This window comes from Ornithorhynchus anatinus, chromosome 3 (assembly GCF_004115215.2).
Source record: "Ornithorhynchus anatinus isolate Pmale09 chromosome 3, mOrnAna1.pri.v4, whole genome shotgun sequence".
Taxonomy (NCBI): Eukaryota; Metazoa; Chordata; class Mammalia; order Monotremata; family Ornithorhynchidae; genus Ornithorhynchus; species Ornithorhynchus anatinus.
In genome coordinates this window covers 75,612,417-75,756,595 of record NC_041730.1, presented here as the reverse complement: position 1 = coordinate 75,756,595, position 144,179 = coordinate 75,612,417, and the positions used below count along the sequence as shown (strand labels likewise).

Genomic DNA, 144,179 nt, shown 5'->3' with positions numbered 1-144,179 from the left:
CACGCTGCTTCTCTCTCAGATGGTAAACTTCTCCCCGCTAGACTGTACACTCCTTGTGGTAAGGGCACCTGTCTACCAACTCTATTGTACTGTACTTCTCCAGAGTACTTATAAGAGTGCCCTGCATGTAGTAAGAGCTCAAGTATCACTGACTGCAATCATGAACCATAGATAACATCCCTGCCCATTTCCACCATTAGATTATAAACTCCTTGAGGATAAGAATCATGTCAGCCGCTTTGCTATTACTCCACATGCAGTGTTCTTCATACAGAAGGCACTCCATATATGAAATTTATCAACACTGTTGCAGGCCGCTTTATCCAAAATTAAGATATGTGCAAGGTAGGTAGGTAGGCATCAACCGGCCCGAGTGGCAGCCTCCCAGCATTTCCACATCTAAACCATGAGAGGCAACGGGTTTCTATTCCACATTTCTGGGAAAAGGAGACTTTGCCCCTTCCCTTGGCCAATTACCCTTCGCTGCACATATCAGTCCTCACTGTCATAAAATTCTTCTCACAACCCCTTTTGGGAAATTCAGAATTATTTCCTCAGTGGAGGCCAGCTGGCCAACATCCTCCAAATTATAACCCTTACCCCTGAATGATTTTTATTTCTCAAGTGTATGGGAGGCTGAGTGCTCATTGTGTGCAGAACACTGTACTAAGCGCTAAGGAGAATACGCTACAACAATAAACAGACATATACCGTGCCCACAACAAGCTTACAGTCTAGTTTCGGGGGCCAGACATTAATATAAATTACAGATATGTGCATAAGTGCTGTGGGGCCGGGAGGTGGGGTGAACAAAGGGGGCAAGTCACGGGGAGTGGGAGAAGAGGAAAGGAGGGCTTAATCAGGAAAGATTTCTTGGAGGAGATATGGTTTCAGTAAGGTTTTAAAGTGTGGGAGGGAGAGTGTCTATTGGGTTTGAGGAAGTTTCCACTCCAGGGCCCTGAATGTGGCTCCTCCATTCATTCATTCTTTCACACTTATTGAGCATTTACTGTGCGCAGAGCACTGTACTAACCGCTTGGAAATGTACAATACAACAATAAACAGTGAGATTCCCTGCCCACAATGATCTCACAGTATAAAGGCAAGGAGACAGGCACCAATACAAAGAAATAAAATTACAGCTACGTAAATAAGTGCTTTGGGGCTGGGAGGGGGGAGAGCAAAGGGATAAATAAAATGACAGATATGTACATAAGTGCTGTGGGACTCGGAGGGGGGAAGAGAAAAGTGATAAATAAAATGACATATGAGTGCTTTGGGGCTAAAAAGTGGGGAGAGCAAAGGAATAAATTTGCAAAGGGAAGCAACGTGGCACAGTGGAGAGAGCAGGGACTCGGGAGTCAGCATATCATGGATTCTAATCCCGACTCTGCCACTTGTCTGCTGCGTGGCTTTGGCCACGTCACTTCTCTGTGCCTCAGTGACCTCATCTGGAAAATGGGGATTAAGACTGTGAGCCCCTTGTGGGACCGAGCCTGTGGCCACCGGATTTGCATGTATAATCATGATGGCATTTGTTAAGCGCTTACTATGTGCCAAGCACTGTTCTAAGCGCTAGGGGGGAATACAAGGTAATCACGTTGTCCCACATGGAGCTCAAAGGCTTCATCCCCATTTTACAGATGAGGTCACGGAGGCCCAGAGAAGTGACTCGCCCAAAGCCACACATCTGACAAGTGGTGGAGCCGGGATTAGAACGCATAACCTCTGCCTCCCAAGCCCGGGCTCATTCCACTTGGCTAAGCTGCTTCTCATAATAATACTGATGTTGGTATTTGTTAAGCGCTTACTATGTGCAGAGTACTGTTCTAAGCGCTGGGGTAGATACAGGGTCATCAGATTGTCCCACATGAGGCTCACAGTTAATCCCCATTTTACAGATGAGGGAACTGAGGCCCAGAGAAGTGAAGTGACTTGCCCACAGTCACACAGCTGACAAGTGGCAGAGCCAGGATTCGAACCCGTGACCTCTGACTCCCCAGCCCGGGCTCTTTCCATTGAGCCAGGCTGCTTCTATACAAGCAGATGCAAGCACTTGGCACAGAGTAGGCGCTTAGCACATGCCACCATCATTATTAAGGATGCAGCATGGCTCAGTGGAAAGAGCCCGGGCTGGGGAGTCAGAGGTCATAGTTTTGAATCCCGGCTCTGCCACTTGTCAGCTGTGTGACTGTGGGCAAGTCACTTCACTTCTCTGTGCCTCAGTTACCCCATCTGTCAAATGGGGATGAAGACTGTGAGCCCCACGTGGGACAACCTGATCACCCTATATCTATCCCAGCGCTTAGAACAGTGCTCTGCACATGGTAAGCACTTAAATACCAACATTATTACCCAGCACTTAGAACAGAGCTTTGCACCTAGTAAGCGCTTAACAAATACCAACATTATTATTATTACCAGCACTTAGAACAGTGCTCTGCACCTAGTAAGCGTTTAACAAATACCAACGTTGTTATTATTACCCAGCGCTTGGAACAGTGCTCAGCACATAGTAAGCGCTTAAATACCAACATTATTAGTGTTACCCAACGCTTGGAACAGTGTTCAGCACATAGTAAGCACTTAACACATGCCAACATTATTATTATTACCAGCATTTAGAACAGTGCTTGGCACTTAGTAAGCGTTTAACAAATACCAACATTATTATTATTACCCAGCACTTAGAACAGTGCTCTGCACCTAGTAAGCGCTTAACAAATACCAAGGTTATTATTACCAGCATTTAGAACAGTGCTTGACACTTAGTAAGCGCTTAACAAATACCAACATTATTATTATTATTACCCAGCACTTAGAACAGTGCTTGGCCCCTAGTAAGCCCTTAACAAATACCAACATTATTATTACTACCCTGCACTTAGAACAGTGCTCTGCATATAAGCGCTTAACAAATACCAACATTATTATTATTACCAGCACTTAGAACAGTGCTGTGCATATAATAAGCGTTTAAAAAATACCAACATTATTATTATTATTACCCAGCACTTAGAACAGTGCTTGGCCCCTAGTAAGCCCTTAACAAATACCAACATTATTATTACTACCCTGCACTTAGAACAGTGCTCTGCATATAAGCGCCTAACAAATACCAACATTATTATTATTACCAGCACTCAGAACAGTGCTGTGCATATAATAAGCGCTTAACAAATACCAACATCATTATTCTTACCCAGCACTCAGAACAGTGCTCAGCACACAGCGCTTAATACCAACATTATTATTATTAGCAGCACTTAGAACAGTGCACTGCATATAATAAGCGCTTAACAAATCCCCACATTCTTCTTCTTCTTCCAAGGTGATGAGGTGGCCCCCTGTTTGGCTTTGGGCAGGTCCTTTCCCCAGCTCCCTCGCCTGCAAAAGGGGGAGGTGAAGGCAGCGAGCCCCACGTGGGCCCACCTCATCACCTTGGGTTCCCCGCCCCAGCGCTTACAACAGGACTGGGCACCCAGCAATGCCATCGTTCTTAAATGATATTAATTCTCCCTTCCTCCCCCTCCACCTTTTAGCTTGCCAACTTGCCCTGCCCGAGCTCACCGACTTGTCCGCGCTCTGCATCCTGCCCACGGGCGGCTCGGCCATTGCAGGCCCTGCTTGGGAGGAGCCGAACCGCCCCTCCCACCCCCCGGGCTCGCACTGCGCCTGCGCCACGCAGCCCCTCCTCTCCCCCCCTCCCACCTGCTGACTCAGCCGAGAGGCGCGAGCCCGCCCCCGACCAATCAGAGCCTCGCCCGCCTGCCGGGCGGGAGGAGGCGGGACTTCCGGCGCCCCGCTTGCCGCAGCGGGGGCACGTGGACGCTGCAGAGCAAGACCGGAAGAGGAGAGATTGGACTTCCGGTTGCCCCTGGGCAGCCCCAATGGGGGGAGGGGCAAGCCTGGGGTTAGGCCTCTCCCTTCAGTTTTCAGCTCCTGCTTAGGCGAGGAGTTGGTGAAGAGGGGAATAATAATAATAATAATGTGGGTATTTAAGAGAAGCATTGTGGCTCAGTGCACAGAGCCCAGGTTTGGGAGTCAGAGGAATAACAATAATAGTAATAATAATAATGTTGGCATTTAAGAGAAGCAGCTTGGCTCAGTGGAAAGAGCCCGGGCTTGGGAGTCAGAGGAATAATAATAATAATAATGTTGGTATTTAAGAGAAGCATTGTGGCTCAGTGCACAGAGCCCAGGTTTGGGAGTCAGAGGATAATAACAATAATAGTAATAATAATAATGTTGGCATTTAAGAGAAGCAGCTTGGCTCAGTGGAAAGAGCCCGGGCTTGGGAGACAGAGGAATAATAATAATAATAATGTTGGTATTTAAGAGAAGCATTGTGGCTCAGTGCACAGAGCCCAGGTTTGGGAGTCAGAGGATAATAACAATAATAGTAATAATAATAATGTTGGCATTTAAGAGAAGCAGCTTGGCTCAGTGGAAAGAGCCCGGGCTTGGGAGACAGAGGAATAATAATAATAATAATGTTGGTATTTAAGAGAAGCATTGTGGCTCAGTGCACAGAGCCCAGGTTTGGGAGTCAGAGGAATAATAATAATAGTAATAATAATAATGTTGGTATTTAAGAGAAGCAGCGTGGCTCAGTGGAAAGAGCCCGGGCTTGGGAGTCAGAGGAATAATAAGAATAATAATAATAATGTTGGTATTTAAGAGAAGCATTGTGGCTCAGTGCACAGAGCCCAGGTTTGGGAGTCAGAGGATAATAACAATAATAGTAATAATAATAATGTTGGCATTTAAGAGAAGCAGCTTGGCTCAGTGGAAAGAGCCCGGGCTTGGGAGACAGAGGAATAATAATAATAATAATGATGTTGGTATTTAAGAGAAGCATTGTGGCTCAGTGCACAGAGCCCAGGTTTGGGAGTCAGAGGATAATAACAATAATAGTAATAATAATAATGTTGGCATTTAAGAGAAGCAGCTTGGCTCAGTGGAAAGAGCCTGGGCTTGGGAGACAGAGGAATAATAATAATAATAATGTTGGTATTTAAGAGAAGCATTGTGGCTCAGTGCACAGAGCCCAGGTTTGGGAGTCAGAGGATAATAACAATAATAGTAATAATAATAATGTTGGCATTTAAGAGAAGCAGCTTGGCTCAGTGGAAAGAGCCCGGGCTTGGGAGACAGAGGAATAATAATAATAATAATGATGTTGGTATTTAAGAGAAGCATTGTGGCTCAGTGCACAGAGCCCAGGTTTGGGAGTCAGAGGAATAATAATAATAGTAATAATAATAATGTTGGTATTTAAGAGAAGCAGCGTGGCTCAGTGGAAAGAGCCCGGGCTTGGGAGTCAGAGGAATAATAATAATAATAATGTTGGTATTTAAGAGAAGCATTCATTCAATAGTATTTATTGAGCGCTTAGTATGTGTAGAGCAGTGGACTAAGCACCTGGAATGGACAATTTGGCAACAGAAACAATCCCTGCCCATTGCCGGTCTCCCAGTCTAATTGGAGAAGAGAGACAGACAAAAACAATAGCAATAAATAGAATCAAGGGGATGTACATCTCATTAACAAAATCGATAGGGTCATAAAAATGTATATGCAAATGAGCAGACGAGCACAGTGCTGGGGGGAAGGGAGAGGGGGAGGAGCAGAAGGAAAGGAGGGGGAAAGGGGGTTTAGTTGAGGGGAGGTGAAGGGGGGGGCAGAGAGGCAGCAGAGGGAAAAAGGGAAGCTCAGTCTGGGAAGGCCTCTTGGAGGAGGTGAGCTCTCAGTAGGGTTTTGAAGAGGGGAAGAGAGTGAGTTTGGCGGAGTTGAGGAGGGAGGGCATTCCAGGACAGCGGGAGGATGTGGCCCAGGGGTCGACGGCGGGATAGGCGAGAACGGGGGACGGTGAGGAGGTGGGTGGCAGAGGAGCGGAGCGTGTGGTGTGGGCAGTAGAAAGAGAGAAGGGAGGAGAGGTAGGAGGGGGCAAGGTGATGGAGAGCCTTGAAGCCTAGAGTGAGAAGTTTTTGTTTCGTGCGGAGGTTGATAGGCAACCACTGGAGGTTTTTAAGAAGGGGAGTGACATGCCTAGAACGTTTTTGCAGGAAGATGAGCCGGGCAGCGGAGTGAAGAATAGACTGGAGCAGGGAGAGACAGGAGGAAGGGAGATCAGAGAGAAGGCTGACTCTATCTGTTGCCGAATTGTCCATTTCCAGCGCTTAGTATAGTGCTCTGCACATAGTAAGCGCTCAATAAATACTATTGAATTAAAAGAAGCAACGTGGCTCAGTGCAAAGAGCTCAGGCTTGGGAGTCAGAGGTCATGGGTTCCAATCCCAGCTCCACCACTTGTCAGCTGGGTGACTCTAGGCAAGTTACTTCCCTGGGCCTCAGTTCCCTCATCTGGAAAATGGGGATGAAGACCGTGAGCCCCATGTGGGACAACCTGATGATCCTGTATCTACCCCAGCGTTTAGAATGGTGCTCGGCACGTAGTAAGCACTTAACAATTACCAACATTATTATTAAGAGAAGCAATGTGGCTCGGTGCAAAGAGCCTGGGTTTAGGAGTCCGAGGTCGTGGGCTCCAACCCCGATTCTGCCAGCTGTCAGTTGTGCGACTTTGGGCAAATAATAATAATGTGGTATTTGTTAAGCACTTACTATGTGCAAAGCACTGTTCTAAGTGCTGGAGGGGAATACCAAGTGATGAGGTTGTCCCACGTGGGACTGACAGTTTTTAATCCCCATTTTACAGATGAGGGAACTCAGGCCCAGAAAAATGAAGGGACCTGCCCAACGCCACACAGCTAGCAAGTGGCGGAGCTGGGATTTGAACCCATGACCTCTTGAGTCCCAAGCCCAGGCTCTTTCCACTGAGCCATGTTGCTTCTCTAAGTCACTTCACTGGGCCTCGTTGGCCTCATCTGTAAAATGGGGATTCAGACTGTGAGCTCCACATGGGACAACCTGATCACCTTTTATCTTCCCCAGCACTTAGAACAGTGCTTGGCACATAGTAAGCGCTTAACGAATGCCAACATTATTATTATTATGAGAAGCAGCATGGCTCAGTGGCAAGAGCCCGGGCATGGATTCTAATCCCGACTCCCTCACATGTTAGCTGTGTGACTTTGGGCAAGTCACTTAACTTCTCTGGGCCTCAGTGACCTCATCTGGAAAATAGGCATTCAGACTGTGAGCCCCACGTGGGACAGCCTGATTCCCCTGTATCTACCCCAGCGTTTAGAACAGTGCTCGGCACATAGTAAGCATGTAACAAATACCAACACTATTATTATTATTATTATTTATATCTCTCCTGATAAGTTGTATTTATGTGTGGGTGTGTGTATGCACACGTCCTGGGTAACCCTTTGGGGGTTTCTTTACCCACTTCCTAGTCAGTCAATCGATAGTATTTATTGAGAACTTACTGTGTGCAGAGCACTGTACTAAGTGCTTGAGGGAGTACAATACAGCAGTGTTGGTAGACTCATACCTGCCCATAAGGAGCTATGTCCTGCCTTTTAGACTGTGAGCCCATTGTTGGGCAGGGATTGTCTCTGTTGTCGAATTGTACTTCCAAGCGCTTAGTATGTGCTCTGCACACAGTAAGCACTCAATAAATATGTATGAATGAATGAATGCATGCATGAATGAATGGAACTCTCTCCCACTTCACATTCAACAGACAATGATCACTCTCCCTTCCTTCAAAGCGTTATTAAAAGTACATCTCCAAGAGGTCTTCCCCAACTAAGCTCTCTTTTCCTTTTCTGCATTGCCGTTGCACTTAATAATGATGGTATTTGTTCATTCGTCCAATTGTATTAAGCCCTCACTGTGGGAGAAGCACTGTGCTAATCGCTTGGGAAAGTACAGTACAACAATAAACTGACATTCCCTGCCCACAGCGAGCCCACAGTCTAGAGTGAGGAGACAGACATCGGTACAAATAAATAAAATTACAGATAAATAATAAGTGATGTGGGTCTGGGAGGGGGGGTGAAGAGCAAAGGGAGCAAGTCAGAGTGATGCAGGAGGGAGTGGGGGATGAGGAAAAGAGGGGCTTAGTCTGGGAAGGCCTCTTGGAGGAGATGTACCTTCAGTAAGATTTGAAGAGGGCGAGAGTAATCGTCTATCAGATTAGAGAAGCAGCATGGCTCAATGGAAAGAGCCTGAGCTTGGGAGTCAGAGCTCATGGGTTCAAATCCTGGCTCTGCCACTTGTCAGCAGTGTGACTGTGGGCAAGTCACTTAACTTCTCTGTGCCTCAGTGACCTCATCTGTAAAATGGGGATTATCTGTGAGCCTCACGTGGGACAACCTGATTACCCAGTATCTCCCCCAGCGCTTAGAACAGTGCTCTGCACATAGTAAGCGCTTAACAAATACCAACATTATTCGAGGAGGGAGGGCGTTCCAGGCCAGAGGGAGGACAGGGGCCAGGGGTCGGTGACAAGGCAGGTGAGATGGAGGCATAGTGAGAAGGTTAGAAGAAGGAAAGTGAGCTGATTACTATGCGTCAAGAACTAGTCTAGATACTAGCTAATCAGGTTGAACACTTGAGTGCTTTGGCCCTCAAGCTAATTCAGGTTACACTTGAATTGGCTCCCTTTATTCACACCACCCACAGCCACAAAGCACCTATGTACATATCTGTAATTTATTTATATTAATGTCAGTCTCCCACTCTAGACTGTAAACTCCTGTGGACAGAGAGCTTGCCTCCTTTCCCAAGTGATGATGATGATGATGGCATTTGTTAAGCGCTTATTATTTGCCCAGCACTGTTCTAAGCACTGGGGGAGACACAAGTTAATCAGGTTGTCCTACATGGGGCTCACAGTCTTAATCCTCATTTTACAGTTGAGGTAACTGAGGCACAGAGAAGTTAAGTGACTTGCCCAGAGTCACCCAGCTGACAAGTGACGAAGCCAGGATTAGAACCCACGACCTCTGATTCCCAAGCCTGGGCTCTTTCCATTGAGCCACGCTGAGTACAGTGCTCTGCACCCAATAAGTGCTCAAAAAATATGATTGATTAAAGAGGAGAGAGACATTAACATAAATAAATGGCAGCTACTAAATGAATGACTGAATAGCACTCAGTACAAAAGAATGCTAGATGGAAGACAGCTAAACTGTATGGTTGACCAATAAAGGACAAATAAATGCTCAAACATGCAACAATTAAAATGCCCAATTACATCCTAACAGGGCTTCAGGGAACTCAATAAGCAAAGTACATATAAATTTAAATTTTAAAAAGGTCAAATGTGTACAAAAACTGGAAAGTATTTACAACAGATGTATCAGTAAGAAGAAAGTTGTAAAGATTGGTGTGACCAGGAAAAAAAAAGTTTAATAGTGGTATTTGTTATCTGTTTACACTATTGGCTTGCTTAATGGTATTTGTTAGGCACATACTATGTGCCAGGCATGGTACCAAGGACTGGAAGGTAACGGAAGGTTTCACCTGTAAGATTAAGGAGCCAGCCAGTTGATAAAGAGCTTGCAATTTAACTGAGGAAACACAAAATTATTTACAGGTAGACAAAGAGAGGAAGGATGTGTGAATAAATAAATGCTTAAGTGATAGAGCATGTAGAAGCAGTCCTCAGATGTTCTAGATACTTTGCACTATGTTCCCCAGGCCTGGAAAGATTCATTCATTCATTCAATAGTATTTATTGAGCGCTTTCTATGTGCAGAGCACTGTTCTAAGCCCTTGGAATGGAAAATTCAGCAACAGATAGAGATAATCCCCGCCCAATGACGGGCTCAAGTCTAATCGTGTATACATATACACAGTTTGAAAGATGTCAACAGTAAACTATAACTGGTTTTCCCCTTCTAGACTGTCAACTCGTGGTGGGCAGGGAATCTGTCTATTTCATTATGGAATTGTACTCTCCCAAGTGCTTAGTACAGTGCTCTGTGCACATAGTAAGCTCTCAATAAATACAATTGACTGACTGATGGACTGACTGGTCTGCAACTTGAAGAAAACTCAGAAGAAGTCGAGCAGCTTGATGTTGGCCGAGGAGAGCTACACATGGGAAGCAATATGGATTTTTTTGATGGAAGCTCATAGGTCATGCGTGACATCCTATATGTAAGGTTTTGATGAATGTCACCTGAGTGAAAATAAAGATTATGATGATGGTCCTGAAGATGTGGCCAATGAATTCTTATGACTAATGGTTCTTAAAAATTGGCAGCAACAATGACTCTGAGGAACTATTTGTCTAGCATGGAAGGGGATGAAATGATTTTTGAAAACTTGCACAGAGGAAAAGTAAATTAGAACTATTAAATAGACAAGATAAATATAAGCAACTAAAATTTTGACTTTGACTTTTTTTAAAAAGTGACCGAATTGTTCGGTGATAGTGGCTTTTTATCCAAAGGATGAATACAGGAAGAAGTCTTGTGTTCAACTAGACGTTTTAATGTTCTTTAAATTATGTTAGCCTACACTGTAGGCAGAATACGATGTATTCTATGTTGTAGGTCTTCAAACTAGCATACATTATTATTAATGGTATTAAAATGTGACAAGCAATACATTCAGATCTGCTATAAAATATGTTTTCACTATGCATTTTGGCTAGAACGTAACTGGAAATTTTGCGAATGTTCTCCAGTCAATCATATTAATTGGGTACCTACTGTCTGCTAAGCACCATATTGAACATTAACAAATTGCTATGACGGTAAAAGACCCAAATACTTGCCTTTAAGGAGCAGAGACAAGAAGCAGCTTGGCCTAGTGGCACAGGCCTAGAAGTCAGAAGGATCTGGGTTCTAATTCTGACTCTGCCATTTGTCTACTCTGTGACCTGGGGCAAGTCAGTTAACTTGTTTATGCTTCAGTTACATCATCTGTAAAATGGGAATTAAGACTGACCCTCATGTGGGACAGGGACTATGTGAAATCTGACAACCTCATGTCTATGCCAGTTCTTACAATAGTAAGCGCTTAATAAATACCATTTAAAAAAAGGATGAATAAGTGAATAAATAAATGCTTGAATAGTCAACTATGTAGAGCAGTCCTCAGATTTACAGCACAAACAGCCCTGAAATTTGCATCTTAAGTCAAAAAGTCAGAACCAATTTGCTCTGGGAGCAATGCCATAAATAGGGGATTGGTTCCTGAACGAGAAGATGGGATATCCCTTGTCTTGACTTATGCTGTCGAGTTGTCTCCGACCCATAGCCATTTCACGGACATATCTCTCCCAAAGTGCTCCATGTCTATCTGCAAATGTTCTGGTAGTGTATTTATAGAGTTTTGTTGGTAAAAATATGGAAATGGTTCATCACTGCCTTTTTCTGTGAAATAAACTTCAGTCTCCACTCTCTATTCTCTCCCATGCCCCTGCAACCCTGCACAGGTAAATTTTGACATGTAGCAGATTGTGTTCCACTCTCTAGCCACTGCCCAGGCTAGGAATGTGTATGCCTCTGCTTGACTCTCCCTCCCATAGTCGAGACTGGTAGAGTACTGGAAACTCTCCAGGTGAAAGGGGTTAGATATACTATTTATCCCCCAAATTACCTAGAACTCTAGTTAATCAATTATAGATGAATAATATAGTCATCGTAAGGTATGTATGTTGAGTCAGAGAAGGTAAATGACAGTGTAGCCGATAGGGTAGTTTACAGTCCTCTAGTCTGTAAGGTCGTTTTAGACAGGTAACATATCTTCTAATTCTGTTCTACTCTCCAAACCCTTAGTACAGTGCTCTGCATATATGGGTTCAAGAAATGTGTTCGATTGATTTTTAGTTCATTGGAAGCATCATGGGCATGTCGACCCTCTCAGGGTACTCTCCCTCATCTGCTGACCCAGCCTCTCCTGGTCTGCCCTTCCCGCCCTCTTTAAAATCTTTCTCCCCAACGTCCTCCCATTTTCCCATGCTTTCCATGCTTCTCCTCCTCCCTCATTGCCTAGAGGGTAGTGTTGTAAAACTGAAACTAATGGAAAATTGAAACAGTATAAATTTAGGACTGATGTGAGTGGATGTTTTCTTAACTCGACATTTCCAAAGGGGAGAACATTTTGATACAAAAAAAAGAGCTACAAGTAAGCTTAGTGTTGAGGAGATAGGAGGATAGTAACTTGGGGTGAAGAAAGTTAATTGGGGATTCCTCCTGAAGGGAAGGAGATTTTAGAGGACTTTGTTGATGAGAAGAGCTGTGACCCGACTTACTTATCCACTCTCTTTTCCATTTCCCCTCAGCTCTCACTCTTTGTTCTCTCAAGCTAACCTACTCACTGGGCACTGTCCTTGTCTCACTCAGCTCCATACCCTTTGCTCAAACCTATGCTCTTGACTAGAATTCCCTCCCACTTTAAATCAGCCAGACCAGCTCCAGCTCACCTCATCTAAAAGCCCGTGTGAAATCTGAAATCACATTTCCAGAGGGTCTTCCCCAAATAATTTTCCTTCTCTCCAGGTCATAATCCCCCAACTAATTCCTCAGTTCTGTGCCAATTTATGCCCTAACCTCCATCTGCAACACTTCTGTACATATTGATTTATATACCCTGAGACTTCCAGGCTTATATCATTTCTTCTAGGCTCTACTTCTTCTAAGGAAGGGAGCTGAGGAGAACGACATGTTTTGAAGATGAATGATTCTAGAATCCTAGAAGGAGATGCTGTCCTGAAAGAATATGCAGGTGGAAATTTACCTCTTTTCACCCAAAGTTAAGCGGCTTTTAAATTGTACACTCCTCCCAATCAGAAGGGGGTACCGTTTGATGTGGTGGGCAGACTAAAATTTTTTTGGGAAACCCATTGAACTGTTTTTTGTATTCAAATAACCATATGGAAATTCTATACTAAGCTGTATTATTTGCTTCTCAAGAGATTAAAAAATAGTCATCTTTTCTATCTCCTCCACTGTGAGCAGGGAATATGTCTATTCATTGTTATATTGTACTCTCCTAAGCATTGAATAAAGTGCTCTGCACACAGTAAGCATTCCATAAATACGATTGAATGAATAAATACTATTGACTGATGACTACAGCAGAACACTTTGTTTCCTTTGTCTCCTTTCCAGTGATGGAGCTATTTATATTCAACACTGCCATTACACAAATAGGTTAATAACTGAAATGAAAATACTCTGATGTGGGCTTCCTAAAACAACTCTTCCCTCAAAATGATTCCCAGTTTGACTTAATGAAGATACATCCCCCTCTAGACTGTGGGCACAGTACAATACCAACGCTGTTGTGGTACTCTCCAAAGCGCTTAGGACAGTGCTCTGCGCACAGAAAGTGCTTATAAATACCATCGAATGATAGATTTGGACAATAACGTATGCTAATAGAGTAAGATTGCATCACAAATTGTGAGCCCGTGGTTGGGCAGGGATTGTCTCTATCTGTTGCCGAATTGTACGTTCTAAGCGCTTAGTACAGTGCTCTGCGCATAGTAAGCGCTCAATAAATGCGATTGAATGAATGAATATAAAATAAATAGAGGAGAAAAGATAATTGAAAAGAGTTGAGGACTCTTTCAGCCTAATCAAATGTTCCTCCTTTTACCACAAGGTGGTAGGAAAGGTTTATGGTCTGTCCAAAGTAACCCCTGTTGTACAGGACGCCTCCATTCATTCAATAGTATTTATTGAGTGCTTACTATGTGCAGAGCACTGTACTAAGCGCTTGGAATGTACAATTCGGCAACAGATAGAGACAATCCCAGCCCAATGACGGGCTCACAATCTAAACGGGGGAGACAGACAGCAAAGCAAAGCAGAACAAAACAAAACAAACAAAACAACTTCATCAAGATAAAGAGAATAATGGAAAATACACCTCATTAACAAAATAAATAGGGTAATAAATAATATATACAAATAGGCACAGTGCTGAGGGGAGGGGAAGGGGGAAGAGCAGAGGGCGGGGGGGAAGGGGAGGGGAGGAGAAGCAGAGGGAAAGGGGGGGGCTCTATTATCACTGGACTGTGAAATGTCTCTGTCACCTCAAGACCAGCAAAAAAAAGCTATTTCAGCGTGGCCTAGTGGATAGACCATGGGCCTGGGAGTTAGAAGGACCTGTGTTCTAACCCCGACTCCACACTCGCCTGCTGCGTGACCTCGGACGAGTTATTTCATTTCTCTGTGCCTCAGTAACCTCATCTGTTAAATGAGGATTAAGACTGAGCCTCATGAGGGACAGGGACTGTGTCTAACCCAATTTGCTCGTATCCACCCCAGCATTTAGTACAGTCTCTGGCACAGAGTACGCACTTAACAAATAGCACAATTATGATTATCACTGTTATAAACTGGAGTCTCACTTGACATAAACTTGGTATGAGTCAGCCACATAGTGCAGTCCTTGAAAGAGTCAGCATGGTATAGGGATGAACAGAAGGGTGAAATGTAGAGAACAGAAAATAATTCTTCCACCTTATGAAAAGGAAATGTCTCTACCAACTCTGTTGTATTCTCTCAAGTGCTTAGCCCAGTGTTCTGCACACAGTAAGTACTCAATGAATACCACTGATTAATTGATTCTGCATTGATCATACATTTATTAGGGCACTGAACCCACTTCATACTTTAAAAGGGAGTAGATATTTTGGAGCGAGGCTAGAGAATAGTTATAAAAAGTTCTATGAAGAAAAGTTAAAGTAGTTGGAATGATTTAGTTTGGAAAGGAAAATGGTAGGGCGTAACATTTCAAGAATTTAAAGATTTTTTTATGAGGCACTCAAATATGATGATGATGATGATGATGATGATGAATCAATCAATTAATGAAATTTACTGAGCACTTGCTACATCAGACCACTGTACTAAGTACTTGGGAGAGGACAATGCAACAGAATTGGTAGACAGGTTCCCTTCCCACAAGGAGTTTACAGCCTAGAGATGATGATGGTGATAATGTTTTGTTTCTGATGCTTCCTTCTATTTTCATTCCCTCTCTTCCTCCTCTTCTATCCTTTGTCCCTTCTCTTTACTCCTCATTCATTCTCTTTCTTTTTGGGAGGCTTTTCTTACTTAACTCATTCTTTTTTATCATTTAAACACAAAACAAAAAGAACTAAATGTATTTTAACTAGTTATCTCTCCCTCCCTTCTTTTCATTGTAAAAATAAATTTCCACTCCAATTCTTTTTTTTTTAACTTCTTTCCTTTCCTTTCATCTACAACATCAGGCTCTCTTCTCCCATTGGCTATCCCTTCACTTTTTAGGGTCCCGTGACTCTTCCTTGCCAAGTCTCTACATCTTGATCTCTCTTCACTTTCCAGTTCCTTGGGTGACTTTATTGTGTCATAAGTCTCTTCTGATTTTAACTCCACCTGATTTCCGTTTTTCTCTTCCTGGGTCCCCATCTCTTTCCAATGACTTCTTCCATTTTCTCCTCCCTGCTCTTAAATTCATGTATTTTTATTTTTCCCTGTCTCTCACTATCTCACCCCTCAAGTGCCTTCTTAGTCATTCCATATAATTTTGTCTTTTTCTGTTCTGCTCTCCTCATCTCTCCTCTTCTTATTACTTCTCTTGCTTGCCTCTTCTGCCCATCCTCTTCTCATTTTTCTTAATCTTATTTCAGAGTCTCCCCCCACCCCCACTCTGTTCCGATACACTGAAACACACCAAGTGCTCAGAAAAAGTCTGTGGCAACTCTAGCAGTGTATCTGGAATACAATCCTAGGTAAGAGCCCATAGGAGTCTCACAAAGGAGCAGCTGTCTGTACATTCTGGGACAGTCCACAAATTCATAGACAATTTGTAAAAAACCCAAAATGGGCAGTGTCCCCAAAGCCTGTAAAAACTTTTAGATGTCATTCAATACGGGCACCCGCCTCACTGAGGTAGCATCATCACCATCACTTCCTCATTTAAAATGGCGGGTGCCTGGAGTGCAGCTCTCCGCTATCTCCAGACAAGAAGGCCGTCCACCACACTGCGGGGTTGGGACAGATGTAAAGGGGCCTGAGAGAGGAGGAGAGCTTTGGGAAAATGGTCTGGTCAGGTGGAAACTTGGCATGTATAAGGTCAGGGATCAAGAGAAGAGGAAGCTCATCAACAATGAGCTGAAAGATGATCATTGAGACTCAGATTTCCCCGAGACTGGAAGGGTTCAAAGTCACACACAGCTCTCCCACAGCCTGTGGAGAAACTGGGGGGCCCTGGACCCCAGTTTACTCTGCCATTGCAGCTCCATTTGGTCAGCCTCTTGCTTCTCTGCATCGGAATTCACTCCTCAGAAGAGGTTTACAAAATAGGCTGCCAGTCAAACAATCAATCCCCAGGCATCTTCTTCTCTGCTTTTGGGGACAGGAGGGGCACAGGATACCCCTATTATCGACCACCCAAAAGGAAATTAATTGTCAAATCACTCATATCACAGTTCCTAGAATAACACAGAATAATAAAGATTGAAATAAAAAACTCAAAATTATAATATAATAAATAAAACTCAAAGTAATGAATAAATGTCTAGGTTGAATTAATTGATACCTGTCTTACAATCAATCAATCAGTGGTATTTAGTGAGCGCTTCCTGTGTGCAGTACTGTGCTGTACTAAGAGCTTGAGGGAATACATAAAATACAATAGAGTAGGTAGACAAAATCCTTGCTTACAAGGAGCCTCCAGACTTTAAGGGGAGAAAAATTAAAGTACAGAGAGAGGAAATGGCAGAGAATAAAGATATGTACATAAGTGTCATGGGGTTGGGGCTACGTTTAATATCAGAGTACTTAAAGGGCACAGACCCAAGTGCATAGGTGATGCAGAAGGGAGAGTGAATAAGAAACACAAGACTTAGGAAAGATCTCTTGGAGGAATGATTTTAGTAGGGCTTTGAAGATGGAGAAAGTAATAGTCTGTCAACTATGAAAGGAGAGACAGTTTCAGGCCTGAGGGAGGACTGGGGCAAAAGATTGGTGGTGAAACAGATGAGATCAGGGTAGAGTGAGTAGGTTGGCTTTAGAGGAATAAAATGTGTGGGCTAGGTTGTAGGAGGAAATCAGCAAGGTAAGGAAGGAGGGGAGAGCTGTTTAAGTACCTTAAAACCAATGGTAAGGAGTTTCTATATGTTGTGGAGGTGGATGAACAAGTATCAGAGATTATTAAGAAGTGGGAAGATATGGACTGAACTTTTCTTAGAAAAAAGGTTCAGGCAGCAGTTTGAAGTATGGACTGGAAAGGGGAGAAACAGGAAGCAGGGAGGTCAGCAAGGAGGCTAATGCAGCAGTCAGGGCAGGACATTATTACAAGTGCTTGGATGAGCTTGGTAGCCATTTGGCTGAAGAGGAAGGGATGAATTCTAGATATGGGATTTGGTGAGAGACTGAATATGCAGCTTGAATGAGACAGTTGAGATGAGATTACCAAAGTTGCAGGTTTGTAAATCAGGGAGGATAGAGGGGATGTCTAAAGTGCTGTCTACAATCCTTATGTATCCCATTCATGAAGAATTCATAAGTACCTGGTTGGATAATCTCTGTTTAAAATTACAACTGTTGTATATGTGAAGCGCTTACTATGTGCCAAGCACTGTATTAAGCACTGGGGCTTGGATCGCCAGGTCCCGCATGGGGCTCCAAGTCTAAGTAGGAGGGAGAACAGGTATTGAATCTTCATTCTGTAGGTGAAGGAACTGAGGCACAGAGAAGTTAAGTGACTTGATGAAGGTCACACAGTAGGTAAATGGTGGAACTGGGATGAGGACTTCAGTCTTCTTAACTTCTCTGTGCCTCAGTTACCTCATCTGTAAAATGGGGATTAAGATTATGAGCCCTATGTGGAACAGGGACAGTGTCCAACCTGATTAACTTGTATCCACCCAAGCATTTAGTACAGTGGTTAGCACACAGTAAGTGCTTAACAAATACCATAATTTTTTTTTTTCATGTTGCATACTCTTGGGTATTTTCTAATCATGATTCAGATGTTCTGGTAATAATCTTAGGAGCAGTGTTTTACAATATTATTTGGTGTAGGGCCAATAATGTTGCAAAAATACAGATTGAGAAAGCTGAGATAAACCAAATGACAAAGGGGCAGTTTGATGACTCTCAAAGAAAATGAGAAGAGCACTCATCTTTTCTGCCACTTTCCAAAGTTCTGGAGGCTATAAGAGCTATTGAAAGTCGTTGCAAAGAAATAGAGTTGTGTCTTCAGAAAATGATCTGAGTATGTGATCATGAAATGGTCACTCTACACACGTACAGTCTGAATGAGCATTTTTTGTCAAGAAGTCTTTGAGAGACAGAGGCTCGACCTACTTTTCTAGCTGTGATGACAGAAACTCCTGTCCCCTAGAATTAGCTCCCATGAGCCCCTTGGGTGATCTTTCCTCCTTATTGTCTGGTGTAGCACTTGGCAAAGGACTGAGCCTCTTTGGAAAAAGTAGCGCGGTGCAGATGCAGGGCAGTGTGCTAATGAGCAGGAGGTCAAAATGCGCTGATTTTGGAGAGTGAATTGACCATTTGCTATCTCAGGGATAGACTAACAAAGTGACCCATTTGGGGAATTTATATTGGATTTCTTTTCCAGGGTCCTAAGAAATCCTTTGAATCAGCAAAATCATCTGATTTTCCATTTTGTAAATGTGGCCATCCTGGATCGTAGCCCTGTGTGGATCACAATCTAATATCTTTTCTGAACTGGAGGAGCTCCGCTTGGTTCCATGCACATTGAGCAAGTTGCAGGAGATCTATTGTTTTCCTTTCATGGCATATTTGCAGACTGGTAGATAGAGTGAAGCAGCACGGACCTGGGAGTGAGGGGACCTGAGTTTTAATGCCGACTCCACCACTTACCTACTGTGTGACCTTGGGCAAGTCACTTCTTCAATCATTCATTCATTCAATCTTATTTATTGAGCATTTATTGAGCACTTACAGTGTGCAAAGCACTATACTAATATTTGGGAGCATACAATATAACGATAAACACTCACATTCCCTGCCCAAAATGAGCTTACGGTCTCTGGGCCTCAGTTCCCTCATCTGCAAAATGGGAATTCAATACTTGTTCTCCCTCTTACTTCGACTGTGCACTCCAGGTGGGACCTGATGATCTTTTCTCTACCCCAGTGCTTAGTATAGTGCTTGGCATGTAGCGCAAAGCAAGTACTACAATTATTATAACACCTGCCATTGAGCTCAACAAGTTAATGCGAGGATTTTCATGTGAAATCAATCCATCGGTCATTGAGGTGGGAGTTTCTCAAGAGGAAGTAAAAGGTTTGAGGAGAGGGAGAGAGGTTGGAAGGCAGGGGAGAGAGAGAAGGCAAGAGAGCCTAAACAATCAAAGCAATGGATATAATCCACAAAATACAGCATGGAATGAACTGATTATTATCCAGTAAATAGGGAAAAGAATGCTATGCTATAAGAAGTAGAGGTAAGCTCGTTGTGGGCAGGGAATGTGTTTCTATTATGGTGATTATTGTGTTGTACTCTCCCAAGCACTTAACACAGTGCTCTGCACACAGTAAGCACTCAAAAAAATACAATTGTTAGCAGTAGTAGTAACAGTGTTTATTGAGTATGACACTGGATGCGGTATACTGCCCCAAACAATGGGGAAAGTGCAATAGAAACTTGAAACGTCTTCCCAAACCATAAGGAGCTTACATTGTAACAGGAAAGATAAACAACAAACTGTTAGAGTAAGAATAATCAGAACAAACAATTTTCTGTACAATTGAATGCATGCATCTATTGCTGAGGAATGGTAGAAATAAAAACATAAAGGTTAGAGTTGGCTGTTGGGAGTTTCAAAAGTGTTGATGTAATTTAGAGTGTTGGGAGTTACTAATATGTTTCTTCAGTGATAATAATAGTAATAATAATAATAATGGTAGTTTTTTGAAAGTGCTTGTTATATGCCAAGCACTGTATAAACACTGGGGTAGATACAGATAGGGCAGACACAGTCCCTGTTTCACATGGAGCTCATAATCTAAGTAGGAGGGAGTAGGATTTAAACCCCATTTAACAGATGAGGAAACTGAGGCACAGATCAATTAAGTGGCTTGCCCAAAGTCACACAGCAGGCAGGTGGCTGAGCTGGGATTAGAATCCAACTTCTCTGACTTCCAGACCAAGGCCTTTCCACTAGGCCAAGGTGCTTCCCTTACATTAATGAATATATAAAGAAAGGGTTTGAGTATTACTAATTAATACTGAAAGTTTCCTCAAACAATCCCTTTTAACTCAGAGAAAATCATTCTAATTACTTTGTATTCTAATATCCCCTTCCCTCTGGGGAAGTCAAAACACTTTATTAAGTCTTACCATAAATGCTAGGTGTGAGTTTTATCTCTACACAGATGATTTCCAAATGTACTCTCTATCCCTGACCTATCTCCTTTTCACTGGTCTCGCATTTCCTCCTGCCTTTGAAATGTTGCTACTTGGATTCCCTTCCAACTCAAACTTAATAGCTCCCAAACAGAACTCCTTATCTCCCCACCCAAACCCTGTCCTCCGGCAAACTGTCCCATCACTGTAGAGAGCACCATCATCCTCTGACTCATCACTGTAGACAACACCATCAAGCAACCTTGTGTCACAAGGCTGGAACCTTGGCATTTTCCTCAACTTATCTCTCTTCTCCATTGAAACTGCTACTAGGCTCATCTAAGCACTTATCCTACTTCTCCTCGACTACTGACTCAGACAGGCAAGACTGAGAAATGGTTCTTTGACTGTAGGTGCTGCAGAAGAAACCAAGATCCAGTTCCTTTTTGTACATCTTTCACTGAAGAATCTTATGGCTTCATGTTTCAAGTTATTCGAGGGAGACAATCTGTTGAGGCAGATGAGGTTGTGAATAAGGAAACAGGCCTCAAGGAAAATACCTGCTGCCGTACACTGATGGACATTTATTAGCAGTTGCCATTGGCGATAATTAAAGTAACTATTCCAACTTCACAAAAGCACCTGTAGTTAGAGATTTTTCTCTCTGACACTCAGAATGCTCCGAAGATCTTCTGGAATGAATCATCTTCCCTTTCTGTGTGTTAGGGAGAGAGTAAACTGAAAAAACTAAGTTATTTGCCCAAAGTCTCAGTGTTCTGATATTTACCTCTCCTCTTTCCAACAGCCATTTCCCCATGCCCTAAAGAAAGCCACACTTGATCTATACCAATTGAATGGCATTTAATAATCTCTTACACTAGCCCTTTACCATCTGGATTTAGACTGTTAAATTACCGCCAAGTTTGTAGCTTCCTCCCTCATGATAGCCATCAGGTAAATAGAATCAGATACCAGAAGGTCCCCTGCCCTAGAGCCAGCCTGAATATACCCCATCATTTGATAGCAGACAAACAACCTTCATCAACTGTTCAATGCACCAGGCGCCAGGAAGTAACTTGAGGTCAGGGTGTTTGTTTTATCTACTGATTTGGAAAAATACTTCTCCTCTCTGGAAGAGGGTTGTGCATTCCGTCTGCCTGAAGCCATGAAGTTTGGCAAGCCTTATATCGGATGGTTAAAACTGTTATACAACTCTGTCTGATTCAGACTGGAAACCCACTGGGAATGGGGAGGTTGGAAGGGGATTGCCTAACTATTCCTTGTTCCGAAATTCCTCATGCATTGGTATTCAATAAATGTTCAATAATAATGATGTTAGTGATCCAGATTTCACTCACAATTACAGATTCACAGCTCTAGGCCAAATGGAGAAGGGGATGTGGTCCAGAAATACATGCAAGGGATTAAGGGAAAAACCTGGGCCTCATAAAAGAAGACCCAGGTGTTTGACAGCAGAGATTATAATGAAAATGCAGAAAGACCTCCAAAACGAGTGCTCCTTCCATAATCCCAGGGGCATAATCAGAATTTTAAAAATCCACCCGGGGGATTTCCTAGGAGCATTCCAATGGAAATCCTTCTTAAGGGAGACTTAAGCGAATCACTACAACTATGCCATTGTTCATGGTCCATGGGGTCCCAAGAATAAAACTATTAGTAACCAAAACAGAAAAGTATAATCTAAAATTTAAACATGGGAACAAAAAATGCATAAAACGAACCTTGGAAAATAGTCTCTAGGCTAGATATTTATGTAGTATTTGTTTATAAGGATTCTGTCTTAAAGACTCAGTGAAGGATAACCTTCAGCAGTGTTAAACAGCGGTAGACTGTAGGATGACCACTGGAGCAGATAGACCCACCTAGTGGGCAGTAATCAGGAAGGATTTTTGTAAAGCAGAGACTTCTATAGACTGGGATTTCAAGGGGTAGTCTCAAAAACAGGGATGGAGCCAACTCACCAATAAACTATCCTTTGTGAACACCAAGTGGAATGGATGGTTGATTTCAGTTATAAAGCCTCACATATGGATGAGATTTTGCTGTCAGAAGAGCTTCTCTAAAATATAATTGACAGCTCTCTCTTTTTCTCTCTTTCTCTCCATCTCTGTCTTTATCTCTCCGAATACATGTAATGTGTGAAATCATTTCTCTCTTCTGATGACCTTTCTCTCTCACCCTTTATTTTCTGTTTCATTCAGGCATATGACTTGCCTATTGCCAGTAACCTATACACACTTCGTTCATTCATGCATTCAGTCATATTTACTGAGCACTTACTGTGTGCAGAGCACTGCACTAAGTGTTTGAAAAGTACAATTCATCAATAGAGACAATCCCTGCCCACTTCTAGGTTTACAGTCTAGAAGGGGGAAGACATACATAGAAACAAGTGAACAGGCATCAATATAAATAGATTTATGGATATATACACATCAAAAGAAGCAGAGAAGAATCAGAGAAGCAGCGTGGTTTGTGAGTCAGAGGTTGTGGGTTCTAATCCCGGCTCCACCTCTGAGCAGCTGTGTGACTTTGGGCAAGTCACTGGACTTCTCTGTGCCTCAGTGACCTCATCTGTAAAATGGGGATTAAGACTGTGAGTCCCACGTGGAACAACCTGATTGCCTTGTATCTACCCCAGTGCTTAGAACAGTGCTCGGCACACAGTAAGCACTTAACAAATACCACCATTATAATTATCAAAACAAGTATGAACAACAACAACAACAACAATGAATAGAATTATAAATTTATACATATATGCATAAGTGTTGTGAGATGGGGAGAGACGGGAAGGATAAAAGGAGCAAGTCAAGGTGACGCGGGAAGGGGAGCAAGTCAAGGTGAGACCCACACGGGAAGTGGGTCTTAGTCTGGGAAGGCCTCTTGGAGAAGGTAAGCCTTTAGTAAGGTTTTGAAGAAGGGAAGAGTGATTGCCTGGCATTCCAAGCAAGAGGTAGGACATGAGCCAGGGGTCTACGGCAGGACAGGCGAGAACAAGGCCCAGTGAGAAAGTTAGCACCTGAGGAGTGGAGTGTGCAGGCTGGGATGTAGAAGGAGAGAAGGGAGGGGGGCTTAAGAAGAGGCAAGGTGACAGAGAGATTTGAAGCCAATAGAGAGAAGTTGATGAGATCTTGAAGAGAACTCTGGTCCTGGCCTGCAAGTGGACTCTGACTGGCTCCTCCTCCGCTCTAATCTCTTCAGAGTTCCACAGTGCTAACTCTACATCAGTGCTACAGCCAGACATTGCTCAGCTGAGTCCTTCATAGGGGGATGAGTGATCCTTGACCCTCTGTGGCATTTATATGCTAGGCACTAAACTAAGCACTGGATTGGTTACAAGTATCACACACTCCCTGTCCCAAAAGGAGCTCTTAGCATTAATCCCCATTTTACAGATAAGGTAACTGAGGCACAGAGAAGTGAAGTGACTTGCCCAAGGCCACACAGCAGACTAGTGGCGGAGCCAGGATTAGAACCCAGGTCCTTTTGACTGCTAGGCCTGTGCTCTAGCCACTAGGCCATGGTGCTTCTCTGTGGAAAGATGCTGTGGCTAACTCAGGTTGTCATTGCAATAGCCCAATCCTCTCTGCAAATGGAAGACAATTTGGGACTGGCAGAGTTTACACCTGGCAAGTATATTTCTTGGAAGGATTTTGGGGAAAAATTTATGCTTCTGACTTGAACTATTTACAGCAAGTCTAGAAGGCGTGCCAAGCCAGGATCTTGAGGAAGAGTATTATATTTGTGATGGTAATGTCTGTGGGCTTACCCACTGCCCTCAATACTCTGTCACGACCAATAGATTCCATTTTAGGCATTTCCAGTCTCCTCCCTCTCTTTCTGTATCACTGCCTCAAGGGATGGAGGGGCAATAAAGGCAGGAGAGGAAGAGTTGAAAGGATCCTCGTGGCAATCCTTGAGAACAGGCAAATCCAGAAGCATGTTCAAACCCACAATCACCCTACCAAATCTTCCCCTGCCTGGGTTTAGACCAATTGCTTAGTGTTAAAAAATATTCAGTAGATTCAAAACTCACCCATGCTGGGTAGCGGCGGCGTGAGAGAGAGTCGAGGGTGGAGACTAGAGTTTAATACTGTGAGGAAGGCGGCAATGGTAAACCAATTTCGTATTTTTACTGAGAAAACTATATGGATCCACTACCGGAACAATAGCAGATGGAGAGCGGGGCGTTCTGGTAGAGATGTGCCTGTAGTGTCGCTATGGGTCAGAAACAAGCTCTGCTTTTATGTGCTTTGTGACTTTAGGCAAGCTCTTAACTTCTCTGTGCCCCAGTTACCTCATCTGTAAAATGGGATTTAAGGCTGTGAGCCCCACATAGGACATGGACTGTGTCCAAATAGATTAGCTTGTATCTACCGCAAAGCTTAGCACAGTGCCTGGCATATAGTAAGCGCTTAACAACTATCATAAAAAAGTCACTTTACTTTTCTGTGTCTCAGTTTCCTCACCTGTAAAATGGGGAATAAATACCTATTCTCCCTCCCCTTTAGGGAAAGGGACTGGTTTTATTTGATAATCCTGTATCTACCCAAATATTAAGTACAGTACTTGGTATATAGTAAGCACTGAACAAACACCATAATTATTGTTATTCTTATCATTACAAATATTACCATCATCCATTTAAGAAATAGGTGTTGATTTAAAACTTTAATGATCCTAATCATCACCTGTAAAGTGGGGGATTAAATACCTTTTCTCCTTCCCCATTAGGGAAAGGGACTTGTCTTGTTTGATAACCCTGAATCTACCCAAATGTTAAGTACAGTACTTGGCATATAGTAAGTACTGAACAAACACCATAATTACTGTTATTCTTATCATTACAGTCATTATCAGCATCCATTTAAGGAAGAGTTGTTGACTTAAAACTTGAATGACCCTAACCATAAAAAATCTACAGATACAGCATTTTAGAGAGTGGGTGGAACAATCTAATTTTGGCATTTGTCTTTCACACTGATTTTATCTTTTGTCTTCCTCTGGCTGGAGAAGCAGCATGGCCTAGTGGATAGACTCAGATGGTTATGGGTTCTAATCCTAGCTCTGCCACTTGTCTGCTGGGTGACCTTAAGCAATTCACTTCACTGAGCCTCATTTCCTTCATCTGTAAAATGGGGATTAAGACCGTGAGTCCTATATCTACCTTATATCTACCCCAGGTATCAGAACAGCGCCTGACACATAGTAAGCACTTAAGAAATACCATAATTATTATTATTATTATTATTATTTTACATAGACTTTCTCAACTAGAGGGTGATAGAAAACTTAGGCATCCGATTCCAAATAAGACAGTATACTTTAATGACAGAATGTGAAAAAGCCTAAAATAAATCTATAAACAATAGAAGTCAATCAATCCCATTTATTGAGCACTTACTGTGTATGGAGCACTGTATTAAGCAAGAGTACAATATAATAGAATTGGTAGAAACGTTCCCTCCCCACATCGAGCTCCCAGTCTAGAGTGGGAGACAGACATTAATACAAATAAGTAAATTGAGTGATGGATATATACATAAAGGCTGTGGAGACTGAGGGAGGAATAAATATAGGGTGGAAATCCACATGCCAGGGCAACAAGGGTGATGCAGGAGAAGATGGGAGAAGAGGAAATGAGGGCCTAGTTGGGGAAGACTGCTTAGAGATGTGCTTTTAATGAGACTTTGAAGGTGGAGAGAGTGTTTGTCTGTCAAATGAAGAGGGAGGGTACTCCAGGCCAGAGGCAGGAATGGGCTAGGAGTCAGCAGCAAGATAGAAGAGATTGAGTTATAGTGAATAGGTTGGTGTTAGAGGAGTGAAGCATGCGAGATGGGTTATAGTAGGAAATCAAGGAAGTATGGTAGGAGGGGGCAAGGTGATGGAGTGCTTTAAATCCAGTGGTAAGGAATTTTTGTTTGATGCGGAGGTGGATGGGAGACCGCTGGAGGTTCTTGAGGAGTGGGGAAGCATGAACTGAATGTTTTTGTAGAAAAATGACCTGGGTGGCAACGAGAAGATTGGACCAGAGTGGGGAGAGACAGGAGGCTGGGAGGTCAGAAAGGAGGCTGATGTAGTAATCAAGACAGGATAGAATAAGCGCTTGGAGTAACAGTAGCATTTTGGATGGAGAGGAATGGGCAGATTTTAGCAATGTTGTGAAGGTTGAACCTTCAGGATTAACAGAAAGCAAGTTTCTTTATTTTTCCAGTTAGAGGCCAAAGTCATTAGTTTAATATGATACTGCATAAACAAATAGTTGGAATATTTCAAATTCAAAACTAACAAATGAACAATATAATAACTCAATGGCCCAACTAACAGAGGACTGAAAGGTGATTTGTAAAAAGAGATGGATGCAAGACATCTAGAGTAACTGTAGATTTATTTATTGGCATAGCAGTTTGAATTGTGCAAACACAATTAAGCTTGCCCAATCTTACATTCTTTGAGAATGACCAGTTTCACTGTGTTGTTTCTATGTACAGATATGAAACGTTGGGAGAAATTCATTGCTCCTTGGAACCAACCTTTATACATACTGTATTCTTTGCTGAAGGAACTTCCCATGATATTTTTCACTTTTAAAATCTACAGGTACCTGAATTTAGGGTGAGATATACACTACCACCTTAGGCATGGTAAAATTTACCAAAGAGGAGAGGCTCAGTAGTGAAAAATGCTGACAAGACATTTTCCATACTTCTTCATTTGGTTCTTTCATTCTTCTCTGCAGCCAAGGTGAAGCAGAGGGCTGGACAACTAACCAGTGAATTTGGCATCATCACATGGTCAATCCCAATTAGTCAGGCAAAATACATTTTAATGTTGCCTGAATGATGGGTGTTGCTTTAGATCCTAAATCAGTCATTCATTCAATTCAATCGAATTTATTAAGCGCTTACTGTGTGCAGAGCACTGTAATAAGTGCTTGGAAAAGTGCAATACAATAATAAACAGTGACATTCCCTGGCCACAACGAGCTCATAGCCTGAGGCGGCCGCAGGGGAAGAGATGGACATCAATATAAATAAATGAAATTACAGATATATACTTAAGTGATGAGGGGCCCTCAGGGCAAGAGCAAAGGGAGCAAGTCAGGGCTATGCAGAAGGAAATGGGAGATGGGGAAAAGTGGGGCTTAGCCTGGGAAGGCCTCTTGGGGCCTTCAATATGGCTCTGAAATGGGGGAAGAGTAATTGTCTGGCAGATTAGAGGAGGGAGGGCATTCCAGGCCAGAGGCAAGATGTTGGCCAGGGATCTGTGGCGAGACAAATGAGGTTGAGATACAGTGAGAAGGTTAGGATTAGAGGAGCAAAGTGTGCGGGCTGGGTGGTAGTAGGAGAGAAGCGAGGTGAGGTAGAAGGGGGCAAGGTGATAGAGTACTCTAAAGCCAATGGTGAGGAGTTTTTGTCAATATGGAGGTGGATGAGCAACCACTGAAGATTTTTGAGGAGGGGGGTGACATGTCCTGAACATATCTGTAGAAAGATGATCTGGGCAGCAAAGTGTAGTATGGACAGGAATGGGGAGAGACAGAAGGTTGGGAGGTCAGCAAGGAGGCAGATGCAGTAATCTAGTAATCATCTGTTTGCATGACCAGAATTGCCTGCATGGCATGACCGGAATTCACTGATAAACTAACCACACATTCCTCCACTTCAGCAAACTGCCTTCCTGTCATCCTTGAGGGCAGGGAATATATTTCTAATTCAGATTGTCCTCCCCCATTTCAGAGCTCTCCTTTCAGTAGGTACACAGTTACAGTGCTCTGCACACAGCAGGTGTTCCATAAATACGATCGACCCTCCCCATTCTTGGGAAGCCCCTCCAAAGCACCTGGAAATAAGAACATCCTCCATTTTACTCGTCCTCCTTTCAAATCTCAGCTGAAAATGTTTCCTCCTCTTTTATCAATATCTCGTAATTTTCTCTTTGCCATTATTTATTAACTAACTGCCTTTGATAAATTTAGACTGTAATGTCTTTCAAGTTGGAATTTTTAAAAGTCCCAACACCGAATAGGGAGGTAGAATACTATCTCCTTAGCTTACCTTCTTTATCCTCTAGATTTTAAGTTTACTGTGCACTGAGGACATGCTTACCAACTCTGTATATTGTACTATCCCAAGTGCAAAATATAGGGGCCTGAACACAGTAAGTGCTCAGTAAATACTACTGGTTGATTGATTATCTATTTTTAAAAGATGGCATTTGTTAAGCGCTTACTATGTGCAGGGCACAGTACTAAGCACTGGGATAGATACAAGTTAATCAGGTTAACACACTCCATGTTCCACATGGGGCTCACAGTTTTAATTCCCCTTTGACATATGATGTAATTGATGCCCAGATGAGTGAAGTGACTTGTCCAAGGTGCCACAGCAGTCAAATGGCAGAGCCAGGATTAGAACTCAGTTCTTTCTGAATCCCAGGCCCCAGCTCTATCCACTAGGACACACTGCTTCTTCATTTCTACCCAGGCTGCCCACGGTTTCAGAAGCAAATATTTCCCAGTTGACAACAATGTAAATTTCAACTTTACCCACTGTTTTTTTTAATGGTATTTGTTAAGCTCTTACCATGTGCCAGTTACTGTACTAAGTGCTGGGTTACATTCAAGCTAATCAGGATGGACACAGTTCCTGTGCCACACAGGGCTCACAGTCTTTATCCCCATTTCACAGCTGAGGTAACTGAGTCACAGAGAAGTGAAATGCCTTGTTGAAGGTACACAGCAAACAAATGGCAGAGGTTCTTTTGACTCTCAAGCCTGTGCTTTAACCACTGAACCATCCTGCTTCCTCACTGGCATATTTGCTTTGTTCATAGACACACTAGTTATTGCAAATCATCATCAGTGGTATTTAAGCATTTACTATGTGCAGAACACTGTACTAAGCACTCAAACTACAACAGAGTCGGTAGACAGGGTCCCTGCACAAAAGACTGTGAGCTCACTGGGGGATGTGTCCATTTGTTGCATTATACTTTCCCAAGCACTTAGTAAGGTGTTTTGCACGTAGTAAATGCTCAGTAAATACAATCGAATAAATGAATGAATGAATGAATGAAGGAGCTTACAGTGTAGAGGGAAATACGACCCAGTTTAAAATCTCCTCAGAGCTCAATTTATATGTTTTTGACACCATAACAAGAAAGCCAAATATATATAGATTTATAAAGCGGACATTAGAACCAGCAAAAAATGTCATTGCTTTTTTCATGGAAAAAGAACTTTGACCCACAAAGGCAAATGGGCCAGTGCCTGTAAATGATGTTGCTTCTTGAAAAGGCAACTTGCAAGCAACGCAGGACACAAACGGTCTGAACGCATATGGAATTCTTTATTCCACCGATTACCAGACGATCCACTGACTATGACTCAAGCGGAATGTTACATTATTTCTAAAATATGGCAGTTCTGCAACAGTAACCCTGAGTCAGAATCTAAGGCCGGAACCAGCTTGACCCACTAAAGATAAGACTTGCTTCAACCATGTCATCTCCCTGTGCTCACCCTCCTCCAACTGCTAGTGGTAAACCAGCTCAATTCTCAAAATGTGACAGTATTCATTGGTCTCTGGTATAAAAGAGCCCTGCCAATAATCTGACATTCATCTGAGCCTGTTTGCCTCAGGCGGAGTGATCCACTTACCCGGGAAACTGTGGGCTTCGGACCCTGCAGTTACTTTTTACCTATAGATCAGTGCTCCAGCACTTAGAACAGTGCTTTGCACATAGTAGGTGCTTAACAAATACCATTATTATTATTTGTTGTCTACTTACTAGCGTGATTAAACTGAGGTTGAGCCTCTGCCGTTCCATTAGCGGCGAGGCTCTGTGGAAAGAGCAGGGGCTTGGGAGTCAGAGGTCACGGGCTCTAATCCTGGCTCTGCCATTTGTCAGCTGTATGACTTTGGGCAAGTCACTTGACTTCTCTGTGCCTCAGTTACCTCATCTGTAAAATGGGGATGAAGACTATGAGCTCCACATGGGACAACCTCATCACCTTGTATCCCCCCCAGTGCTTAGAACAGTGCTTCACACATAGTAAGCGCTTAACAAATACATAATTATTATTATTATTAGTGGTGGCTCTGCCACATGCCTGCTGTGACCTTAGGCATGTCACTTAACTTCTCCATGTTTAAGTTTCATCATCTGTAGAATGAGAATTCAATACCTGTTCTTCCTACTACTTGAACTGTGAGCCCTATGTGGGACAGAGACTCTATCTGATCTATCTACCTCAGTCCTTAGTACAGTCCTCAACACATTTTAAAGCACTCAACAATAACCACATTATCATTATTTTTCTTACTAGATTCTCCTGCTAATCTCAGCTGCTTGATGGTCAAGTGATTTAACTGGAATTAACTAGTCTTCATTGTTGAAGATAGTGTTACTGAAGGTGAAAGCCTATTCACGCTTGATTGACATTCTAGTCCACATTTATGCATGCATTTTATGCATGTAAGAGTAGGGAAGAGTGTGGCCTGAAGGAAAGAGCATGAGTTCTAATCCTACCTCTGCACTTGCCTTCTGTGTGACCTTGAGCAAGTCACTTCAGTTCTCTGTACCGTGGTGTCCTCATCTGTGAAATGGGAATTAAATCCTCCTCCCTCAAACTTAGACTGTGACCCCCATGTGGGACAGAGGCTGTGTCCAACCTAATTACCTACATTCTACCCCATTGCCTAATATAGTATTGATGATGTCTGTGTTTTGATGTCTGTCTCCCCCTTCTAGACTGAAAGCTAAATGTGTCCATTTATTGTTATATTGTGCTTTCCCAAGCGCTTAGTACAGTGCTTAGTAAGCACTCAATGAATATGATTGAAGTACAGCGTGTGGTACATAGTAAGTGCTTAATAAATATGAAGATCATTATTATCAAATTGGTTGTTTATCCTCCACAAGGCCTGCCTCTGTTTTCAAAACTGCTCTGGATCCCAGTCTCCACTCTTCCCAGCTGTGGCTCATCAGACCAGTCATCGTACAGCAGCTGTTTCTCATCAGTCGTCTGCTCTATCACATCATTTCAGACTGTGCTTCACCTTTAATTCATTTTTCTGTCTTTCCTGCTGGCTTATGCTCCCTTTTAGTTCGCAACAGTAGTTGCTGGGGTAGTCTGCTGTCATGACCTGTCCAGCGAAGCTGTCTCGCAGTGAGCAGGCTCAATGCTGGTGACCTGGATGAATATCAGAATGCTGCTGAGGGGATGTTGCCCTTCCAGCTGGTGTTAAGTACTGTTCCTAGAGGATCTTGCTGCAGCTCCTCAAGAAACTGAATGTGCCTTCTCTAGAAGGTCCACGTCTCACATTGCTCACACCTCTTTTAGAGGATGATAGAGTACTTCAATTACCCCATTTGTAAAATAATAATAATTGGGGTATTTGTTAAGCTCTTACTAGGAACGCTATTGAGTGCTGGAGTATATACAAGCAAACTAGGTTAGACACAGTCCCTGTCCTGCATGGGGCTCAGAGTCTTAATCCCCATTTTACAGATGAGGGAACTGAGGCACTCGGGAAGTGAACCAACTTGCCCAGGGTCACACAGCAGACAAGTGGCAGAGTTGGGACTAGAATTCAGGTCCTTCTGACTCCCAAGGCCATGCCCTGTGAACTCCATGTTGGACAGGGACTGTGTCCAACAAAATCATCTTGTATCTATCCCAGTATTTAGTACAGTGTCTGACACATAGTATGTGTTTAACAAATGCTATTACAAAAAATTGATGGATCAGGCTTGATCCTGAGACTTCAGAAGACAAAAAGAGCTGCACAGAGGGGTTGATTACAGCTTGAGTGGTTTGCACAGTGCTACTCACTCTTTTTTTCCTTTTATTCATGAAGGCAGAGCTGCAGCACATAGCAACTGCACACAAAGGTTTTCTTATATAATAATTATGGTATTTGTTAATCATGTACTATGTGCCAGGCACTGTGCTAAGCACTGGGATGGATACAAGTAAATCATGTTGGACACAATCCCTGTCCCACGTGGGGCTCACAGTCTCAATCCCTGTTTTACAGATGAGGTAACTGAGGCAAAGGGAAGTGAAATGACTTGACCAAAGTCACACAGCAGACAAGTGGCAGAAGCGGGATTAGAACCCATGGCCTTGTGACTCCCAAGCCTGTGATCTACCCACTACACCATGCTATTTCTCTATATCCTTATACTTATATGTGCAAAATACTGCTCAATAAATATGATTGCGTGAATGAATGAATATATGCAGTACCCATTTTTGGTCATAGTAACAATGCTGTTACCAAAGTGCTCTAGCCCAGCAGACTCTTGCCTTGGTAGCTACTGTGGTCTTCACTGCCCTTGTTAGCCAACTATGTTTCAGGATTTCTACTGGGTCTTTCCACCTTGGGCAAGTCTCTTGGGAGTTTTTCGGTCAGAAACCTTCCCTCTTGATGGCAGAGAGTCAACAAGCATTCCTCAGTTTGCAGAGCTCAGAGAAGACCCCTGGTTTCCTGATTTCTGCAGTTACACTCTCATCCCTGGGCCAATAGCAGAGCTCACCTTCCCTCTACAGCTTTATAGACCTCCATATTGATGTGAAGCTTGCTGCTGCCAAACTCTGTTCATCTTCCAAAAAAATGATGTCACAGAATGTTGCTGCCTAAGCTGTCAATCAATCAAACAGTCAATGGTATTTACTGAGCACTTACTATGTGCATAGTACTGTACTAAGCACTTGGGAGAGTACAATACAACAGAATTAGCAGACACGGTCCCTGCCCACAACGAGCTTACAGTTTAGAGGGACAAGCTCCATCGGTAGCAGGGTGTAGTAAAGAGAACATGAAAGCCAGCAAGATGCTGGGAAATGTCAGGCTCGTTTGGCCTAGACCATAGTGAATATCCCATTCAGGATCCAGAGACCAAAAAAACAGTTTCTTGGAATCTCCTGGATTTTCTCCTGGATTCTCCAGCTGAAGTTAGAGAATGAGCCACATATCTCCTAAAGTAGTATTTCCACTGTTTATGACATCCAGACACGTGTTTTATGAGTGATAGGAAAACCCAGTGCAAGTGAACCAGAAAGGCAGTGTCAAAGAACATCACATTGAATACTTAATGAGCCATGTTTTTAGTTCCTTTCCCACCCTACCTGGGATCATGTCTCCTTTCCAGGATTGTCCCTCGGAACCACAAGCAACTTCTTTACTCTTCTCTCGCAACTCTGTACCAGCATCTTCTACAGCATGCATCTGTGCCAGGCTTTCACCCATGCTTTCTGAAGTAAGCATAATTTAGATTCTTGAGCAGGTTCGTTCCTTGCCCTAGTCAAAATTTGGGAGAGGGGACATATTTAGGCCTATTGGCCATCCCGGGCCACTGGTCCTATACTTCGGTCCAGACTTGCCATGGGGGGGAAATGGCCTTAGGGAATAAGGAAGTGCCCAGGCTCTAGCTTTTGATATATGAACCCCCTTTTATTAATAATGATAATTATTAACCACTTAATGATGCTAAGCATCGTAATAAGCACTGCAGTAGATACAAGTTAATCAGGTGGGACAACAACCCCTTCCCAGATGCAGCTCATGGTATAAGTAGGAGGTAGTAGGATTTAATCCCCATTTAACAAATGAGGAAACTGAGGCACAGAGACATTAAGTGACCTGTCCAAATTCACAGAGCAGATTAGTAGTGGAGCTGGAATTAGAACCTCTGGTTTGTAAATCAGTGTTCTTTCCACTAGGCTAGGCTTCTTTCTAGACCCCGTGTCAAGGCATCTTGGAACTGCTGTGATGGATGCTGGGAGTCAGAGGACCTGAGTTCTAATCCCGGCTCTGCACCTTATCAGCTGAGTGACTTTAGACAAGTCACTTAACTTCTTTGTGCCTCCATTACCTCAGCTCTAAAATGGGGCTAACAGTGAGCCCCATGTAGGACAGGGACTGTGTCCGACCTGATTAACTTGTATCTACCCCAGAACTTAGAACAGTGCTTGGCACATAGTAAGTGCTTAACAAATACTATTATTTAATCCCCATTTAACAGATGAAGAACCTTAGGCACAGAGAAGTTAAGTGACTTGCCCATGGTGACACAGCAGGCAAGTGGTGGAGCTGGGATTAGAACCTCTGATTTGTAAATCAGTGTTCTTTCCACTAGGCCAGGCTTCTTCCTAGATCTCTTATCAAGTCATCTTGTAACTGCTATGATGGATGCTGGGTGTCAGAGGACCTGGGTTCTGATTCCCTCTCTGCCACATGTCTGCTGTGTGACCTTGGGCAAGTTATTTAACTTCTCTGTGCCTCACTTACTTCATCTGTAAAATGGGGTTTTAGACTGTGAGCCCCATGTGGGACAGGGACTGTGTCCAACCTTATATCTACCCCAGTGCTTAGAATAGTGGTTGGCACATAGTAACCACTTACCAAGTACCACGATCATTATTATTAGAAATACAGTTCATGGTATAGGTAAATTGGGTGGCTCTTGATTAGCATTAGCACTCATTTGGAAGCAGTAAGGCCTAGTGGGAAATATGCAGGCCTGGGACTGGATTCTAATCCCGGCCCCCCAGCTTGCCTTCAGTTAGACAAGTCACTTAACTTCTCTGAACCTCATTTCTTTCATCCATAAAATGGGGGTTCAATTATCTGTTTCCCATCCAACTTAGACTGTGAGCACCATGTGGTATAAGGGACTGTGTCTGTTATCCTGTATCTACCCCAGCACTTAGTACAATGCTTGGCACACAGTTATTATTAGTAAGCTCCTTGTGGTCAGGGAATGTGCCTGCTTACTGTTGTATCATACTCTCCCAAGCTCTTAGTAAGCACTCAATGAACATGATTGACTGAATGAAAATCTACAGCCATGTCTACAAAGTTTTGTTCTGTGATTTAGCTATAAGTCCTCTTCTTTCTGCCACTTTCTTTTAGCGTAGTGGCACGGTAAACAGGGGAAAGGACTGTTGACACGAATGGAATCAGAACCAGAATCAACAGAAATAGTATTCCCCAAATCCCAGTCCCAACAGAACTGTTGCTGAAGCCAGCGACATGAGAAAGTACACTTGTGACTGTCCAACAAAATGGACTTCTACCATCAAAGGTCATTACATCACCAAATTTTTCTTTTACTTTGGAGATAATAAAAGAAGAGAGCATTAAAAAACCTGTAGTGCAAAAGAGTATGTCGTTTTAAAAGAACAATAAAAAGAGAACAGGGAATAAAGTACATTTGTTTACTGGGAAAAAAGGACATCTGTTTGTCTTTAAAATAATGTAGAACTTAGAGTACTTCATTACATTCCTGAGTTTTAAGGGGGTCGATTCGGCAAAGCATCCCACTGCGTGCTACACGCCATGCAGAAACACGGGAATCCATGGAAAAATACATATACTGTATTCATTTTAATTTTGTTTTCGATGTGAGCTGGACTGCAGCAAAAAATCAAAAACATACCCTTCAAACCCTTAGAGATCGGGGCCCATCTGCAAAGGCAGCCTAAGGACATCTTGCCTGTTCAGTGCCTCTCTATCCCCAGTCTCGAGAATTCCGAAACAAAGAAGGATGCTCCATGTGTTCCTTTGCATGCCAATACCCAGGGTCTTTTTCCAGCTTCCAACTCTGTCATGCAGAGCAGGGCTGCTTGAGTCTGGAGTTCAAAAGCAATCCAGGACTTGGGGCTGTAACCAGTGTGAACTTTATGTTCTGTTGTGGGGTGGACGTTGGATGTGCCTTTACAATTATCCCCTGGTTTTGAGCTCCGGCTGCATGACATTTAAACAATTCCTGGTATTTGGCATCTTCATCCGTTGAGAGCAGGGGTTATCAAGGGAGAGCTTGAATCCTTAGGAAACAAACCTTGGAGGACCAAATGTGCCTTTATGAAGTATGGATCTGTTCCCAATCGATGAGAATAGGATGGGTGAAAGATGTGGTAGTTGGAGGATGTGTTGATCTCCCTAACTTTGGCAACTTAAAAATAGCTCCTATTGAGAAATGAAAACTTGTTAATGAGATGAGGAAAAAAAATTACTTCTAAGAAAATGTGTTATTCTAGGAAAGGGAGGTAATAAATCAAGTGGCAATCGAGCCCATGGGGGTAAGTAAATGTTTAAGAAAATATTATCCTAGAAAAATAAACTTGGTTCTTTCCTCAAAGGGCCTCACTGATATTGCTTAGTATTATGACAAAGCAAGAAACTTATTTTTTAAATGGTATTGATTAAGCACTCCCTGTGTGCAAGATGCTGTACTAAGTTCTGGGGAAGATGTAAGTTATTCAAGTTGGACACAGTCCATGCCCCATGTGGGAAACACAGTTCTGATTCCCATTGTACAGCTGATGTAACTGAAACACAGAGAAGTTAAGTGACCTGCCCAAAGGTCAAACAGCAGACTAGTGGTGGAGTCAGAATTAGAATCCAGATCCTTCCGACTTCCAGGCCCATCCACTAGGCTATGCACATCTAACCTGCTTCAGGGAGATCTTCACATCTCCGGAATTGGAATAGAAATCCTTACCTCTGTGAAGGTGGTTATAGTCAAGCCCTTGTTATTTGAACCACCTGTGCTCCAATCAGCAAAGAGCAGGCCACACAAAGCAGTGATTATCCAGTTACAATTTAGGCCTTTGCTTCCAAGCACGTATCGTCTTCCACTTTGACTACTGCATCAGTCTTTTCGGTGACTTGGGTGAATAGGGGTGCATCCTGGCTCCCCCTATTCTAGTCCTTACTTCACTCTCCTGTCCAGAAAAGTTTTCTGAAAGACCACTCAGTACATATCCCCCCACTCCAAAACCTCTACGGCCTGCCCATCTACCTCTTTTCATTAGACAGAAACTCCATGCCATTGGCTCCAAGACATTCAGCTCTCTCCCTCCTACCTTACCCTACTGATCACCTACTACATCCCAATGTGCACATTCTGCTCCTCTAACACCAACCTACTCTCTGTAGTACCTTGATCTCAACTCTCCTGCTACAGACCCCTTGTTCATGTTCTCTTTTGGTCCTGAAACTCTCTCCCTCTTCTTATCCAAGGAGTCCAGCACTCTCCCCACATTCTCTTAAACTCACATCTCCTCCAAGATACCCACTCTGGCTAAGTTCTCACTTCCCCTAGCTGCTCTCCCATCTGCAGCAATTATGCACTTGGCTGTGTAGCCTTAATAATATTAATAATGACAATTATTGTTGTATTCTTTAAGTGCTTATTATATACCAAACACTTTCCTAAGTGCTGGGGTAGATATAAATCAATCAGGTTGGACACAGTCCCTGTCCCACATGAAGTTCACAGTCTTAATCCCCATTTTACAGATGAAGTAAATGAGGCCCAAAGAAGTACCTAAGATCACTCAGCAGACAAGTGGCGGAGCCAGGATTAGAACTCGGGTCCTTCTGACTCCCAGGCCCATAGTCTAAACACTAGGCCAAGCTGCTTCTCTAGGCCACATTGCTTCATTGCTCCTTTTTCAGTACTCTGATACTCCCCACAGAACTATATTTTGCTATTTTCCCATTCAAAATGTATTTTTCGGTCTGTCTCCCCCTGTAGACTACAAGGCCCTTTTGGGCAGGGATCATGTCTACCAACCTTATTGTCTTGTACTTTCCTGAGCAGTTTGTACAGTGCTATTCACACCATAAGGACTCAATAAATACTACTGATCGATTCTCCTCCTTCTCTTTCTTTATACTGCCTTTATCCATTTCACTACTCAAAGTACCTCACTAGAGGATGGGTAGAACTGAGAAAGAGAAGTGAAGAGTTGTTCAAAGCAATCAGTCAATCAGTAGTATTTACTGAGTGTTTACCGTGTGCATTGCACTGTACTAAAGGCTCTAGAGAGTGCAGTACAATAAAGTTGTTTACCACGATTCCTGCTCTCAAGTTGCTTACAGTATAGTGTGATCACTATGGCTAATAGTAAGGAACCTTATTAGAAAAGATAGGATGGGGCAAAAATTGAAATTAACAGCAAAAATGGGGCTTGGGGATTATCCATCTATCTGGGTGTTTTTAGACTTATTTGTGATTTTCTCTTCTTTCTCACTATTAGGGTCATTTGTTTCTTCCTTAATGTTGGCAAAAGGAAGGAGTCAGTTACCCTCAGGGAGAGTTCACCCCCCAGTCAAGAATATTTATTAAGTACCAACTAGGTATAGAGAACTGTCCATATCCTTGGGAAAGATATATTGAAAAATAAACAACGGTTAGAAGAATATAAAAATAAATATAAGTAATAAAACAAGCAACTAAATAACAAACAGTGAGCAGAGCAGCACCTCTAGTGTTCAATTCACTTATATTTATTGAGCACTTAGTGTGCAATGCACTGTACTAAGCACTTGGAAGAGTACAATATATCAATAAGCAGACACATTCTCTGCCCACAACGAGCTTTCAACGACCAACAGAACAAAGCAGCACCTCCACTGCTCAGTGATCAACAGAACAATTATCAACAAAACTAATCATCAACTCCCGTACCTAACCTCTACTAACTCTATCCCTAAGGCATCTCTAGATTAATGTCAAGCAGAGGAAAGGGACAAAACTGGAACAAGAAGGGTTCGGGGCCAGGCCTGCAAGGCAAAGGATGCGGGGGAGGGGGGCAAAACTGGAAGGCAAAGGCTGGGGGGCCCAATAGCTTTGATAGCTTTCATAGCTTTGGTTCATGGGAGGTGCCCTGGTCCGATCAGGACACTTGTCTGCTCTCGTTTGGTTGAAAGAGATCTAGCTAAAGGGTGTATAAATCTCTTGCGTCTTGGTAAGCAAATGGTCAATTTCCTTTAGGCTCCTTCGGTTCTGTTCCTGTCAGTTGGGCTCATCTACAAGGAAAAAACCCACACAAACCAAAGACGGACATTCAGCGCCGGTTATTACAGGAAACGTATCCACTGAGAGATGGCCATGTCATTGCTCCATCTGAAGCCAGAAAAACTATTTCCTGATGATGCGCTGTGTTGAAAATATTCTTTCCTGACCCCAAATTTGGCTAACCCCTGAGTTAGTGGAACACTCACCATCACTTAGCATCTAGTTCCCTTCCAACCCCTTGGCATTATTTCCAAGAATGTTTATGAATCTTCCTGTCAAATGGATTCTTGTCCAAGTCCCTGTGACCCACAGGTTACTGCATGCAGCAGGAATATTTCTTCACATCCCTTCCCCTGTAGCCTATTCTTTTCTACTCCCTTATGTGTTGTCTGGAGAACAGCACTGGTAGGTTTCTTAGCCAGAAGAGAGGCTAACTCTACCACGTGCACATAGATGAATGCTTGCAAGGAGTTCTAGTGTGGATTATCGGAAAGACATCCTAGTTTACCAAACAACTAGCAGCCTAAATATGAGGTTGAGTTAGCCCAGTTGGTTGAAAGTGAAAGAAGTGAGCTGCTCTTGTTGAATCTTTAAAGTTTAGCATCAGTGTCTACTGACTGAAATCCAAAAAGAAGAGCAGAGAGGAGTGGCCTTGGGGACATGTTACCGTAACATTTTTTTTGGCCATTAAAATGCTCTTGTTTTCTAAATATTACTTGGTCGGGCTGGGAGATACACTAAGAGAGCAGGACTTCAGAAAGCTCTAGGCTTTTTATTGTTATTGCTGGTTAACATTTAGTGAACACAATAAAAGGAGCTTGCTGCTGGAAGCAACATCGAATTGGCCACGGCCCCCTTTAAGTAGGATGTCTGGTTAGTTGAACTGGAAACATGGAGAAAATGTGGTTTTTGAAATGAAAGACTTTTTATGGTTTCATTGTAACACTTGACATTTTCTGATTCAACCTCTCATTATCTCACAATTAGCCTACAGTATCAGTCTCCTCACTGGTCTTCCTACCTATAGCCTTTCCATCTTTGTCAATTCTACAATCTGACATGGGGATCACTTTTCTAAACATCATTAAGCTCATCTCTTTCCAGTCCTCGAAATCCTCCAATTTCTACCCATTGCTCTCCACATCAAGTAAAAAAAAATAAAAAAATTAGGACTGGCTTCAAGGCTCTCCATTAGCATGCTCTCTCTTTTCTACATATGCTCTCTTCATCCGGTATTCACTGACTCTCACTCTTTGCTCCTCCTAAGCTCACCTTTTGCCTGGACCCAGCTCTCAACTCTCCCTCCTCTACTAAAAGTCCTTCTTAGGTTTCATTCTCTGAGGAAATGGCAACCAACTGGCCATCATACTTTATACAGGAACCTTCTTAGAGTTGAAGAAACCTAATAAATCAGCCTTCAGCCTACTTTTCTCCAACTATAATCCCAGTTCAAACCTTTTCTCACAGGTCTTCTTTTCCAAACCCCATATCACCTCTTTTGGTTTCCTAAGTGATCCGCTGCAACTTCTCCAAAACCCTCTTTCATTCAATCATATTTATTGAGCACTTGATACCAAAATGGGACTCAGTCCTCTAGACATGGTATTACTAGGTAGGTATCAAGGGAGATATACTTAAGTACTACTTGGTTCCTGTGCCCCTCTCAGGATTGCAGCTGGGGAGTTTCCAGGACTCTACCAGTCTCGGCTATGGGAGGGAGAGTCAAGCAGAGGTATACCCATTCTATTCCTAGTGTGGGCAGTGGCTAGTGAGTGGAAGGCAATATGCTACAAGTTAAAATACACCTGCACTGGGCAACAGCAGCATGGAGAGAGTTGAGGGTGGAGACTCAAGTTTACCTCGTGGAATGGTAAATCGCTTCTGTATTTTTACCAAGAAAATTCTGTGGATACACTACCGGAACGATTGCAGATGGAGGTGGGGCATTCTGGTAGACATGCGTCTATGGAGTCGCTATGGGTCGAGGATAACTTGATAGCATAAGACAAGACAAGACTTGGTTCTTGTAAATGATGATTCTAGGAACAAATACCCAAATAATTAGATCACTTAACCACTGGGGAAAAGGGATAGGGACTTCCATTCTCAAAGGGCAAAAATGAACCTTAAAACATTAAATATGAACAGGCTTAGGAAACTCAAAGGAAAGACAAGAAATCCAATAAAGTTGGCTGCTCTCCAGGAAAAATCTATACAAGCATAGGGGAAGGACAAGAAAAATAGTAACGGCCCAATTAGCTAACCCCAAAATTCTTGAAGCTCCTGCTAGCAATTTGAAAAATCAAAGGAAGAAATAAAGAAGCAGTACAAGTGTGTAGTAACAAGCTAAGAAACATGAAAGCTGGAAAGGAGACGTAATTAACCCAAGATAGGATAGAGAACAAAAAATTATTCAACTGCCCTTAGACAGAAAGGGAAAGCTAGATGACTATGTGAAAAGAGGATTTTCAGATAACTGGATATGCTTAAATCAGCAGGTCCTAATAAACTGTATCCTTGGACAAGTTTGGCAGGTAATCTTGAAGAATCTCTAGCTAATTATTTTAGAGAAGTTATGTAGACTTGAGACATTCCTGGAAATTGGAAAAAAGATAAATGCTGTGTCCATCCATGAAAGGGGGGAAGGGAAGACCCTATGAATTTCAGATTGGTTAGTACACCATCAATCTCCTGTAAGATATTAAAACAGTATCATTTAATCAATCAATCGATCGACTAATTTAGTACCACCAAAAAGAGCAAGAATCTAGAAAGCAACCAACATGGTTTTGAGTCTTGTATCTTCACTGCCACTACCTAGAGTATCAGTAATGTACCATTTCTTTACTCTCTGTTACTTTCCCTAGCTATAATTTTTGCTTATGTCTCTCTTCTCTGCTAGAATGTAGGATCCTTGAGAGCAGGAATTTTATCTGCTAACTCTATTGCAGCCTCCCAAGTGTTTGGTACAATACTCTGCATAGAGTAGGTGCTCAAAAAACATGATTCGCGGAGGGAGAGAGGGAGAGAGGGAGGGAGGGTGATCACCCCCAAAATGTCATAATCAAATTGAGGGATAGAGCAGTGATCTGCATGAAGGAAATCTAGGAGGCTCCTCAAATGATACTAAATTAGGAGGGTTATTCCCACTTGGAGAAGTCAGGAATAGAATTCAAATGATCTGAGACAAATTCTAAAAAGAAATGGTCTTACGAAATGGTTGAAATTCATGAGTCAGGGGTACATACAGATTGTGTACCTAGGGCTGAAAACAAATGACCCAAATGCAATACATCAGTGGTATTTATCAACCCCTTACTATGTGGAGAGCACAGTATCTAACACTTGGGAGAGTACAACAGAGCAAAGTCTACACACAAGACCCGCAGATGAAGGTCTGGGGAGCCACCGCTGACCTGAAGCCGACTATGAGTCAGCAGTGTAATGTCATTTCAGTAATCCACATGAGTTAGAAAGGGATAGTTGTTTGCAGATGAGGTAACTGAGGCCCAGAGAAGTGAAGTGATCTGCCCCAGGTCACACAGCAGACAAGTGGTGGAGTGGGAAATAAAGCCCACAACGTTTTGATTCCCAGGCCGATGCTCTATCCACTACACCATGCTGCTTACTACTCTAACTACTATTTGCATTACTGGGTTTGTTTTGGTCAAAGCAATTTAAAAATTAGGTAGAGAAAATGGACAAAGAATCCAGAAAAGAACAACAAAAACAATTAAAGAATTGGGAAATAGGTCCTATGAGGATGGGACAAAGGGTGATAAAGACTAGGGAAAGAAAGTTTAAAGCCAGTCAATCAATTATTGAGCACTTACTATGTGCAGAGGACCATACTAAGTTCTTGGGAGAGTACAACAGTATCAGGGATATGCTCCCTTCCCACCTAATATTTGACTCCAAGCATGTGACATATCAAGTATGTGCTATAGAGAAGCAGCTTGGCTCAGTGGAAAGAGAACAGGCTTAGGAGTCAGAGGTCATGGGTTCTAATCCCAGCTCCGCCACCTGTCAGCTCTGTGACTTTGGGCAAGTCACTTAACTTCTTGGTGCCTCAGTTACCTCATCTGTAAAAATGGGAATTAAGACTCTGAGCTTCACATGGCACAACCTGTATCTACCCCAGCACTTAGAACAGTGCTCTTAACATACTAAGTGCTTAACAAATACCAACATTATTATTATTATTATGTGATTGGGTTTTATGGAGAGGATGCTGAGTTCAGTGTTCTCCATATTCACAGAGGATCTGACAAGAGTAATGAGACTAAATCAGGTTAGATTTTTGTTGGGCATGAAGAATTTAAAGCATTACTTAAGTGATTACTATATGCCAAGCACTGTGCTAAGTGCAAGATTCGATCCAAGAACAATCAGATCAGCAACACTCCCTGACCCACTTGGGGTTCACATACTTAGAAGTAGGGAGCACAGGTATGCTACAGATGAGGAAACTGTGCCCTAGGGTCACTTGTCCAGGGTCAAATAGCAGGCAAGTGGCATTGCTTGGATTAGGACTTGGGTTTCTGGACTCATGTCCCAAGCTTTTTATAGATCAGATCACCATAATTACAATTCCCATTTCAAAGATAAGGAAATGGAGGCACAAAAGCCAGAAGTAATTTGTCCCAGGTTCCAAAGCCAACACGTAGCAACTTCAACCTCTCAAAATACTTTTGGTTCTCTCCTCAAATGCCCTACATAAATCAGTCAATCAATCAATTAGTAAATGGTATTTATTGAGTGCTTACGTGTGCAGAGCACTGTATTAAGCGCTTGGGAAAGAATAATGCAGTAGGGTTAGCAGACAGATCCCCACCCTCAAGGAGCTTACAGTCCATTAGATATTATCCTATTAAAGAATAACAATGGACTTTGAAGAATGAAGGTATTGACCATGATGACCTATGGCTATCTGCATCTGGGGAGGTTTCTTAATTATTACAAAAATTATTTACAGTGTAGAGAAGTAAGCTTGGTTTCCACTGAGCTTCTCATAAGCAACTTTTCTTTTCACTGTTACACGGTGCAATTGTTCACAGAAGTGAGTTGCTGTATTCTGTTTCTGTATTTTCTTTTCGGTTGACATGATTACTACAACGATTTACAAATTGCGGGGAAAGAAACGGAGGTACAGATGGCAGTGTCCAGAGGATGGCTCCATAGCCAATCACTACATACTTAAGTGTTAATGCTCCTTATCTACATAGAACTGCTAATGACTGTTTCATGAACATAAGCACTAATGCTTCAGGTTTTTTTTTCTTAATAATATTTAACTGCTTACTTTGTGCCAAGCACTGTACTAAGAGCTACGGTAGATACAAGTTAATCAGGTAGGACACAGTTCCTTTCCCACATAGGCCTCACGATCTTAATCCCCACTATAAGGTGAGATAACTGAGGTACAGGGCAGTTAAATGACTAGCCCAAGTTCACACAGCAGACAAGCGACAGAGTAAGGACTAGAACCCTTGTCCTTTTCTGATTCCCAGGCATCATGGTCAATCCACTAGGACACCCTGTTTTTCATTTGTAGTAACCACTCTCATACTCCTATTTTTTCACTCTTTAAATGAAAATTATAGCCCCGAACAGAACCAAAGCATTTTTCCAACTTCTTTAGTGACCAGAAATTGTTGTTTAACTCACTGACTGATGAAGTGAGGAGTTTTTCCTCACATGTCAAGGAATTCCTTCGGGACTTTGGTTCTGAAGACAAGTCTCCAGGTGCTTCAAAATTGTTCTTCGTTTCAGAATGGGCTACTTGATATCACACTGCACTCTCTAAGAATAAATCCATTACATGAGACTTTAGTTGTTCTTAGAGAAATTGCTCTACGATGAACTGCTATCCCGATTTTCTGCAATTCTCTCACATAGTGCCATTAGGGGGCTGTAGAGTAACAGCACTGACGCTGATGAAATCTTCGTCTCCAACTTTACAGATTGCCAGTCTCCTTTTGGTTTTAGTGACTGGGGAATTGGATGTTGTTGCAACATGTGGGTTGAGGAATATATATATATGTTGTCCCTTTATAGATTGTGAGCCCCTCATGGGACAAGGTCTGTATCTCATTTTCTTTTTTCATGGTATTTGTTCAGAGCTTATGTGCCAGGCACTGTTGTAAGCAGTGGGGTAGAGGAGGCTCAGTCCTAATCCCCATTTTACACATGAGGTAACTGGGGCCCAGAGAAGTAAAGTGGCTTGCCCAAGGTCACACGGCAGACAAGTGGGGCAGTCGGGATTTTCACTCACGTCTTCTGACTCCCAAGCCCATGTTCTTTCCACTAAGCCACACCACTTCAATTCACTAAGCCAAGAAGCAGTGTGGCTTAGTGGAAAGAGAGGGAGAGAGAGAGAGAGGTATATATAATTGAAAGGAATTTTGGTCGGTTCCCCGTGTCAAACAAGTCACCAGCACTTTGTTTTACAGCTATACCTTGGCATGAGGCCCTTAACCTGTAGTAAAGTTATGATATGGGGTAATGTCATCAAAGTAACAGGACTAAAACATAACAAGATGGTATCATCATCATCATTATCATCAGTGGTATTTACTGAGTGCTTACTCTGTGCAGGGCACTGTACAATACAGCAGAGTTGGCAGCCATGTTCCCTGCCCACAGTGAGTTTACACCCTCTTGAACTTTTTGTCTCTATTACTGCTAGGTGATAAAATAATGAACTAGCTACACAATCCAGTTTGAAAGTGCCAACTGGAAAAAATCCAAAACATCCATAAAGCAGGCATCTTGGTTTGATAGATGACTACGGTTTAGCCTTAAAGATTATGTCATACTCCTGCGGAGCACTACTAATTCACCGACTAGATTATATTTTTTCTATTATTTCATAAAAATGTTAGGAAATAGAGATATTTTTCATTGGTAAAATAAATAAGCATTAAATGTGGAGGAATGAGGCATTGGTGAAACTATGTGCATTAAGGGAAGTTTTAACATTAATCTTACAGTTTACCTCATTGGTTAGATCTACAGGAAGCAGAGGGATGTTGGCAAGCCTGCTTTGGGGAGAGAAATTTTCAGTTCAAAAATGCTATTCTGGCCATATTATACTCATGACAAGTCTAATACTAAGGACCATTTTAATGGATGATAAAAATTAATCTTACAGAGGCATGCCATCCTACTCTAACCTGGGAATCCCCTGCTGGAACTCTAACATAGTAGAAATTAGTAATCGGAGCAACACTTCTTAAGTGCTTACGGAATGCAGAGCATTGTACTAAGCATGGAGAAAAAGTTGCCTATGGATAGTGCACAGGCCTGGGAGTGGGAAGAACCTGGGGTCTAATCCCGGCTCTGCCACTTCTCTGCTGTGTGACCTTGGACAACTCATTCAACTTATCTATGCCTCAGTTACCTTATCTCTATGGTAGGGATTAAGACTGTGAACCCTAGGTGGGAAAGGAACGATGTCCTAACCCATTAACTTGTATCTACCCCAGTGCTTAGTACAGCACTTGGCACATAGTAAGCAGTTAACAAATACCATTAAAAAAACAAAAACCAGAAGCATTAGTACTTATGTTCATGAACAATCATTAGCAGTTCTGTGTTGATAAGGAACACTGCTGTGAATCTGCTCTCTTTTTGTACCCTTTTCTGCCCAAGTGCAGGACACTTTTATCCATTGTATATTTGCATCCCACTCTGTGCTGATTTTTAGTGTAGACATCTAGCTAGGGCTGTAAGGTACATGAATGCCTGCCTTTGGCCTTAGGACCAGTTCTGCTTCTCAATATGGGAAGTGGGTGAAATTTTCTGCCTCGGATTGCGTGGCAGAGGATGATAAATACTGCTTTTCCAGCCTTTTCCAGTGCCAGATCAAACTTAGTATTTGCAGGTTAATGTGGTGGAACTGCACCCCCAAAACCCCCAAATCCAAACATTCTCTTACTAATTCTAGTTTCATTAATTTGAAATTTCGATTGCTAGCATTATGCCATTCAGAAACACATAAGACCCATTTACTTAGCTCTTGCTTCTCCCTCCCCACCTCCCCACCGCCATAGGGCCATTCATTACTCTTTATGTAGATGTATACATTATGTTCCACGCAGAAAAGAAAATTCACTCATAGTTGTCTCTGAAATTCCTGCTCAAGGAATTCCTCTGTTCTCTCTGTCCACCCTCTTTTTCTCCCTCTCCTATTAAAATACCAAACAATCTTAGTTAATTCCAGTTTCTATAAAACTTCCCAGCTACAGCTTGGACTGAACTTGCCCTTAAATGTAACTTTTTCATGACACTTGGACTTCCATTTAATCTGTTCTTTAAATATTCTATGAAGGCAATTATTATCTTGGGTTTCAATATAGAATATTTATAGTTCCGCCTGAATTTTCATTCAAACAAGGATTCATTCATTCATCCATCCATTCAGTAGTGCTGCATTAAATGAATCCCTGTCCTGCCAAACCTTCTATTAGGTACTTGGAAGGATAAAATAGAAGTTAAAGGCATAGTTCCAATAGCCTTCAAAAAGCATCAAGTTTCTGTTACTTTTGTCCACTTTATCTTGTCCTCTAAGTCAGAATCTTGTCAGGATTTACCTGAGCTTCAGATGGTACTCCTTAAACAAAAAGATATGTACAATTGAGATACAGTTAGTACAACACATAACCCCTTTTACCTCTAAATCAGCGAATCAATCTGTGGTATTTATTGAGTGCCTACTGTTTGCAGAACACTGTACTATTTATTTAGGAGAACACCAAAATAGTCCCTACTTTCAAAGACCAAACAATCTAATGTGGGAGTGAGGCAGAGATTTTTTTTTTTTACAAATAGTGGGAGCATGCAAAAGAACAAGACTATAATATGTAGTAACCTGAGAATGTCAGAATTAAATAGCTGAATAAATAAGTGGATTTATAATTGAATATGCATATAAGTGCTGAGGATTTTTGTAAATGCATAAGCACTAAGGGTGGCTGCTGGGTTGATATGATTTGGGATATTAGTAGTTAATTAATAAGAAAAGGCTTTTTAGCTGAGGTGAGATTTTAGGAGGACTTTGAAGTTTGGGGAGAGCTCTGGTCTGGCAGATTTGAGTGGGGACAGGGGTCTAAGAAGAGGACAATAACATGAGCAAGTGTTCAAGAATGAGACCAAGAACAAGTTACAGTCAGAAGGTGGTATGGAAGGAGCAAAGGGTGCTTGCTGGTGAGTAGTGAGTAGAGAGAGTCAATAGTTAAGATAGAGAGACTTGGTGCAAAGCCTTGAAGCTTTAAAAAAAGTAAGTTTACTTTTGTTTCATTTAATTTATGGAAAATATTTTCCCGTGATTTGTATTTACGGATGCCAGGAGCTGAAACTGAGCTCCTTTACGTGGGCTGAAATCCTGGGACTCCAACTGAGCTCTAGAAATGTCACCCATGCCCGAAGCCTTTAAAGTTCTGATCTCAGTTAGACCTAAACTTTAAGCTCTCTGTGGTCAAGGAATAGGTCTACAAACTCTGTTGTATTCTCCCAAGAGCATGGTGCAGTGCTTTGCACACAGTAAGTGCTCAGTAAATACCATTGATCGATATAATAATAAGAAGAATCGTATTTATTAAGCACTTACTATGTGCCAAGCACTGTTCTAAGCACAGGGGTGGATAGAAGGTAATCAGGTTGTCCCTCATGGGGCTCACAGTCTTATTCCCCATTTTACAGATGAGGTGATTGAGGCACAGAAAAGTTAAGTGACTTGCCCAAAGTCACACAGCTGACAAATGGCAGAGCGGGGATTAGGACCTATGACTTCTGACTCCCAAGCCTGGGCTCTTTCTACTAAGCCACACTGCTTCTCTGTCCATGTGGGGGTGGACTATATACATGTGACACAGCACACCTGGGGGGTTGTCATAAGAATTTACCAACAAGTGCTGTTCTTTCAGGTATATACAGCAGCTGGGTATTGCTACTGTGCTGGGAGTGGATTATCCACCCGCCCAGAGGAAGCCCAAATTGGGATTCAGACAAGCCAGATCAGAGCATGGGCCTGGGAATCAGAAGGCCATGGGTTCTAATCTCAGCTCTGTCACTTTGTCTGCTGTGTGACCATGGGCAAGTTACTTCACTTCTCTGGACCTCGGTTACCTCATCTGGAAAATGGGTATGGAGACAGTGAGCCCCTTGGGGGACAGGCACTTTGTCCAACCTGATTTGCTCATATCCACCCCAGTGCATAGTACAATGCCTGGCACATAGTAAGCACTTAACAAATACCATTATCATTATTATTATTATTATATCTAAGTCCAGTATGGCACCCATGCCTACCAGACTATTGCCTGGCCCCTTCCAGTAAACCAGCCTGCCTTCGGAATTTGCTGGGACTTTTCATTCCCTAAAGTGTGTAAGCTCTTTGAGGGCAGGGATTGTGTCTGCCATTGTCTGAAAAGCGGAGTGGTCTAGTGGAAAGAGCGGGGGCCTGGAGTCAGATGACCTGGATTCTAATACTGGCTCTGCCCTTTATCAGACGTTGGGCAAGTTATTTCTCTCTGCTCAGTTCCCTCATCTGCAAACATGGGATTCAATACCTCTTCTCCCTCCTTCTTAGACTTTGATCCTCATGTGGGAGCTAATTATCTTGTGTTTACCCCCAGCACTTAGACCAATGCTTGACACAGAGTAAGCGCTTAACAAATACCATACTTTTTATGACACAGAGTATGCGCTTAACAAATACCATACTTTTTATTATTATCATTATTATTATTATTTTTGTCCCTCTAGACTGCAAGCTCATTATGAGCAGGGGGCGTGTCTGCCAATTCTGTTGTACTGTATTCTCCCTAGCACTTGGAACAGTGCTCTGCACATAGCAAGTGCTCAATAAATGCCATTGATTGACTGATCGATCCAGCACAAACCTAGGTGAGTTTTTGTTGGCCTAGTCTGACCTAGACAGATCCGTGCCCATTCCAGGGTTCTGGCATCTAGACATCTAGACAGTGATCTAGACACACAATGTATGCCAACCACCTGCTGGGTCACGGCACTACAGCACAGCATTGACATTGTGGTTTGGTCATTTTGGCTGTAAATAGTTACTGCACTTTAAAAACAAACCCAAAACAAACCTGTTGTTCACTTCCTCACTGCACTTCAGTCCCCAGGGCGGGACCCAGACATTTCCTGGGGCAATGTTGAAATGGTTACTTACCAGTCAAATGCATTTTCAAGCCAAGAGAGAGGGCTGCACCAAACCAAGATGGCTATAATCAATCCTTCCATGCAGGGACCTGAAGTCTCAGGCCCGAGTCTCAGAAGATACTCTGAGGAAAGACTCCATTCAACTTTATCAATAATGCTTGTAGCAAAGCCCTGACGATCAAACGAATTAGTGGTTAAGCACCGACACCTCCAATCAGTGAAGGGTAAATCAATACCCTAAGCCCCTGCTCCAGGGAGAAGAATCGGGGTGAGTTTATGCCAAGCAAAAGAACATATTCTGGAGAGGAACAGTAAATCTGAATAAAAAGGCTATACTTTGCCCTAACTTTGCTCGTTAAGTGGATTTGGCGAGTTTTAGCACCGGCAATACCAATAGCGAGATCCGGACACTCTCGGCTTTATGTTTGCTAGATGACTCCAATATCATTCTTTTTTTTGGAAGGAAAGAGAACAGAGGAGAAAAAATCATTTTCGTTAATGTATGTCTAAGAGGATGATAAAATGTAAGCCATGGGAATAAGAAATCGATACGGTACTTACAGCTATGCGTTTAAATGACTTCCTCTGGGCACCTCATTGCAGCAGTTTCTGGTATATTTTCATCATAAATTTCAATAGCAAATATTTTCCATTTCAGATGAGTCTAGAAATGAAATACGTCTGAGATAGAATCATTATTACTTATAGCCCTGGAGAAATACACCAGGCAGTAGAATAGAAAAGGTGCCAAGTAACGAAACTGAGGCTCTGAGATTCTGGCCCTAGAGGATAAAAACTCTTTACTGATTCTTCTGGTGTTTGCTGTAATTAAAAGAAGGCGTTCCTCCCATGGGCCCTCTTTATAGTATGAAATGTACATTAAAATGAAAGCCTTAAAACTGAAGTTCAGTGAGGGAGGGGAACGTGCCTGAGTTGCATGCTATGTTCTTTCATCTTTTCAGCCTCTAGAGGGAACTGTGCTTTCAGTAATTCCTTTCCCAGGAGGAAGCCTCAGAATGTTACGTGGGGTTGGTCAAGCAAAGGGAAGGAGGCCTTCCATAAAATCTGAACTAGTTCTCAAATGTGTAGGAATGTACCTACATACCCCTTCCTACCCCCAACAGTAATTTTTGGTATGAGTTATTCAAGATGCATTCAAGCATTTTTTTTTTTTAATGTCCTAGGCCAGGAGTATTTTTAACACCCTTCACTTTCCTCCCTTTACCACACCCAGCTTGGGACCCCATTGAGAAATGTGTGTGTGTGTGTGTGTGTGTGTGTGTGAGTGAGAGAGAGAGAGAGAGAGAGAGAGAGAGAGAGAGAGAGAGAGTGGGGAGGATGACAGACCACATAAAATTGTCACCCTGTCCCCTAAAATTTGCTACTCTAGACTGGGCCTAGCTTCTACAAGAACGGCAGCTATTTTGAGTGAAGTTTCAGACAACCTGCTTGCGACAGGATTTTAAACAGGAGTTCAAAGAATCCTGTCCTCATCTTCCTACATAACACTAATAATAATATTAATAATAATGATAATTGTGGTGTTCATTAAGCGCTTATTATGTACGAGGCACAGTACTAATCGCTGAAGGTGAAAACAAGCGAATTAGGTTGGACACAGTCCCTGTCCCAAGTGTGACTCAGTCTCAATCCCCATTTTATGGGTGAGGTTACTGGGGGACAGAGAAGCTAAGTGATTTGTCCAGTGTGTCCCACAGCAGACAAGTGGCAGAGCGGGGATTAGAACTCGAATTGATGGGCCAAGATATAGGTTGTGATTTAATTTAATTCCTCCACAAAACAAAAGACAAAAAAGTTTATAAAACAGTTTGCTGCTAGAAAGCTGTCATTTAATTCTTTCAGTTTCAAGACAAAATTATCATGAGCTTAGAGAAACATTAGTTGAAAATATTCTTAGTTGTAGTGTCTACCAACTCCACTGTATTATACGCTCTTGAGCAGTTACTACAGTGCTGGGCACACAGTAGGCCCTCAAGAAATACCACTGATCGACTGATATCAAAAGTTCAAAAAGATTCCTCCTGGTTTCAAGGTCTTAGCCATTAAAAAGAATAATATTTTTTAAAGCCGTTCGTTTAGGAAAGAAAAACCTCTATTTGCCAAGCTTTCAACCGCTCTTGCGATGAAAGCATACACAATATTGTACAATGACTCTTTTCCCCATGTCTAAGCTTGCTGTGCATATCATCCTTACATGTGTAAATAGTCATGACTCTTTTTCTTTCATTGGAGAGGTTCATAAAGAATTTACCTAATCTCCCAAAGGATTTTTTTTTTAAATCAATCATACTTATTGAGCCCGAACTCCATGCAGGGCACAGTACTAAACGGTTTGGGAGAGTACACCACATTTTACATTTTCTGATGTAAACAGAAAATCCATCACTATTCAGATCTGTATTTTGCACCAACCATTTTGTCCTGTCCATGTATGTTTTTGATCAGCTCCATTTTTTGAGCCCCAGGATGAGCAACGACATAAGGTTTTCTGATTTCATTGTCTGGCTTATTGCATTCAAGCAACATGCATTTTTCTTCTTTTCCTTCCTCTGTTAAGTGCTCTCAAAGGTTAACAGATGGGTCACACTGGAAACCGAGCTCCAATTCAGACTCCATACAGAGCAGGCAGCAATATTAACCTCAGCTTAAATGCATTGCCCCGAACATGACCTCGGGGCTGAGTTGAGCAGAAGGTCCTGTGTAAGGTGAGAGGCCCTCCATTACCCTTGTCGTTTGGATCCGGGGCCTCTCATGCAGCCGTGGAGTGTGACAGTGCTCACTCAGACATAGAATAATGAGGCTAATGGAGGTGAAAGAAAAGTCAGTATCTGGAAAGGCTCTTGGAGTTAAAAGTGATGAAACCTTACGGTATCCTTGCCTTTAAACAGAGGGTTTTAAAAGTTTGGGGAATGTTGTTTTAGAAGACCCGGAGCTGAGATCCTCATGGAATTTGAGCGTGACCTAGTGTAAGGACTCTCTTGGTGGTTGGAATCGATGCCTGGCGATTTAGGAGTATTCATCAAATGATTCTCCTGTCTGTGCATCCACTAGCCCTCCTCTCTTCTACTATCTTCTGGGGTTTCTTGTTCATTAGGACTCCGTTGACAAGGAGGCAAGGGAGAAGGAGAAGTGGCGTACATCCGTCCGCTTCTTCGTCGATCTAGAAAATCGGCTCCGTGGGCGCACCCTTGGCGGGAGGGAAGCGACAGCGTCAAAGTAGTGTTTTTGGAAGGGGCATCCATCATCCACTCCCCACCCAAGTAGCACAGTGATCAAAAAGTACTAGAATTAAACCAAATGAGAAAGAGTACAGCTACTAATTCTATATTATTAAAAGAGGGTCCCTGTGATTCACAGAGAATACTCACTTTCTTTGCCACTCGTACAAATTAGAACAAGTGTTCTTCAGGTCAGGAGAGCAAAAAAAAAAAAGGCAGAGCCTGGGGCAATGTCGAAATGGCTACTTACTAGCCAAATGCATTTTCAGGCCGAGAGAGGGCGTTTTCCCCAGAATAATTTCAAAAATTCGACTCTGCTCTCCGCGAGATAACTTAGATAACTTTTATTTTAATCTGAGGCGCCTAAAATCTTAATACGGCCAGGCCCAGGAGAAGGCACTCTTACATTTCATTACGTGCATTTCAAAATCCTGCTGAGAGGCAGAGATTATTTCGTGTAGGCTCTCTGGGCACGGGCGACCGCATAAGGGTCGTCTCTGCCTTGGTCGATCACGAATAACTCGTTAGGACTTTTCCGTGGCCGGGATGCTGAGCGTTTTCTCGGAGCGGGACGCCGGGCTGGAGGAGGGAAGCGCAGGATCTCAGTCCCGATCCCCTTCCTTTAAAATCCCTCTATCCTAGAGTCCGCTCCCAGGCTGCAAGTGGGGTGGAGTGAATGGCGTGGAAGTTTTTATTTATTTATTTTTTTCCCTGGGAGTTGGAGGCAGGAAAATGCCCTCCGGGAAGGGGAGTGATGAGGGGATGGCGCGGTGGTGTGTTTGTTTATTTGTTGCTTCTATGTGAGCGACTTTCAGCGTTTGCCATATTCGGGAGGGCTTCTGCAAGGGCCCCAATGGCTGGCTCGCGGCTCTGCAACTCCTTTAGAAGAAGTCTCACCTTCCCTCCCGCAGGTCCGTGCGGGGTAAAGGACCGCCAAGGGGTGAGGGGGATGCCCAACTCCTCCGGACGCCAGAGGGGAAAAAAACACCCCCCGGTTGGGGATTAACTTCTCTGTGCCCCACTTCCCTCATCCGTAAAATTGGGGGTAATAATAATGATGGTATTTAAGCGCTTACTACGTGCAAAGCACTGTTCTAAGCGCGGGGGAGGATCCAGGGTGATCAGGTTGTCCCACGTGGGGTTCACAGCCTTAATCCTCATTTTACAGAGGGGTAACTGAGGCACAGAGAAGTTAAGTGACTTGCCCAAAGTCACACAGCTGACAAAAGCTGACAAAAGGGACGAAGACTGGGAGCCCCATCTGGGACAACCTGATTTACCTTGCCTCTCCCCCAGCGGTTGGAATAGTGCTGGGCACCTAGTAAGCGCTTAACAAATATCATTATTATTATATTAGGCGGGGGAAATAATAATAATAATGATGATGGCATTTGTTAAGCGCTTACTAGGTGCAAAGCACTGTTCTAAGCGCTGGGAAGCCGGGACGGGGAGGACAGAAAAGAGAAGGTCTGGGTATGTGTGGGGGTGGGGGTGGGGGGGTGTCCTCTGTGAGAAAAGCAGTGTGGCTTGGTGGCAAGAGACCGGGCTTGGGAGTCAGAGGACGTGGGTTCTAATCCCGGCTCCGCCCCTGGTCAGACCTGGGGCAAGTCACTTCACTTCTCTATGCCTCAGTTCCCTCGACTGTAAAATGGGGATTCAAAGTGTGAGCCCCTCGTGGGACAACCCCATTACCCTGTATCGACCCCAGCGTTTAAGGACAGCTCTTGGCATTCATTCGATCGTACTTGTCGAGCGCTTACTGTGTGCAGAGCACTGTCCTAAGCGCTTGGCACATAGTAAGCGCTTAACAAATGGCATGATGATGATGATGATGATCCTGGCCAGGAGCCAGAAAAGAACGAAAATTTTAAAAAAAGATGCATACAGCTGTCTTGTCTCTCAGAGAGCGGCGTGGCTCCCTCCCCACCCCTGACCCCGTGACCCCTGCCCGAGAGGACCGGCCAGCTCACCGCGACCCCAGCATCCCCGACCCCGCAGGCCGGGGGCTGTGCGGGAGGGCTGCGGGGCTAGTGGGCGGTCTCCCGGGATCTCCAAGAGGACCGGTCGCCTCGACTCTCCTCCCCGACCAACCGGTTTGGGGGGTCGGGGGTCGGGGTACCGGGGGGCCGTGACATGGTGCACCTTCTTCTGGCCGACATCCAGAGGCCGGAGGGCCCTGAGAGTTGAGTATCCTTTTCTTTTCTGCGAGAAGAGGCTGGGGAGAAATTGCGTGAGCTGTCGGGGATGGTCCTGGGGGGGAGGGAGGGGGAGGAGAAGGGGAGGGGGTCTCGGATGTGCTGCAGCTTTAAGAAGAAGTCGGGGGGAGGGGGGAGAGGGGCAGGGGAGGGGTGCGGGGAGGAGTCTTGCTGCGGGACTGTTAATGAGAGGCTACCCCCAGCCCACCCCCACCACCCCACCCTCTGGAAATCCAAACCCGTCCTCGCCGCTCCATGTGTGGTAACAGGCGCCTTGGCTGCCGCCACGCTATTTAAACGGAGGCTATATATTAGGCGACAAGGGGGAGGTGGGGCAGGGGGGAGAGAATCAATGAGATCAAACGGGCGGAGATGCGCCGTCCATAACAAGCACTTGGACCAGTTGAACTTTTTTATTTTTTATTTTGCCCGCAAACACCTTTGCAAAGCAACCTCTGCACGCCCCCAAAGAGGAAGCCATCTCACAGCAACATATTATATATAAAGGAAAAGGGGGGGGGGGAGAGAAAGAGGGAGAGAGAAGGGGTGGAGAGAGAGGGAGAGAAGAGAGAGAAGGGGTGGAGAGAGAGAAGGGACAGGAGGGAGAGAAGAGAGGAAAGAGAAGGGACAGGAGGGAGAGAAGAGAGAGAAAAGAGGGAGGAGGAAGAGAAGAGAGAGGAGAGAGAAGGGACAGGAGGGAGACAAGAGAGAGGGAAGAGGCAGGAGGAAGAGAAGAGGAAAGAGAGAGGAGAGAGAAGAGAGAGGAGGGAGAGAAGAGAAAAGAGAGAGTAGAGACAGGAGGGAGAGAAGAGAGAGAAAAGAGAGGAGGGAGAGAGACAAGAGAGAAGAGAGAGGAGAGGGAAAAGAGAGAAGAGAGGGAAGAAAGAGAAAAGAGAGAGAGAACAGCAGGGGAACATAGATCATACAACGGGTGAAGTCTTTCTTTTTTTGGTGGGCGGGCGAGGGATCCTATCTTTAGCGAGAGGGTGGCAGGAGGGGGCAGGGGGGATTCCCGTTTTTTAGGACCCCCCCCCAAAACCCCCCAAAGGGGGCGGAGGGGGACCTAGAGGGAAGGGTCGAGGGAAGGAGGGAGGGAGGGGGTGGGGGGTCTCCGGGAGAGCGGGCGGCAGCCGGGCAGGCGAAGGTGAGCGTCCGGAGCCGGCGGAGCCCCAGCGCGATGCCACCCTTCCTGCTGCTCAGCGTGTCGTCGTGCGCAGTGTTGAGCTGGGCGCTGCTGGGCAGCTGCGGGCCGGGGGCCTGGGGGGCCCCGGAGGAGGGGGAGGAGGGGCGGCGGCGGAGGATCGACGTGCTGGTCCTGCTGCCCCAGGACGACGCCTACCTGTTCTCCCTGGGCCGGGTGCGGCCGGCCATCGAGTACGCGCTGCGCAGCGTGCAGGGCAACGGGACGCGGCGGCGGCTGCTGCCCGCCGGCTACCGCTTCGAGGTGGCCTACGAGGACTCGGCCTGCGGCAACGGGGCCCTCTTTCGCCTGGTCGACCGGGTGGCCGCGGCCCGCGGGGCCAAGCCCGACCTGCTGCTGGGCCCCGTGTGCGAGTACGCGGCGGCGCCCGTGGCCCGGCTGGCCTCGCACTGGGACCTGCCCATGCTGTCGGCCGGAGCCCTGGCCGCCGGCTTCAGCCGCAAGGACGGAGAGTACTCGCACCTCACCCGCGTCGCCCCGTCCTACGCCAAGATGGGCGAGATGCTGCTGGCCCTCTTCCGACACCACCAGTGGGCCGGCGCCGCCCTGGTCTACAGCGACGACAAGCTGGAGCGCAACTGCTTCTTCGCCCTGGAGGGCGTCCATCACGTCTTCCAGGACCAGGGCCTGCACACCTCCGCCTACAGCTTCGACGACAGCCGGGGCCTCGACGCCGACGACATCGTGCGCCACATCCAGGGAGGCGACAGAGGTCAGAGGGACCCGGGGCACCCCCTCCAAGCCCCCTCTCCCCCTCCATTCCTTCCTTCCTTCAACGGTATTGACTGAGCGCTTACTATGTGCAGAGCACTGGACCCCCCACCCCGCCCCCCGCCTCTCCTACTTCTTCCGCCCAGAACAGCGCTTTGCACACAGTAAGCGCTCAACGGATGCCATCGTTATTATTAGTCTGCCTTGTCTGGTTGTCTGTCTTCCCTCCCCTTCCAGATCTCCCGCCCCCTGCCTCTCCTACTTCTTCCGCTCAGAACAGCGCTTTGCACATAGTAAGCGCTCAACGGATGCCATCGTTATGATTAGTCCGGCTTGTCTGGTTGTCTTTCTTCCCTCCCCTTCCAGATCCCCCGTCCCCTGCCTCTCCTACTTCTTCCGCTCAGAACCGCGCTTTGCACATAGTAAGTGCTCAACAGATGCCATCATTATTATTATCATTAGTCTGTCTGGTCTGCTTGTCTGTCTTACCTACCCCTCGCCTCCTCTCCCCCTCCAGACTCCCCGCCCCCTGCATCTCCTACTTCTTCCGCTCAGAACAGCGTTTTGCACATAGTAAACGCTCAACAGATGCCATCATTATTATTGGTCCGGCTTGTCTGGTTGTCTTTCTTCCCTCCGCCTCCAGACTCCCCTCCCCCTGCCTCTCGTACTTCTTCCGCTCAGAACAGCGCTTTGCACATAGTAAGCGCTTAACAGATGCCATCATTATTATTAGTCCGGCTTGTCTGCTTGTCTGTCTTCCCTCCCCCTCGCCCCCTCTACCCCTCCAGACCCCCCGTCCTCTGCCTCTCCTACTTCTTCCGCTCAGAACAGCGCTTTGCACATAGTAAGGGCTTAATAAATGCCTTCGTTATTATTATTCTGGCTTGTCTGGTTGTCTGTCTTCCCTCCCCCTCGCCCCCTCTCCCCTTCCAAATCCCCCGCCCCCTGCTTCTCCTACTTCTTCCGCTCAGAACAGAGCTTTGCGCATAGTAAGCGCTCAACAGATGCCATCATTATTATTATCATTAGTCTGTCTTCTCTGGTTGTCTGTCTTCCCTCCCCTCCCTTCTAGGCCGTGAGCCCGTGGGTGGGTAGGGATGGTCTCTGTTGCCCCATTGGACTTTCCAAGCACTTAGTATTCATTCGATCGTATCAGCTGAGCGCTTACGGTGGGCAGAGCACTGGTCGAAGAACTCTGCCCACTAAGCGCTTAATACAGTGCTCTGTCCACAGTTAAGCGTTCAATCGATACGATCGAATGAGTGGATGGATGGAGGAATGAATGAACGTTCACCCTCCCCTCCTTCCCGCTCTTCGACTCTCCGACTCCCACCTTCCTCGATTTCATCCCTCCCATCCATTCAATCTATCTCCCGATTGAGGGCTTGTTATGTGCAGAGCACTGGACTAAGCGCTTGGAAAGTCCAACTGGGCAAAAGATAAATACCATCCCTGCCCAACCACGGGCTCACTCCCATCCTTCCTTCATGAAAAGAGCCCAGGCTGGGGAATTTTGCTTTGGTGTCTGTCGGCCCCCTCTTCTAGACCAGGAGCCCGTGGTTGGGTAGCGATGGTTTCCATCTGTTGCTCAATTGGACTTTCCAAGCGCTTAGTCCAGTGCTCTGCACACAGTAAGCGCTCAACTGTGAGCCCGATGTTGGGCAGGGACTGTCTCTATCTGTTGCTGAATTGTACATTCCAAGCGCTTAGTCTACTGCTCTGCACACAGTAAGCGCTCAGTCAATACGATTGAATGAATGAATAAATACGAATGAATGAATGAATGAATGAGTCCAGGCTCCACCACTTATCAGCTGGGTGACTTTGGGCAAGTCACTTAATAATAGTAATTATAGTGGTATTTGTTAAGCGCTCGCTATGTGCCCAGCACTGTTCCAAGCACTGGGGTAGATGCAAGGCAATCAGGTTCTCCCAGGTGGGTCTCCCAGTCTTCACCCGCATTTGGCAGATGAGGGAACCGAGGTGTGGAGAAGTGAAGTGACTTGCTCAAAGGCACCCAGCTGACAAGCGACGGAGTCGGGATTAGAACCCACACCCTCTGACTCCCGAGCCCGGGCTCTTTCCACTAAGCCACGCTGCTTCTCTTCACTTAACTTCGCTGTGCCTCAGTTACCTCATCTGTCAAATGGGGATGAAGACCGTGAGCCCCAGTGGGACAACCTGATTACCTTATATCTACCCCAGTGCTTAGAACAGTGCTTGGCACTTCGTAAACCTTGAACAAATACCAGCATCAGCATCATCACCTTCCTCCCCAGTCACCTCAAAACCCGTTTCCCGCTATTTCTTCCCTTCAAGCCTCCGGGTCCCCACCTCCTCCGTCCCGTAACTCCCATCCGCCCTTATTCCCTCCCCTCCAGCTCTCCTGCTTCCCATTCCCCTCGGTCCCCTAATGCCCATCCTTCCCTATCCCCCACCCCCATCCTTCCTGCCTCTCACCTCCTCCATCCCACAGCACTCATCGCTTGCAGCCATCCCGGCCCTTACCAACCCGGCCTGGCACATAGTAAGCGCTTAACAAAAATCACAATTATTACCATTATTTATTATTATTATCCTCCCCTTTCCTGCATCTAACACTCTCCTCCTCTGTTCCTATCCCTCCACCGCTCTCCATCGCCCCCCCCCCGACTTTCATTCACCCCGATTCTCTACTCCTCCATCCTCTTTCACCCTCCAACTTCTGTCTGCCACCCCCTGGCCCTCCATCCCTCCCCTACTACCTCGCCTCCCTCCTATCCCCCCCCATTCCTCCCTCCATCCCTTACCTATGGCCTAGTGGCCAGGACACGGGTTTGGGGGATCCGAGGATGTGCGTTCTCATCCTGGCTGTGCCACTTGTCTGCTGTGTGACCTTGGGTAAATTACTTCTCTTTGCCTCAATTACCCGATCTGTAAAATAGGGATTACGACTGTGAGGGAATGTGTCCAACCTGATTATCTTGTACGTACTCCAGCGTTTAGAACAGTGGTTAACCAATAACATCGCTATCTCGCCTCCTTCCTATCCATCCCTTACCTACTACCTCGCCTCCCTCCTATTCCCTCCTCTGGGGAAGAAGCGTTTCTCCGATCCCACGGTGGGGTGGAGGGGAGGCGAAGAGGGATTTATGCTTTTTGTTTCTAACACTTCTCTCGTGTCAGTGTGTCCCCGCCTTCCATCTCCCGGGGAAGCTGTGGGATCTCTGGATTGGGGGAGGCAGAGAAGGGAATGAGGAAAGGGGGCGGGGGGCTCTTAGGCTTGATTTGTACCTTGTTCAAGTACCACCGCCCCTACACACACACTCACACACACGTTTTTCTCCTCCACGATTTTCCTCCTCCACAACCCCTTTCCCGTCCACCCTGTGGATGCTGTAAGGCAACCGGCGTGGTGTAGTGGAAACCTCGTCAGGAGACTTGGGTTCTCGTCTCAGATTTGCCCCTTCCTTGCTGTGTGACCTTGAGCAAGTCGTTTCACGTCTCTGAGCCTCGGTTTCCTTACCCCTAATATGACTCTCCCCAGGATGGCGAGAGGATTAAAAGCGAGCCATCAGCCTATCCACCTTCCCTAGCCCCGAGTCGCCCTGGAATTGTTCTCCTTCATGTATGGTCCCCTTCCCCCCTGCCCCCAAAAGTCATCTTTGAAATCCCATTCCTAAATTGGCTCCCACCGTAGTCCCGGGACACCGTTTGGGAGCCGAGCCGCTTTAGCCGGGATTCCTGCACCTGCTTCCCGGCAATCCAGGCTCCGTTCCCGCCCTTTCCCACGTGTATCCCCTTCTCCAACGCGTCTTGCGAGGGGGAATTTGGAGAGGATGGGGATTGGGGGGGGGGGGACATGCGGGACCCCCGTACTGTCAGGTGAGTCTGCATTAGCCGGTTCCTACTCAGTTTGGTTTAGGGGCAAGATCCCGGACTTGGAAGTCAGAGGACGTGGGTTCTAATCCCGGCTCCGCCCCTTGTCTGCTGTGTGACCTTGGTTAAGTCACTTCACTTCAATTCCCTCAAAAATGGGGATTAAGACTGTGAGTCCCAAGTGCGACAACCTGATTAACTTGTATCTACTCCAGCGCTTAGAACAGTGCTTCGCACAAAGTAAGAGCTTAATAACTACCACAACGATTATTATTATCGCTGCACTGCCCCTTCGGGGTTCGGAGCGGCTGTGGGCTGGGCCTGGGGCAGGGGTGCAGGTGCCCGCACCCCTGAGTAGGAGAATGGAAGGAAGAGCCCTCAAGGATTGGAAACCTGTCGCCGTGGCTCGTTTCCGCCTACTAAATATAAAAGTGTGTTCCGTCTCCCTTCTCCCATTCCCTCAAAAACGTTGGAGCGAACGGGAGATGGAGGTTGTGCTTCTCGCCTGGAAGCATGGGCACGCATTCCTTCCCTCTCCCGCTCCCTCCTGCCCCCCGTGCCCCACATCTCCCGCCGCCCACCAAGCATCTCCCTCCCAGCTCCCCACCCCCCCGCCAAAGGAGGCGTGAATACCCCTGGAGAGAGGGGATGTAGCCCGGAAAAAGAGGTGCCACCCCCGGGTGGACCCAAGGCCCGCTGACCTCAGCACCAACTTGGCCAGGGCACTCGCCCACATGCCCACATTATAATTATAATAATGGCATTTGTTAAGCGCTTACTGTGTGCCAAGCACTCTTCTAAACCCTGGGGTAGATGCGAGGTAATCAGGTTGTCCCAGGTGGGGCTCACAGTCTTCGTCCCCATTTTACAGATGAGGTAAGTGAGGCACAGAGACGTTAAATGGTTTGCCTAAGGTCACACAAAGACGAGTGTCGGAGCCGGGATTAGAACCAGTGACCTCTGACTCTCAAGCCTGGGCTCTGGCCACTAAGCCACGCTGCCCACATGTTCCTGGGGCAGGGGCTGGGGGACAATGGGAGGATGGGCCGAGGGTTGGGGGTTCGGGGAGGGGGTGGAGGGATGAAGGGATGGATGGGCGGGGGTGACAGAGGGATGGATGGGCAAGGGGATGGAGGGATGGATAGGCGGGGGGGATGGAGGGTAGGATGGGTAGGGGGATGGAGGGACGGATGGGCAGGGGGGATGGAAGGACGGATGGGCAGGTGGGATGGAGGGACGGTTGGGCGGGGGGGGATGGAGGGACAGTTGGGCGGGGGGATGGAGGGATGGATGGGCAGGGGGGATGGAGGGTTGGATGAGCGTGGGGGATGCAGGGATGGATGGGCGGGGGGGAATGGAAGGATGGATGGGCGGAGGGGAATGAAGGGATGGATGGGCGGGGGGGATGGAGGGGTGGATGGGCAGGGGAATGGAGGGATGGATGGGCAGGGAGGTTGGAGGAATGGATGGGCAGGGGGTTGGGAGCTAGAGCCTGTAGGATGGACTTGCGCCTGAGTGGGGACGCTGAAAGATAGGGAGAGGGTTGGGGGCTGAGAGCTCAGAGCCCGGATCTAAGCTGGGGGAAGGTAGCAGAGAATGGAGAAGCGGTGGGGGAGACTTTTGGCATAGTGGAAAGACCACTGGCTTGGGAGTCAGAGGTCTTGAGTTCTAATCCTAGCTCCGCCACTTGTCAGATGGGGTGACTTTGGGCAAGTCACTACACTTCCCCGTGCCTCAGTTACCTCATCTGTAAAATGGGGATTAAGACTGTCAGCCCCACGTGGGACAACCTGATAACATTGTGTCTGTCTCAGTGCTTAGAACAGTGCTTGGCACATAGTAAGCACTTAACAAATACCATCATTATTACGATTATTATTATTATTACTCTCAGGTGGTCCAGACGCGACGAGGCGGGCAGATGGGACCTTCCTGCGCCTTCTGTCTTTGCCGGGGGGCGGGGGGGGGGGCGGAGATGGGAATGGGGGGGAGCGAGTAAGGGCCCTGCTGGGGCTATTCCCCACCAGAGCCTCACAAGGGGATGCTAATGATGCCTATCTACTTGTTTTATTTTGTTGGCTGTCTTCCCCTTCTAGACTGTGAGCCCGTTGTTGGGTAGGGATCGTCTCTATCCGTTACCGAATTGTACTTTCCAAGCGCTTAGTACAGTGCTCTGCACACAGTAGCGCTCAATAAATACGATTGAATGAATGAATGAAGGGGAGAAAGGCTTCTTGGCGGAGACAGAAAAGAGGGAAAGAAGACATTGCCTGCTGATGAAAGTTGTCTTCTCCCATCCAGGGTTATTTCAGAGGGTGTAACTCCCACAGCCTGTGCCTGTGTATTCCCGCGGGGTTTTTCATCCCACTTGAGTTTTTAGTTGGGGAGAAAGGACAGTTGACTACAAAATCTCAGCTCTGAGAAAGAAATGTTGGCATCAGGGCGGGGCATTGCCCCTGGAGAGTCCCCCCTGTGTCACGGATTTGTCTGCAAAATACTGCTTGGCAGGAGCCCCCTCCCCACACGAGAGTTTAAGTGAAGACAAAAAACAGTCCTTTGCACATAGTAAGCACTTAACAAATGCCATCATTATTATTATTATTTGTTCTACCCAGATTTAACGCTTAACCTTCAAAATCAGCGCAGAACCACCTTCTTCATCCACTTTCAGGGGTGGGGATGGCGTGGGGTGGGGGGATTCATTCCCTCTGGCATCAAAAGATTCAAAAAGAGGCGATGTGCTCACACATTCGGGGGTGCTATCTCGCACATCTGAGTGGCACCTGTTAAAACACTGTTATTTATTGATCTGATTTTTTTTTTAATACTGAGAGAAAGTCCTCTCCACACCATCCTATTTAATTCAGATTTGGGATAAAGAGAGAGTTTTACTGTAGCTGGTTGGTCTCTGCTCTAACCTGCATGATTTCAACAAATGAACTGTGTTCAAAGCTCTCAGATAAGCAATTTTCCTTTTACACCGTTTATGGAGGATGATGGCTTAAATAACAAAATCATCAGGGAGGCTTTCAGGAATTCATGACTCTTGCAAGTCTCCAGGAATCACCCCCCCCCTTTTTTCTTTCCAGAACAACAGCTTGGAAAAAATCGCCTTTGAATCAAAACTGTATCTTGGAGTAATTTTCATCATTGCAAACTACAAGTTGCATATAAATAGCCATAACTTGTTACCGATTGCATTGCCTCCCCTTCTGTAGATGACAGGCACTCCAGTGCCTTTTAAAGAAACTTATTGAACATAAAACTGGTATTGTAGATGTTTGAATCTCCAAAAGAGCAAAGAATTAATGTTAAAGTTCATTCTGTTACAATGAAAACTAGGGCCTGTGTCAAATGAAAAAAAAAGTTTGATTTGATTGTAAAGTGCTAGCTTTAAAATCACAAAACATACTCAGGAGAGTGCATTTAGATTTTTACAGTAAAAGAAAATAAAAATACATTATTTGACAAGGAAAAAAAAGGAAGGGCCAGGCCTAACCAAAAGATATATAGTTAGGTTTTTTAAGTTACTTTAAAGGGCTCAGTTTTTTTTCCTTTTTTTACACGTTTAAACCTGCATATTTATTAGCATAAAGTAAAAAAACCTCTTAGATTATTAGTGTAAATTATTAAGTATTGCATATATGCTAACTGTAGAACAGAGGCTAAATTATCTAATCATCAGGATTGGAGATAGGAGATATATTTTTATTTATTTATTTATTTATTTAGAATTAGCCTGAGGGGTTTCAAACCTCTTGTCTACATCACTGCATATTAAATGTAAATAAAATTACTCACATTAAAATGGATATTGCAAAGTTTACCAGCTTGTATTACTGCTCAAACAAAGAGGCTGCTTGTTCACTCTAGAATAAAAATGGATTATTTGCAAAACACTGGGGAATTTAAGGGTTTCTAACAATTCATTTACCAAAATACTAGGATTTTTAATGGTGTTTTTACCAACAGTCTAAAGTGTCCATATAGAAACATGATGTTCATCATTTATTTTGAAAATAGTATGCCTCTTGGGTAATAATATACACATAAGCAGTAAGATGTTTTCTTTTCTCCTGAATGCAAGTTGTAAGGGCTTTATTATAACTGAGTTTTACGCAGATAAGAACATGAGAATCCACAGTTTGAAGAACAAGCCCAAACAGCTTCATGTTTATAGTTATAATCAGAGCACAATCAGTAAACAGTTGAGAACATAATTTTCCTTTTATCGCATAGACACATTTACTTTTGCTATGAAACCTGTCATAAACCATCGCCCATGCAATAGAAAAAGTTCACCTGGAGGATTTATTCTTCAAATAAATAACTTAAAAATCTTAGGGAATACTTAAAAGAAATTATTTGAAGAAAGGATTATCTGTTGGAGACAATCCCTGTGAATGTAATGGGGCAGATGCACATCTTCTACCAGGAATGACTACACTTTGTAATGCTTCATAATACTGCTCGTTATGAATCCCCTGTCTTTTCAGCTAATTTTGAAATTTACTGCTTAATGGGGAAAGTGAGGAGTAGGAGGACATATCTAAAATCTAGATTATGTGAAAATGCCATGGAGTACAATCCCAGCTTCCACTTTAAAAGACTAAAAATTTATAACACACTAACTTCTAACTATATAATGTTTGGAGCTAGTGTCTGGACATATCAGGTCTGCCTAAAGGCTCTCCTGTGCCTAAACTGTCCCTAAACTCTCCTTAAGGAAAGAATTCCATAGTCCCTATTCATAAATCATCAGTATCACAACCTTTACCACCAAAAATTTTTCCATTATGTCTAACCTCAGTCCCTCTTGCTGCCATTAAATTCCATTCCACCTTGCTCCTTCCTCTGGGAAGGACAGTTTGTCTAATCCCCATTTAGAGCTGTGTACAGATTTTCCAGTCAGCTCTTGATTTTCAAGGTTAATAGGAGGTGGAGATAAATTGGATAAAGAATATCCCCAAACCCCCACTTTGGCTAGCAGTGTCGACTCTCTCGCTTCTTTAATCCCCTCTCCCTCTTCCTACCCAGCCCAGATTTGGCACTGACACCTTCAAGTGTGGTTTTAGATTTAGAAAGCGACTGCATTCAGAGGCACCTGGGAGGGGAATGTGATGGATCTGTGGTGGTTTGGGGTGGTGGTGGTAGTTGAGGAGGTGTCAGGGTGACCCAGAGATTCTCTACAGGTTCGGGCCAAATTGAGCGGGCTTCAGCAAAATAGTGCCCGTGCGCTGGTATGTGATGGTATGCTGCCAGTACCAGCACTCACACATGTAGTTAAGATCGCTCAGTACATCCTGCTGAATTCAGCCACAGTACCTGCATGCAGGGAGACAGAAGACCTTTTCCCAGCAAAGTGCTGCTCGTAGGCCAAAATAAATCCTTGTCCGACTACAGTACGAGTTTCGCTCGTCCACCAGGACTCAAGAATCCCATTTTGGACAGCAGAGAACACAGCGTTGAGAAACTTCGGCTTTGTTGGCTGGGGGTCAGCTTGCTGGCCCATTTGCCTAGTTGGTCTTCCTGTTGGGTAGCGTTCCATGCTGTTCAGATCTGGTTTAAAGGCTACCGTTTTCCTCCTTGTTTCACTGCCCTCCATCTTGGCCCCTGAGTGAAAAGTGAGTGGGCAGTTTAAGAAGAGGCTGAGGAAAGTGATTTTCTTTTAAAATAAAGTAGACTTGCTGGACTGTTTAGCATGGGAGAGAGGGTGGCGTCTGTGAGGAGGCATTTTGGGGTGGAGTCTGCTGCGAGAACCATTAAGAGAAGTAAAGCTCCTCAGTGGAATGGAACGGATGAGTCCCTAGTCTCATTTGTCCCATGAATCAACCATGGAAACTTTTTTTTTCTTTTTTTAATGGTATTTGTTAAGTGTTGACTACGCGTCAGGCACTGTATTAAGCACTGGGGTAGACACAAGCTAATCAGGTTGGACAAAGTCCATGTCTCACATGAAAAATCACAATCTCAATCCCCATTTTACAGATGAGGTAACTGAGGCACAGAGAAGTGAAGTGATTTGCCCAAGGTCACACAGCAAAAAAGTGGGGTAGCCAGTATTAGAACCCACATCCTTCTGACCCCCCGACCCGCGCTCTATCCAGTAGGTCATGCTACTTCTCAGGGTGGCCACTTTCAGACCTTTGGCTTCCCTGGGGCAGGGAAAAATGTGCCTTCCCCTTCCATTTTGTGCCATGTCATTACAGTATGCTGCATTGTACACATGGCATTCTGAATGATATCATTTTGTTCCACTGCATTTTTTTTAATGGTATTTGTTAAGTGCTGACTATGTGCCAGGCACTGTACTGAGCACTGGGGTAGATACAAGCTAATCAGTTGGACACAATCCATGTCCCACATGAAAATCACAATCTCAATCCCCATTTTAAAGATGAGGTAATATAAGCCCGTCAAAGGGTAGGGACTGTCTCTATCTCTTACCGATTTGTACATTCCAAGCGCTTAGTACAGTGCTCTGCACATAGTAAGCGCTCATTGAATATTATTGAATGAATGAATGAATGAATGAACATTGTGTTCCATTGCATTCCTTATGAGGAAATCCATGTGAACCCCTGAGCCTAGAGAGGTTTTCCAGACTCATCTCATTGGTCTAGAGCCCTGGCATTCTCCTCCCAGATCCTTACTCACATGGCACTGCCTCCAAGGTGGGCACTTTCAAAGTTGTAATTGCTGTTATCACCTCCCTACCAGGCACCCTTGGGACAATTGTTTTACTTGCTGTCTGAAATTGGCCCTGATCTGACCGCAGTGACGGGCAATGGGCAGCTCCACTTGCTTTTAGAATGTTGTACAAGATCAGCTGGTCCCAAACAACCACTCTGGGAGCTGGAGGAAAGGAAGTAGTGTGGGTGAGAGTTATATATGACCTCCTTAGTACTTTAGGATGTAGAGATCAACACACTCTACTTTTTAACCACTTGCCTGGCCTCATATTCATCTTACATTCTCTTTTTCCTCTTCTGTCTTTGTGACTGTCTTCTCCATTAGGCTGTAAATTCCTTGAGGGCAAGGAGCATATGTTCTGCCTCTGTTATACTCTCCCAAGCACCTACTACTGTGTGCTGCTAACAGTAAGCACTCAGTATAAATTCTTGATATGCCTCCTACTATCTCACGTATGTATTTTCCTTTGCCCTCTCTTCCTCTTTCCTACATGTGTATGAATCTGCTCAGGACTGTTCCTAAGGATTTAGTATGTGTCACAGCCTCATCATGGCTGTGAATCAGTCCATGAATAATCCAGTCGGTTAAATCTAGGTGTGAAGAACTTTGAAATTTGGTGTAATTCAGCCATCCTCCCTCAGTCATAGACCAATCCTAGACTCCTTGAAGTTTTTACTCACGTTTCAAACCCCTTTTCTTGGTAATCAAACACTTTTCTAATAGGAAATGTCAAGGAAGTGACATGACATGAAATTAAGATGTTCTGTATAGTAAATATCTCTGGGAGTCTAATAATTGTTCACCTGGTGTGGTAGTTTTTTGGCATGGTCAGCCTTATATTTTTATTAGAGCTATCAACAGTCATGCTCTTTGAGAGTGCTTACACATTTCCCAGGGCTGTCACCGGTTATAACACATGGCTGTTACATCCACAGTTCCTGCCTTCCTTTCACAGACTAATTATCTTGTTCTCTAGGGATCCAGTCAACTGGAAAATGGCAATTTGGAATCCCCCCGCCCCTGGTCAACACTCACATACAAATACAAACACAGGGAAAACCTTAGCTCCAATTGATCCTTTGTGGAGAAGTGTATCATATTGGAGTGCAGCTCTCCTTTAGTAAATACTGTAGTATTTACATAAACTCTCTGCCATCTGCTTAACAGACAGCTTCACATCATCATGGGAGTTAGTCTTAGGAGTCAGAGGACTGGATTCTAATCCAGACTCTGCTACTGGGTTCTAATCCAGGCTCTGCTACTTGTCTGCTCTGTGACCTTGGGTAAGTCACTTAACTTTTCAGTGCCTTACTTCCCTCATCTGCAAAATAGGGATTTAATATCTGTTCTCCCTCCTACCTAAATTGTGAGCCCATGAGGAAACCTGATTATCTTGTATCCACCCAGTACTTGTTAGTTTGCAAGCATTTAACAAATAACATTATTAGTAGTAGTATCATTATTATCATTGTCATTGTTATCATCACAGCTCTGCCTCCCACTCTGATGTCTGATTTTCCACTAATCTGATCATCAAATTTTCTTGGGAGTGCAAGCAAGAGCTAAGATCACTGTACTATAGGCTTCTAGGGGCTCTCAGCGGGAACTTACTTTTGAGTCCCCTAGGTCACCATGTAAAATCCCCTTCTGGGCATCCTTCATTCCTTAATAAGAGCATTTTTGACTAACTGGCACCATCCATTCCCTAAGCATATTGGCCAACAAAACTTTTACTGTGCCTAGCATCTAGAAGAAAGCAAAACAAGCTGATCTCCTTCGGATGATGATAGATTTCTAGGTCCCAAGACTTTAGGACTAAGAGGCTGCACAGAGGAAGCCTCCTCTCAGATGCTCCCCTCAGAAGTCTCCCCTCTGCACAGCCTCTTCTCGGATCTCCCTTCCTCCTGTCTCTTCCCACTCCAGTCTTTTCTTCATTCTGCTGCCTGGATCATCTTCCTACAGAAACGCTCCGGGCATGTCACTCCCCTCCTCAAAAACCTCCAGTGGTTGCCTATCAACCTTTGCATGAAACAAAAACTCCTCACTCTTGGTTTCAAAGCTCTTCATCACCTTGCCCCCTCCTACCTCACCTCCCTTCTCTCTTCCATCCACCCGTACACTCCGCTCCTCTGCCACTCACCTCCTCACTGTCCCCTGTTCACGCCTATCCCGCCGTTGACCCCTGGCCCATCTCCTACCGCTGGAATGCCCTCCTTCCTCACATCTGCCAAACTAACTCTCTTCCCCTCTTCAAAGCCCTGTGAGAGCTCACCTCTTCCAGGAGGCCTACCCAGACTGAGCCCCCCTTTCCCTCTGCCACCCCATCCCTCCCCCTCCCCCACGCTTTTCTCCCTTCCCCTCCCCTCAGCACTGTGCTCATTTGTATATATTATTACCCTATTTATTTTGTTAATGAGGTATATATCTCCTTGACTCTATCTTGATGATGTGGTCTTGTTCTGTTTTGTTCTGTTTTGCTTTGCTATCTGTCTCCCCCATTTAGACTGTGAGCCCATCATTGGGTGGGGATTGTCTCTATCTGTTGCGAAATTGTACATTCCAAGCGCTTAGTACAGTGCTCTGCACATAGTAAGCGCTCAATAAATACTATTGATTGAATGAATGAATGAATGAATGAATGAATGGAAGCAGCATGGCTTAATGGGTAGAACACAGGCTTGGGAGTCAGAAGGACCTGGGTTCTAATTCCAACCCTGCCACTTGTCTGCTGTGTGACCTTGGGCAAGTCACTTCACATCTCTGTGCCTCAGTTCCTCATCTGTAAAATGGGGATTAAGACTGTGAACCCCTTGTGGGGCAGGCACTGTGTCCAACCTGATTAACTAGTATCTACCCCAGTGATTAGAACAGTGATTGGCTGTTATTATTATTGTTGTAATCATTACTATTATCGATTGATTGTAGTGTTAGTGGCTTGCTCAGTGCCATTCACACTTTCTGTTCCCATCATCAGGTTACCCCTGAATGTAGTGAGTCCAAAGGCAGGGCTCAGTATATCTCAAAGTAAACACCAAGACTTTTTTATGCACAGGACCCACTTATGGCTAAAGTTAATGTAACATAATTCTGATGCTGTGGCATAGCTCCACAGATCAGAATATCATTGATTGATTGATACAAATACCAGTGATTGATTGCTTCAGTAGCCACTGTGGTATTTGTTGCTCAAATTGGCCACCTATTTTTCATCATTCCAGCTGGGACCCTCCATCTCAACCTAGGTGTTTCTTTGATCAGAAATCTTAACCACCAATGACACAGAGGTATCAGGAAGTGCCAGGGCTGGAACCTAGATCTTGTTGTGGGCAGGAAACGTGCCTACCAACTCCGTTATATTATGCTCTCCAATGTGCTTAGTACAGGGCTCTGCCCACAGTAAGTGCTCAGTGCATATGACTGATTGATCTCCTTAGTGCCAAAGCAGTGCTTTTTTTGTTTTTAAGGTATTTATTGAGTGTTTACTGTGTGCATCTTGTTTTAAATAATAATAATATTTTTGGTATTTGTTAAGAATCTATGTGGTAACATTGTTCTAAGGTCTGGGATAGGCACAAGATAATTAGGTCAAACATAGTCACTGTCCCATGTGGAATTCAACCACGCTATATGTTTCTTGTTAAAGGTTATGCCTATTTAATTCAATGAAAAATTCATTCAATCATATTTATTGAGCACTTACTGTGTAAAGAGCACTGTACTAAGCACTTGAAAAATGTCTCAATGTTCCATAAATATATCAAATGTTTTAAAAAATTATATCTATGTGCTTAAAAGCAAAGGACAAGCTCAGTTTGTTATGTCTGATGTGTGGCCAAAAATTTATTCCTGAAATTCGCAAGATCAAACTCTAATGTTTTATTTCCATTTTCCTCCCCCAGTGGTGATAATGTGTGCCAACAGTGACAGCATCAGAAGCATCATGCTAACTGCACATCGACAAGGAATGACCAATGGAGACTACGCTTTCTTCAACATTGAGCTCTTCAACAGTTCTTCATACGGTAATGGTGTTTCTTCTTTCCCTTAGCCTATTAAAAGCCGTGTTGCAAATAGGAAAAAGACTTCCATTTTTTCTTGAAAATTAATTTTTACTTTCCCTAGAATTCTTAATTTTCCCTGGCCAATGACTCAGTTTGAGAAAGAACACAAAATGGAATTAGGGAGTAACACTTTAGAGACGTTGAGAAGACTTCTTATGCTGGAAGGGGTCATGAGAGGGGTTATTTAGTCTAAGGTATAACATTTTTTTTAATCCCTCATCAACTCGTGTGCCCACTGCCACTCTTTTAGGCCAAACTTGAACTCCCTCCTGAGGTTCCTAGTGTCCCCACCTACCCAACTATTTTGAAATCATCAAGAATGAGCTCCCCAAAGGCTCCCTTTCATCCTGCCAACATCAGTCTCTCATCAGGATATATCCTGTGTGCTTTTAAGATTTACCCCCTCTGCCTGTGCCTCTGACTCCATCCCATCTCATCTTCTAAAAACAGTTGCGTCTACTCTTCTTCCCTCCCTCACAGGCTTTAATTGCTCCTTCTGTTCTGCCTCCAAGCATGCTCCTATCACCTCTAAACTAAAAGAGTTCACTGGATCCCACTGCATCCTTCAGCCATCATCCCATCTCCCTGCTCTCATGCCCATCCAAACTCCTGTAATGGGTTGTATCGATCCATCTGCTGCCTCCACTTCTTCTCCAACTCCCTTCCTGATCCTCTACAATCTGTTTTCTGGCCCTGTTGCCCTTCTCCATGGTCACCACTGACCTCCTCCTTGCCAAATCTAACAGGCTGTACTCTATCCTAATCATCTTTGACCTCTCAGTTGTCTTGGCACTGTGGGCCTTTCTCTTCTAGAAATAACTATGTACCTTTAGCTTTACTGGTTTTTCTCTTACTCCTCTAGATATTCCCCTGTTTATTCTTCTCCTTTGTCCTTTTTCTGTGTTCCCTTCTCTAGGCTTGTTACATTCACTCCCTTGGGGAGCTCGTCCACTCCCATCACTTTAGCTACCCTTGTAGTCAGGGAACATGTCTACCTATTCTACTGTACCTTACTCTCCCAAATGCTTAGTACAGTGCTCTGCACATAGTAAGTGCTCAATAAATGCAATCGATTGATTTATGTAGATGATTTCCTACTCTATCTCACTAATCCCATCCACTCATTTCCTCTGCAATCTCTCATTTTCTCTTGCCTCCAAGATATATCTTCACGTGGCCCATCAATACCTTAATCTCAACACTTATACTCAGTAATAATGAAAGTAGTGGTATTTGTTAAGGGCTTATTATGTGCTAAGCATTATACTAAGAGCTGGGGGTTAACTGTAACTTATTTTAATGTCTCTCTTCCTTGCTAGACTGCAAGCTTCTTGAGAGTAGGGATTGTGTTCACTTACTCTAGTGAGAAGCAATGTGGTTTAGTGGAAAGAGCATGGGCTTGGGAGTCAGAGGTCATGGTTTCTAATCCCAGCTCCGCTACTTGTCTGCTGTGTGACTTTGGGCAAGTCACTTTACTTCTCTGTGCCTTGCTTACCTCATCTGAGAAATGGGGATTAAGACCGTGAGAACTCACATGATCCAACTGGATTACCTTGTATCTACCTCACCGCTTAGAATAGTGCTTGGCACATAGTAAGCGCTTAACAATTACCATTATTATTATTATTGCTCTAGTGTATTCCCCAAGTGCTGAGTACAGTGCTGTGCACAGAGTAAGTGCTCATTAAATACCATTGATGTTTAAAGCTGAACTCATCTTCATCTCAAACCATTTTCTCCACTTAGCCTTTGAATCTTTGACAATACTCATTCAATAGTATTTATTGAGTGCTTACTATGTGCAGAGCACTGTACTAAGCGCTTGGAATGAACAAGTCGGCAACAGATAGAGACAGTCCCTGCCGTTTGACGGGCTTACAGTCTAATCGACAATAGTACCATCCTTCCTGTTATCTGTAACCTTAATATTATCCTTGACTCCTCTGTCTCTCAAACCTCATATTCACTCTGTGACTAAATTCTGACATTCATTCAATAGTATTTATTGAGCGCCTACTATGTGCAGAGCACTTTACTGTCAGCTTTTCCTCCACAGCATTCCTGGGATCTGCCTCTAGCTCTGCATCCATATACTCACCATTTTGGTTCAGCTGTTTGTCATATTAAAAAATTAGATTATTCTATCAGTCTCCTCTTTGGAAAAACTAGAAGCAAGACACCCAATCTCCAGTTCATACTTCACTCTATTGTCCAGTTCACTTTGCTCAAATACTGTTCTGCCCAAATTTTCCCTTTCTGCAACATCCTTCAATGATTGCCCCTTCCTCTCCTGATCGTTGACTTTAATACACTTCATCAGCTCCTTCTCTCTTATCTGCTCTTTCCTTCCACTGTCAGACTAACCTACTCACTGGGCCTCCTTCCCATCTCTTTCGTTTTTGACCACTTGCTTATACCTTCCCCTCCCTCCCTCCGACTGAAATTCCCTCTCCGTTCAAAGCCACAGAACCATGACTCTCCCCATCTCCAAAGCCCTTCTGAAGTCTCACGTCCTCCAAGAAGGCTTCCCTAAATGATTTCTCTTCTCTCCAGGTAATATCCTCTAAACTACTGTCTCAGCACTTTTACACCAACATAACACTAATGCACTCCCCTCCCCACCTGTGGCCCCTCTGTACATCACCATTTATATTCCTTACTATTTAAACATTTATTCATCCACTCAACCATTTTTCCTTTCTCTTATTTTATCAGTAAAGTGCTCTGTCTTCCTCCCTGCCCCCCAACTAGACTGTAAGCTCCTTGAGGGAAGGGATCAAAACTGAACTCCTCGCCTCCCCTCCCCAAAATCTTCTCCTCCACCTAGCATTCCTATCCCCGATTAAACTCCCCGATTAGACTGTAAGCCCGTCAAAGGGCAGGAACTGTCTCTATCTGTTAACGATTTGTACATTCCAAGCGCTTAGTACAGTGCTCTGCACATAGTAAGCGCTCAATAAATACTATTGAATGACTTTGACAACAGAACCATCACTCCCTTCTCCCAAGCCTACAACCTTAGAAATACCTTAATTTCACCTTCTCTTTCAACCCCATATTGTCTGTTCTCAAATCTTGTCAAATGTTCCTCCACAACATAGCCAGAATTTGACACTTCCTCTCTATCCAAATAGCTACCAGTGATAGCCCAGGTACTTTTATATCCTGGCTTGACTATTGCATCAGCCTCCTTGTCAATATCCCTGCCTCTAAACTCTCCTCTCTCCAATTCATACACTCTGCATCCCTGATCAGTTCTGGTGGTTGCCCATGGTTGCCTATCCCCTCTCTGTATCAAGTCATAATAATAATGATGGTATTTATTAAGTGCTTACTATGTGTGAGGCACTATACTAAGCGCTGGGGTAGATACAGGCAAATTGGGTTAAACTACCCAAGGCAAGAGAAAATGGTTAAGTAGAAAATAAGTGCTTAGTACAATGCTCTGCACATAGTAAGCAATTCATATCGTGGAATGAAAAACTCCTGATTGTTTTCTTTACACCACTTAATTGGTTCACTCCTTTCTACTTACCTACTCTCTTCTCAGACTCATTTTACACCCTTCCTCTCAAGCTGTTCTACACGGTGGGACTCGTTCTTGGTCTCCCACTGCAGACAGGCTCTCCCAAAACTCAGGCCCCTCCCTGGTCCAACTGGACTTCCCTCCCCTTTCAAATCTGACAGACCATAGCCCTCCCTATCTTTGAAGCTCTTCTAAAATCACGTCTAAAAATCTAAAAATCCTCCAGGAGTCTTTCCCTGATTAATTTCTAATCTCCACCCATTACATCCCCCCTCAACTGCCACCTTAACACCTCCACACTATCTAATCACTTAAATCCTCTCGACCTCTTGTGTATTTACCCTATGTATATATCTTAGCACTTAGGTATGTACCTCATTTCCTAAAGCACTAACTCATGTATCTATCCCTTCCCCCTCTTCCCTCTATCTGTATTGATTTTTGTGTCTGTTAGGTAATAAGATCCTTGAGGGCAGGGATCATTGCCTACTAATTCACTTGTACTCTCCCAGAGTCTCATTATAGTACTCTGCACACGGTAGGTGCTCTGTAAATACTACCGATTAACTGTTTGATTGAGTTAGCTTGAATGACAGCTACTGCCTGAGGCTGCAGATCCCACAGTCCCTTTTTTCCCCTTCCCAACTTTACAGCCAGCCAGCCAGCCTAGACTCCGGGACACTACCCTGATAATCCTCAGGTTTACTATAAAGCCCAGGGGCAGGGTGGAGGGGTGGAAAACTCTTTGTCAGCCAAGTTTATGTCAGAGTTCCTAGGTGGGACTAGTACAGTCGTTGGGTGTGTTTCCAAAAGTATTAATTTTGTCCACAGGGTGCAAACTCCTGCCAAAATTATTGAGTGCTCACTGTGTGCAGGACACTCTACTAAGCGCTTCAGAGAGTACAATATAATAATATGACAGAGTTTGTAGAGGGATTCCCACGACATTCCCTGCCCCAAACAAGCTTCCAGTCCAGAGGACAAATGCTGTTGAGTGATTTTCCTTACCAAATGGAGTTAATAGGATTTTAAAACTCTTCCTAATTCTGCCATAATTGATTTGTGGGTTGTATAATGAATTGTCCTCTCTGTCATCAGTGGACTGGGTGTGCATTTTGGAGTGTGAATTTAGAAGCTTTGGCATTTCTCCCAACTGTAAAAAAAACCAACAAAAACATGCATTTCCCTTGGTAACTGGCACCCCTCTTCAGTTTTCTTTGATTTTCTCTTCTGAAAAAGTCATCATTCTGCTTATAATAATAACGCTGGTATTCATTAAGTGCTTACTATGTGCAGAGCACTGTTCTAAGATCTGGGGTAGATACAGGTAATCAGATTGTCTCACATGAGGCTCACAGTCTTCATCCCCATTTTATAGATAAGGTAACTGAGGCACAGAGAAGTGCTTATTCCAATCTAAACCAAGATTTGGATCAATCAATTGATGGATCATATTTATTGAACAGTTACTATGTGCAGAGTTCTGTACTAAGTGTTTGGGAGAGTACAAAACAACAGAATGAGCAGACACTTTCCCTGTCCATAATGAGCTTACAGTTTAGAGGGGGAAACAGACATTAATATGAATAACTAATTTATAATGCATAATTTAAAGATGATATAATGATAATAATAATAATGGTATTTGTTAAGCACTTACTATGTGCCAAGTACTGTTCAAAGTAATCAGGTTGTCCCACGTGGGGCTCACAGTCTTAATTCCCATTTTACAGATGAGAGAACTGAGGCACAGAGAAGTTAATTGACTTGCCCAAAGTCACACAGTTGGCCAGTGGAGGAGCCAGGATTAGAACCCATTACCTCTGACTCCCAAACCCATGCTCTTTCCACTGAGCCACGCTGCTTTTCTCAATGTGTACATAAGTGCTGTGGTGTCGGGGGTAGGGCGAATATAAAATGTCCAAAGGTCACAGACCGAGGTGCACAGATGATGCAGAAGGGAGAATGATTCAGGGAAAAGAGGGCTTATTTGGGGAAGGCCTCAGTGAAGGAGATGGGACCTTAGTAATGCTTTGAAAGTGGAGAAAGTGGTGGTCTGGCATATATGGAAGGGGAGGGAGTTCCAGGCTAGGGGGAGGACGTGGGAAAGGGGTCAGCAGCAAGATAGATGAAATCTGGGCAGAGTGAGTAAACTGGCTCTAGAGGAGCATAATATGTGGGATAGATTGTAGTAGGAGAATAGTGAGGTGAGGTAGGATAGGGCGAGCCGACTGAGTTCTTTAAACCCAATGGTAAAAAGTTTCTGTTTGATGTGGAGGTGGATGGGCAGCTATGGGAGGTTCTTGAGGAATGGAGAGACATGAGCTGAACATTTTTGTTAATAATTTGTTGTTTCGGGAATGTGCATACTGACTCTGGTGTATTTTACTCTTCCAAGTGCACTGCACATAGTAAGAACTCAATAAATACCACTGATTGATTGCTCTCACCTTAAAAATGCTTTGACTCCTACAGATCTCTTGAAGTTGAACTTTTGCTAGTGATTTATATCATTTGCAAATTCTGGAAAGGCGTTAGTAGCCCCAAGAACATTTGGTTGTGAAAAGATTTGGTTTATATCATAAAATAAAATTTTTTAAAAAAACCCCGATTTTTCAAGATTAAATCCAATCTTAGCCCAAATTCTAAAACAATGAAACCTCCTAATTACCTTCCAAGTTAGAGATCCTTAAGCCTCCACAAGGCCCATTCCCTAATTATAAGTTGAAATTGGATCCAGCTACCAGGAAGCTAATTTTTTTAAATCACTCTGAAAATGAGACGAATGTAGTGTTTTTTAATGGCACAGGAGTACTCAAACATCTTGGCATTGCTCTGGAGACAATTGATAATCTCATTCTACAGTATTTCACTTGGTCTCTGGTATTTCAGAATATAAAAATAAAGCAGGGTAAATATAATGGGAGGAAAATCCCATAACCAAGCATTCAGGCAAGATATGGAGTTGGCAAATTTTTACCAAGTGGGTTCATTGGTTAACTATCAGACCTTCAGTTTGTTGAGATGAGACACTAGTGTGTTTTGCTTGATGTTTGCCATAATCATAATAATGATGATAATAATAAGGATAGTTGTTAAGTGCTTCTTATATGCCGAGAACTGTTCTAAGACTGGGGTAGATACAAGTGAATCAGGTTGGACACAGTCCTTGTAGTAATAAAAAGATTGTTTTGAGTCCTTTGTTATTCCTGCAGGAACTAATTTGATCCCTAGTGGGAAAGTATTCTGCCACTTCACTGAACTCATCCTAAAAGTTGAGCATCCTTGGCCCTTTGTAGGTCAGGAATCACAGGCTCGGGTGACCAATCAATCAATCAATAATATTTATAATGTTATTGCATGCTTACTGTTTGCAGAGCACTGTACTAAGCACTTGGGAAAGTACAATACAACAGAGTTGGCAGACCTGTTCCCTGGCCACAATGAGCTTACAGCCTTGAGGGGGAGGCAGACATTAATATAAATAATTTATAATATTTAATTTATGGATATGTACATAAGTGCTGTGGGGTTGACGGTGGGGTGAATATCAAATAATAATAATAATGATAATTATGGTTTTTGTTAAGCGCTTACTATGTGCCAGGCACTGTTCTAAATGCTGGGGTGGATACAAGCAAATCAGGTTGGACAGAGTCCCTGTCCCACGTGGGGCTCTCAGTCTCAATCCCCACTTTACGGATGAGGTAACCGAGGCCCAGAGAAGTGAAGTGACTTGCCCAAAGTCGCAGAGCAGACAAGTGGCAGATCCAGGTTTAGAACCCACTACCTTCTGACTTCCAGTCCCTTGCTCTATCCACTACCACATGCTGCTTCATCTGTGACCAAAGGTCACAGATTCAAGGGCATGCCCGTTTGAGTTTGTTCACACTAATGGGGTTGGGAGAGGAGGGATGGGACCTTCAGGAAGAGGCAAAATTTTAGGTCACTCAAAGCACGGCTTTCCCTAAACAGACAGAGCCAATTACCTGATATAGTGAGTGGCCTATTGTAGTCACTGGGCTACCAGGTTGATGGGCTACCATGTTGACACTAACTGGCTGCCTGTAGTGTCAAGAAAGGCTAGCAATTTTCCCCTCTCCCCTTGCCTCCCCCTTACACACTCACAGTCACATTCAAGCCAAAAAGGCTGCTATTCTGAGATATAGTTTCTGAAACACTGATTGGTTAAAATTTTTTTAAAAAGAAAAAGAGCAAAGGAGATACTGGAATTTCTGGTACTGCTCACCTCTGAACACCCTTCCAACTTTCACCAGTCGAGAGACAGTGTAGGAATTTCAATCTGAGAGTGTGTTCAGGAGGGTGCACCTCTGGGAGTCCCAATCCAGAAATCTGGGTTTCTCCTGCTGCTTCCAAAGGAGCCTAAAATAATCATGATTATTCACAGCAGCAACAGCCTTCTTTTTGTCTCCTTGCAGGCTGCTTGGACTTTTCAGTCAAAACTCATTTTGTCTCTTTAATTCCCTTGGGGGTCAGTAAGGAGGATAATTTTGAAATGGTATTGGCTGGATTCAAATTAATACTGAGCTGCTGTTTAATACAGCAAATCATTAATATACCATAATGTATGAGGTATGTGGGGTACTTTACAGCTGTTAAAATTTGCCTAACCTACTTCCTACTCTGAAGAGATTCCAGGGCATCATTAATTTAATATTTCTCTCCAGTGCCAGCTTTCAGATGTTTAATATGTATGAATTTGCAGTACAGAGTGACAATAGGTAATTATGCGATTACACATTTCTAATTTAACATACAAATTATTCTAAGTGTTTAAAGAAAAGGGCTGGAAAATGGGATTATACAAATCTTATTTCTTTCTCTTGCAATCCTAAAAATTAGGAGAGGAAAATCTCATTTCCTCAGCTCAAACGAGGCAGTCGAATCGTTATTGATCAACAGAGGTACGTGGCGGGGAGGCTTCTCTTATCTAGGAAATCTTGAGATTTTCCACAACTGCATTTAGTTGCAAAAATATGACAATACCTCTGGCCTTGACAGCTATCGGCTCAAAGCAGCACGTAGGGAACATAGCAGCCAAAAAAGGAAAACGGCTCCTTTATGGCGACAGGCTTGGAATTGTAAATATTTTTATTTCTCCCTTAGGAGATGGCTCGTGGAAGAGAGGAGACAAACAGGACCTTGAAGCTAAGCAAGCGTACTCATCCCTCCAAACAGTTACCCTACTGAGGACAGTGAAACCTGAGTTTGAGAAGTTTTCCATGGAGGTGAAAAGTTCTGTTGAGAAACAAGGGCTCAATGAAGAGGATTACGTAAGTACTTGATTATGAGCCTAGACCTTTAACATCCCGAAAACAGCCTTCTAATTAAATCAAAGGTGACAAAGTGTCCTATTCTGAACCATTCAAAAATTCCTGGTTTCAGGTCTGAAATTCACTGTTGCCTTCTGTGTACTTTTTTGGGTCAATTTTCTCGTCCCGCCCCACCCCATAGCCCTTCCCCCGCAACACACACATACACTTTTCCGACTTCTGTAGAAAGGGAAAATTGCTCTTTGTGTGTGCTTGTGGTTGCACAGAGAAGGGAGTGTGTTGGGAGAGGAGGTGGAAGATTGTGCTTCATGCTCCTGCCATACTTCAGTCTTTTTTGTGGCATGAGTTATTTATGGCTTTTGAACATTTTTTCTCATATTTCTTTTTCGTATGTATTGCTTGCCTATTCCTCTCTATTGCTAACACTCCCCTTTAACTTTTATTGTAAGTTATTTCTCCCTAAGACTGGCTTAAGACAGCATTGTGCTGAAAAATTTTCCTTATCTGTGAAAAAACAACCACCACAAGTACCTAAATTTGTTTTCCAAAATTGAGATGTCCAAACCAAGGTGGAGGAAAGATTCTGATATTCTGATATTTGGGCACACGGTCACATCTCAATCATCAGTTGGCACAGGTGTCTTCAGCTTCCTGGCATTTTTACACCTAGAACTAGAAAAGATGACTTGGGGACCAAAAGAACAATTCTGGTCACAATCCCTGGTGGAAGGAGTACCAGGACTAGAGAGGCAGTGTGGGCTAATAGAAAGAGCGAGGGATTGGGAATCAGAAAACTCTGTTCTATTCCCAGCTCTGCCATATGGTTATAAACTCATGGGCAAGGGAGTGCATCTATTAACTCTGCTATCTTGCTCCTCCCAAGTTCTTAGTACAGTGTTCTGCACACAGTAAGCACAGAGTAAATATTAGTGATTGGTTGATCTATTTATTGCAACCCTTCGCCAAGTCACTTAACTTCTCTATGCCTCAGCTGCCCCATCTATAAAGTGAGGATAAAATCACTGTTCACCCTCCATTTTAGACTGTGACAGGGATTGAGCTCAATCTGATTATTTTATATCTACTCCGGCCCTTAGCATCATGCCTGACAATAATCTCAGAATGATAGAGTTCACTGAGGCACTGGATATCAGTTACATTTCTCAGCCAGTTGAAGGACAGGACGTTCAAGTTCAAAGAAGAAATTGGAGTTCAGCAATGGACTGTCTCTAGAGCTGCAGATTTGTTCATTCATTAGTAATTACTGTTGGTATTTGTTAAGTGCTTACTATGTGCAGAGCACTGTTCTAAGAGCTGGGGTAGATGCAAGGTAATCAGGTTGTCCCATGTGGGGCTCACAGTCTTAGTCCCCATTTTACAGATGAGGTAACTGAGGCACAGAGAAGTTAAGTGACTTGACCAAAGTCACACAACTGACAAGTGGCAGAGGCGGGATTTAATAATAATAATAATAATAATGTTGGTATTTGTTAAGCGCTTACTATGTGCCGAGCACTGTTCTAAGCGCTGGGATAGACACAGGGGAATCAGATTGTCCCACGTGGGACTCACAGTCTTGATCCCCATTTTACAGATGAGGTAACTGAGGCACCGAGAAGTTAAATGACTTGCCCAAAGTCACACAGCTGACAAGTGGCCGAGCCGGGATTCAAACCCATGACCTCTGACTCCAAAGCCCGTGCTCTTTCCACTGACCCACGCTGCTTCTGCAATAGTAATTACTGCTCCCCTCCTGTGTGCAGATCGCCATAGTAGGTACCTGCTATGTGCAGAGCACTGTACTGAGTGCCCAACGTGCAGAGTACTATAATAATAATAATTATGGTACTTGTTAAGCGCTTACCTTGTGCCAAGCACTTTTCTAAGGACTAGTATATACAAGGTAATCAGGTTGTCCCATGCAGGTCTCGTGGTCTCAATCCCCATTTAAAGGATCAAGTAATTGAGGCATACAGAAGTTAAATGACTTGCCCAAGGTCACAAAGCAGATGATTGGTGGAGCCACGATTAGAACTCACATTCTCTGACTCCCACGCCCATGCTCTTGCCACTAGGCCATGCTGTAGTAGGTGCTTGGGCAAGTTCAATGAAAGTAATATACATGGTCCCTGGCCTCAGTGAGTTTATATTATTATGGCATTTGTTAAGCACTTACTAGGTATCAAATACTGTGCTAAGCAGAATTATAATCTAATTCGGGAGACACAAACTGTTTGCAAGCAGTGTTAATCTGCCATGAATTCACTATAAGACTCTAGGTTTGGGACAATGCTTCCGTTGCATAGTACCAGTCTTTATAAATTCTGCTGTGAAATAACTAGCCAGTATTTGTAAAGCCTTTTTGAAAATATAGGGAATTATACAAACACTAAATAATAGTCTCTGGCATGAAAAATAATGTCACCACTGTGCTCCAAAGGCTAAACCTTACAGTATAGCTCAGTCTATTTATTTGATTATAGCCTAATTCACCAAATCCTTTCCCCAGCATCCAAGGTTCTAGGGTCTAGCTGAACTGAAAGTTTCAACTTATTGAGCTTCTGGGTGAGGTTTTAATGGTTCTACGGGCAAATGCAAAAGGTCAGTGAAGCAATAGGTCCATTTGTATCTTGGAGTAATATAATGGTGCTATATTTTTGCCCCTTACTGGCTTGTATGGGACTGCTGGAGTTTGGGAAAAAATGTATTTTAAAACCATTTCACTGAGCTTGAGCCCTAAGGCTGCTATAGCTCTCTGGGCAAATGCATGAATATAAATACACACACACACACACACACACACACACACACACACACGTATATATAATATGTATAAAATTGACTTGAAATTAAACATACTAAAAGGTCACTGAGTCCTGACAGGGGTTACTACAGTATTCCTCCACTCAGCTATTCCCGTGATATCAATCAATCCTATTGAGTGCTTACTGTGTGTGGAACATTCTACTAAGCATTTGGGGGAGCAGACACATTCCCTAGCCAGGACAAGCTTACTGTATAGAGGAGGTGACAGACATTAATTCCAATGATCTATAAATTTACTGATATGTACATATGTAAATATGTCCTAAAGGTGGGTCGAATATCAAATGCCCAAATATCAAATGTCACGGATCCAACTGTATAGATGATACAGAAGGGAGCCGGGGAAAAGAGGGCTCAATCAGGGAAAGCCTCTAGGCCGAGATGTGACCATGTTCCACCTGAGAAGCCTGAGCCATAATGGAGTTTCTCAGGAGTTAGAAATTTCATGAGAGAGACACATACTCCACCAAGATGTCCCATGGCTATGATGGCTCTACTCTTTTTTTTTGAAGATTATTTGGATAATTTTTGCCTCTAAAATAACATTACTCTTTGTGTTATACTCATCCACGTATGCTAGGAGAGAGTTTCCTATTTAAAGTAGACTAAGGCAAAGGGTTAGTAACAATAATAATAATAATAATGTTGGTATTTGTTAAGCGCTTACTATGTGCAGAGCACTGTTCTAAGCACTGGGGTAGACACAAGGGAATCAGGTTGTCCCACGTGGGGCTCACAGTCTTAATCCCCATTTTACAGATGAGGTAACTGAGGCACAGAGAAGTTAAGTGACTTGCCCACAGTCACACAGCTGACAAGTGGTGGAGCCGGGCTTCGAACCCGTGACCTCTGACTCCAAAGCCCATCCAGTAGAATAGTCAGTCCATCGTATTTATTGAGTACTTACTTACTGTGCGCAGAGCACTGTACTAAGCCTTTGGGAGAGTACAATACAACAGTATAATAGAAACATTCCCTTCCCTTGAGAAGCAGCGTGGCTCAGTGGAAGGAGCACGGGCTTGGGAGTCAGAGGTCATGGTTTCTAATCCCGGCTCCACCGCTTGTCAGCTGTGTGACCTTGGGCAAGTCACTTAACTTCTCTGTGCCTCAGTTACCTCATCTGTAAAATGAGAATGAAGACTGTGAGCCCTACGTGGGACAACATGATTACCTTGTATCTACCCCAGCGCTTAGAACAGTGCTCGGCACATATTAAGCGTTTAACAAATTCCGACATTATTATTCCCACAGTGAGCTCTCTGCTGCATGTGGAGAGCAATTGGAAATAGGCAATCATCTATGTTCTCATTCTACAAATTCAGTTAATATTTACTGATTGCTTGAGTGAGCATGACTCTGAGTTACACGCTCAGCACTGCAGTCATTTCAGGCCTGGTTTACCTGAATAAGTGAAGTTACAGGGGTTTCAGAGGTTCTGGCAGCCTTGAACAGCTTCCCGCTTGTTGTAGCCTTCTTTATTGCCCGTTGGGATCTCTACAGCCTTGGAGGAGGGTCTGCAGTAACACGTACGCTGGCAACTTCATCGTGGGTACGGATTCAGGCTAAAGAGAGTACATACCTCCTGGGGGCATGGTTGGGGAGATTAAGTGCAGAATTGGGATTTGAGGACAAAAACCCATTTTTTACCTGACTGCCATTTACTAGCACACTCATCAATCTTATTATTAATTATTAAAGAGAGAAGGTAAGAGTAACTGGGGCTTCGAAGAGGGTTTGAAGTGCAGGACGAAAGGGGAGCATGAAGGGACTTTTCCATCTCTGTTGTGTAGACTTTTATTTCTTTACTACCAAAAGAAGGAGGTATCTCATATTCAGTATCATTTAGTAATCAGTCCAATATGGTTCTAGAAAATGGAGGAAATCTCTTGGCAGATCAAATTTACCTCTAGTTTAGTTGTGACTGAATCGAAAACCTCATCGAAGAATCACCTTTGCTGAATTAGGCCTGGGTCTGTACAGTCAATCTAGCAAAGACACACACATACACGCACACACACACACACACACACCTTTTCAGAGAATCCTAAATTAATTAGAAATCTACACAGGTATTCATCTTGACTAAAGGTTGGGCATATGAATTGTTAGCATAGATGAGGTAAAAATGTCATTATAAATATGGAACAAAAGCAAGCAGGAAAGTCAGAATAAGGAGGCATTGTGGACTAATGGAAAGGGATTGGGAATCGGGAGACCTGAGTTCTAGTTCCAGTTCTGCTTTTGGCCTGCTGTGCAACCCTGGACAAGCCAAGTAATCTCTCTGTGCCTCAGTTTCCTCATCTGTCAAATGAGATTAAATGACAATCTCTTTTTACTTCTTGGTTTGCAGGATTGCAAAATTATAAAAGCTAGACTTTAAGATCCTTGAGAACAGGTATCATGCTAATTACTTCTGCTGTACCCTTCCAAACTCTTAGTTTAGTGCTTTTCAAAACATCTTCCAACCCAAACCCTGCCCTCCATATGTCTTTCCCATCACTGTATACAACACCACTACCCGCCCTGCCTCACAAGCCTGTAACCTTGGCATTATCCTCAACTCATCTCTCTCATTCAACTCACCTATTCACTACCACTCTCCTTACCTTTAAAGCTTTGTTAAAATCACATCTCCTTCAAGACGCCATCCACGACTAACCCCTTATTTCCTCTGCTCCCTCTCCCTCCTGTATCACCTATACACTTGGATCTGTGTCCTTTAAGCACTTGATATTCACCCCACCCAAGCCCCACAACAGTTGTGTACAAATTCATGATTTGTTTTATCATCCGTTTACCTTCTCTAGACCATAAACTCTCTGTGGGCAGAAAAGGTATTTACCAACTCTGTTGTATTGTACTCTCTCAAGTGCTTAGTACAATGATCTGCACACAGTAAGCATTCAATAATTACCATTGATTTATTGATTGATTTGCGCACAGTAGGGACTTGATAAGCACTATAAAGTGACTGATTAGACTGGGAGTCTGGTAATGAGACAGGGACTATGTTCAATCTGGTAATCCTGTATCTACTTTAGCACATAGTAAACACCAAATAAATGCCATAATAATAAGCAAATATTTTAGAGACATCGTGAAATGCTGCAGAGAGGCAACCTTCAGACATAAGTCTAAGGGAATTAGTCCTAGGCTAATTAGTGGGATTTCCACTCACTGAAGATCACCCCGTTTGAGTTTCAGGCTGTTCCAGAACACTGGACTGTAATCTCCGCTATTTCACACCTTCTCTTCTTGGAAACTGTTAACAGGAATAAAGGATCTGTTGTGCCCACACAACAGTCCTTTTGGAAAATCTATAGCTGCTTGTGATGACAGAGAGTGGGTGCTGTCATTTGGAAGTAAAAGCCTTTTGACATGGAGGTCGTGAAAGGTTAACAGTCTTAGGCTGTGGAGTAATTCCAGCTACCTGAAAACATGTAAATTGGTTTAAAAATATCTGTCCTAAGTCCTCGAAAGCATTGGCTAGCTGGGTTCTTGAACCTAGGTAAGGAAAGAGCATGTGACTGTGTGTGAAAGACTTGGATACAAGGAGTTGTCAGCGGAACATGAGTCGTGTTGATAAAGCGGGACACACGCGTGCACTTACAGTTGTTTTCTGAAACACATGTACAAATAGAATACCTTTTCATAGGTTCACTGACTTTTTCTTCACCTGTAGCTCCCCTCCAAATGCACACACATTGTTTCATTGAACTCAATAAATCAGAGCCAGTGATGGGGGCTGACACCTGCTGGCACCTTAAATTCAATAGCTCCACCCGCAAAAGACAGCATGCCTGAATAATAATTGTGGTATTTGTTAAGCACTTACTAAGTGCCACACACTGTACTAAGATCTGGGATGGATACAAGCAGTTTAGGTTGGACACGGTCCCTGCCCCACAAGGAATTCACAGCCTCCCCATTTTACCGATGAGATAACTGAGGCACAGAGAAGTGAAGTGACTTGTTGAAGTGACTTATCTCTGGGGAAGCGGGCTATGTTGTATGTTCCCTTTCTAGTCTTAAACAGGCACTAGAATTGTGCTTCTTTAAAATCAGGGCTATGTCACCCAAGTGCTTAATACAGTCTTCTGTACATAGTAAGCACTCAATAAATATCATTGATTAATTGCTCAAGGCAAACTTGTGATCTACCTATTGTTCTGGGCACCTGCTGTGTGTGGAGAACTATTCTGGTGCTCACTGTGTGAAAAGCATTGAACTAGTTGCCTATACTGATCCGCTATCACATGTAGAACACTATTCACAACAGAAAAAAAAAAGACATGGTCATTGCCCTCAAAAGCTTACAGTTTGCTGTGGATCACTGACTGCAGGAGGGAAGCCATTGGAGAGGACACAGACAATTTACCTTTCCTTCTCCTCTGCTACAATCTGGCTTCTCCTGGGCCCTCCTCCTGGCAAAAGGGGCTCTTACTGTTGCCAAGACTCCCCTGGGTCTCTGGCACCTGGGGGATGGGGGGGAAATCAATCAGTCAAATGATATATATTGAGCACTTACTATGTGCAGAGCACTATGCCAAGTGCTTGGAAGAGTACAGTATGGTAGATCAGGTAGACATGATACCTATCCTCAAAGAGCTAATAACATGAATAGGAGGGAAGGGGCAGTGTCTCTTCCCATCCTCTTGGCCCCTTGGTGGAATCCTGGATGAGCCATGGGGGCCAGGGGGGTCTCCTCCATCTCTGCTGTTTGGCAGAGATGGAGGCAAGGGAAGAGCTCTGCCACTTGACTTCTCTGTGACCTCAGGCAAGTCATTTCACTTCTCTGTGCCTCAGTTACCTCAGCTGTAAAATGGGGATTAAGACTGTGAGCCCCATGTGGGATGGGGACTGTTTCCAATCTTATTAGCTTATATATACCCCAGCACTTTGTACACTGCCTGGGACATAGTAAGCACTCAACAAATTCCATAAAAAGGGCAGTTTTAGCTGCTCTCTCTCCTGCTGTTGCTGCTGCTGTGTGACCAACCTAGGGGTATGTGTGTATGTGTTTTGTGTGCAGTCCATACCAAGAAATGAGTTTGACATACTTTAACTTTTTTTGTTAAATATGGTAGCCCAAGTAATTCATTTGGAGTTTTATCAGCCTTTCAGATGTAATAAGCACCCCAGTTTGTCAGTCTATGGGATTTCCTCCAAGTGTTAAAAATTACCGAATAAAATTTCAGGTGTTAACAAAGTCTCATCAACAAAGAAGTGTGTCTGAAGAGGCCATGCAGAGGTAGAAGCAGAGCAGGGGGCTCCTTGATTTATTGCATCAGACAATCCCTTGAAAGTATAGAATGTAAACTCATTGTGGGCAGGGAATGTGTCTACCAACTCTGTTGTATCGTACTCTCCCAAGTGCTTAGTACAGTGCTCTGCACATGGTCAAGTGCTCAATAAATACCATTGGTGATGATGATGATGAAGTCAGCCCCACTTGCCATTAATTTTTAGGATACACAAGGCCAATTTTCAACCAGTTTACCCAGAACTCCTGTTCAGGGCATATTACCTCTGGTACCTTCAAAACCATATTTGTGCTCCCAGATTAAGTAACTTTGTGCTCTCTGTTGAATTTGTCCTTGCAAAGACATGGCTGCATGTGCAGTTTGGCAAGTCCAAATTAGAAGTCCAATTTGATGGGCAAGAATCTTGATCAAAAATGAAAATGAGAAATAAAACCATTTTCAGTTTAGAAAGACATGCTAGTCCATTTTAATTAAATAATGCTTCACCCTTAGTGCTTTGGCATTAACCTTCAGTTTCATACTTCTTAATGCTACCTCTGTTTCTAACTAGGGGGAGAATTTGTTAAATGCTATTTTTATTTCTAACCAAGCATTCTGAGCAGGGATGATTTAATAACCTTGGATATTTGCTTTTCTGAGGTTAGTAGGCCACCCATCACTTGTTTTTTCTTCTTATTTAAAAGATGAACATTTAACTAATTGAACAAACATTCCGACTTGGTCAAATGCACAGCCTCATTGTTGTTGGGTAGGATGGGTATGCATTTTCTTTTATTCCCTATCCAATTCCCAACACTCAGAAACAAAATGGCAGGTCAGTGTTGTTGAGCATTTATCTAGGCATAGGTTGTGAATAGAGTCAGGCCTTGAGAAATTGTTTAGATGCATCCGACATTACCATTTTCAAAGTCCAAAATAGTTATTCTTAGTATTTTCAGGAACCTTCCTCAATGAAGGGGCAACAGCAGGAAATCAAACAATCATATTTATTGAGTGCTTACTGCGTACTAAGTACAGTACTGTACTAAGCACTTGGGAGAGTAAAATGTAGCAGAGTTGGTGGAGATATTCCCCTCTCACAACATGCTTCCAGTCTAGAGCAAAATGCTAAAGGAGCTTGTGCAACACCAGTTTCTGCATATAACAAAACAATGTGGGAGGTAGTATTGCTCATAAAGCTTATCTGATCATCATTATAGATTGAGCCAAGCATTTTCCCCCCCCACAGTCTTCTGCCATCTAATTTAATTGGAACTGTCTCCCTACTAAGATTTTTAGTTAGCACTATAAGGTTATGAAATAAAAGAGAAAACGAGATGTCTAAAGAGTTCTTTGAATCCCACTTCAGGAAAGATTAATGACCGACAGGCTTTTTTGTTTCTTCTGACTGCATTGGAATAGGAGAGAGGATTTCTCCCGCCCACCCACCCTCACCATTTTCTCTTGCAACTACACTGGAGAACAGTTTGTCCAGATGACTAGGTCCAGTCAGTGGCTACACTGCCTTGCTAATTGTGTTTAAAAGAATAAAAGTCTACCTCAAATTGTCATTGCATTACAAGGAAAAAGAATCCATGTCACCATTTAATAATGACAACACTATTAGTGAAATCTAATTAGGAATATTCTAAGGGCTCAGGAGTGGAGATAACTTCTTTAAATTACTGACCCTAACCCAAGGAAAGTTGCCTTTATAGGACTATCTAAAGAAAGTACTTTTGTTTTAGTTTTTTAAAGTACAGTTTTCTGTAAGGCTCAACAGAACTGAATTTCCTCAATGAACAGAACTACCAGTCTGTCAGATCTCCTCTGCTAGTGTTTGGCTCTCCTATTTCTTTGATGTCTTCTCTTCAAATCTTTCTGTTTCTCTGAGTTTTGCTTGCTAAGTACCAACAGGAACAACTGTCAGTAGAATGTTCATTTCTTGATTCTAGTGTTTTGACTCTGAATTCAGAAAGGGGAAAATAAATTGGGCAAGAATTGTTGTTCAGTAACCTGAAGGTTGTTTGTTTGTTTTTTTAAGGCTTAAGTTTGAGAGTAAATAGCATTACTCACTGGTTAAAATAAGAATTGGTTCTCCTTCCCTGGTTATATTCCTAAAGAATGCTGCATTAAGGAGAAATCACATTATAGTGCTTGTGCTATGTCTGACACCATGTGTATGTGCCAAATTGTTTATTCTGACACAATATCACAAGGTATCCAAACATGTACTTGTTGCAGGGAGAACATTCTCTCCTTCCATAATAGTGTTGCAAGTCAAAATGCCTAATGAAAAATTGTGATATTTATTTCAATCATTCCAGGAAAGCACCAACTTCTGCATGCATTTATCTAGATATTTCACGTGTCAAACATTCACACATGTCTACTCCATTTCCCTTTACTATTTCCACTACCTCAAATTTTTTTTTTTTAACGTCTATCTCCCCCTCTAGTTCATAAGCTCTTTGTGGGCAGGGATTGTGTCTTCCATCTCTGGTGTATTGTGCTCTCCCAAGTGCTTGGTTTCATGCTCTGCACACAGTAAGTGCTTAGTAAATACCACTGATTGACTGGTTGATGTGTTAGAGGTGGGAACATCATAGGCCTAAATAATTCAGATGATTGCTTCAGTTCCCTATTTTACAGGATCAAGAGATTCTTCACTTTGGTGATCGTTAGACCTGTCCCAAGAATCTTTTCATTATTAGCTAAGGAATCTTTTTATAGTACAATTTTTGCATAATTTACTTATTGGCCATTTATGTGCTGGCAAAAAGTACACAGTTCAAAAAAACTCCAGTGCATATGAAGCTTTCTGTTTAGGTAAAATAGATCATGGACTAAAACTGTTGTGTTCTCTAAGTTTTGTCTTTGTAGAACGTCCTGTATTCAGGGAATATCATACATATTTGGCTTTTCAAATATTCTTGCTTTCTTCTCAGTAAAATAGTCTGACAGCACCTTGATTTTGTAGGAGCAGCACCTGCAGGGCTGCCGTTCTGGGGCCACCTTGTGAGTGGGGTTCCAAGGTTTTTGTGTTTTTTTCACTTTGCAGCCTACAAAGTAATGGTTTCTCCCTAGTGAATTTTCATCTTTCCATACCACCTTCTGCCATCTCTGTCCTCCCACTCCAAGAGAACTTGGGTCCCTATCCAAAGCTGCTTCTTTAACCATGGGCTAATGCCCTAGATGGTCCCAATTCCACAGCGACCATTTGCCTTGGAATCTGTAAACTCTTTAGAAGTAGAAGGCAAAATGCTCTTTCTGGCTTGCTTGATTAAAATAAATACTAATATAACATGAAAGTGTATTTTTAAAATGAAAAAGGTAAATTTCCACTTTGGCAATGAAAATAACTGGGATTTTAGTATTGAAGGACCTCTCAAAAACCTAGGAATTTATGAAATATTATAATCACAATGTACAGGAAGGTCTATAATGTGGGGGGTTACCTTCCTGAAGGATCAGTCCCTCAGGCCTTAAACAGTGCCACATACCATTACTTCTGGCACCATGTTCTATCCAGGCAGATGCATGTTGTCAGAGGAACGATCCCTAATTCTACCATTGTGTTCTATCTGAAATACAGGGTAAGACATGTATTTTAGCAAAAACATGTATTTCAGTTTATTTTTACTCCACCGAACAAAATTTACAAAATCAGCAAAAGCAAAGTCAATTAAATAAACTGCTTAAAGAATTTAAAACACAAGTACATGACCAGTGCCATTACTGGCTCAGACCAGTGTTCCATCTAGCCTTGTGTCTTTGACAGCAGCAATGAACATTTCAGTCTGTACCATCCAACCTTCCTAACTTTTACCTCTACATTCCGAACTTTTCCTTTTAGTAGCCTGTTATGGACTGTTCATCCATAAATTTCTCCAAAGCCCCCTTGAATCCACTATATTTTCTTCCAGTACAACTTTCTGTGCATAAATTCCATATGCTTAGCCCACACCCCCAGGTAAAAAAATTGTGTCCTTTTGTTGATTTTGAACCTCCCTGCCCTCAAGCTTTAGTGGGTGCCCTTTCATCCTGTTGCAGGATATAGGAATGGCAATTCTACCCTGTAATCTGATCAGATTCTTTATGATTTTGTTGATTTCAGGCCTGTTGCCTCTCAGATATCATCTTCCCAGAGAGAAAAGTCGTAACTCTTGTGGTCTATCCCGATAAAGATGCTTCCCTATTCTCCTGAACATCTTGATTGCCCTTCTCTGTACCTTGGTACCTTCTCTGTATTCCACTATATTCTTTTTAAGTAACAATTAGCACTGTTTATGGTATTTGTTAAGTACTTACTGACAAGCAGAATGCTAAGCACTGGGATAGATACAAGCTAATCAGGTCAGACACAGTCCAAGTCTGAATCCCCATTTTCCGGATAATAATAATGTTGGTATTTGTTAAACGCTTACTATGAGCAGAGCACTGTTCTAAGCGCTGAGGTAGATACAGGGTAATCAGGTTGTCCCGCATGAGGCTCACAGTTAATGCCCATTTTATAGATGAGGTAACTGAGGCACAGAGAAGTGAAGTGACTTGCCCACAGTCACACAGCTGACAAGTGGCAGAGCTGGGATTCGAACCCATGACCTCTGACTCCCAAGCCCGGGCTCTTTCCTCAGAGCCATGCTGTGATAAGGTAACTGAGGCTCAGAGAAGTGAATTGACATGGCTAAGGTCTCACAGCAGACAAGTGGCAGAGCCAGGATTAGAACCCAGGTCCTTCTGACTCCCAGACTCATGCTCTATCCAGTAGGCCACACTGCTTCTCTGTATATTGCATTCCAGGTGCAGGTGCATTATGATTTCATATAATGACAAAACGGTACCTTCTGTGTAGATTTTTAGTCCCTTTCTGATGTTGCCCAACACTGAGTCAGTATTTTTGCCTGCTGCTGAATATCAGGCAGAGATTTCTTTTCAGTCTGTGACCGATTAACCCTAAACCCATCATCATGTAGTTGTATTTTAGATTATTTTCCCCAGGTGCATTGCAGGCACTTGCTCACATTAAAACTCATCTGCTATTTTTCAGCCCACTCAGTTCTTGAGGTCTTTCTGGAGTAAGATCTGGAAGAGATTATCAATCTTTTGAGATTTTTACTGCACTCTCTCTTCCTGAAAATTTATGAAGGTGCTAAACAAAATGAGTCCTAGCTCATGTCCATGGGGGGGCCAAACTACTTACACTTCTCCATGCTGAAAAGTGGCTGTTTGTTTCTACTCTCTGTTTTTCTACCTTCTAGCCACTTTTCTATCCCTTCTAGAATATTCCCTCCAATCATATGATTACTCAGGTTTTTTAAGAATTTTATAAGGGAATATTGTCAGAGGCTTTTGAAAATCCTGGGATTTTATGCCTACTCCTTGCCATAATAATAATAATAATAATAATAATCGTGGTATTTGTTAAAGTACTTACTATGGTCCAGACACTATACAAAGCACTGGGGTAGATACAAGATAATCTGGTTGGACATAGCCCATGTCCTGTATGGGGCTCACAATCTTAATCCCCATTTTCCAGATGAGGTGATTGAGGCACAGAGAAGTGAAGTGACCTGTCCAAGGTCACCCAAAAGACACGTGCCAGAGCTGGGATTATTATCCAGTTCCTTCTGATTCCCAGTCTGCGATCTATCTACGAAGTTGCACTGCCTTCAATCCACATGAATGTTTTGCCCCAGAATGCCAATAATTTATTGAGGCACTGCGATGTTCACTAAGTTTTGCCCCACAGTTAGAAGGGAGAGAGGCACTCATAAGTGCCCCTCCCTGAGCAAGTTTAATTAAGCAACTACTAAATACCTTATGAGGCATAAACTTAGATCCCAGCCAAACCAGCCAATCAGAGGGAAGGATTGGGATGGAGGAAGTGGGTTCAGGTAACTGGGGAAAAAGACTGTCAGCCATTTTGGAGAGGGAGGGGTTTTTTTATGGTATTTGTTAAGTGCTTACTATGTTCTAGGCATGGTTCTAAGTGCTGGGGTAGATTCAAGGTAATCAGGTTGGACACCTTCCATGTCCTACATGTGTTTCACAGTTTTCACCCCTTTTTACAGATGGGGTATCTGAGGCACAAAGAAGTTAAGTAACTTGCCCACGGTCACTCAGCAGACAAGTGGTGGAGCCAGGATAAGAACCCACATCCTTCTGACTTCCAGGCTCATGCTATTTGAGGTTGAGGTCGTGCTCCTGGAAGGTTAGGATACCTGAAACGTTTAAAGGTCCAGAAATTAGGACTCCAATGGAGCAAGGTTCTTGCCCCTAAGTGGAAGAAATGGCAGAGAAACCCTGGCCTCCCAGGTTGAGAGGATGAAACTGGAATTTCAGATGCATTAAGAGAAGAAGGGAAAGGACCAGAGGAAAGTGAGTTGAAGGATGCCTAAACAAGTAGAGAGGGTCCTGGGTGGGAAAAAGTGATAAAGATAGGGAAAGGTGGTTTGCATCAGAATTCGGTTTGTGTTTTATCTAATTAATGTGCTAAGAATACTTGCAAGAGGTATATTAAAAACATGCCGAGATTTCGGATGCTGGTGTTTGCCTGCTGTACATGCTGGAGGAGAAGCTCCAGATGCTGAGGAGATGTGTGGATTTGGGAAGCAAAGGGAGGGGTGGGAGTTCTTTCTCTTTGATTTTCTTGGAGCCATCCCTGGGATGGGGGAATGGTAAGCTAGACACCATCTGATCTCCTTGATTTTGGAGAAATTCCTACTGGTCCTAGGAAGGGAAGAACTGGGGGCTTCATTACCCTTCAGAGGCTAACGGGGTTCGGGGAACTCCTAAAGTGACTACATATGATATTTTGGCTGAGATTTAGGACTGACTACCCTCAGAAACATCACAAGCACAATTTTCCTTAGAGAAACCCTGTTGCCTGTCCCACAACATATTGGGAGAAATGACTGATTCTACCCAACTGTCAGGTAAAGAAGTGAGACGTTCTGGTCCATAATTCCCAGAATTACCACAAACTTTTCTTTTAATGGTGTTATACTGGCTCTATGCCAGTGCTTCAGTAGAGTGGCTATTTGTAATGATAGGTTCATCATTTCACCAGGATTTCCTCAACTTCTCCTCCACATCTTCCAGAGGTCTTGGGCAGATTCCATCTGGTCCCATTAATATTTTTATTTGGTCTAAAACATCCTTGGGTCTCCACAGTGTGAGTCACTGAGTCTGACCTGTCTGCTACCAAAAACAATTTGGGCCAGGATAAGAACCCACATCCTTCTGACTTCCAGGCTCATGCTATTTGAGGTTGAGGTCGTGCTCCTGGAAGGTTAGGATACCTGAAACGTTTAAAGGTCCAGAAATTAGGACTCCAATGGAGCAAGGTTCTTGCCCCTAAGTGGAAGAAATGGCAGAGAAACCCTGGCCTCCCAGGTTGAGAGGATGAAACTGGAATTTCAGATGCATTAAGAGAAGAAGGGAAAGGACCAGAGGAAAGTGAGTTGAAGGATGCCTAAACAAGTAGAGAGGGTCCTGGGTGGGAAAAAGTGATAAAGATAGGGAAAGGTGGTTTGCATCAGAATTCGGTTTGTGTTTTATCTAATTAATGTGCTAAGAATACTTGCAAGAGGTATATTAAAAACATGCCGAGATTTCGGATGCTGGTGTTTGCCTGCTGTACATGCTGGAGGAGAAGCTCCAGATGCTGAGGAGATGTGTGGATTTGGGAAGCAAAGGGAGGGGTGGGAGTTCTTTCTCTTTGATTTTCTTGGAGCCATCCCTGGGATGGGGGAATGGTAAGCTAGACACCATCTGATCTCCTTGATTTTGGAGAAATTCCTACTGGTCCTAGGAAGGGAAGAACTGGGGGCTTCATTACCCTTCAGAGGCTAACGGGGTTCGGGGAACTCCTAAAGTGACTACATATGATATTTTGGCTGAGATTTAGGACTGACTACCCTCAGAAACATCACAAGCACAATTTTCCTTAGAGAAACCCTGTTGCCTGTCCCACAACATATTGGGAGAAATGACTGATTCTACCCAACTGTCAGGTAAAGAAGTGAGACGTTCTGGTCCATAATTCCCAGAATTACCACAAACTTTTCTTTTAATGGTGTTATACTGGCTCTATGCCAGTGCTTCAGTAGAGTGGCTATTTGTAATGATAGGTTCATCATTTCACCAGGATTTCCTCAACTTCTCCTCCACATCTTCCAGAGGTCTTGGGCAGATTCCATCTGGTCCCATTAATATTTTTATTTGGTCTAAAACATCCTTGGGTCTCCACAGTGTGAGTCACTGAGTCTGACCTGTCTGCTACCAAAAACAATTTGGGCAAGGGAATCACTTTAATGTCTCCAGCACAGACAGAATGAGAGAATTAGATTGTAATCTCTTTTTTACAGTATTTGTTAAGTGCTTAATATGTGCCAGCTACTGTACTAAACAGTGGAGTAGATAAGAGCTAATCAGGGTGGTAACAGTTCATGACCCACAGGGCTCACAGTCTTCATCCCTACTGTACGTCCTTGTGGTCAGGGAATGTCACTGCTTATTGTTGTATTGTACTTTTCCAAGCATTTAGTACAGTTCTCTGCACACAGTAAGCGCCTAATAAATTCGATTGAATGAATGAATGAATGAATGAATGAATGAATGAATTGTACAGATGAGGGAACTGATGCACAGAGAAGTGAAGTGATTTGCCCAAAGTCACTCAACTGCCAGAGCAGGGATTATTACTCAGATCCTTCTGGCTTCCAGGCCTGGGCTCTATCCACTAGGCCATGCTGCTTCCCAGCCCACTATGGTTTAACCTCTATAGTTCTCTCTCTCAAATGCGTAGTATGTTCAGTTCTGCCATAAGGTGTGTTTTGATTATGTGCTTTGGAGGCTCAGTGGAAAGAGCACGGGCTTGGGAGTTAGAGGTCATGGGTTCGAATCCCTTCTCTGCCACTTGTCAGCCTTGTGACTGTGGACAAGTCACTTAACTTCTCTGTGCCTCAGTTACCTCATCTGTAAAACTGGGATTAAGATTGTGAGCCTCACGTGGGACAACCTGATTACCCTGTATCTACCCCAGCACTTAGAACAGTGCTCTGCACATAATAAGTGCTTAACAAATACCAACATTATTATTATTATTATTATTATTAATGCTGTTAGGGGGTTAAAGATGCTATTCTAACAGAACAGTTCAATTACACATCAGTTAAGGCGTGCAAACTATGACACTATTCTGTGTAGCCATGCTGGAAAATGCAGCCAAAGATCTGGATGCAGGTGTTAGAATTCACTTCTGCACCTCTGGGAAACACCTCCATCCCAACAGACTTCAAACATCATTCCCAGTCCTTGAGGCAGACTTTCACAAATTGCTGAATTCAAACATTCAAGAGGTCTGGAGGAACACACCCAAGAAGATAGGCAAATGATTGCAAACCAATTCATTGCAGCAGCCAGATGCTAAGAGTTGACCATAAATATAAAGAAAAATGCAGCAATGCCAATCAGCCTGAATCAGGAAAGCCCTACATGCAACCAAACATTTGTATTGGAACAAGAGCAGAAAGAGTCACAGAATTCTAATACCTAAGGGAGAAAACTGAATCAAGAAAGCCTGAACATTTAGGGGGAGTCTGTCAAACTGAGTGTGGTGACAACAAGGAATCAAATTTCAGATCAAACTGAAATTCTAAAGAGCTGTAGAGCAGTCCTAACCTCTTTATTTATGGCTGTGGACCCTGGATTTCCCCAAATTCACCCATACCTGACTCCCCGGGCAGTTCCGTCAGTGTCATTTAAAGTCTATATTCAACATCAAATGGCAAGATAGAATCACAAACAATGAAGTTTTGGAGGTAATTCAGTCTCCTGGCATAAAAGTTATTTTTACTTTTTTAAATGGTATTTGTTAAGCACTTACTATATGCGAGGTATTGTACTAAGCTCAGGGGAAGATACAAGCTAATCAGGTTAGACACTATCCATGTCCCATGTGGGACTCACAGTCTAAATCACCATTTTACAGATCAGGTAACTGAGGCCAGAGAAGTTAAGTGAGTCATCCAAGGTCACACAGCAGACAAATGGCAAAGCCAGGATTAGAATCCAGATCTTCTAACTCTTAGGCCCGTGATCTTTCCACTAGTCACATTGCCTCTCACTTGAACAGAACTATGTTGGTTGGGTCACGTGAAGAGAATGAATGGCCGCAGGAGACCAGAACAATGCTTCTATGGAAAGATGAAAAAGGGAAGCCGAAAGCAAGAAAGACAGAGGGAAATGTTGAAAATACACAGTAAAATAAAGCCCTCAGACAATGCCGCGTCTCTGCATGTCATTCATTCAATCGTGTTTATTGAGTCCTTACTGTGTGCAGAGCACTGAACTAAGTGCTTGGAAAGTACAATGTGGCAACAGAGACAATCCCTACCCAGCAACGGGCTCACAGTTGCAAGGATAGACCAGCATGGTGCATGGCTACCAAGAAACCAGTGGTTCTTTTTGACCAAAGGTTTCTTGAGGAAAGAGAAAGAAGGTAGCAAAAACAAGTACCAGGAACTGCAAACATCAAACAATAATAATAATAATAATTTTGGTATTTGTTAAGTGCTTACTATGTGCCAGGCACTATACTAAGTATGGGTGTGGATACAAGCAAATGGGGGGCACAGTCCCTGTCCCAAAGGGGGTTCACAGTCTCAATTCCCATTTTACAGATGAGGAAACTGAGGCACAGAGAAGTAAAGTGACTTGTCAAAGGTCACGCAGGAAGCAAGTGGAAGAGCAGGATTAGAACCCATGACCTTCTCACTCCCAGGCCCATGCTCTATCCAGTATGCCATGCTTCTTCCCCATGGGACAGTCTTTTTGAACACAAAATGTGGCCAGGATTGTGGAACCCGCATTGACCTTTTCAATCACATACACATTCATACGTGAATTTCATCATCAGTGGGGGCTTTTTTGAATACAAAGGACAACTAATATATACTTAAATAAATAAAAATATAAATATCCACATGCAACTATATGTTTTATATGTGTGGGTATACACTATATGTGGATACAACTATATGTTTCTATATTATAGTATGACCTACCCTTAATGTTATTTAATTTCAAATATGACCTCTTCCTTGAATGCATAGTGCTCTTTACACCGCAGGTTCGCCGATACATATGATTAATCGATCTTCTTGGCTATTCCCTTTTTATCCCTAAGTACGCCTGTTATCATAAATCTTCAAGGGACCCTGCTGATTTCTTAACTAGCTTTTGAAATCTTTGAAGAGCTTTGGTTAATTTTGACATCCCTTGCCAGGTGCTTTTTAAACTCTTTTTGTTCACACTATCCTGTCATTCTTCATGGACTTTCCTGTTCACCTCATTTAGGAGTGTTTTAGACTGTAAGCTTATTATGGGCAAGTAACATGTCTGCTATGTCTGTTGTCTCCCAAGTGCTTATACTGCATATACTGAGCACTCAGTAAATATCATTGATTTATTGATTTGAAAAATGACCTCTTTCTCTTTCACTTGCTGGCTAGCCATGCATGGTTTTGGTTTGTCAGCTGCTGTTGTTTTTAATTTGGTGGCATCCATTTCACCTGGTTCTGCAAGATGGTGTTTTAACACCCTGTAGCAGAAATCAGAAACTTATGTCTTGAGAGCAACATATGGCTCTTCACAGAATCAAATGTGATCTTTGAGACTAGGTGCCTTACCGGCCAGAATTGTCACCGTGAGACTATACTAAGTGCTAGGGAGAGTACAATGAAACAGAGTTGATAGATATGTTCCCTGCCCACAGTGAGTTTACAGTTTACAGGGGGAAATCTTCTAGTAAGTTCTTTTTTAGCTACTCCTTTCAGCTTCTTCATAACAGAGATATTCATTTCATCATAGTGTCCTATCCTAAAATGAAATACCATTATGCTGGTATTTTGGGGCCTTCTCCTCCCAAGAAAGAATGTTACAATTTGCTGAAATTGAGGTCACTATTGAATAGTGACTCTCTTACATTTATCTCCTGGACCAGATTTTGCCCACAGTCTAGAATTAAATTATCTTTCATTTTTGGTTCTACAGCTTGCTGTCCCAGAAAAGTAATCTGTCCTCTCCAAAAACTTCATATCAGTTCCAGATGGATTTAACAAAACTGTGCGAAGATAAATGACACTTCCCGCTATTACTACCTGTCAGTTGTTTTCTTTCCCTCTTCATCCTGGTCAAGTGGATGTAGGACCCACCTAATCTGACACTTTCGTTTGGACTTTTTTTAAATGGTATTAGTTAAGTGCTTACTATGTGCCAGGCACTGTACTAAACACTAGATAGATACAAGTTAATCAGGTTGGACACAGTCCATGTCCCACATGGGGCTCACAGTCTTAATCTTCACTTTACAGGTGAGTTAGCCAAGGAACAGAGAAGTTAAATGACTTGACCAAGTTCAAAGATTTGTGAAGTGGTCGAGTTACGATCAGAACCCAGGTCCTCTGACTCTTTCTGAAAGAGATTCCAATGTTCTCTTTTTACTGCTGAGATTTTTCTATTACTACTGTTTGTGCTGCTCATCATATACTCTGTCCCCCACCCGATACCCTGCTTTGTTATCTGTATGAATCCTGTAGAACATAATGCAGCAGTTCTGAAATCTGCTGATTATCTCCTCACCACCAAATCTCAACAGATATCCTTAATGGCAAGGTGCTCATTAACTGCCAAACATACACTTCCCATTTTATATTTTGAGCTCTTAGCATTAGCAGAGAAGCATTTGCATATTTTGGCTTTGACTTTTTTGTTTTGTTTTGCTTGTTTCCACATCTGCCTGATTGGATGAGCAGTCTAATCAGCCCTTCTCCTCCTTCTCTATCCTTCTTTTCTTCTCTTTCTCTTTCTCCTTCTCCTTCTCCTCCTTAAATGCCCTGTTTGATCTCTAGAAACTCCCCTAGCATTCCCCAACCTTCAGGCATATGAGAATAATCTAAGTCAGCATGTGATAACATCAGGGACTCTGTCTGGACTTTTATCCTACATCTACTATTCTCCCTATAGGACTTTTAAACCACTCCAAGAGTAGAGAACTTGCTTTTTGGGCTTTTTCAGTATCAGCTCCATGAATGCTGTTGTTCTTTAGTCAAATGTGGCACTCTATTGATGTTGCTAAACCTGTGTTAGTGTGCTCAACAGCTACTCATTGGTAATCAATTAATGGTATTTATTGAGTGCTTACTCTGTGCAGAGCACTGTCCTAATCACTTGAGAGAGTTCAGTACAACAGATGACATTACAGCTGTGTCCAGATGCTAGTCATTTTTAGTGGCATGACAAAAGATCACAGATGGACTAATGATCCTTCAACTGATCTGAACATTAGAACTCTCAAAGATTTATCTCTCCTCCAATCCTAATTCCTAACACCAGTGACCATCTAGGAGGATAGGCTTTTCCATTACAGGGGTCAGCATATGGACCCCTTCCCTTTCCAATTAATATTTCTAATGCTACCTCTATCCCTAATCTTAACTTTCCTACTTTTCTAAGATTGATGTTATCAACTTTCCAGGGATGTATTTCTTACTGGACAATTAGATGCATATGCTAATTATTGGCCAGTTGGCAATCATTAAATGGGAAAATATTTGAAGTTCTTTGCGAGTAAAAGTCCTTCCTTCGACCACAAACAGCACAGAAGCAAATTTCAGAATATCACTTTGGGTACCTCAGCAGTGCACAGTAGCACTAATAAATCACATTTTAAAGCAGACCTCCTCATCTTGAGAAAGCATGTTTTACCCCTGAAGGCTTACATTCCATTCACTGTGGATGGATTACCTTTATGAATTTCTAAGTAGCTGAAGCTGCAGTAGAGTATTTTCGGATTAGATTTAATCATTTGTGAATTTATTGAAGTGAAATGGCTCCATTTTTTTAAGAACATCTGAAGCGTTTGTAGTTGTAGCCCAAATTAGAATTATAGGATTTGAAGGGATTGTGAGGCAATATCCAAGCAGGACTATAGCTAAATCATCCAACACATTAGGTGGCTGCCCTGTTCTTACAGTAATACTCAAAAGAAAGAGATTAAAATCTCCCCTTAGTCATTTTCATTCTGGCACCAAGCTTTCTCTTCAAAAATACTTTCTTTATATCCAACTCACATTTCTCCTCAGGCTAAATTATCCCAGTTCCCTGAGAACTCATGGGCCTCATTTTCTAACTCCTTCCTTGCTTTTATAGCTCTTTTCTGGTCTCCTCCCCACTCCCTTCAAACCAAGTGTAACCTTGCAGTTCCATGTACTTGGCATCCCAGGCTCCTGCATCCTAAATAATAGCATTATCGAGAAACGTATTGAGCTTGGCTTGTGTTTTGAGGGTGTTGTCAGGCTAAGGAAGCAGCATGGCTCAGTGGAAAGAGGCCGGGCTTGGGAGTCAGAGATCATGGGTTCGAATCCAGGCTCTGCCATTTGTCAGCTGTGTGACTGTGGGCAAGTCACTTAACTTCTCTGTGCCTCAGTTCCCTCATCTGTAAAATAGGGATTAACCGTGACCCTCACGTGGGACAACCTGATGACCCTGTATCTACTCCAGTGCTTAGAACAGTGCTCTGCACATAGTAAGCGCTTAACAAATACCAACATTATTATTAAAGAAGCATGGCCTGACCATACAGGAACTTTCAATCTAAAGTGACCTAAAACAAAAGTTGTTGTGTCATCTGCAAAAACATGTAGTTAAGAAGAGTCAATCATTCAATTCAGCCAAAAGTATTTATTGAGTGCTATTGTATGCAGAGCACTGTACTAGGTGCTTAAACTATGCAGAGCACGGTGCAAGGCATCTTCTAGGATACTAATACTATACAACTGAAATAAAAGACCTGAAGTAAAAGGTAAAAGGAGATTATGCACACAGAGAAACTTATAGCTAATATTTTACACTTCTGAGTAGATTAGGTTAGAGTCAGTGATGTAAACAGTAATTCCTCCCCATTTGACTGTGAGCCCTATGTGGGAAAGAAACTGGTTCCTATAATAATAATGATATTTTTTAAGTGCTTACTATTTGCCAAGCACTGTTCTAAGCACTGGGGGAGATACAAAGTAGTCAGGTTGTCCCATGTGGGGCTCACAGTCTTAATTCCCATTTTACAGATGAGGTAACTGAGGTACAGAGAAGTTAAGTGACTTACCCAAAGTCACACAGCTGATAAGTGGCAGAGCTGGCATTAGAACCCACGACCCCCAATCCCTGCTCTTTCCACTAAGCCACGTTTTCTATCTGATTATACTGCTAACCCAGCACTTAATACAGTGCTTGGCCAATAATAAATGCTCAACAAACACCACAAATATTATTGTTATTACCATCATCACTGGTATGGGCCATATATCAGAAAGCACTTTAGGTGAGATTTCGATTTTGAAGAAGCCAAGTTTAACCAAAGGGAAGTAATATGTTTCATGCAAGTGAAGCAATCTAAGTGATAAAGGAAGGAATGTAGACACTATTAGTGAGAACACAGACCTGCCTACATGAAGAAGAGTGGAAGAGTTGAGGCCCCTGAGTTAGGAAAGGTCAGCACATTGAAAAATGAGAAACCCCAAATGAGAAATGTGCTCTGGATCTGGAGGGGCATCAGCAGCAGGTTCTGTGGAGAGGAGGGACAGGAACAAAATGGCACTTGATGGGGAAAATTTCTAGGAACTTGTATTTAAAGGTGGGTTTTAGGCTCAAGGGTGGTACTGGGTGGACCAGCCAAGGGGAGGGAAGCAGTGAGGGGGGGCAGAGCTGTCAAATTCAGGGCAGAGAGTAATGAGAGACTCCGGGCAGTGTTTCAGAGGTAATAGTGACAAGGAGGATGGGAGGTGGATTGGATGTGAGGAAGGAAAGGTCAGAGTGGAATATAATAATACTCTAAGGTTTTGAGTAGCCCAGAGGATGACAGAATGGGGGAGTAGTCGTATATGATGAGGAAAGTCTCTTCAGCTGACACCTATTCAAATCCTCAGATTCACTGTGACCCTATAGACTTTATGACTTGCATATGTCAGACTTTCTTCACTTTGTTGTCAGTGGTTTTCTTTTCTTTTAACATTATCTGGTATTTTTTTTTTCATACACCAATTTGTTAAGATCAATTTGGACCCTAATCCCATTCTCAAGGATGTTAGCCACTCTCAGGCATTGATGAGCCTGCTGTCTTGTGGAATCACTATTTTAGCAAGTTTTTGATGAAAAAAGATTGTATATTTTCCAGTTCAGGTCCCATGGGCTTTCAACTGTAACCTGGGATCTTCAATTAGCACTCTTGAATGTGAATCTTTCAACCGGTTGGGCATCTGAAAGGAGAGGCGTGTAGACCTCACTCATCCTGTTGGTTAATTTTATTATGCTGGATAGATCATAAAGCTTTTCCAGAGGGCTCCTCAGCACCGTCATTGTCAGCATTTATGGAGCCCTTACCTGGGGTAGAGCAAAGTACCCGGTACTTGGGAGCATATAATAAAAGTTGAAGTTGTAGTCCATGCCCTTGAGGAGTTTATGATCTAATGGGAAAGGCCAGAACTGACTTTCAGGTATGAAATAAGGTTAGATTGTCCCAAAAATGTGTTCAATTAGTTATGATAAATATGTTCTCCCAGCAAATTGTCAATTGATTATTTATTCTAGGAATAGAAATTGGACTATGTGAAAAATCAATCAATCAGTATTATTTACTGACCACCTTCTGTGGGCAGAGCACCCAACTAAGAGCGTGGAAGAGTACAATAGAAGCATAACTACCCATTCCTTGCCATTAAGAAGATTACAGTATAAGGAAAAACTTTGTCTCTTTGCCTTTTTAATATTTGTCTCATTTTAATCTCTGCTTCGGCTATTCAGAAGATTTCTGGAGCAAAACACTTACCTCTGAGTTCAACTGAAATAATGGCCCTTTAGGAATTGATAGTTTTATGGTGTGAAAGCTGATGAAGAGGCAATTCTAAAAAGCCAGTAAGAGCTGGCCTTGGTTAGGCAAGAAAAGCAGATGGCTTCAGCTAATGCTAGTAGGAGGCTGATGGTTTACTTGTTTCTTTGATCACGTAGTTGTTGCTGTTATGGAATGATCAGGGGAGATACGTGGTTGGACCTTGGGGTGTAAGGAGTTTTAAGGACTTTAGGGAGCTACTGCATCCTTAGCAAGAGGAAAAATTGCTTAGTTATCTTAGTAATCAAGCACTTATTGCATGCCCAGCAGTGTGCTAAGCATAGTCTCTGTCCCGTTCCCAAACGGAGCTCTCACTCTAGGTAGGCCGGGTGAGACACATAGAATGATGAGTGAGGTATAAACAACAATAAATTACAAAATTCAACATAGTAATAGCAATGTTATTTGGGCCCTCACCACGCTAGGCTACAGTTCTTGGTTACAAACCACCATGGCATTTCCAGCATGACCCCGGTTCAGAAGGCTTCCACACTGCACTGGACAGAGGGAGGCAGAGAAGTCAGTCAGGATAGCAGGTGGTGCCCGCAAGACCTCAGCTTGTGGTATTAAGTGCTTACTATGTGCCGGGCACTGTACTAAGTGCTGGTGTATATACAAGGTAATTAGGTTGGACACAGTCCCTGTTTCACATGGGGCACACAGTCTTAATCCCCATTTTACAGATGAGGTAACTGAGGCACAGAGAAGCAAAGTGACTTGCCCAAGGGTCACACAGCAGACAAGTGATGAAGCCCAGATTAGAACCCAGGTCCTTCTGAGTCCCAGGGTTGTTCACTATCCTCTAGGCCATGCTGCTTCCCTAACTGCCAGTGGGAAGGGGAGTCCATGCCAGATGACTCTGGTTTGGATCAGTCACCTCTCTTCCATGGGAGGCCCCCCTTATTCTCAGAAATTTCATTTGTCTTCAATTACAGTGAGCTCTGAATTGAAAGTGAAAGCTTCAGTCCATTTAACTTGAAGGTTTTATGTTGCTTATAACTGAAAAAAAATGGATGAGAGTTTTTTTCCCCAAGAAGGGTGATCCCACTGATTAATGAAGCCTTTCTGGAAATTTCTCAGCCATATCCCTAGCTGGGCATGATTTCTGTCAAGGTCTTGGACTCAGGAAAAGCACATAATATCCAAATTAACTGTATTATCTATACCACACTCATTGTGGGCAAGGAATATGTCTACCAACTCTTTGGTGTACTGTACTCTCCCAAGTGCTTAGTTCAGTCCTCGGCACAAAGAAAGCACGCAGTAATACCATTGATTGATTGATTATTCAGTTATCATTTTTAACCCATTTAAAGTATTGGGAAATGATATAATTTTCAAAAACCCTAAGGGTGGCTTAACCATGTAGGATCCTAGTTAAGAAGAGTTACATTGCAGTTTTCAATGTTATTCATTATATTTACCTGTTTAATTGCCTCCACTCTAACTGCTCTCTCCCTCCCCATTTTTAAAGGAGAAAATAAAATATCATTTTTGCAAGCAATGATAGCGATTTGGGCTGGGGGAGGTCAGAATGCAAAAAAGCTGCAAGTGCAAACTTGTCCTGTAGAATAGGGATGTCTTTTTTGAAATGAGTATGCTTTAAAAGAGGAAAAGAAGGGAGGGGTGGCATAATTTATTGAGTGACTATTGTATACAACATTTTGGAGAAGACAGTAGAAATTAGAGTCACAATCTCTCCACCTTTATCTTCCCTCCCCCTTCCTTTCCTCCTCTTTTTTCTCCCCTTCTTTCTTCCTTTTTTAAATTGCTAGACTAATTTCCCCATGTAATAGCCCCTCCCCTGGTTTGGGGTTGCAAATATTAATCCCAAATTGGGGCAAATATGTTAATGAATGTGATCATTAAGAGGTATACTTACTATGGCAACACCTCTTCTGTGTGGTTTATATTTTATTTCGAGATTCAGAGGAAAAAACCTGCTTTAAGAACTAGGGTCCTGTTCTAGGTGGGAAGGAGATAGGGAACACAACCTGAGTGAGAGAACCTGATGGTGCAATGGAATTCACTGCCCCAGGGGCACAAAAGGGGGAGGAGGGGTGGAGAGGGAGGAGAAGGAAGAAGAAAAGGAAGAGGAGGAGAAGGAGGAGGAGGAGGAGGAATGGGTGGCTCACTTGTCCTAAATGTGGTCACGACAACATGCACATAGTAAGAAGTACAATAACTAATTAATAGGTGAATTGCTTCAATAAGCACGATGTGGAAAGCCAGTAGAAAGCCTTGAAGTCAATGGTCAGGAAGTTTTGCTTGAAGCAGGAGAAATAGCACCATCCTAAATATCCAACTTCTGAAATGATTTAGATGTAGAAGGAGTCTGTTTCACACTATGATGCCCTTCTTAAGATTAAAAGCCCAATCTACTTCTGTCTTAAAAATTCCTGGGGCTTCTTTGTGCCTGCAGTTAGGGATTACTTTTAACTTTTGGACTGTTATGTTTTTCTGGATGGCTGAGTGAATGTGGAGATTTTTAGTGATTGGAGACAAATATTTCTAAAGCCATTTCGATTATGGATGCATAATTTTGATTTCACATCTGTATGAGTATAAGAATACATGTAGAGCTATTCCTGGGTCTGATTAACGATAATTCTGCCCTGAACTCTGTGTCCAAAAATGGCAAAAGAAATTTGGAGAAATGGTGGATAGTCCCCCTTGACATTTGCTGTATTGGTTAGGAACCAGTGCATTTTCTCGCATCCCTAAATTTTCCTTTTAGTAACCTATTGTGGACTTCTAGTTTGTGAAGTCATCCAAACCCTGTCTGAATCCACTGGTATTTTCAAGCTGAGTAACTTCCTGAGACAGTAAATCCTATTGGAACAGAGTGGACTAAGAGGAAAGAGCACAGGTGTGGAAGTCAGAGGACCTGGGTTCTAATCCCGGTTCTGCCACTTGCCTGCTGGGACGTGGGCAAGTCGCTTAATAATAATAATAATGATGATGACATTTGTTAAGAGCTTTCTATGTGCAAAGCACTGTTCTAAGTGCTGGGGAGGATACGAGGTGATCAGGTTGTCTCACATGGGGCTCACAGTCTTTATGCCCATTTTCAGATGAGGTAACCGAGGCACAGAGAAGTTAACATCTCTATGCCTCAGTTCCCTCATCCATAAAATGGAGATTCGATATCTGTTCTCCCTTCCCATTAAAATGTGAGTTCCATGTGGGGCAGAGACTATGTCTGATCTGATTAACTTGTAAACTTGTATCTACCCCACAGTTTAGAAAAGTGCTTGACACATAGTTAGTGCTTAACATATACCACAATTATTATTATTGTTATTAATACTATTATTTCAAGCTAGTGTATATACTATTTGTCTGTCTAACCAAACATTTAAAGCTGGAAACTCCCATTATTCTCTGTCCCTTTAGATTTCAGCCAGCATGAAATAAAGTAAAGGGGAAGGAAAATAATAATAATAATAATAATAATGCTGGTATTTGTTAAGCGCTTACTATGTGCCGAGCACTGTTCTAAGCGCTGGGGTAGACACAGGGGAATCAGGTTGTCCCATGTGGGGCTCACAGTCTTAATCCCCATTTTACAGATGAGGGAACTGAGGCACCGAGAAGTTAAGTGACTTGCCCAAAGTCACACAGCAGACAAGTGGCTGAGCCAGGATTCGAACCCATGAACTCTGACTCCAAAGCCCGTGCTCTTTCCACTGAGCCACGCTGCTTCTTGTCTTCAGCTTGGTGTCTAAGAGCCCCATAGTGACTCCACATTTCTCCCAGAAAGCCCCACCCTCATCTGCAATCGTTTTGGTAGTGGATCCATAGAGTTTTCTTGGTAAAAATACGGAAGTGGCTTACCATTGCCTTCTTCTTCCGTGCAATAAACTTGAGTCTCCTCCCTTAACTTTCTCCCATGCCACTGCTGCCCAGCACAGGTGAGTTTTGACTTGTAGCTGATGGTCTTCCACTCACTAGCCACTGGCTAAGATAGGAATGGCATGGGTAGTCCTCTTTTTGACTCTCCCTCCCATAGCTGAGACTGGTAGAGTACTAGAAACTCTCCAGGTGTGACCCTCAGAGGGGCCAAATGCCCTTACTCTTTGCTCAATACAGGCCTGTGCCAATACCGGCCAGTGCAAAGAGTTTTCCAGAGTACCAAGGAAGATAATTTCACGGATTTGGGTCTTGATAATAATAATAATAATAATACAATTGTTACGTGTTTGCTATGTGCCAAGGATTGTACTAAATGCTGGGGAAGATAAAAGAAAATCAGGTCCCACAGGAGGCTCACAATCTAAGTAAGAGGGACATCAGGCATTGAATCCCTATTTTGAAGATGAGGAAACTGAGGCACAGAGAAGTTAGGTCACTTGCCCAAAGTTATACATCAGTTAAGTGGCAGAGTTGGGATGAGAACCCAGGTCCTCTGACTCCCAGGCCATGCTCTTTCCACTAGGCCATACTGCTTCCTAAGTTGAGAAAGCCTTGTTTCTTTCTGATTCTGTTTTGGAGGCCAATTGAGGCCCATGTATATTATTGTTCACCTAATTAATGGCTACTCCTCTCAGGAAGTCCCTGCTCTAGGGCTGTTCCTTCCAGATTGTCATCTTTATCCAGTGGAAAGTGATTGAATTAGAGGAGAGCAGCTAGCCCCAAGTGGTATCTCACCTACTTTTCCCCTCCCTCCCACTTTAGATACTAAGTAGTCCTTAAATCAGAATCAGTTCTGGAGCAAGCTCCAGTGACTTAGAAAATTTCCAATGGCTTCAGTGTTTTTAAATGAAAACTTGAAGTTCAAAACTCTTTTTCTTTGGTACCTGGTGAGTAATAAATCAGAATTGTTTTTAAGCATCTATAATGGGCAGAGCATTGAGCTGAGCACCTGTTACTCAGAAAGCACTATTCTAAACCTATGGGAACATAAAATAGAATTCAGAGACACAGTCCCCACCCTCGGGGAACAATCTCAAGACTTTGGGACACATGTTTTCCTAGCATCCCTGTGAGTTAGGGAAGGGGTAGGAATGATCTTGGCTGAAAAGGCAGGTAATAATAATAATAATAATAATAATGTTGGTATTTGTTAAGCACTTACTATGTGCAGAGCACTGTTCTAAGCACTGGGGTAGATACAGGGTCATCAGGTTGTCCCACTTGAGGCTCACAGTCTTCATCCCCATTTTCCAGATGAGGGAACTGAGGCACCGAGAAGTGAAGTGACTTGCCCACAGTCACACAGCTGACAAGTGGCAGAGCCGGGATTCGAACCTGTGACCTCTGACTCCCAAGCCCGAGACTAAATCAAGATGACTGATAAGCTAAATCAGGAGTCAATCAATGAATTAATGGTATTTATTGAGCACTTACTGTGTTCAGAGCACTGAACTAAGTGCTTGGGAGACTAAAATACAACAAAGTTTATAGGTACATTCCCTGCCCACAAGGAGCTTACAGTTTAGAGGGGACTAGTCTAGTTTAATCTAGTCCAGTCATGTCCAAAGAGGAGCTGGTCCCCTCTAATATCTAGATTCCACTGTACCAGACTTTATTCATGGTCAGTAGGCTCAAGATCACAAATGTCCTTTTCATTTACCCTAGAGAGCTATGATTCTATTCCCAAATGATCTTAATTCCTGGAGGAGGATGTAGGTTGTTTTTAGGACTGGCTTCAGCTCCCAGTGGCCTTGGAGGAAGTTGAAAATGGGATTTTGACACTCTTTCCGGTTTGGAGGTTTTGGCCCTGAACATCCCAAGAGTCTCTGCTATCTTTCTTCCTGTCATTTTGCTTTTGGTTATGTTGAATCTCCGTCTCTCTTCCCACTTTGCTCCCTCCTCTTTCTCTCTGCCTTGCCCATCTAATGTTTTCAAAATAGGTTGTCTCAGGTTTGTCTCTGATAATTCATCAGTCTTTGAGGACTGGCAACAGTAACACTTGACTGTTGGACAGGCTACTACTGAGAAAAATGGATATTTTTCCTTGGCTAGTGGATGACTTTCTGTTTGTGAGCTCCCACAATAAATTGTAAATTAGCTGAGAGCAGAGGCCTATATTTTAATTTTATTGCCTGTCCCAAAGTATTACTTCAGTGCTCTACTCACAATGGGAGCTCCATTGATTGATTGATATGCGTGTGGAGGATAGTTTCCCTTCATTTGCTCTTCCAACCAATAACCCCAAACCAGAGGGCTTTGGAACTCCTGCTCCTTTCTCTTCACACAGTCAGAATTCTGAGTGAGTCCTTAGTTTTCTCCATCCTTTCCACCTGCAAATAGAAGTCTCTTGTGGTTTAACTCTAACCAGATTCCAGACATAGGTCCTGGTCCCTCGATTACCATAGAGATTACCAGAGCTGCTGAGAAGTAGTGTGGTTTAGTGGAAAGAATGCAGATGTAGGAGTCAGAGACCCCGGGTTCTAATCCTGACACTGCTTCTTAGCTGCAGTGTAACCTCGGACAAATCACGTCTTGTGTCTCAGTTACCTCTTCTGTAAAATAGGGATTCAATTCCTATTTGCCCTCCTATTTCAACCATGGGACTTATCTTGTATCTACCCCAGGGCTTAGTACAGTGCTTGGCTCATAGTAAACACTTAATATCACAATCATAATTAGTAGTATTAATTATTATTATTTTCATCATTATGAGTTATTATTATTCTTCTCCCATGCACAGCTAGTTGTGTGACTCTGAGGGGTGAACAAAAAGTTTCAGTCTTGCTTAGAGTTTCATCTTCCTTCAGATGATAGTTGAAATATTATCTTTCCATTGCCTTAAAAGCCAAACTGCAGGCTGAGGTAAAATTATTCATAGTGTGTGGCGGTCATATGATAAAAATAATGATTCTATTCATTAGGTTTTTACTGTGTTCCAAGCACTGAGGTAGATGAGAGCTAATCATATCAGACACAATAGCTATCTCAAATGGGGTTCACAATCTAAGTGGTAGAGAGATATAGCTTATTCCCATTTTACACATGAGGAATCTGAGGTTCAGAGAGATTAAATGACTGGCCACAAGACCACACAATAGGCATTAGCAGAGCTGGGGCTAAAATCCCTGTCTCCTGACTTCCAGTTCCATGCTTTTACTCTAGGCCAAGCTGCATCTAGCCTGGATAATCAGATCTCTACAGCCACAACAAAGTGGGCAAATGAGGCAATCAATTATCTGGGCAATTTTTTTATCCTTCTTACTCCCAAATCCCCAAATGAAAATGCTTATCCAGATCATTCATTAGAAAAATCAGTTCACTTTGGGAGTAAATCTCCTAGATAGTGCAATAATACAGCAACTAAGCATAGCTCTGAGTGACTAGAACTATCAATTCCAACTCTTTCCCCATTTTTGCATGATTGGTGGCAAGTCATCTGACCTTTTACTACCCTCATTTGTCAAAGGGGGATAATGATAAAGGCCTTAGGCCTAACTTTCCAAAAGGCTGCAACATGTTTTTCTCCCTCTGAGTCCTTTAGTTCCACTGAGCCTGGCCTGTGAAAGGTATTCAGTGCTTAGTGATCTAGTGGTCAGCATGGGTCTGGAGTCAGAAGATCTGTGTTCTAGCCCCAGCTATGCCCCAGCCTACAGTGTGATCTTGAGAAAGTCACTTAACCTCTCTGTGCCCATTTCCTCATTTGTAAAATGGGGATTTTGATCCCTACCTCTCCCTATCTCATAGGAATGTGAAGAAGATGAAACGAGATGATATATCAATCAGTCTTATTTATTGAGTGCTTACTGTGTGCAGAGTACCTGGGAGAGTACAGTACAACAATGAAACAGGCACCTTCACTGCCCACAGTGAGCTTATAGTCTAGAGGGGGAGACAGACATTACTATGAATAAACTATGGTTACATACAATAGTGCTGTGAGGATTTATGTGAAAACCCTTTAGAAAAATAAAAGCGCTCTTCATACTTAAGGTGTTATTAACAGAAACAAACTTCTTCTGGGGTTTGGGAGGGGCCTTGATTTATGGAAAAGTGAAAGCATTATTATATGAAATGATTTAATACTAATATTTGTTAGAAGCAAACAAAGGAGCAAGAGACTATCCCTTTGAATACCACTTTTCTTCCGGCAACCTCACGGAGCCCTTCTCCCCTGGGGAATTGCTAGCAAAACATTCTCCTGGGGTGATGGGGAGAAATCCTTTCCTCTCTCCACATCCTACTAGATCTTCTTCAAGCTTCTAGCTGCTTGTAGTCAAAAGGAGTGGGGAGGGGAAGCAGCATGGCCTAGTGGCAAGAACACAGGCCTAGTAGTCAGAGGGCTCTGCCACTTATCTGCTGGGTAACCTTGGGAAAGTCACTTAGCTTCTCTATGCCTTGGTTACCTCATATGTAAATTGGGGATTACGAGTGTGAGCCCCATATGGGACATGGACTGTGTCCAACCTGCAACCTGATTAGCTTTTTCTACCCCAGCGCTTAGTACAGTACCAGGCATATAATAAGCACTTAAAAAAAAATCTGGCCTTATTACATCTCAACTCAGCCTGCTTCAGAGCATTCATGCCTAGGGCAGCATAACAAGGACACAGGGGAAGCATAGCTCTTCTGGCTTCATGGAAGAAGGGGGATAATGAGCAGAAATTCCAACTTTTCATTGTGAATGTGGAGTCGACAAGGGGGCAGTGACTTAAGTGGAGATGGGTTCCAAAGGGGACAGGTGACAAATAGCTAAAATCAGTCAGAAGGTATCATTTTGCATTTTGGGGGCTCTGATTGGAAACTTTCAAGTCTTCTTGGAGACCTGGGTTGGGCAAGGCTGGAGATCCAACTTAAAAATCACTTCCATCACCTCCATGGCATGGGCAGCTATGGTAACGAGTAGAGACCTGCTCAGGTTTTATACTTATATTAGGCAGCAAGAATAACATTTTTCAAATACTAATCTGATCCCAACATTCTCTTGATCAAAAACCATCAGCATTCCCCATTTACACACATATTAAACTTACTCTTTTGATTATGAACATCAAAGCCCTCCACCATTTGGCCTTGTGACCTTGGGCAAGTCACTTAACCTCTCTGAGCCTCAGTTTCCTTCTCTCTAAAATGGAGATAATAATACTTGCTTCTCATGACGTAGTGGATAGAGCATGGGCCTGAGAGTCAGAAGGTCAAGAGTTCTAATACTGGCTCCACCACTTGTCTGCTCTTTGACCTTGGGCAAGTCACTTCACGTCTCTGTGCCTCAGTTACCTCATCTATAAAATGGAGATCAAAACTGTGAGCCCCATGAAGGAAAGAAATTGTTTTCAAACTGATTTGTTTGTATTCACCCCAGCTCTTAGTACAGTGCCTGGCACATAGTAAGTATTTAACAAATATCATAATAATATTATTTCAGGGATATTATAAAATGATACGACTGATGTGAAAGTGTTTTGGAAGATATAAACAGTCTTCAAAGTGAGGTTTTTTAATTATCATTGTTATTTTCATTATCATTATTTTTCTGTTGCTTTGTTCATCCTATTGTTCTCCAAACCTCACTCTCTCACCTTTGAGCTGCGTTGCTCACCTCTGTTTGCTTTACCTAATGGAGTTGCCTTTAAAGATTTACTAAAAGCCTTCATTCAGCCAGTCATCAATAAATCAATGGCATTATTCCCTGAGTGCTTGAAGAGCACTATAGCAAGCACTTGGGAGAGTCCAGTACGATAGATATGATCCCTGTCCCCAAGACGCTTGCCCCCCACTTCATTTATCTCACTGCTTATGTGCACCTCTGGACACTTGTATAGGCATTTCTGTCACTGATTCTCTGAAATAATCAGGCCTCTGTATTGGTCTATTTCCCTCATTAGATTCTGGTTGCATTTCCTCTTCCCCCCATCCCTAGTCAAATGCTTCACACAGATACTGCTGTTGATGACATTGCTTTCAACCCCTTGCTATTCAGAAAACACATTTCATATTTAAGAGTGACCTAACAATCTGCTGACTGCCCCAGACCCACATAAAATAGGATATGTTAACATTCTCGGTAATGGATATGACTGGCAGGAAGTATTAGTGCTCCAGGGAACTGGGCTGAGCAACAACTCAATGTCAAATAATGAAATATATGTTCTTCCAGTTAGCTACTCACTAGATAGCTACCACTGAGGGTAGAAAATTATGGAATGGGATTAATCTATGGGGGATTTAAATTGGTGATGAAAATCCCCACTATTTGTCACTACCAAATGAAGTAACATAATGTTGGTATTTGTTAAGCGCTTACTATGTGCCAAGCACTGTTCTAAGCACTGGTGTAGACATAGGGGAATCAGGTTGTCCCACGTGGGGCTCACAGTTTTAATCCCCATTACAGATGAGGGAACTGAGGCACAGAGAAGTTAAGTGACTTGCCCACAGTCACACAGCCGACAAGTGGCAGAGCTGGGATTCGAACTCATGAGCCCTGACTCCAAAGTCCGTGCTCTTTCCACTGAGCCACACTGCTTCGGTTTCTCTCTTTCCATTCCTACCCCCATTCTTTTCAATTTGGAAGGTTGCTGTTTTTGGTGGGCCTAATCTTGCTTCTACATTTCTAAGTGGTGTCTCTTATTTAGTGTTCCCATCAGTGACATTTGTTGTAGATTGCAAACTCCTAGAGGACAGGAACTCTCTGTGTTGAACTTGCTTTTTTCAGCATTCAGCACAGGCTTTGGGACATATGCTGACTGACTAAACCCTCTTTCATGATGATGCTATAATAATAATAATAATGATAATTATGGTATTTGTTAAGCTCTTACTATGTGCCAAGCACTGTTCTAAATGCTGGGGTAGATACAAGGTAATCAGTTTGTCCCAAGTGGGACTCGCACTCTTAATCCCCATTTTACAGATGAGGAAACTGACACAGAGCAGTTAAGTGGCTTGCCCAAGGTCACACAGCAGACAAGTTGCAGAGGTGGGATTACAACCCACATCCTCTGAATCCCAAGCCTGTGCCCTTTCCACTAAGTCACACTGCTTCTCAAAAAGCCATGCTGCTCTCAAAACCCTCTGACTGGAGGGACTGCTATACTCTGGAATGGGTTATTAGGTTGTGAAATCTTCTTCTCAAGCCCCTTTTAAAAAATGGACCAGACAAATCAGCCAGACTGTTCAGCTATAGCTCTGTCTAGAGCAGTAGGGTGGATTCAATGACCTCAAGGTTCCTTCTAGCCCTAGAACTTTGAAAGTTTCACAGACAACCTGACACCCATTTTCTTCATCATTTTTATTTTATACTTCCAATTTCCAGTAACTGTAAATGTGTCAGAAGGCATCCCTTCCTCTAATAGCAACAGATGTGTGAGAATTTGCTGCTTGTGAAAAAGGATGCCTCTTAGCACTAGAGTTAAACAAATGGCTTGAGGTCCTATGAGGTAGGTGAAATGAAAAAACTCCCCCACAGGCCTGCTGACGCATCCCAGCACAGAGTTACCCTCAGCTCAGTCCATCCTTTCCAAGGTTGGGGACTTTCACCTGTTTTGTTAAGAAATAAGTTGAACTGCCTGTTCTGTTGGCATGTAAGATAGAATTTGAATGCAGAACTAGTGTGAAAGAATTCCAAACTTATTCCCCGCCACTGTCGGCTTTTTTCCATGTGAGAACAACTAAACCAGTTCCAAATGCTTAATCTGAATATTCTGCAGTCAAGTCTACAGTGCCTTTAACCCTGAAGGGTCCTGTGGCGTTCCTGTGGACCATAGATTGGATTCAGAACTTGATCTCAAAGAGGAATAACTTTTTTCTTCCATAAGCAGAGGTTTCACACTTTGTTCCCCAGTTCCTTATTAGAGTTATTAAAGTAAGGACCACGCCAATTCATGCTCAGCCCCTTGTGGGGCTACTAATGTGTCTACTACCTGTATTGTACTGCCCTCTCCCTAATGCTTAATATAGGGTTCTGTGTTCAATAAATACCATTGATTGATTGGCACATGCATTGATTTCTGAGAGGGACAGCTACCATCTCCCCTACCTTCTCTAAAACAGAGGGGTCACATTTGCATTGAGTGTGAAGTGGAATTTGCTTTACCAGCCTTTTGCTTTTTATCAATCAATCAGTGACATTTATTGAGCTCATATGGTGCACAGAGCCCTGTTCTAGGTGTCTGGGAGAGGACGGTACAAAAGAATAGGTATTTTAGATCTGGTCTTTGAAGTCAAAATTTTAATTAGTTAACACCTCTATGAGAAACAGCTCTGAAGGAAGGAAGAAAAATCAGTCCACGCTAGTGAAAAGACCTACTGGAAAAGGTAAAAAATTAGTGGAATTCAAACAGGCAATTATAAAGTTAGGGGGAAAACCTTCATTCTGAACATATAATGGAGGAAAGAATAGCTTAAAAGATGTGTTAGGTAAAGAAGACAATTAACCATACCATTCAATTTTAGGGGATGAGTCAGATTATGGATGGGTTTAATAATTATTAATAATAGTCCAGATCACTTTGAAGTAAAAAAAAAAACAAAAAGCCATTTGCAGTAGAGGGTAAGATGGAAGACTGTTTAGTTTAACCTTTCTACAGGTTGCCTAACACATTCTTTCATTCTCCTTAAACCCACCAAAATCTAAAAATAGGCCTATTCATCAAGATATTAAGACAGAAAGACATCAGGAAGGATGTGCTGGGTTGGGGATTATTATCCCCAGAAGAGAAGCAGCGTGGCGCAGTGGAAAGAGCACGGGCTTTGGAGTCAGGGCTCATGAGTTCGAATCCCAGCTCTGCCACTTGTCAGCTGTGTGACTGTGGGCAAGTCACTTAACTTCTCTGTGCCTCAGTTCCCTCATCTGTAAAATGGGGATTAAGACTGTGAGCCCCACGTGGGACAACCTGATTCCCCTGTGTTTACCCCAGCGCTTAGAACAGTGCTCTGCACATAGTAAGCGCTTAACAAATACCAACATTACCAACATTAACATTAAGAGCTCGCATTCAGATTATTAACTGAGCTAATAGTTGCAGCATTATTCAAAAAAAATCTTTTATGAATTTTGATCAAATGAGTTGGAGGCCGGCTTCATGGCCCATCTAGCTGGATTTCTCCTAGGTTTTTGTAGACTCTCCGGATAGTTTTAGAAAAAATATACAAGTTTCCTGGAACTGTGACTGACGCATCAGCCTTCTAGCATTGATCTCCATCTCTGGCCACGTTAAGTGCTTGGATTCCCATGCCTTGACTGAAGCTTGCTTAGAACATGCTCAGTTTAGGTACTACAGGATTTTGAGAGTTATGGAATGGATGCCTCCAGCATCTTGGGAATTTTAACCCCCTTATGTCTTCTTTACTTCTAGTCTTAAGGTTGCTGAGGGAAGGGAAAGCTACACATGCTAGCAAAGGTGTCCTGGTTTTCACTAAACAAGTACCCAACAGCCCTCTTTTCATCCAAACAGTGCAGTTGGTCTAACTCACCATCATCTCCATTTCAGGTCAACATGTTTGTCGAAGGATTCCATGATGCCATTCTCCTCTACGTTCTGGCTTTACATGAAGTAATCAAGGCTGGGTATAGCAAGAAGGATGGAGGAAAAATTATTCACCAGACTTGGAACAGAACATACGAAGGTACATCTTCTTTGGTTAGACTAGAGTTCAGTAGTGGAAGAGTATCTGTGGCTGAAAGACCACCTACATTTGGGGTGGAAAGTGGTGATTTATATAGCCTCTAGATGGTAAGCTTGTTGTGGGCAGGGAATTTGTCAGTTATATTGTACTCTCCCAAGCACATAGTACAGTGCTCTGCACACAGCACTTAAAGCAGTGCCTGGCTCGTAGTGAGCACATAACATATACCATTAAAAAACCAGCAAGCATTCAATAAATACGATTGACTGGCAATTGACTGACTTATAAGGTTCATTTACAACCAAACTGCAGGACAGCTCTAGACTGGAGACTCCTTGTGGACAGGGATCGTGTCTACCAACTCTATTTTATTTCACTCTCCCAAGTGCTTAATACAGTGCTCTGCACACAGAAAAAATTCAATAAATACCATTGCTTGATTGCTTGATTCAAATGGGATCTACTCCTTTCTCCTTCCCAGACTAATTCTTTGACCTCGAGAGGGAAATTGACTTTAGGGCACTGCAGAGGTCAGACCCTGTCCACAATTCTCCTGATTCCTGCAACCCTTGGTCTGGATCAGGCCAGGCATGGCCCTCCTTCAAAGCCCACCACCTCTGTTTCCTCCTGCACTGCCAGAATACAGTTTCAGAGGTGTTCACCTGGGAATGGGTTCACCTGTCCCTCAGCACTTAATAATAATAATAATTTTGGTATTTAAGTGCTTACGATGTGCCAGACACTGTAAATTCAAACAAATCAGGTTGGACTCAGTCCCTGTCCCACATGGGGTTCACATTCTCAATTCCCATTTTTCAGAGGAGGTAACTGAGGCACAGAGAAGTGAAGTGACTTGCCCAAGGTCACACAGCAGACAAGTGGTGGCCTGTATGTATGTGCATATCTGTAAATTTATTTATATTAATGTCTCTCTCCCTGCCCCTTAGACTGTAAGCTCAAAGAGGGCAGGGAATGTGTCCATTTATTGTTATATTGAACTCTCCCAAGTGTTTAGTACAGTGCTCTTCACACAGTAAGCACTCAATAAATGCAATTGAATGAATTGAATGATTGAATGCTAGTTTAACAGTCTGTGCCTTATGGAATAGAGGAGAGGTGATTTATAAATGCCTTGTCCAGTGCTTTACACACAGTAAGCGCTCAATAAATATGATTGAAAGTGAATTTATGGACCAGAACTGCTGCCCCAGCTAGAGGTTTCTCGCCCTACCTCTCCTCTCTTCCTACACAGCCACACTGAGCTCAGAAATAGTCCTGCAACTCCAAGTACCTAGAGCTAGCTGGGTATGGTATGCTGGGCTATAAATGAATTTAGGCTCACCAAAAGTGGCTCAGCCCTCACTGTCTGGGTGACTTTGCCCCTACTCAGTGATTCCACACAATTCCTAGCAGCCCAAGGGGGATGTCCATCTTGGAAGTGGGGCCTGGGACATTCCCAGATCAGCCCTGCTCATTGCTGGTCTGGCCTGATCTGGTTCAATCTCAGAAGGCATAATTTAGGGCCTTCCTTGGCCAAGAAAGGAAGGTTTGGTCCTAGAACACTGGCCTGTGCTTTAAAGACTGAAAGGTGTCTAACCGCTCTGAGGCTCAACTTTCTATCAGTAAAAAGGGAGGAAAAAATGTTATATCCCATATCAATCATTTTGTAAAACAGCAGCCCAAGGAACACTCACTATGTACATGAGAATTCGTCAGACTTTGAGAGAAAGCATTCTTCCCAATGGGAAGCAGTGTGACTTAGTGCAAAGAGCACAAGCCTGGAGTCAGAGGACCTGGGTTCTAATCCCAACACAGCACTTACCAGCTGTGTCTCTTTGGACAAGTCACCTCACGTCTTTCTATATGAAATGGGAATTCAATACCTGTTCTTCGTCGGGTTGTGAGCACCATATGAGACAGGGATTGTGTTCAACCAGATTATCTTGTATCTACCCCAGTGCTTAGAACAGTGTTTGGCACAGAGCAAGCACTTAATAAATACCATAATTATTAATATTATGTACTTTATGTAATTTTCATAATGGGATAAATGAAGCTAGACGTGTTGTTCCAAAGAAATCATCATTTGGTGACATCTGCTCCCTTTGTCATTACCAAAAATCACCAGTCTGGATTCAGTCTCTTCTGAGTCTTTGAAATGATTCCATTAGCATAGTGTGGTAGGTTCCTGTAAGGAATGTTTGAAATGGGCTGTTACTTGCAGACTAGAGGGGATATCAACTACACTAGGATCAGTTGATTATTCATTTGATGTCCTTTCTTCACAGACAAGGTTTGTGTCTTTCTCACAACTGCTACAAGTCATTGGCTTCGAAGACCTAACCTTGTTTATTTAATTATTTTCTTTAAAGAAGGTCTGAGTCCAGACTCTGGAATTTTTTATCCTAATCGCTGAGAAAGTTAACTAACATTCCCAATGAAGTATTTGAGTAAAAGGAAATATTTCCCTTTGATAAGAGCAGCAATTACTTTGGAAACATAGCCTGTAACATCCAATATTTTCTACAATATTCTCAACATAGACCCATAACCTTAAAGCAGGGAAACACTATAATCAGCTTTGTAGTAAGAAATGCAGTGTTGGGTGAGGAATTCAAATGACCCATTGAGTATTTCAACCTCTGAGTGTGTGAACTTAAAAAAACCAACAACCTGATATAATAACTTGGTGTCTTGCACGGATTTAGCTCATTCCTTTGAGAAATGTTTTAAAATTCAACTAGACTGGAGGCAGTTTCAGCCTATTAGATCATTTCAATTTTTTGATGGCTTAGTGGTCATTAGCACCTAGTAAGGGCTAAATAAATTCATTCAATCATACTGAGCACTTACTTTGTGCAGAGCACTTTACTAAGCACTTTAAATACCATAATTATTCATTATTGACGAGATGCCCCCATGATGACTGCTACTACCTGCCCTAGCCTGGATCTACCCTAAGAACGATTTGTCAGAGTAGGACGAGTCAGAAAACCCAGATAACATTTTCTGTAGCAAAAGTGAGCTGCCCCAGTTCTTAGGACAGTGCTTGGCACATAGTAAATGCTTATCAAACACCATAATTTACTCAATCAGTCATATTTATTGAAAGCTTACTCTGTGCAGAGCACTCTACTAAATTCTTGAGAGAGTACAATACAAGAGAATTGGGAAACACATTCCCAGCAAAAAAGCAGCATTTCAAATGCTTACAGGGCAATCAAAATGAATTATAATAATAATAATGATGGTATTTGTTAAGCACTATGTGCCAAGCACTGTTCTAAGCACTGAGATGTGTGTATGTGTGTGTGTATTGCGTGTATATCAATAAAACTAAATGCTATAATTTTCATCTTAGTAAATTGATGTAATGTCCAAATAAGATTTATATTATAGTCCAAATCCTTACCAGTGGGAGGACTATTTCTAAGTCACACAGTCCAAGCCTGGGCATACTCAAACTGAAGGTCAGCAAACCTAAATTCAATCTTTCTAGAGATTGATGAAGCCCAAGTTACGGACCCTTCCCCCAGAGTGCCCTACCCCATACATAATCTTTGCTAGCAGGGCTGAGCACCTGCCCTGATGAAGATTGCTGGGAGAGTGGTCTTCTTTCCTTGGGATTGAACAGACCAAAAGCTACACTTTAATTTCCCTTGGAGTCAGGTGGTGCAAGTTTGCTGACTCAATAACTGACCAAATTTGGTAGCAGTTAAGTGACTTTCCACTTAATCTAATAAGGTCTCCTGTGTTGCTCTCAGAAAGGAAGAAGGCTGACATGCTTAGGCCATTGGGGTAAGGACTGATGAAGCATTAGCTTATTACTCATTTCAAAGTTATGACAGACATTTAATATCTGCTTTACACTTATTAACAGCTGTGTGGTCACATGCTCTTTCTCAGACACCAAGTGGAGGTTAGAACAAGGTCTAGGCATGTCACTTTGCTTTTCACTCATAATTCACACTGAGCTTCTGGGTATTTTCTCCCTCTCTTTTTTTTAAGGAAGAAATGTGAAGAATTCAGGAATGCAGGCAAAGATGAAATTACAATTTTTTTTGAGAAAGCCAGGAAATGTGTTGATGAGATTTCCTGTTGTATTCATTTTTGTCAACTTATTTTCTCGTTGGCTTTGGCAGAGAGGTATTTTAAGCTGCTTTCTCATTCTTCCCATGCCATCCTCTAGGAATCGCAGGACAGGTATCCATAGATGCTAACGGAGACCGATACGGAGATTTCTCAGTGATTGCCATGACGGACACAGAAGCAGGCACCCAAGAGGTAAAAGCAGCAACCATTCGTTGAAGTGAAGACTGGACCACTGCCAGATGTTCCAAATCAGCTTGTCCTCCAGTCAACTTTTCTGGAGTCCCAGTAGGAGAGTAGTCTGCGCCCTTCTAGGGCTCACCAGCTTCTTAGCCAGCATTTATTGGCAGCGGCTCCCACCCGCTCAATCGCAAGGTCTTGGGTTACAATGTATGTATCAGAGAGACAGCAGTGTGCATGTGTGAAATAAGCCGCCTAAACCAACAGCGAGCTAACTGCTCACGTAAAGGAAGTAAATAAACTCTTCCAGGGAACATCATGCCCCACTGGAAGACGTAATCGGCTAAATTAAATCAACTCCCGTGAGTGAGTAGTTCATCCCAGAGAATATAACTCCAGATTCTGAAGATGATAGGGCTTCAAATGTACTCCTTCTCTTCCCACCCAAACCCTGTCCTCCTGACTTTCCCATTGCTGAAGACAGCACCACCATCCTTTCTATTTCACAAGCCAATAAGCTTGGCCTCAACCTCGATTCATCTTTCTCATTCAACACACATATTCAATCTGTCACCAAATCCTGTCCTTCATAACCGCTAAAATCCACCTTTCTCTTCCATCCACATTGCTACCACTTTAATCTGTACACTTACCGTAGCCAACCTTGATTACTCTATCAGCCTCCTTGCTGATCTCCCTGCCTCCTGTCTCTCCCTACTTTATACTTCCCTTCATTCATTCAATCATATTTATTGAATGCTTACTGTGTGCAGAGCACTGTACTAAGCACTTGGAAAGTACAATTCAGAAATAGAGACAATCCCTGCCCACAAAGGGGTTACAGTCTAGAAGGGGGGAGGCAGGCATCAAAACAAGTAAACAGACATTAATTAATATAAATAGAATTATAGATATGTATATATATATATATACACAAGTGCTGTGTGGTGGCGACGGGGCATAGAGCAAAGGGAGCGAGTCAGAGTGAGGGGAAGGGGAGGGGGAGCTGAGTTAAAGGAGGGCTTAGTCTGGGAAGGCCTCTTGGAGGAGGTGAGCCTTCAGTAGGGCTTTGAAGGGGGGAAGTATGATTGTATACCACAGTTCACTCTGCTGCCCAGATCATTTTTCTACAAAAACATTCAGTCTATGTTTCCCACTCAAGAACTCCAGTGGTTGCCAATTTACCTCCGCATCAAACAGACACTCCTTACCATTGGCTTTAAAGCACTCAATCACCTTGGTCCCTGCTATCTTACCTTGCTGCTCTCCTACTATAACCAAGCCTGCTCACTTCATTCTCCTAATGCCAGTCTACTTGCTATACCTCAGTCTTGCCTATCTCGCTGCTGACCTCTCACTCACGTCCTGCCTCAGGCCTGGAACGCCCTCCCTCTTCATATCTGACAGACAATTACTCTGCCCCACTTCAAAGCCTTATTGAAGGCACATCTCCTCCAAGAGGCCTTTCCATACTAAGCCCCACTTTTCCTCATCTCCCACTCTCTTCTGCATCTCTCTGACTTGCTCCCTTTGTTCTTCCCCTCTCCCAGCTCCACAGAACTTATGTTCATAGCTGTGATTTTATTTGCATTCCTGTTTGTTTCCCCCCTTCTAGACTGTAAGCATATTGTGGTCAGGGAATGTCACTGTTTATTGTTGTATTGTACTTCCCCAAGCACTTAGTATAGTGCTCTGCACACAGTAAGTGCTCAATAAAAATGATTGAATGAATGAATGGGCAGGGAATGTGTCTGGAGTCTCTGCTGTATCGTATTCTCCCACGCATTTAGTGCAGTGCTCTGCCCACAGGAAGAGCTCAATAAATACAGTTGATTGATTGGACGATTCTCATATCCTTTAGGGTAGACCATGGTTTGCATTTGTTTTTTATCTTTCTCTGGCCTTTCCTACAGGTGATTGGTGACTACTTTGGGAAACAGGGCCGTTTTGAAATGAGGCCGAACGTGAAATATCCATGGGGCCCTTTGAAACTGAAGATAGATGAAGCCAGAGTTGTAGAGCACACAAATACCACTCCGTGCAAATCATGTAAGTTCAGTGACTTAATAAGTTGATTTCTTTTTTCCTAACAATGAGGGGAAGGCAATTGTTGCCAATAAAAAGGATTTATTCAGCTCAAAAGGTGGCTAATACAGCATCTTGATAGGCCTGCCATATCGAAGTTGACAGTAAGGTATTCCACCCCCCTCAGCTCCTCGTTCCTCTCTCCAAATTAGGCCAAGCCACTAGCCAGCATATGCGAGGGATAAAACATGAAGGAGGGTGATCATGAAAGACAAATCAAGTGGAAATGTGTTTCACATGAAGTAGAGAAGATACATTCTGATTAGCTCTACTAGAGTACCATATACCCTATGGGACCTTATTAAATGAGGATAGAATTGAATTGAATTGAATAGTCTCAGTTGTAAGAAAAGTTTGAACTTGTACATTTTTCCAAAGCAGGTTTACATCATTTATCTTACTGTATACTCACAACACCCCAGCAATCAATGAATTAATAGTATATATTGAGTGCTTACTTCATGCAGTGTTTTATTCATTCATTCATTCATTCAATAGTATTTATTGAGCGCTTACTATGTGCAGAGCACTGTACTAAGCGCTTGGAATGAACAAGTCGGCAACAGATAGAGACAGTCCCTGCCGTCTGACGGGCTTACAGTCTAATCGGGGGAGACGGACAGACAGCACTGGGAGAGAGCCAGGTACTAGCATCTCCCATTTACAAGATGAGAAAACAAGCTCAGATAATTTAGTGGCTTGGCCAAGTTTACCCAGCAGGCTAGTGGGAGAAACCAGGTCTTCTGACTCCCAGATACACATTTTTTTTCCACTAAGCCACACCACCTCCCTGTTCTCTTGCAGAAGCCTATGCAGTCTCATAACAATAGCATGTTCCTTGTTTGTTTTATGGTATTGAGCACTTCCTATGTATCAAGCACTGTTCTGAGCACTGGGGTAGATAGAAGTTTATCAGGTTGGACACAGTCCCTGTCCCACATGGGGCTCCCAGTCTGAGTAAGAAAAAGTAGGATTTAATCTCCATTTTACATTTGAGGAAACTGAGACACAGTGACTTGCCCAAGGTCACACAGCAAGCAATTGGCAGAAATGGGATTGGAACCCAGGTCCTCTGACTGTCAGGCCCATGCTCTTTCCACTAGGCCACGCTGTTTCTCTATCTATGTTCCTATCCATCTTATGTCTTTTCCCTTCCTCTCCATCTATGGGAAAATGTTAATTGGGACTCCAAAAAGTAGGAATGTTCAAAGAAGGGAGGAAAAAAATGCTGGTTTCAAATGGGAAATAGGAAACTTGTTTCAGTGAAGGAAAAAAAACCAAAAAGCTAACATACTTAAAGTGGACATTGATCATATCATTCCCTTTCAAGCAGGGGGTCTAGAGGAATCAGCAATCACTGGAATTGTTGTGGGAGCCTTACTGGGGGCAGGATTACTAATGGCCTTCTACTTTTTCAGGTGAGTATCCTTGACAAGCACTTCCTTTATTGCCTGCCTCCCTTCCTCTTGCTCAGCACATTTTGTGATCTGCTCAGTTCTTCTCTGAGCAAGAGAGTGACTCAGTAGACCTAATTAGAGAACTTAAAGAGTTACCAATTCCAGCAATGACTGAAAGCTTAATTGGTAATCAAAGAAAGGTGGAAGCTCAAATGATGATGTTAATTTCTTCTGGTAAGTAGTAATGCCTTTGACTGTGCAACATGATTACAATCATTATTACTGAGAATGGTAATGTCCCCACACATTCAGTCAATGCCAGTTTACTTCCAAAGAGGAGCCTACTAGTACAACGGTACTAATGCTAAATGTGTTTACAACATCTGAGATGGTCCCAAATCAAAACTAGGTATTTTTCTTTTTTTCACTACTCAAATGGCAATCCCAGAGGTGCCAGGTTTATTAACTGCCAAGCCAGAGATGCCAAGGCTATGAAATGCGTAGTCAGAGGTGGTGGGCCTATGAATGACCAATTCCAGAGGTGCTAGGGTGGAACCCAAGCAGCTCTTGCAAAAATCAAGTCCTATTCAATTTGGGATCCTAGAGCAAGTTTTCCCATTACTTAGTTTCCACCGCTCTATAAAATAAGGATAATTCTGTTTTGCTACATAATGCTGTGATAAAGAACAACAGAGAGTGGATAAAAGCTCACTGCAAATCAGTTGGAGGAGTGTGACTATGAAATAAGCCATAACCTTTGGACTTGCCCACTCTTTACTGATGCCACATACTGAGCCCAAATCTTTTCCTGCGGGACTGGATGAGAGGATTTTTGAAACAGAATCACTCTGATCTACCAAGAATCGCCATAATCAGACACCCTTGTTACAGTTTTAGAATAATATTTGGCTACTCTTACCCTGTGACTTCATTATTGTTATATAAGCTGGAAGCTCTTCACATCCCAAGTATGTTTCTACTTGCCACTGAGATGTAGAAAGATCGTGGGGTGATAAAGCATCCATTCCTGGGAAGTCTATATTTTCCAACCCCTACCTCCTAATCCCTAGAATCTCTGCTGCCCAGTGAATGGTACGATGGGAGTGCAAAACTGTGGAAAGCACTTGGAGTTGGAGGGCTGTGGGCTCCATTCCTGGCATAAAAGAAAGGTACAATGGGAGTACCTGAAGGGGAGCAAAAGGGAGAGGAGGAAAATTGGAGCCCTTGAAGGCTGGGGGCAACTAATTGCATTTTTCAAATTATTCTCTCCAAAAGGAGGCCCAGCTTGCACCCTGGAATTGGACAGCCCCAGCTGGACATGTACTAAATTCTCAAACATCCAGATTTTTTGGGATTTCTTTTTGTGTGCGTGTATACACTCTCATGGACCAGGGACATAGCCAGTGGTGTGCTCTGTAACTGAGTATACTAAAATGTCCTGTTTGATTTCTGGCTTCTTGAACAACTCAGGCTTGCAAAATGTAGGTATCCTAGTAGTCTATAAAGTGATTCAGTAGTTTGGGGGACCATTTTGTGGTAGCTGTTTTGTATTAGTCACTGGGCAGAAGTAATTTGATCCTGATCCCATGCACCAAACAGCAGTTTGGACCCCGCTTACAAGATTAAAAAGGGAAATGCTTGTTTCCTGGTGCCTTGAGAAAGCATCTACTTTTTTCTCTACATAAGGCCTTTGAGTTGAGGCAGAGTGTCAGCATGCCCGGCCACTTTAATCTCTGACCGGAGTTTCATATTCTGGCACTCCTCATTTATCAGCAGAAACCCAGCTGTCCCCTGGGGCCATCCTTTGTAAAGGAACCAGAGCATTTAATCAACAGATTGGGGATTTCTCATTTTGCTCTCTTCCCTTTCATGCAGGAAGAAATACAGAATAACCATTGAGAGACGAACCCAGCAGGAAGAGAGTAACATCGGCAAGCATCGGGAGTTACGGGAAGATTCCATCAGATCCCATTTTTCTGTGGCATAAAGGAAACTGCTCTATTCTTCCTGATATGCTGTAGGGATGTGGAAGCAATGAAAGACATCAATGTAACAGAAGGGGCTCATGAAGAACTCATTCTTTTCAGCAGTTACATTCTGTTTAAATTTCTTTAGAAGCTCAGGAATGATTTACTAATCACATTATGCCACATGGCCTTTCATCTCATTACAGAGCAATATAAAGATGCAATGTTAACGTATAAGATATTCATAAAGTGTTAGAGGGTCCCCCGATCCATTTATTAGGTGCAGCAGTTCGGATTTAAATCCGACACTGTCTCTTTTTGACCCCCTCCTCCTGGCCCTGACTCTGGATGGTTCTTCCTATACTGCAAGGATATTAAAATGTGGTTTCTCTACTTGGTGCACTGCTCTAGAAGTAGAATAAAGCATCGTGGAGGATAACTTCATCTTGGAAAGGATTTTGCACTCAAAAAGGACACAGCCGTTCTAAGAAATTGACAGGACAGAGATCAGTGTCATTCTCTCGCCGCAGTTGGTATTGAGGCTAAAAAACTGGCTCTTTCTTCAGGCAACGTATAGTTCCAGATTATAATTAGGTGTCTGCAGAGAAGACCGTCTCCCCACTCCCTTCAGCAACTCTTAGTGTAGTGAATGTGTAAATAGTGATGGGATGAGAATGTTTGTACAGGAAAAGCAATTCTGATTTTTTAAAAATTAAAAAAAATCTATTCCACACTAACATTTTATTTTTAGGTATTTCTATCTTGTATTTTGCTATTAGAAAATGTGTCTATTTTTTCATTTTTTAAGATTAAAATTCAAAAAACAGTGAAGGAATTGAATATTTTTAAAATGTGAGGAACCTTCCCAAAGAGACATAAGGATGAAGCTTCAGGTGCCCTGGCGTGTGGGTGCTTCTTTCCTCCCCCTCCCGCCATCTTTGGCCTGTACAGAATCAGAACCCTTGGCTGAAAAATAAAGGGGCAGAAACATGTCCAGGTTACGGGTGCAAAAAGAGTACAGCAGCTTAGCAGCTACTAAATACTGAGTCATCTTAATGAGAGACAATTCTTCACCTGCCTTTCGAGGAGGAAATCTGAATGGGCTGCTACACAAGGGTAGGTAAGCTACTAAGATTAAGCAGTATCACCAAAGGGACAAGGCTTCTCACGGGCAAATACATGAAGAATGATACTAAGTACAGAGAGCCAAGTCACCCAGGCGAGTAATTCTTATAAAAAGAACTTGGAGGCTTGATGCAGACCATTCTGACTAGAATCCCTAGGTGGGCCAAAGTCTGAAAAAAAAAAATTTTGGCATTTGCTACCTGCTTTTGTACCCTTGAATCCTCATCTCCATCGAGTGCTGTTTATTTAGCAACAAATAAACATTTAGCTTGGGACCAATAGGAAAAAAGGAAGAAGAGAGAAAATGGAAAAAGGGTAGAATATTGGCTTACCCTAGAAACATCTCCAAATCGTACCAGCTGGAATTATAGAAAGATAAGCCTTTCCCCTGAAGAACCCTAAGCACATGAGATGTTTCTTATTAATCTACATATTGATTTGTCTGCGGTATCAAAAACATGGTGCCAGAGTTTTAAACATAACTCAAATCTTGCTCAACCTAGTTCACTTCTTTCTCCCTAATCCATTCAGCTTCTGCCACCAACCACTTCTCTAAAAATGAGTGGCTGAAGTTCCCATACAATTTCATATTTCCCTTCTGTTACTTCAAAGTAAACTATGATATAAGCAAAAAAAAATGACATTAAAAAAACCTCCAGGTTTTGTTTTCAACTGTTGCAACTCCAGATAAACCTAGTTGCACTTCTTTATGCTGTTAGTCAGGCTTTAAACAGAGAAGGAAACAGACCAAAAAGTTTTTATTCATTTTTCATGCATCTTGAAAATAATTTCCTTTCGGTTATATCTATTTTGTATAATGGGCAAAAAACTTGAGTGACTGTTTTACCCTCTCTGTTGGAGGATTCAATTTTATAAAAAAATATTTTAAATTGATAGCACTGTTTCTCATGCTGGAAAATTCTGCCTTGCTATATGCACCACAAACTATTTGTACTCCACCTTGAGAGTTGACTTGATCTTAATAATCTTTCCTTAAATGATAAGGGATCTCCCAGTGCCATCACATATCTGTTATTTATCATATAGGGAAAAAACTTCCTACCAACCCACCAGGCCAGAGAGAGCCCCCCATAAGAAGCTCTCTTTGGAATGAGTAGGAGTTTTGTGGTATCTGGTCAAGAGTGCTCTATATAATTATAATTTATTCCTAGAGTGAGTCACTCATTCTATAGATTTTTTGTGTTTCCATTATCATTATTATTATAGTATTTGTTAAGTGCTTACTTTGTGTAAAGCACTGTTCTAACCACTGGGAAAGATGCAAGTTAATCAGGTTGGACATAGTACCTGTTCCACAGTGTCAAGTGGGTCCTCTCTCGTGACTGCCTTTTAAGGTTCTATACCTCCAGGGTGCATCTGGGCTACCATACTTCAAAGACTAAGTGGCATACCCAAAGATTCTAAGCAAGTCAGGCCTGAGGCTCATGGGATTTTGATATTTGGACTTAGAATTCTACTTGCCAGGTCATGTCTCAACAGTTCTGGTAGGCAAGGAGCTTTAAGGTTTGAAATTCACTCTATTCCAATCTTCTCCCTCAAGCGATTAAAATAAACATATTTTGCTTGCTGGATCATCAGAAGTGAAAAAGGAACTATGTTTTCTAACTCTTCAGTGGTTTGCTTTTTTTGGTACACTATATATAATAATAAGGGCATTAAGCATAATTGAAGGCAATTTTTTGTTGATTAGCTGAATTACTATTTCTTCAGAAAATCAAATAACCTTTTCCTGATCCACTGGTAAAATTCCATACCCCTTAGAAAGTTCATTATATTTCCAAGGGAATTTTAATTAGAGGAGATGAGATTATAAGAAACTTTGTCCTTAAAAAAGAGTGTCTTTTCCTGTCAGCTAATCAATCAATGGTATTTATTGAGCACTTACTGTGTGCAGAGCACTGTACTAAGCACTAGAGAGAGTACTATACAATGGAGTAGATAAACATGATCCCTGCCCACAAGGAGCTTACGTTCATTATTTGGGTTTATTTACTGAATTCCTTCAGGTGTCAACCCAACTTCTAAGTATGAAAAATTTAATAAAAATAATGCTTAGACCTTATCCCACCCTTCCTCACCATCCTTTTTTCCTGCATATGCTGGCATTGGGAGTGTCTTTGTAAGACTTTATTCTTTGATGGTTTCACTTTTTGATAGAATTAATAAATTTGAGCTAATGGCAAAATTGTCCTTTGGAATCAGTTATATTTATTGAGCGCTAACTGTGTGCAGATCAATATACTTAGCACTTAGGAGAGTACAATATAACAGAGTTGGTACATTTCCTGCCCACAATGAGCTTACAATCTGGAGAATCAAAAGCATAGTAATGCATAGAAGATAAGCAAGTAGGTGGCAAAATAGTCTTCTATTATATGAATGCTTATGCTTTAGATGGGCTAAACTTTAACTTCAAAAGCACTGCCCTTTTGATCATCTCATAAAATCAAATAAAAAAATGTTTCTCATGAATATAATGAATTAAAATCTTGACTGAAAGCAGCCAATGACTAGTTGTGCAGGGTGCCATTTTAATCCCAGTGGATTGCTCTCAACAAAAACTGAACTCAGGTTCAGTAGAACAGCTATATGACCCCAAACTCCATTGCATAGACTGTTTGGAATTGCAGATACATCCAGGGGAGACGAATGAGAAAACAGTGAGGCAGGTTTTCAAAGTTACCTTTTGCTTTTCCAATTGACCTTTAAAATGGGTTCAGAACTGTAATATGGTTTCCATTCAGCATTCTTCAGGGAAGCCAGATTCAAAATGAAGGCTGGGGGGAAAAGGGAGTGTCCATATGGTCCTTCGCCATAGCAGGGGGGGCCAGTGCAACTCCAGGCATTTAGGAAACTACCAGAAGGCCAACCCAGATGTTTCCTAACTCTTCTCCATTCACCAGGGGTCTTAAAGATGGTAGATAGAGGTTGAGTCTCTATTTGGCCCTTATAAGTGCAAGTGTCCTGTGACTCAAACCTGCTGCCATTTCAAAGAAATAGAGGGAAAGTATTCTTCTTCTATAGGAATAAGGCTGGCTCGTGAACAGAATCCTTACCCAACAATAACTCTTGACATTTTCTTGAATTAGGTAAAACCTGTAATAGCCTATAAAAAAAAAAATTGGCCATCATACATCACACCCTCTATTGTCCCTTAGTTGTTCCCAAAAGGTAGCCTTGTAGAGAAATCACTTTCAGAAGGTGCTGGGTGACAGTACATTCAAATTTCTTGTTAACCACTAGTGATACTTACACATCTAAGGCAAAATCTTCCAAAGAATTTGACACTGCTCATATCCATAGATCAAGCTATAGTGCTTCAGACAGTTAGTAGGATTTGACAACAGTTGAGTCTCGTAGGCCACAATCCTTATAGCTTTTGATGTTTCTGGGGCTTGTCGTTTTCCTAGGAGAGGTGTGAAAAGCTGAAGAAATTGTCTTATAAAAATTTGGAATTTCCTTATTTCTAATCTAAGCCATTATGCACAAGGAATGAAAGCACCATACCCTCTTAAATTCTATGACTTCATGATTACTGGTGTATTTGTTTATCTTGCAATGGAGGTAGTAAACCGGAAAGGAGAAAGGAGGAGAGAAAGACTCTGAGATTAATGCAGGAGATCCTGTTGGTTATGCAGTGCCAAAATCTAAATCCTCAGAAATTATTCCCAAACAAGTTCTGTACCTACTGAAATAACTGGCTGGATTATCCAATACATTTGGATCTCAAGCTCCCTCAGGGTGACATGGTGGACCGGCTTTATTCCTTTTGCATGCCTTAGAAATCAATCAAATTTACTGAGTGCTTGCCGTCTGCAGAGCACTGTATTAAGTTTTTGGGAGAGAACAATATAACAGAGTTGGTAGACACATTCCTTGCCCACAATGACCTTATAGCCTCAAACTAAAAGAGGACCCAGGATAGAAACTGTAGGGTTTTAAATCTGGCTATTTTCATTTGGGGTGATATTGTTCATTGTGAACTACGTTTCACCTAACAGGCACACTCTCTGGTCTGGTAAAAAAAAAAATGAAAGGAAAAGCTGCACAAACTACAGTATATTGTACTAATGTAAGTAGAACTATCTGCATATAATGGGATTTAATTTATTGTTGTTTTGTGTAGAAAAGGAGTACTAATGACTGTGGATATAACCTCTGTTCATTGTGTAATATATTTTCTTTCTTGTGAAAGTGGGTAATTTTTAAAGTATCTACTTCATTTGGTGTCTATTGAATTACGTGTGTACATGTTCTGGTAAATGTTTCTATTATGCAAGAATGCCACATAACCAGATTATTACAACACATTATCATTAAAAACATCTACACTACCTGGACAATGTTTGGTTTTTTCTCATTTGTAAACAAATAATGCCTTCCAAAATGAATTCACCAAGTGACAGGCAGACACACTCCTTGAAAACTTGTCCACTGAGAGTGGTTTAAGCAAAAGGCTTAAGAAATGGGTCTTGATTAACAGCATACAGAGAAGCCATTATGAGCAGATTTAAGGGATTACAGGTCATTCTTCCTATAGCAAAGTGAAATTCCCAGAGCAGAGTTTTCTAGAGATGCAGTAAAACTATCCTATGGAAGTGCAGAGAAAACAGCTAGCTCTTTGCTAGAACTGGGTTTCTGCTCAGTTGCAGAGGGAAGAATTGTGTTCTCATTAGAACTGCCTGCTGAATTTCTGTCATGTTTATTGAGGGGGCAGGCAGTTGCCTATAAGTGAGCAGACCTAGCCTCCGTGACCTTCCTCCCAAATAGAGTACACCTGAGGTTAATTCTGACATTTACACAGTAGCATAGGGTGCCTAGCGACCCTACAAAATGTATAGTAGTATGGGGTGGGGAAAGGAGGAAGAAGATATTCTCCAACTTGGCACACATGGGTTGGTGGCCTTGGGTTTGAAGATGATGCCACTGACAGTGAGATTGAATCCAATAGTTTGAGCCTCATGCTCTTTCCCATTTGCAAACAGTCATTCAGGATGAATGTTGCTCAATACCCAGTCGGGGAAAGGAATGTCTTATCACCAGCTGGGTATGAACTTGAGTTGTTTTAGCCATAGGGGTGATGTTTTTGCAAGGAGTAAACCAAAACCATACTATCTCATGGGGCCCATGAAATGCAAGAGGACTGGAATGGAGAAGGGTGCAATCTGTGATCATAAAACTGAATATTTCTAAGACCACAACCCTCAGCAGGCACCACTGTATCCTCAACTATCTTGAAAGTCTTCTTTGAGTCTGATATGCGTGGCTTGGGAAGTGCTGGGGGGATACTGCCAAAGGGAATAAAGAAAGATAATGATTTGCCCTTTCATGGGCTTGCCTCAACCCATTTCAACTCTCTGAGGAGAACTGAGCATAAACAATTTGCAAAAATTTTGAATAATTTGATAGAGTCCAAGGATCAGCTATCAGTGCAGTGCTTCTTTTGTGTAGGGGACAGTGAGAAAAATCCAACAACTCCCCTGTAGGATCTTGCTCAATAAGTTTCATAGATTTCTAAGACTGCCACTGGCACTTAAGTACACAGACACATACACACACACTATTAATTATATCCTTTTCACCTTCGTCCATTCCTATAGAATGGGTTGGAGGAGGCTGGGGAGTAGGGCAAATAAAAGAAAGAGAAGAAAAACATGGTTGGTCTCTTTTTTTCCATCTTAACAATGGAAATGCCCAGGCAGGCAAGGTCTATATCTTGTGGTCTTTTATACGGTAAATAAAATAACTGATTACTGAATAAGTCCATAAAATCAATGACCACCAAACAAATATTTATGTTAGCCCATTCTTTTATCTTTAAAATGAAATTGTCCAGAGGACAGGGGCCATGTCTTATGGCCATCTGTACAATAAATAACTGATCCTCAAAGTCCAACAAATGAGAAGCTCTACCTCATCAAAGAGAATGGATCTTCTTCACTTCCTAGGAGAACCAAATCACTAACTTTTGTTTTTCCATTGTTACTTATCCTAATGGATTTAAGAACTCATGAATGCCCAGCCCTGATTTTCACCTCCACAATACTCTGTGTTGGTTGTTGTATTTTATCCTCACATGCTTGCCTTACCCAGTATCTTTATGCTTTTCAGTCACTCATTCAAAAGTATTTAAGAGCCTACTGTATGCAGACCACTGTAATGAGTGTCTGAAATGAGCAGAGCACTATGCCGAGTGTCTGATATTAGCAGAGCACTCTGAGAGTTTCAGAAAGTATAATAGAAGTATGAGACATGATCCCTTCCCACAATTAGCATACATTCTACTGAGAGAGATGGATAGACACAGATTATTTTCAAAGAGTGGCAAGAGGAAGAATAAAGATAAAACTAGAAATGGTAGGAGTATGGAGAGATAATAAGTAAATGAATAATTGGGATATATATATATATGTATATCATTATATGCCTGTGTGCTTGAGGGGACAGTTGGGTTGACATGAACAGAGGAGGCTGGGTAATCATGAAGCTGGAGAGAAATACGGTCTGGCAGATGTAAAACTCCCGGGCACTTCCAGCTGCCATCATGTAAACAGTTTTGTATTTACTCCACCATCTGCTAAATTCATTATTATAATGCCAAATCACCTTAGGAGCAAAATTCTGTTAAATTTCTATGACAGAGATTTTCAAGCCCAGTTATTTAACATATATCAAAAGAAATCTCTCCATTAAGGCAGCATCAATGACATTAGCAGCTCCTGGGTGCTTTGAGTCTGCTATTCAGAGTGGCTTGGAAAGTGTCAGGAGAGAAATCCAAGGGTGAGAATTCCAAGGAGCCTGGCAAAAAGAGGGCTAGCAGCTGGAACAGGTAAAAGAAATGACTGTAGCTGCTAACAACTTGCAATCAGTAAGTTAATCCCTGAGTGTGTAATGCGTGCAGAGAACTGTACTAAACGCTTGAGAGAGCACAATTCAACATGAGATACATTTGCTGCCCACAAGGAGCTTATAGTATAAAGGGGGAGAGAGGCATTAATATAAATAAATTTACAGATCTATATACATGCTGTGAGGCTATCTAATGCTGAGAGGGTACAGATCTAAGTGCATAGGCAGTACAGAAGGTTGAGGGTATAGGGGAAATGGGGGCTTAATCAGGGAAGGCCTCTTGAAGGGAGTTAAATGGATTTCCCAGAGTCCCAACCTCTACCAAGAGCTCAGTAAGAAGCAATCCCCAAATCATGGAATCCTAGAACCATGCTCTGGCTGCTTCTCCTCATGAGAAGCAGTGTGGCTTAGTGGAAAGAGCCTGGGCTTGGGAGCCAGCGGTGGTGGGTTCTAATCCCAGCTCTGCCACTTGTCAGCTGTGTGACTTCGGGCAAGTCACTTAACTTCTCTGTGCCTCAGTTATCTCCTTTGTAAAATGGGGATGAAGACTGTGAGCCCCATGTGGGACAACTTGATTACCTTGTATCTTCCCCAGGGCTTAGAACAGTGCTGAGCACATAGTAAGTGCTTAACAAATACCATTATCATTATTCAACGTGTGTGTGTGTGTGTGTGTGTGTGTGTGTGTATGAGAGAGAGAAAGAGAGACAAAGATGGAGAGAGATAGAGACTGAGAGAATGAGTGGGATTTGAGGGGCAGATCTGGATTATGAGAGGAAGTATTTCAGATGAAATCTAGAGCAGGCAACATTTTCCATTTCTGGCTAAGGTTGAGACCCTTTGCTGTAGTTCAAACATTCATATTTGATGCCTACCCTCGAAGCATTAATGATCCCATAAGGAAAAAAGATGGACAAATAGATGTGAGATCAATATGTCTGTAAATTCTAGGGACTGCTTGCACCTAGGGCCTTTCTTACTTGCTCCCCATGGTCATCTCTCTTCCTGGTTCTCTTTCAGGGGGCAAGCCCTTCAGAATGCCCTGAAACTGGATAGCTTGTGGCTGGGTCTTGTCCCATGAAGGATCATGGTACTTTACAATTAGGCCATTCACACCTGCCACCCCTTGGCAAAGCTTAACTACAATGGTTTTCCACCACTTCAGCAGGTAGTCAAAAGCCCAAATTACTGTTGTCCGGGCAACAGGCCAACAGAGAACCATACCATGTGCCCACCACACTCCTCTGGGACTAGTTTTATTTAACCTTTAATAGGGAGGATCCTCGCCACCCCCCTCCCCTCGAACCTCACATTCTAAAAGGTTACCACTGTGTTTGTGAAGCACTGCACCAGTCTGTAACTGCCTGTGCCATGTTACTGGTAGCCAAGGGCATCATTCTTTCAGAGACTTGAACATGAACAGGAGACATTCCTGCAGCCTACTTAGGAAACTATTTCTTGAGGAACAGTCATCACATTTCTGAAAAATTATGGTGGCAGCTAGCTGATCCAAAATCTTGGCCTTGAACTCTGGCCAATGTTTTCTTGACTCCAAAGTGTCCTGCCAAAACAAAGTAATTGCACAGCTGACAGAACCTCTCTTGTTACCTCTCAGGAATGACCATAATTTACAGGCTGGAATGCCAACAGGGGTCTCCCAGTGCACATAACCGTTACCCTGGGTAGCTCTGGAGTGAGTCATTGCAGGGCTATTTGGCCTTCCTCAATCTCCCGCAGGAAAATATGTCAGATTTCAAGCTCTGCAGATAATTAACATCACTGTTAGGGATCTTCAGTTTCCCTGTCACTGGGACCTTCAGCAGTTACTCTATTACACCTTGACCTACCCTTCCAAACTTCTACTCTCTCCTCAATATGTCAGGAAAGTGAGCTCCCAGGTGAGACACCACCTGCGGGAAATGTTTAGAAGGAAATGCCAAATGCTTATCTTGAAAAACCGGAGGGGGAGTGGAATGTCTCCTTTTGGGCTTCTGACCTCTAGTTGGGTTGGGGGCCCTTGGGGGCCCTCGAGAGCCCACAAGATTGCAAGCTCTTTGAGGACAACGATCACGTTTACCAACTCTATTGTACTGTGCTCTTCCAAGCACTCAGTAGTGCTTAGTGCTTAGAGAAGCAGCACGGCCTAGTGGATAGAGCACGGGTCTGAGAGCCAGAAAGTCACGGGTCCTAAACCTAGCTCTGCCTCTTGTCTGCTGTGTGACCTTGTGCAAGTCACTTTGCTAATCTGGGCCTCAGTTACCTCATCTGTAAAATGAAATATGAGACTGTGAGTCCCACATGAGACAAGGGACTGTGGCCTACCCGATTTGCTTTTACCCAACCCAGTGCTTAGTACAGTGCCTGGCACATTGTAAGCGCTTAACATTAACAAATACCACCAGTACAGTGCCCTGCACTCAGTTAGTACTCAGTAAATACTGTTGATTGAAGAGCACATGAGTTCATATTTCTTTGGGTCGAATTCATGCTGTCATTCAAGAATCTTTAGTGTCAAGAAACAATAAGATAGGGAGAGAATCTAGAAATCACATGGCTCTAGATGAATGAATTATTAAGAAAGATTGAAGAGCATCAAAGCACAATAATGAATTAATATTCTTATCAGTTTGTCAATTCATCTTGAAGAACCACAGAGAAAATGGAATTAGGGTGGCTGTCATCAAGTTTTTTTACCAAATAGTCCAGTTTTCAATCAGCTCATCCTCTATGTAGGGTGGATGAGTGGCACTGATATTTGAATGCCTCAAGTGCCAGCTTCCTGCCTCTGGGGCTCCTGCCACCAACCTTTTATTGAACTACACTAGTAGATGAAAACTGGGGATTCAGTGCCAAGAAATGACCTCTTTGGTCAAGAGAAAATTGGCTGTGGCTATAAAAGTGCTCAATAAATATGACAATGAATAATGGTACAGTGTTATTTAGGTCACACTTAGAGATTAGGTTCATAAGCAAAGTTATAACCAGGCAGAACTTCCAGCTGCAGTGATCTTTATTGAGTTTGCTAGTCAAATCAATTGATGATATTTTAGTGCTTACTGTTCAGGTAAGCACGACCATATGCCAAAGCCATGATCCCTGTTGCGGGTGGAGCAGGTCTTATAGCCTAATTGGGTGAATCAGGTAGATGTCGATCATGCAGGTGTAGCAGGGGCAAGAACAAGGATGTAGTGGTTAGTACCATCAGTATATTGGAGTGAAGTGACCAAATGAATAACTGAATATGGGTATTCATTAATGCTGAGGGTGGTTGGTAAGAGCACAGGCTTGAGAATCAGAGGACACGAGAATCAGAGGAATCTGCGCTTTGTCACTTGTTTGCTGTATGACCTTGGGTAAGTCACTTCACTTCCTCTTTGTGGGGTTTAAGACTCTAAACTCCTCTGACTTTGACAGGGACTGTGTCCAACCTGATTACCTTGTATCTACCCCAGCACTTACAACAGTGCTTGGCACATAGTAAGAGTTAAGCAAACATCATCATCATTATTATTATTATTATTATATCTCCTTAGGATGGACAAACATCTTAATAGTTCATAATTGGTTCTTCATATTATTATTCAGTTGCATTTACTGAGCACTTACTCTGTGTAGAGCACTGTACTAGGTACTTGGGAGAGTACAGTACAACAATACAACCGACACATTCCCTGCCCTTCAGTGATCTTACAGTCTAAAGGGGATATGAGATGCCTACACCTGAGGAACCTGGGCCACTGAAGGTCTCGAGGTCTCTCAGCGGGGCAAAAAGCCCAGAAAAAGTGTTGCACCTTTTGAAAGCACTGTGGGAGCTCAAAATGCTCCTGACACTAACAGATCCTTTTCTTGAGACAGAGCTCCACTTACTGCAGGGGCAAGAGTGGAGGGGGTTTAGCTAAGATTTCACTCCCCCGTGTATGGTCAGCCACTCTTTTGGGATTCTGTCAATCAAACAATGGTATTTATTGGGTGCTTACTATTTGCAGAGGACTGCACTAAGCACCTGGGAAAATACAACTGAATTAGCAGACACATTTCCTGCCCATAATGAGCTATCCCAGTCCTCTTTGGGGCAGGGCTGGATAGATGCCCTCAGTTGAGCTGGTGATAGCAGTGACAATTGGTCTTGGCACTGTCACCATCATGGTGGTAGCTGCCCTTCCTCCTGTACTCCTTTGGCATCTGATTCTTCTGCCTCATCGATACTCTCCTCTGCCTTGAACAATTGATGCCACCTCCACCACAACCTAGACAATACTGACGGATTGAAGTGGAGGGTGGCAGATGGCAAGGAAGGAGTGGCAGGGGATGGAAGAAGTGGAGGAATAAGAGGGAGAAGAGATGGGGGGACCAAAGAGTTGGAGGACTAAGAAGCAACTACTAATTCTTCCCCTGGCCATATTCCTCTAACTCTACCTCTCCACATCCACCCACCCCTCCCCCCCGAACCAATTTTCCTTGTTCTTTCCATTTTTCTCTCTCCCTTTCCCTACTCTCATCTCCTCTGGCATGACCCCTTTAGTCCTCAGCCCCTCTAGAGCCTGATCCTGTCCCCTTTGAGACCCCTAAATTTTGGTCCTGAAATACAGTGGAGTTGATAGAAGGTGCGGGGAGCCAAATTCATTATTCTTGATATTTAGTGTGCAGACACTTAACATTCCTTTATTCTTTTAGTGAAGGGTGTTTCGGTCTGTTAGCTGAAGGCTAAGGTGATGTCTTTTCATATTGCTATCCGACATCCTTCCAATGCATTATGGATTCTCCAGACATACTAAATCAAGACATGGCCCACTTAGCCTCAAGATCAGAAATTAAACAGCCCTCAAATTAAGAGTTTCGTCTGTTTTTGACCAAAAAGCACTCAGCCCATTGTGACTTAATCTCCACTGAGAGATATCACTCTGTGGGCATTCATCAAGAAGTTCCTCATGGTTTCAGGTTTCCTTACCCAAGTTTAATTCAGTTGTACTTATAAGTTTTCTGGGATGTTTTAATAATGATGGAAAAACCACTTCATTCTGGCCTCAACTCTTCTAATTGAACTAATCCTGCTGTCATTGTATGGGGTCTTTCATATGTTTAGATGAGGGCACTGAAAGTCAGCTCCCATCTAATAACTGCAGTGGGTTGTTGTTTTTTCCTCAAACACAAGACAAGTTTGATGTTGGAACTGGCTTCTTTCAGGGATCTGAAAGCCCAGACTGTACTCCCTCAGGAATAACTAACTAAAATTGACAGGTCATGTTCATTGAAAAGCTTCTCGTTCATTGGATTTTATTTGCTGTCAACATTCAGGTAGAACACACTGTAATTAGCTTGGCAACCCTATGGTAGCAACAGAACAGTGCCATTCCAAAGAGAAAAGGCAAGCCCTGCCAACCCTCATATTTCTCTCCATGTTTTGTACACCTCTCCTGGTACTGGGTACCTGTAACAACAGAAATTATGTATCACGTTTCCTTTCTTTATTATCTCTTCACTTGCAATCCTAAAACCAACTCAGTCTTGCAAAGTGTATGACAAGAGGAGAAAACCTGACTCACAACTGATGAATACTTTTCATTTTACTGAGAGGCAGACCAAATTGACTGAATGAATGTGACCTTATACACTGAAGCTGAAAAGAATAGAATAGCCTGAAACACTTTCCGTCAGGTTCAGCTGGATTTTTATAACTAAATTCACAACTGGTTTGTAGATGACACAGTTAAACAGTACTTTATCAGGCATTTGTTCTTCCTAATCTAAAATGCTACACTCTTGTTTGCCATTTTTTTATGACACTGGTTAAGTGCTTACTATAGGCCAGGCACTTTACGAAGTGCTGGGGTAGATAAAAGCTAATCGGGCTGGGCACAGTCAATGTCTCACATGGGGCTCAGAGTTTTAATCCACATTTTCAGATAAGGTAATAAGCACAGAGAAGTTAACTGACTTGCCCAAAATCACACAGGAAACAAGTGGCCAGAATTAGAACCCAGGTCCTCTTCCTCAGCTCCCCCTCCCTTCCGTGTCACCTCGACTCACTTCCCTTGCTCTTCACCCAACCCTCTGACCCACAACACTTTTGTAAATTTGTATATATCTCAAATTTATTTATATTGATGCTTTTTTTGCTTTGATGTGTATCTATGTATTATTTATATTAATGCTTATTTACTTGTTTTGATATCTGTCATCCCCTTCTAGACTATAAACCCGGGGTGGGCAGGATTTGTCTTTATTGCTGAATTGTACTTTCCAATAGCTTAAGTACAGTGCTCTGCACACATTAAGTGCTCAATAAATATGATTGAAAGAATAAATAAATGAATGACTCCCAGGCCCTTGCTCTTTCCACTAGGAAACATAGCTATAATGTTCATGGTTCTTCAGAGGTTGAGGGAATTGGCTGTGCTATTTAAAGTCACACTGGAATTTCCAATAATTCAAGAGCATCTCAGGGCAACTATGCCTCTCCTGGCAATCTATGTGGGCTTGTTTCTGCTGCAGGATGAGCCCGAATCCCAATACTCTGATCCAATCCCTCCATTAATCTGACAACTTGCTCCAGCTGTGACCGTTCTTTCTAATGGTAATAATATTGTGATATTTGTCAAGTGCTTACTATGTTCCAGGCACTGTACTAAGCGCTGGGGTGGATATAAGCAAATGGGGTTGGATACAATCTCTATCCCACATGGGGCTCACAGTCTTGATCCCCATTTTAAAGATGAGGGAACTGAGGCACACTGAAGTGAAGTGACTTGCCCAAGGTGTCACAGCAGACAAGTGGCAGAGCCAGGATTAGAACTCAAGTCCTTCTGATTTCCAGGCTCATGCTCTATCCA

The 144,179-nt window shown here is 43.0% G+C and overlaps 2 protein-coding genes and 1 non-coding gene across 4 annotated transcripts in view; 2 read left to right on the top strand and 1 right to left on the bottom strand.

Moving 5' to 3' along the window:
* Positions 1-3,667, bottom strand: part of TARS1 (threonyl-tRNA synthetase 1) — a 23,703-nt gene extending 20,036 nt beyond the window's left edge. Inside the window, exon 1 of the mRNA XM_001508493.5 lies at positions 3,571-3,667. Coding sequence (XP_001508543.2) covers positions 3,571-3,615 — 45 coding nt within the window. The 5' untranslated portion in view covers positions 3,616-3,667. The remainder of the gene's footprint in view (positions 1-3,570) is intronic.
* A 37,099-nt stretch (positions 3,668-40,766) lies between these two features.
* On the top strand, positions 40,767-40,904 carry LOC114810829. Its single transcript, XR_003758520.1, has one exon. It is a non-coding gene; the product is annotated as a small nucleolar RNA SNORA7 (small nucleolar RNA).
* A 15,931-nt stretch (positions 40,905-56,835) lies between these two features.
* On the top strand, positions 56,836-134,840 carry NPR3 (natriuretic peptide receptor 3). 2 transcript variants are annotated; one of them, XM_029060414.2, is made up of 8 exons: positions 56,836-57,643; positions 72,096-72,218; positions 80,911-81,077; positions 119,501-119,636; positions 123,826-123,920; positions 125,819-125,954; positions 127,324-127,408; positions 129,263-134,840. In XM_029060414.2, the coding sequence occupies exons 1-8, from the start codon at positions 56,908-56,910 to the stop codon at positions 129,372-129,374; spliced, it is 1,590 nt and encodes a 529-aa protein (XP_028916247.1). In that variant the 5' UTR covers positions 56,836-56,907; the 3' UTR covers positions 129,375-134,840. The 2 variants fall into 2 exon arrangements, with proteins under 2 accessions (XP_028916247.1, XP_028916246.1); XM_029060413.2 differs by having other exon boundaries at positions 127,321-127,408.
* The last annotated feature ends 9,339 nt before the right edge of the window (positions 134,841-144,179 follow it).

Bases quoted from the DNA above. Each gene is read 5' to 3' on its own strand.
- NPR3 (XM_029060413.2), top strand. From the start codon at position 56,908: ATGCCACCCTTCCTGCTGCTCAGCGTGTCGTCGTGCGCAGTGTTGAGC. The intron at 72,219-80,910 runs GTAATGGTGTTT...TTTCTCCCTTAG, and splicing joins CTTCAACAGTTCTTCATACG to GAGATGGCTCGTGGAAGAGA. The intron at 123,921-125,818 runs GTAAAAGCAGCA...CCTTTCCTACAG, and splicing joins CAGAAGCAGGCACCCAAGAG to GTGATTGGTGACTACTTTGG.